The sequence below is a fragment of the Sciurus carolinensis genome, chromosome 2 (genome assembly GCF_902686445.1).
Source record: "Sciurus carolinensis chromosome 2, mSciCar1.2, whole genome shotgun sequence".
NCBI lineage: Eukaryota > Metazoa > Chordata > Mammalia > Rodentia > Sciuridae > Sciurus > Sciurus carolinensis.
In genome coordinates, this window is record NC_062214.1 from 86,216,122 (window position 1) to 86,360,300 (window position 144,179).

Consider the following 144,179-nt stretch of genomic DNA (forward strand, 5'->3'; position numbering starts at 1 on the left):
CCAGAAGAACTCAGAAAACCCACCCTTAGGACAAAATGCCCAGACTCTGGAGGTGAGGGGTAGACACCTTGGCCCTCCTACCTCTGCATCCCTTCTGCACCCTGCCCTGCCGTCTCTGCGGTGGGCAGTCAGAGGCAGGAGCACAGGACTGGGAGTCCAGATACCTGGGCTCTGGCCTCCATTCAACTCTGTGACCTTGGACGAGTCTCTAGCCCCTTCTGGGCCTGTTTCCTCATACAGTGAGTGGGCTGCAGTGGATTCGCCCTGAGGCCCTGCTTATGGATCCTGAATCATGGCGTTGGGCACCTTGCTTTATTAGGTTTGCTGTGACTGTACAGTGCATGTGCTAGGCAGCATGTTGGTGCTCTCAGTTCTTAAAGGAAAAGTGACTGAGGCCATAGGAACGAGCTGCTCCACACAGATAACTGGGCACAGGGAGAGTGGAATTCAGCTCTGTGCTGAATTCGGTGTGGCCCTCTATAAAACAGATGCATAACCCTGTGCTGTCTTCCCAAGGCTGTTGGGGGAACTCAGTGAGACATTACATAGGAAGCCCTTTGAAGCAAGGGGTGTGTGCTTTCTGACACCATCTTTGATGCCCTGGACAAAGACCTGAGGTGTCTTCTGGGAGGCAAAGCCTTTCCCTGACCATGTTGCCCTTCCTGCAGAAGATGGGACCTGCACAGGCGCAGAATACACCCCACCAGTAGCCAAGGTAAACAGAGGCCCAGCACCTCACCCGGAGACCTGCCTGCTGCTGGCTCTTGGTGTACACCTTGGGGAGACTCAAGAGGGGAGACAAAGAGACTCCCAACCCCAGTGGAGGTGGCCAGTGGCTTACTGATCATCCATCACCATGAGCGGGCTGAGCACTCCATTGATGGGTCCCACAGATGTCACCTCTGCTCTTAGCGTAGAGTCTCGCTGAGTGATGAACAAGTCATGGGGTGGGGACAGGGTGCTGGATGACTCAGGAAGTTCAGAGCAGAAGGGGACACGAGGGAGCAGGGGACTGAGAACACATGGAGAGGAATTTGAAGAATATTGGGCTTAGCTTACCCCCGTCGCAGTGAGGAAACAGAGGCCCAGAGTGGAGGTGTTAGTGGCAGGGTTGCAACTTGACTTGAGGACCTCAGAACTGTGCTGACTTTGAGCCTCCTGTGCTGTCCAGGGAAGTCTGAGCCCTAAGAAGTGTGGGGAAAAGGGCCAGTGGGTAGGGAAACTTCTAGCAGGAAGAAGGGACTGAACTGAGGTGAGCACTGTGAACCTTGAACAGCAGGGGACGTTGCTGGAGTGACAGGCAGGATCTGGAAGGAGGGAGCAACACAGAGCTGGAAAGCCAGGCGGAGAGCTGTATTCCTGGGAGTGTATGGAACCCACCGGTTTAGGGAGACACCAGCACTAGACATCCTGGAGAGATTCACAGGCCCCAAAATACCTAATGAGACAGTAGGTGACCAGTCAGGCAGGCAGTAAGGTGACAGAAGAAGAGCACCAGGACTCAGACAACCTGTCTGTAAATGGCCTTGGCCAAGTTATTTCTCTTCTCTGACCCTCAGTTTCTTGATCTACAGCAGGGGGGATAATCACCTGCTCGCTTTGGGGTTGTTGTGATGAACACAGAACATATTTGGAAGTGCTGGGTAAACTGCAGAGCGCAGAGCAAATTCAATACGTGGAATGGTGTTGTTTCCCACCGGCCTCAGTGAATGTTCGTGGAACTGACCCATGCTGGACCAGGCACCTGTGTCTCACTGTGGCAATGGGCCACGTACAGGTGTGGGGAGGTGGATCTGCAATGGCCAGAGAGGCCCAGGGAGGGTGGGAAGGAAGTAGAGCTCCAGTCATGAAAGTCAGTCTCCCCAACATCCTCACAACATAACTCAAAACAAAAAAAAAAAAAAAAAAAAAAAGCCGTTTGCAGGGAGAATGCCCCCCTCCCACCCAGGTAGCCTGCAGTCTCCCATCTCCTCTTTGCCTGTGCGTTCCAGATGCACCACCTCAGAAGTTCTGTCTCTTTGTACATGTTCTTCAACACCCCCCAATATGCACCTGCCCTTCCGTGGGTTCAGCAGCTCTGGGGTGGGGCCCCAATGGCCTATCCTCCTGTGTTTGTTCAAAAGGGACTTGCCAAAGAGACCACCATCCTCACTTAGTGCCAAGACTTGGGTTCCTCATGGTGTTCTCAGCCTCTGACACCCATCCAAAAGTCCACTTCCTCTTCTCTCCTCCTGCCATCAGATCAGGGTCCCACCTTCCAGATAAGAACACTGAGGCCAGGAGAGGTGCTGGGACTTGCTGGGTCTTGCCCCACAATATCAGACCTGGAACAACCCATCCAATGAGCTGTCCTGCTAACGATGGCATTTCCCCATGACCTCATTGGACTGGAAATGTCGGCCTCTTTTTTTTTTTTTTTTTTTTTTAGTTATACATGACAGAATGAATTTTGGCAGAATACACATACATAGAGTCTAACTTACTCTATTAGGTTCCCACTCTTATGGTTGTACATGATGTGGAGTTACCCTGGTCTTGCATCCAAACACAAGGCTAGGAAAGTTGTGACTGATTAATCCTACTGTCCTTGCTATTCCCCTCCCCCTCCCTTCTCTTTGTTTCCCTCTGTCTAATTCAATGGATTTCTATTATTCCCCTCCCCAACCTCCCTTGTTTTGGGTTAGCATCCACAAACCAGAGAATATTCGGCCTTTGGTTTTTGGGATTGACTTATTTCACTTAGTGTGATAGTCTCCAGTTCCATCTATCTACTCGTAAATGCCATAATTTCATCTTCTTTATTCCTGAGTAATATTCCTTATGTATGTATACCACATTTTCTTTATCCATTCATCTGTTGAAGCTTCATCTTATAGTGGAAGAAATGGTCATTAAGGAAGAGGCCATAGGCTGGGGATATAGCTCAGTTGGTAGAGTGCTTGCCTTGCAAGTACAAGGCCCTGGGTTCAATTCCCCAGCACCGCCAAAACAAAAAAAGTCAAGGAAGAGGCCATGGTTTATGGGAACCTCTCAGAGAGTTTCCCTCCTGCCATGAGTCTAGCCAAAGGCTGGTATTCGTTTTCTAGGGTCACTGTCAAGAGTTACCACAAATGTGGTGGCTTCCAACAGCTGGCATGTACTCTCTCACAGTCCTGGAGGCCAGAAGTCCCAAATCAAAGTATCACTGGGAACCACTCCCTGTGAGGCTAATAGGGAGAGTGCTTCATCTCCTCTGGGCATCTCTGGGCTGTGGCGGCCTCTCTCTAATCCCTACCCCTGTCTTCGCTCAACCTCCTCCATGTGTTTCCAGGTCCTCTCCTCTTCGTATAAGGATACCTGTCTCTGGATTCAGGAAATTCTTTCTCAAGATCCTCAACTGCATTAGATCTGCAAAGACCACTTCTTCCCAATCAGGTGGCAGTCACAGGTCATGGAGTTTAGGACATGGACACACCCCTTTGGGGGACACCATTCAACCCCTGCGGTCTCCTCCATCCTCCGTGGCACCTCGTGGTCCAGTGGGGCCAGACTCTCCTTTCATTCACCTCGTTTCTCACCTCCTGTCTCGACTGCCTGGGCAGAGCCTCTGACCACATCTTCTCCCATCTGGTTTTGTTATGTAGGAGAAAAAGGACAAAAGTCACTTGGGGCCTTGCTGGGGACTAAGTTGGGGACTTGCCTCTTTTGGCTTCCTTTGCTCCTCCTCGTAGTCTGACCACAGCTGGGCCCTTCCACTAACATCGTTCCATCACCGAGTCCCTGTGCAGAATGAGCTCTGAGCGAGCGACCATTCTCTCCACTCATCCCTGTACCCTGCCCCTCTATGATGCAGCTCCTGACAGCCCCTCACCAGGGTGCTCACTTCCATTCAGAGAGCACAGACTCAAAGGCAAACCCCGGTGCTGGGGACACCAGTCTAGCTTCCCTCTCCAGACACAGATCCTGTCCTGGCAGAACTGAGGGAGGTGGAGCGTGGAAGTCTGGCTCTTTAAGGAGCGTGTGTGGAAGGGAGGAGACTGAAGGGAGGGGTGAGCCCTTGGCCAGGGATCAGGCCCTTACGTCCCAGGGTGAGAACCAAGGGCCCATCAACTCAGGAAGCCCCAGGCCTCCACTGTGCCATGGGGGCTCCTCAGGGCCAGTATCCATCAAGAACTAGAGCATCTAGAAGAGTCTTCAGGGCCATCTGACTGAAGGAGTAAAGATGCTCCAGAGAAGCCGCGCTTCATGAGAGGGACCCGCTGCCTTGTGATGTTCAGGGCTGCCTCCATCTTGGGGCTCAGCTTCCTAGGTCAGGCAGTGTCCATACAGCAACCAATGGCCCATAGTTCCTCTAGGGAAGCCTCCTGCCTGCAAGGGAGACACAGGGTCCTGGGCTGAAAGTTACATTAGCACAGAAGCACCCTGTTTTATTTAGGTTGATGGTTCATTTTGTGTGGCTTATGGGTAAATGTTTAGAGATTATGGAGGAGGTTTAACCTACCCCCCCCCCGCAACCTCTGCACAGTAACCTCTATTTTTTCTTAATAGCCTCAGAAGGTCCCTGTCCCTGTATCCAAAAATACCCTGAATTAGCTTTTTTTTTTCATTGCTCGAACAAACTACTGGAGGCTGGATACTTTATAAAGAAAAGAGGTTCACTTAGCTCAGTTTTGGAGGCTGAAAGTCCAATGTCGGGCAGCTCCATGGATTCAGCCCCTGGTGAGTGCTTCATGGTGGATGGCATCACAATGGCAGGAACACATTCTAGAAATCTCTTGGTAAGGCAAGAAATCAGAAAGCAATTCAAGGATCAGGCACAGTCTTTTATAACAGCCCTCTTTGGAACTAACCAGGGTACCAAGAAAACTATATTAATCCCTTCAGAGGGACCTAATTATCTTGTACCAGGCTCCACTTCCTAAAGACCCCACCACTTCCCAACACTTCCACAGTGAGGACCAAGCTTCTGACGCATGGACCACTGGAGGACATGCTCAATCCAATCATAGGATTCCCTAACAAGAAAAAGGATATCCAATCCGGTGGTTCTCAGTCCCAGCTAGATGTGAGCATCAAACACCAGAGCAACCCAAATCCCTGGAGCTCCCCAAATTCCTTAAAGCTCTGCTGGAGGGTGGAATTCAGATGTGCATCCAGGGTGGAGGACCCCCCCAAGGTAGTCCACCTCAGCCTGCTTGATTCTTGGGCCACCTGGACAGCCAGGAGCCCTGGCACCACCTGGGAGTCTTTACCCCCCGTGCTCTGAGTTGAGCCAGCACACAGCACGCACAAACACAAATGAACAACGCAGAGCGCATGGCACCTCTCTGCGGGCTCCAGAGCACAGTGATGGTGGGTGGATTTTTCCCAGCAGCAATTGCAATTGCACTTACTGTCAGAATTACATCGGAATGACTGCTCCTCTGGGTGTCTTCTCAGTCCCCGAGCTGTGGTCACTGTAGATACCGAGGTTTGAGTCATTCCCCGGAGCAGCCCAGGGAGGACTGAGGCTGCGGCTCCCTCTGGGCTGCTTCTCCTACCTGCTTGCAGCAGAAGCCACGGCCTCTCCTTTAGGACGAGAGACCTCTCAGGACTGCCTCAGGCAAAACTTCAAGTGGCCCAAGTGAATCCAGAGACTCCTCTCTTGACCAGCTCCCTCTCAGCCCTCAGGTGCCAGCTGTGTGCAAGCCTCAGGCAAACCCCGGTGCTCAGCTCTCTCTCGAGAACCGGGAAAGGATTCACCACCTCTCACCCGGCTGTCCTGCACTTGAGAACATAGCCTAAGGAAATAATCCTCCAAAAAGAAAAGGCCAGAAGTGTATCCAATAGCAGGAAACTTGAAGCAACTTCAACATCCCCCTCTCCAGCACTGGTAAGCAACAGCACGCCCATTTTAAAAGCCAATTATGAAGACTGCTGGAACACGGCAAAGCGCTGATGGTATGCTGTTGACTGCAAGATTGCACTGGATCGGAGCCCAGCTGCGAAAAAGTTGTATCTGTGCATGTACGTGAGCTAGAAGGGAATTGGGGGGGAAAGGAAAAGAAAAGAAAAAGAAAATCAAGATGCCCACTGAGTAGATTTCGGAGACTGTAGTTATGTTTTTTTAACTTCTGGTATTCTTGTAATATTGTTTCTACAATACATATTCCATATGATAATAACAATAATAATAATAATAACAACAGGTGTTATTAGTTGCACCTCTCAGGTGGGCACAGGTGCTCACAGGGCTGCCTCTCTGTGGTTTTTGCATTTGATAGAAGCCAAAGCTTCAGGCCCAAAGGATGGGACAATTTTTCAGGCAGGGGTTCGTCCTGAAACCACCACCAGTAGATGACCCCTCTGCACACAGTCCTCACACACCACCGGCCCTCTTATACAGTCACATGCTTCTTCTGGGGCCTAGAGGACACTGAGGATGTTGGTGAAGAGCTTGCAGGTAACCCAGGCCCTGAGCCTCACATTCTCCAGGCACAGGTTTTTTTTCCATAGTAAGAATGTCTGCGGGGTCAGATGGGGACACTCCCAGAGGTAGCCAGTGCGCTGAGTACAAGGCTGAGCTCAGCTCGGAGCTTAGGTGGTCTCAGCAAGGGCAGGGGCCTTCTCCCTGCTGTTCCTGCATCTTCTCCCTGTGTTTTTGGAGCCTCCTCAGGGGCAGGCTGAATGGGCATGGATGCTTCTAGAAATAGGACTGGACAGGTTCTGAACTCACAGAGGAGGCAGCTGGCACTAAGCCTGAAACTCTCTTTCAGTCTGGGTGTGGATCTTTTGAAGTTGTGTTCTCAGGAAAGGCCCCAGGGGGCCTTGCTGCATTCTGTCCCCATATGCTCTGGCGCTATCAGGAGCTAGCAATGTTCCACTGCGCTGCCTTCCTGGCACAGGGTCTGCCTAGGCATAGGGCAGCTCGGGGTAGCCCAAAAACTTATGACAAGCTCAGTCTGCTCAGCCATGGAAATCAGGTTGTACACATTTGGGGAGAGGGAGGCTTCACTGTAACAAAAAAAACATGAAGTGGTACCAGTCAGAGTTCCCAGGCCCTTACTATACATGCCAAGAGCTTTACAGGATCAATATCTCATTGAGTGCTCACCCAGGCCCACATCTACCATCAACCCATTTCACAGGTTGGAAAGCTGAGGCCATGACTTGTATAAGGTCACACTGCTGGTACTCAAATTAGGGTTGGTCTAAAGTGTGTGCTGCCAATTTTGGGACTGCATTGCGTCTCTCTACAGTCAAAGGGCATATATAGATTTTCAACAATCAAATTAATATACACTTTTTCTTGGGATATGTCTACTATGAGGTTTATGGCAACATATATCCTGTAGCTAATGTTCCTATTCCTCCTACCCAATCACTCTAGAGGTTTCCACAGGTAACCTTAACATAAAAACGATGATCATTTAAGTAGTGCAAGGAGCCGGCATTTTGCCCAGTTTTCTTTTGGCAAATGCTGAGTGCTTCTAGTGCATTTCATGTATTAGAATACATTCAACGAGAAGGGACCTTAAAATCATATTAGCTGTTCCAGGAACACTAAGATCCTAAAAGGGCAAGTGACTTACCTGTGGTCACTCCATGAATTAAAGGCTGAGTTTGCCTCGGTTGCTGCCTGCCCTGCCGGGGTTTCTTCCTTCTCAAAAATTTTTGTGCAACTATTTTGGAGATGGTTTCTGACACTTATATTAGAAAATTCCTATGAGTCCTGCCTGTCTCATGTTTCCCTTTTAAAGAGCCATGTTCAGGGTTGGGGATGGAGGCAAGAGGTGGAGCACTTGCCCAGACTGGGCAAAGCCCTGGGTTCAATGCCAGTGCTACCAGAAGTAAAAGAGAGAGAAAGAGAGAGAGAGAGAGAGAGAGAGAGGGAGAGAGAGAGAGAGAGAGAGAGGGAGATCCAAGTGTAACGTCTTTCTTCTAAGGTGCTGATCTGATCAAGCTGTGTGGATTATCCTAGCCTCCAAATAAAGCAGCTGCTGCTGGGACTCTGCTAACAGCAGTGGCCATGACTTTCCTCAGTGCTCAGTAACTTTCTCGACCACAGCCGCATTTGAGAAGACTTCTGAAATCCCTGCTAAATATTTTAGCATGGGAAGGGAGTTGCTAAAGACAGGGAAAAGATAATCAAGAGCTGTGTAAATATTTAATTTAGCCCCAAGCTGGTATACTTAATTACAGAACATTAATGTCTTTATCATACCATTCTGGAGTCTAATGAACGACAAACGGCCCTATCTCAGGTTCACATCAAAACCTGGGGATCAGAAGACCCCACCCAGAACCTCTGCCATTCTCATGCCGTCTTACCCCCGCCTTCCCCCTGCACACCCCTTCACCTCCCTGGCCCGCCCTGGACACCAAAGGTCAAATGCACAGTGCTACAGATTGCATATCCCTGCTTGTGAATGGGAAACAGGCTCAAAGGGTCAGAGCCCAGGTTTCCTCATCTGCATCCTAAGCATTTTCTGCCCCCACCCACACCCCCAGGTCTGCAGGAAGGTCCCAAATAATGCCTGTCTTCTGTGAGCTTAGTTCCCTGCAGTGGAGTAAAGGAAACCAGTAGATCATACAGAGAAAGGACACTGAAATCCTAAAGCCAAATTCACAGCCAGGCCTCTCAGGGCTAGGGGTCAGCAGGTTTCAGAGAAGGGGCTGATGGGGAGGGACCCCAGCACCCTCACTGCTCCAGCCAGCACCCCACTTAGCCTCCACCAGAGGTATCTCTGCCCTCCTCACCAGCCAGGGCCAGGAACCTCATGCTTATTCCCACACACCTTGGTGAGGCCAGGAGGCTCAGTGGTTAAATAGCTTGTTCAAGCTCAAGCACTTAGAAAATGGCTGAGTTTGGACTTGAGCCCAACATCCATGTTCTCTTGGTGAACTAAGACACCAAGTTCCCTAGCTGGCAGCCCAGCGTTCCCCTCACCACTGACCTTGACTTTGAGATTGCTAGGCTGGCTGCCCCAATGCCCAGTAAGAGCCTGGTTCTGGCTGGCAGAGCCTCAGTTTTGAGTCTTGTCTGCCCACTGCATGCTGCACGGATGCAGTGAAATCCAAGGAGAGAGTGCTGGGGAGGCTTGGAGGTCTCATGACCTCCATACCAGGTCACATGCTCACAGGTGGCCCAGAGATCCCAGGGTGAAAAGCAAGGCTTCATCTGGCCCCTTATCTCCTTCTTCATTTCCTCCCTCACCCATTCTTTCTGCAGATCCTTTATGAGCATCTGCTCTGTGACAGGCACTGTGTTAAGAGCTGGGAACACAGATGTCCCAGATTTATGATGGTTCAGCTTATAATTTTTTGACACGTAATGGTGCAAAAGTGATGTCCACTCCACAGAAACTGTGCTTCACAAGTTGACTTTTGATTTTTCCCAGGCTAGTGATCTATAGGGCATAACTTCTTAAAATGTTGGACAGAAGGAAGGAGCTCCAGTTCCCAGTAAGCCACACCACCACGCCACCACAACAGCTCCTCCAGTGTGCTGTGTGGCTAAGTGTGTTAAAAGTGTATTACACTTACAGGTGAAGGGCACCAAATGCACCTTTGACTTACATTTTCAACTTGTGTGGGTTTACCAGGACATAGCCCTATCATAAATTCTGTGGGTAGGATTAGAATTACCCTCCCCCATGGATGTCCATGTCCTATTCCTCAGATCCGGTGAATAAACATATTACCTTACACAGTAAAAAAGATGTTGCAGGCTCAGGAGGCTGAAGCAAGAGGATTGCAAGTTCAAAGCTAGTGTCAGCAAAAGCGAGGCCCTGAGCAACTCAGAGAGACCCTGTCTGTAAATAAAATACAACATAGGGCTGGGGATGTGGTTCAGTGGTTGAGTGTCCCTGAGTTCAATCCCTGGTACCCACCCTCCCCCCTGCCAAAAAAAAAGATGTTGCAGATGAGAGTAAGTTTAAGGATCTTGAGAGGGGCAAATCAGGCCAGACCCCATGTAATCATAATCCTGATTCCTAAGAGGACAGGAGGGTTAGAGTCAGAGCAAGAGATATGAAGACAGAAGCGGAGAAGAGAGGGATGCAGCCAACGGCCAAGGGAGGTAAGCAGCCTCTGGTCTGGGAAAGGCCAGCAAATGCCCTCTTCCCTGGGGCCTCCAAAAGGAACACAGTGCTGCTGACACCAGACGTAGCCCAATCAAACAGATTTCAAACACCCAGCCTCCGGAACTATAAGACGATATGTTGTTGTAAGCCACTAACTTTGTGGTATTTTGTGATAGCTTCATCAGGAAATGAACACAAATATCAAATTAAATGAGATATGGTCCTTAACCTTGAGAAGCCCTTTTCCGGACTATGGTAAAGTCCCCTGGAAGGCTCGTTAAACAGAGATGCTGGGCCCCAACACAGAGTTTTTGATTGAATAAGTTTGAGTTGGGGCTGAGAAGTTGCACTTCTAACAAGCTCCTAAGAGGTGCTGAGCCTCTGGTTGGGGACCACTGGTGTGGAGAAGTGGGTCTCAAACATTAATGTGCATTCAGCTCTCACAGGGATTTTGTTAAAATGCGGGCTCTGAAGTTAACCTGTCTATATATGGTGGACTCCTCTATTAGGAAGTCAGTCCCTGAAAGCAGGTTCTTTGTGGTTGTAGTTCCCACTGGGTTTCCAGACCCTGGAGGGGTGACTAGCCACAGAAATCCAATAAACGCCTGTGGCATGAATGGGTGCATGAGCAAGCCTGGGAGCTTGTGAGAAGGTTCAAGCCAGACAGTGATGTGGGTGTTGTGGGTGCCCTTGCTGATGTCACGGAAATTAGTGACAGCTCACAGGGAGAGTGAGGATCAGGAAGGAAAGGGGTGAAGGGAGTCCCAAGGACCTCCACCATAGGAGAAGTTCACCCGGAGTGTCAGCAAAGGAAGAGACGGAGAGGTAGGGGACACCCAGGGACAGAGGGTGTTCCAGAAGGAAGGGCAGTCAGCTGACTGACCGAGAGCTGAGAGCTGTGGGAGGGCAACGTAAGCACGTAAGCACGTAACACCCTTGCTGGGAGCTCTGGAGTGGCGACTCCCCCGTGAAGGACTGAATGATAAGGGGACTCAGATACACAGCCACTTTCCACCTCTTGACTTAATTAAATACTTTATAAAAGTAGTATGTGTATGTTTGAAAGTATTTAGGAAAAGTCTCAGCAATGTAAAGAAGAAAACTGAAATTTTTATAATTGCCATACCTAAAATGAACTCTGTGTGCGTGTGCGTGTGCGTGTGCGCGCGCGCGCGCGCGCGTGTGTGTGTGTGTGGTCCTGGGGATGAGACTCAGCATCACATGCTGCAAAAGCACCGCACCACTGAGTTACCCCCGGCCTGAAATGAGCCCCGTTTATATTTTAATGTAATTCAGTGTTTATTTAATACATGTGTATAACATATACATGCAATTTCCCTTCACATTTGAGGTAATACTCTTCATCTTTAAATCCTCTTTCTTTTACTTAATACATTGTATTTACCCAATTTTATAGGAGTATTTTTCATGTTATTGTGAAGTACCAAATGTAATATTTGAAGAATGGGTGATATATTTTTGCAGAAATGCATCATGATTTATTTAACTAACTCCTGATTTCTGAGCACCCAGGTCGTTTCCTTGTGGTTGTCATTTACATTACCCTCACCACTAACGAAGTTCACCTTTTCATGGACTGATTAGTCATTTGCATTTCCTCTTTAATGAAGTATCTGTTCAAATCTTTTGCACATTTAAAAAAGTAGGTTGTTTTCCTATTGTCGAGTCCTTGATATGTAAGTCCTTTGTCAAATATATGTTTTGCAAATATTCTCTCCCAGTCTGTGGATTATGTCTCATTTTTAGCTTCTTCTGTAGGGCAAGTGTTTTTAATATTGATGAAGTCTAATTCAACAACTTTGCTTTTACACATTATGCCTTTGGTATCTAAACACTCTGTCTAATCCAAGGTCACAAATAGTTTCTTCTATATCTTCTAGAAGATTCACAGGTTTACATGTAGGACTATGACCCTTCTGAGTTCATTTTTATATAAGATGTCGGTTATGTGAGGTCCTTGGTTTTGTTTTGTTTTGAAAAGAGATCCCCTAGGGGCTGGGGCTGGGGATATAACTCAGTTGGTAGAGTGCTTGCCTCTCATGAACAAGGCCCTGGGTTCTAATGAACAAGGCCCTGGGTTCTATCCTGAGCACCAAAAAAAAAGGAGAGAGGAGAGGAGAGGGGAGAGAGAGAGAGAGAGAGAGAGAGAGAGACCTGATGCACTTGTACAAAGGACCCGAGTGTGCACCCTGTGGTGGATGCTTATGCAATCGCAATCGCAACACGAGCTACACAGGATGGACACCCTTGTCTTCAAAAGGCTACAAGGTTCAGCAAGATCCCTAGGCTTGGGTCTGAAGGTCTCCACTATGTTTCCAGTCGGTCCTGATGCTCTGGAACACAGTGCATCGCCCCTCACCTTCGGTTTCCTCATCTGCGACATGGTTATGACAATCCTGACTTGGCTGGCTCATGGCAAGAGCTATCGGGTGTGACTTGGTACAGGTTCTTGGGGACGCACGCGCACTCTAACACCTTGAGTTTACCTACGGCGAGGAAATGGGTCTGGACAGGAGTCCTAGGCGGGAGTGCTGGGTTCACTTGAAAGGGACTGGAACTCTTGGTGTATTTTCAGGGAGCCACACCTCTAGAAACCCTAGAAAACAGCCTAAAAAAAAAAAAAAAAAAAGACTTGGGGTTGCCCCAGGCGGTGGTTTATCTGCGGTGAAAACGGCTTCCCCTGGCTGGTGAAACTTTGCCCTCCGAACCAGCACCCTGTTCGGCGTCCCCACTTCCCTGCAGGTGGCGCCCGCGTGCCGGCCAGACAGCAACGTGACACGGTCCTCTGCCCCAGGGGCAGCCAGGAGCCAGCTCTGGTCCCCACCCTAAGTCTTCAGCTTCCTGGTGCAAGACCCAGGCCTCAAGTCCTGAAGGAATCAGAAGTAGCTGATGTGACAGGTCTGTAAACCCTGATTGGGGGCAGCCCATCTGCCCAAAAGACGGTCGGGAGCCCTGCCCTGTGTGCTCTGCTCTGGAGGGACTCAGGGTGTTAGTCAGAAAAGCCTGGTTCAAATCCAGGTGCTGCCGCCTGCACACTAGAGGGCACCCCAAGGAGCCCTTAGTTTCTTTGTTTTCCCATCCTGAAAAGAAACCCCGAATAATCCCTCCTGCTTCGTTGGGCTATTAGGACAGGTTATAGGCGTGTAACAAATATTAGCAGTTACCATTTTCAGCAAACATGACGAATCCAGACCCAGGAAAGGTTTCAGAGAGGAGACTTGATACCATTTCTTACGTGCCAACTAAATGGGCACTGAATGTTAGACTCACAGGTGGTTATATTTTTATAAAGTATTTAATAAGATTTAATTACAATTCCAAAAAGTTAAACTGGGATTCCAGATTTAAATAATTTTGATTTTAAGTTTTGATATTCATTACTTAAAAAAGGTATTTTGTCTTTTCCATTTAAAAGAAATTTTTTTTTTTTGGGTGCTGGGGATCGAACCCAGGGCCTTGTGCTTACAAGGCAAGCACTCTACCGACTGAGCTATCTCCCCAGCCCCCATTTAAAAGAATTTTTTAAACATTTTTGGGAAAATGAAACTATTGTTTGCTTACATTTTCAGAAAAGTTAATTTTTATAAAAATTAATTTACATTTCTATGATGAAAATGTATTCAAATGTTATACTCTGAGTATAATGAACTTTATTTTTTAATTCTTCGGATGGTTGAGAATGAATGCAAATAGAGATCATGACAAAAAGAATAATCATGAAAGTGGAACTCTGTAAAAAAAAGGCTAAGAAGAAAAATAGAAAATCTTGAAAGAGTTGGTCTGCTTAAAATTTTAAAAACTGTCAAGAACAAAGCTGAACAGATTTCACCTGGACCCTCAAATTACAAACATACAATTCTTAAAATGGAAAGAAGGATTGAATAAACAGTCATCCATGGATGATTTGATAGGATGTTCTTAAAAGGATGAAATTTTGTGCCCTATATTCAAACATATTTTAATTGGGGTGAGGGAGGAAGTAATGGTGTAATATATATAGAAAACAAACTAATATGGTCTAAGTTTAGTAAAAATAACTTTAAATTTTGATGTTAATATAGCCAAACATGTAAGATTTATTGGATTTGTGAACACAAAGCAAATAATATCTGGCAGGTAGAATTTAAAATGAGATTATTAATTTGGTGGATAAAAAGTGAGAGAAGAAATTATACATAAGAATTCTGAAAAGTTTTTATATTATTCAGATTGGTTAGATTGTATCAGGAACAAAAATCACATTGAATGACTCACATATATTGTGGGAGTTCTGAACAACAGAAAAAGAAAATAAAGTCAAAATTTAGGAGTATTTCATTGGTTTTACACCTTCTCTAAAAAGTAAAAGTTCTGAATTAAATGACAAGCTGAATATATAGCTTTCAGTTACAGGTGCTGATTTTTTTTTTAATTGTCAAGGTGAGCCGATGATGATGCTACTAATGTGGTTGTAAAGGAAAAAAGCACATGAGCCAGAATTTTGGCCCCAATCATAGATGCACTCTCTGGACTACATCCGTTTGTATTAGCAGATGTGGCTTTGACTGCATGGTACAATGGCCTGCTTTGGAAATTCAACCATTTACGTATGATGTTTTCTGGATCTGTCCCAAGATAGAGCATCTTGGTGAAAAACCCATAGAGTCTGACCTCAAACCACTCACGCAGGTGAGGGGACTGGCAGGACAGTACTCTGAGAGTCATCAGCTGTGGTTATGGACGGAGCCTGAGATGAGGAGATGAGTTTGGAGAGTCCTCATATAAAGAGCAAGTCTCAGTCTTTGACAGACGATGAAGATGTTTTCATCATTTTGTGCTATCATGTTTATTTTTATTTGCTATAAACTGTTCTTCCCATTAAGAATGTTAGCAAAATATTATTTTAAAAAACAGATTGAAATTGGTTGTGTCATTGTCTAAAGAATGGAAAATACTTTTAAATGCTTAGAGAAAAATTTTTAATAAATCAAGAGTGTGCCTATAAAATATACAAGAAAAGCATATAAAATGTGTAAGAAATTAGATGTAAGGAAATTAGAAAAAAGAAATAAAATACTTATATGACTGCTAAAGAAGATTCACATTTAAATAGTCCCAGGTTTAGAGACTGTTTTATGGCCATTATAGATCAAGGCCAGTTGAAGAGAGATTTGATTAAATGAACAGAATACTGGAATTTTTGGTTTTCTTTATAATGTCCCAGTACTGAAAAATGTGGAAGAAATGGACCATGCTACTGCACACCTGTAATCCCAGCTACTTGGGAGGCTGAGGCAGAAGGATGGCAAGTTTGAGTCCAGCCTCAGCAACTTAGCAAGATTCCATCTCAAAATAAATAATAAAAAGGACTGGGGGTGTACCTCAGGGGTAGAATGTCCCTGGGTTCAATTCCCAATATCACACACATACATATAAGAACAAAAGAAAAGAAAATTGTGGAAGAACTTAAGATGCTAAATGAATTCTTAATGCTAATTAAGGATATAAATCAACTCAATGCTTCCTTCATTGAGAAAGTCTTGCATAAAAAAATAGCTCCTGAATTGAACAGTGTGTGTAGGGGCCCAATCTTTCACAATCCTGCTCTCTTATCACAGGCTAGTGATTCTCTGAATAAGAAGCACTCGGCAGTGCCTCAAGAGATACCAAAAATTGTAAGTGATAGAAAGGTATATGGAAAATTTAAATATTATGTAATTTTTTTGTGATAATGACTAATTATTGTATATAATCTCCTTACACTATTTGAACACAATACATAAAATTTATGGCTTATTTCTGAATCTAAGTACTCCATCAAGGAATATATTGATAATGGCAATATCAGTGGCAATTTTCTCAGAAAATTGAATTTGATAAAAAAGAAACTGTCTAAGAACAATGACTCAAGAAAGATCATCTTACTTTGCACTACTGCCAGTAAATTAGATTGGGAAAAAAAAATAGTATAACAACATAAGTAGTAATTTTGCTGAAATAAAGTGAAACCACATTTTATGAAGTGTTTTTATCTTATTAATCATTCAAACTTGTGTTTTTATCTTGCTATTCATTCAAATATCCCTAGCCCATCAACACAATACTCAAACATATGAAGGTATGATTAAATTCAGTCATCACTGATATTTTACTTTCAATCATATAAAATAAAAGCCCAAAAGTAGATAAATAAATATCAGTTTTCACCTTGCATGATGGCATACACCTGTAAGCCTCAGCTACTCAGGAGGCTGAGGCAGGAGAATCACTTAAGCCAAGTGGTTCCAAGGACAGCCAGAGAATATAGTGAGACTCTATCTCAAAAAATAAAACAAGATCTGGGAGTAGCTCGGTGGAAGAGCACTTGTACAGCATGCATGAGGTCCTGGAGCTGAACCCACAACTAAACAAAACAAATCCAGTTCTCTGCCACATGAAAACAGCTGTTTTTCAATATTATCACTAAGAAGGTATATTTGTCAAGGTAGGATGAGAAAACATTTTTCTTTTCAGTGCTCATGAGCAAGATGAATAGCTTATTTAATTTTGAATTTAATTTTTACATGGGCAGATAAAATTGCATGTATTTACTGTATACAGCATGATGTTTTAAAGTATATGCACATTGTGGGATGACTAAATTTGGCTAATTAGCATATGCTTTACCTTGCATAGTTATTTTTGTGGTGTGAACACTATATCTACTCTCTTGGTATTTTTCTAGAATATAAAATATTAACTATAGTCACTATTCCCCCCCTCCACCCCCGCTACCTCAGTATTGGAGATTGAACCCAGGGCCTGGTGTGTGTTAGGTAAGCACTCTACCACTGAGCTGCATCCCTGTCCTTTTATATTTTATTTTTTATTTAAAACAATTTTTTTTCATAGTTGTAGGTGGACAACATGCCTTTATTTTATTTATTTGTTTTTATGGGGCACTAAGGATGGAACCCAGTGCCTCACACATGCTAGGCAAGCACTCTGCCACTGAGCTACAGCCCCAGCCCTATATATTTTATTTTGAGACAGGGTGTCACTAAGTTTCCCAAGCACACCTCAAACTTGGGATCCTCCTGCCTCAGCCTCCAGAGCAGCTGAGATTACAGGTATAGGCCACCATGTCTGGTAACAATATATCTCTTGAAGTGTTGCTCCTGCCTAACTGAAAGTTTGTGTCCTTCAACCAACATCTTCTAACCACCCCCTAGCCCCTGATAACCACCATTCTATTCTACTATCTAGGAGAGCAACTTTCTAAGAGCAACTTTTTTAGAATTCACCTATGAGGGAGGTCATGTGGAATTCATGTGCCTGACTTATTTCATGGAACAATAATGTCCTTCAGGTTCATCCATGTCACAAATGACAGAATCTCATTATTTTTGGCTGAATAATAGTTCACTGTGTACATGTACCATTCATGGAAAAGTAGATGTGTCTTTAACATATATTTTCTTTGGGTATGTACCCAGTAGTGGGACTGCTGGAGCTACATATTTGGACATATGGTAGGCCAGCCTCTATTTGTACTCCCCCGCACCCACTGCCCGGGATTGAACCCAGGACCTCATGCATACTAGGCAAGTGCCCTACCCCTGAGCTACATCCCCAGCCCTTTTCATTTGGAGACAGTGTCTTGCTAAGTTGCCCAGGCTCACCTTGAACTTTCAATCCTCCTGCCTTAGGGTCCCCAGTAGCTGGGATTACAGGTGTGTGCCACCATACCTGGCACCTCCCCTGCTCTCTGAGGAATACTGGCTTGCTCTAGTTTGAGGCAGTTGCAGGCAGCTGTACGTGGTCACATTTCATGCCACAGGAGTCCTCCTTACCCACGGCTGCCCCAAGGGTGGTCAAGGGACCCATGACATAAGACTTCATACACAAAGATGAGCTGGAACAGAAAATGACATTCTGATGCTGCCATTTGACTGCCCTCTACCTCCCTAGGACATTCTGACCTCCTGTGTGCACTCAACAACTTAACCATGCTGCAAAACTCCCTTCTGCTCTGCTTACCTCCCACATCACCCTCTCTGAGCCTTGGAGATGTAGCCACAATTTCCTCATGGTTTAAGCTCAGAAATAGCTACGAAGCCTTTCATCTGACATGTGGGAAAACCAACAACTAAGTTAGATAGGTTGTTATCTACTAGAACTCAGAAAAGAATCCAATATCCTTGAAGAAATAGAACAAAATTTGACCCCAGAAAATGGACTTGGTAGAAATAAAGTCCACAAGAGAAAACTCACCATGGTGGAAACTATCATGGGTGAATTTTGATATTGACAAAAATTTGATCTATGAACCAAAATCCTGATATAAAATTTAAGCAAAAAAGAATTGGTCCCAGTGAAAATGGTTTTGGTCAATTGGAAATGAAAAAGAAAAATTGAAAATAACTTAACTAAGCTTTATAGGAAATTGATCAAGGAATTAAATTGACTTAATAAAGTCCATTCCGGAAAACCCTTTTCCAAAGACTATTCATCAAAGTCAGAGTCCTTCTGAGTTACATGTTTGTATTTAAAAGGGCTCCAGTGGGTTCTCAGGGAGGTTTCCATTGAAAACCAGGCTAGGGGCTCTTGGGTGGGAGCAGGATCTAAGAGCAGAGGGGACTGGAAGGGTGATGGGCAGCACTGCTCTGGCCCCCCATTCACCATAGAAACGGAATGACGATCCAGGCTGGATTCATCACCATCATCATCTTTAATTATTTTTTTGAGACAGGGTCTTACTATGTTGCTCAGTTGGCCTTCAACTTCTGGGCTTAAGTGATCCTCCTGCCTCCGTCTCCCAGGGAGCTAGGACCACAGGTATGTGCCACCACACCTGGTTACCATTATTTTATACCCATTATTATTGCATTCTTTTCTATTCTGATTTTAAAAGAAATTAAAACATTTTCAAGTGCTATAAAAAAGTAGTGTGGGCTTTAAGAACTATGGTTAATGGCTAAGTTGGCTCTGGTAGAAGCCCAGGTCAAGGGTAGGCAGAAAAGATAGTGCTGTATCTGTATCTTCTCAAGAAAGGTACCAGAGTGGCAGCCCCAGCCCAGGCCGCCTGGCATGGCCAGTCCAGTCTACTCTTCCCAAGGTCTGAGTGTCCATGCATGTTTCTCTTCACTGTGGATCTTCCACTTCAAGCAGCCCTGGCTACATTCTGTTTTCTCAATCTCAAGAGCCCACTTTAAACCATCAACCTTCAGGAGCCTGCGAAGCCCATCCTAGAGCTAAGCCACCTCCAGTCTCTCCATTGTCTGCGTGGAGGAGAGCCAGTGTGCATGGCTGGCCTCCCTGCCTCAGCTCTGGGCTCTTTGGTGTTGAGATAGGGTCATTTTATTTAGCCCCAATATTAAAACCATCCCCATGCCGGTGTGGAGGTGTACTGCATGCCACGCCCATGTCATAGGCCTTGGGAGCCCAGCACAGCATTAACCAAGACACAGCCCCCCTCAGGGGGCTCAGGCAGGGCAGTTCAGGATGGTTCCTCAACTCCAGCACTATGGAAGTTTGAGCTGGATAATTCTTTGGGCTGGGGGGCTTTCCTGTGCACCATAGAAAGTATAGTGGGCCTCTACCCACTCCCTCCAAATGGTGACCATCAAATAGGTCACTAAACATTGCTAAATGCCCCCCGGGGTGAAATATCCCCCAGTTGAGAGTCACTGGCTTAGGGATGGGTGTTGACAATCAAATTGACAGGACTCAGGGTGTGTCACCAAAACATTGTAGGGCGGAACACCCAGGGTTAGCAATGAAGGACAGAGATGCATGTCTAACTGCGCATGTGGAGGTATTAAGGGTGCTTCACAGAAAGAAGTACTGTTGAACTTGAGCCTGGAGCTGAGCAGTCCCCTGGAAGAACTGCCATTAACATGGAGGGAAAGACTTGAGAGAAACTCTTATCAAGTAAGACCAAGGAGAAATAGACCCAGGCTCCTGCAGAAATGAATGGAATCAGCCAGGTGTGGTGGCACACTCATATAATCCCAGCGACTCGGAAGACGAGGCAGGAGGACCGCAAGTTCAAAGGCAGCCTCAGCACATTAGTGAGGCCAGAAAGCAACTTAGTAAGACCCTGTCTGAAAATAAAAACAAAACAAAAAGGACTAGGGATGTTGTTTAATGGTTACACACCCCTAGGTTCAAAACCTACTACCACCACCACAAACAATAACAAAATGGAATTAGATAAATAATTGGAAACTAAAGGGCAGGTACAAATTCTAAACAATACATAGGTTATCCATGAGTTTAATCTGGTCTAAATAAATATTTTGTGATTTTTTTTTTTTTGGTTAGGAGGCTCTTTCCAAATTTTGGATGAAATTCTAAGTATCTAGAAGTCCAACAATTGTGGGCAAAGACATTGAAGCCCTGAAAAGGATCTAAAATTCTCTGCCATTCTTCTGATTAGAGTCCCCGGCTTTCACTGAGTTCTGCAAAGGCTCTGCCCTCCCTTCAATAAGAGGCCTACCTGGGTGGGACAGTGGTCTCTGTAGGGCTGTGGAGGACTCTTCTTTGGTCAGCAGAGACCCAGGGCTGAGTTCTAATGTTGTTTTCCCTTCTTTCTGTTTTAATTCCATGAGTAATTTTAATAAATTCACACCTACGAGACCCACTTCAGCACAGGCAGATGCTGTGGCTGTCAGCGAAGGGCTGGGCACACCGAGGCGGCCATGCAAAGTGCCTAACTTTGTGAACCAGACAGGAAGCCTTCTGTTAATGACTTTTCCACACATTATGAGGTGGTTTTGGTGGACAAGAAGTCAGAGCGGGAGAGAAGAATAGCAGCTTGGAGGAGGGAGCCAGTCAGAGAGGCCACCAGGCAGGTCCTCCCTTCCTCCCTCCCTAGCCCCAGGGCCCACTGCCCGCCCCCCCAGTCGATCACTCTGGAGGGGGCCTGGGTACCATGATGAACACAGCCTACTTTGCATCTTAGTTGGGAACAGTGGTTCAGCACAAGGGCTGAGTCTGGTTCAGGAGGTAGCTTGCTGGTGGGGAGGAGGAAGGTAAGTGAAGGATAACTTTGGGAGGGGTCTGTGACTTGGGGATGGAGGAACGGGGGGAGGGAGGGTCAGGACTGCTATCCTCTGACCCAAGCCCTTTCCTTGTCCTTGAGACCCAAGGACAACCAGGACATTTTTTTCTGAGTGATTCCAGCATTGGCATTGACAGAAACAGAGCTGAGTGTGATTTTCCTGGCTTCTTTTGTTCTTCTGATAACGCTTCCTCCCTACTGCTTCTGCCCACAGTGGCTGTGCCCACCAGCACAGATAGCTCTGGCTTTCTTGAAGGTGGCACATACATGGGTCTGAGGCTCACGCTAACCCACACCGCCCTGGTTGAATACTCATCGGAGAGGGCTGTGCTGAGATGGCCGGGGAACAGATTTATTTTGAGGGAGCTGGGAGAATGAGTGGCTCCGGGGCAGTCCTGGTCTGATGGGGTGCAGCCTCTACCCTGGGTGATGTCCTAGTCTGATGGGAGAGAAAGACTTCCCTTCAGAGAATCCCCTGAAGGAAGTAAAATGACCCAGCGGACCGCAGGAACCAACAGAAAGGCAGCCGCATAGAACTAATAAAGAGCAAATAAGTGCCCTGCCCACCGTTGAGCCCCAGGGAAAGGGGACATGGTGCATTCCCCTTTCTTCTCCACACACGCCTTCAAGCCTTACCCCTGGCCAGTCCCTGCACTTTACTGCTTCCCAGCAGGAAACACAATACTGGACACACCAACCAGTTCTCTGTCTGGCTCACATGAGATTATAGGAAGCACCTGCCTATAATCCCAGCTACTGGGAGACTGAGGCAGGAGGATCACAAGTTCAAGACCAGCCTTAGCAACTTGGCAAGACCCTGTCTCAAAATAAAAATAAATAAACAAGGACTGGAATGTAGCTCTGTGGTAGAGTGCCCTTGGATTCAATCCTCAGTCTTGCCAAAAGGGAGCAAAAAAAAAAAAAAAATAGAACAGATTAAATAGAGTCCCTGGGGGGAGTAGGCCTGGCCCTACTGTGCTTTAAAATTCCACAGGTGATCCCAATGCGCAGTGCCCTAGGAGGTACTTCTCCAACTTGAATGTGGGCACCAGTTACCTAGCAATCCTGGTGAACATAGATTCTGATTCAATAGGTTTGGAATGGAACCCAAGATTCATCCCTTCCAACAAGCTCTGGGTGAAGCAGATGCTGCAGAATGGAAAGTGTTGGAGGAGCAAGCTAGTCCTGGCTTACCTCTGCCTCCTTTGGAGCCTTCGTTCATTCATTCCTGCAGTCAACCACCCAGTATTTATTTACTGCGTCCACACCCTGGGGCAGGCTTGCGCTGGATGCTGGGGATAGAACCACACCGGGAACCAAGTCTCTCACTTGAGGAGGTTCCACGCAGTGGCAGCAGAGGCCGTGCACAGGGAACCCACATGTGAACAAGTCCATAAAGAGAGGCACGTGACAAGCGCCACCAGAGAGACCACCTTACTGTGGGTGGTCCAAGAAGTCCTCACCAAGGAGCTGACAGTGGAGCTGAGGACTGAACGAGGAGAAGCAGCCAGTCCAAAGAAAAACCAGGAAACAGGGTTCCAGGCAGAAGGAATGGCCATGAGAGTTCCTGAGACGGAGCTTACCAGTTCCGGAAGGTGGGAGCAGAGCCCAGGGAGTGATGAGGGAGACGGGGAGAGTGAGACCGGGCAGCAGGGGCGGCTCACTGAGCACCGCGCAGGTCAGACGAGGACTCTGGATTCTGTTTTCAGTCAGTGGGAAGCCATTGGAGTTTTGAGTACTTGACATTTGCACATGGTGACTCCTCTGGGTACAGGGACACAGGCTTTCAGGGAGCAGGAGTGGAAATCCCGGTGGGGAATGAAGTAGCCTCTGCAGGGTCGCACGCACACACACCCTCTAATACCCCGGAACAGGCACTGCTCTGTGGCCCAGGAGGGGCCGAGGCCCTTGGAAGGGAAGTCCTGTGGGAAGTTCCGCCTTCCCACCTCCGCCAGTGGCCCTTCCCGGTACCCACGCCCGGCGCTCCCCTTCATTCCTTGTCTCTCACCCCGCCAGGCCAGTGTCTCAGCTCCACGAGGTTGGTCCCTTGGCTCCACCTTGTCTCCCTCCTTGCCACCCACCTCCATCCTGGCCGCCCTCCGCCTCCCCTGGGCACAGCCACAGCCTCCTTGCTCAGTTTCCCATGTCCACGCAGCCAGGGAGCCCCCGAGGCAAGGGGAGGTGCTGTAACTGGCTCCACGTCCCACAGCTGGTGAGCAGCGGGACAGAAAACTCCCTGAAGTGCGTCTGTCCTCATGGCTGTGGAAGAAAACTCATGAAATCACCCAGGAGACTATTCTGCTGTTTTTCCTTGGGAACAAAATAAAAAATCTTTCTTTATGACTTTATGAAGTCATTGGCACCTTAACATTGAGTATTTTCCCCTTTAAAATGTGTTTTCTTAAATTAAAAACTCAGCTTTAAACAAGGCAACCAGGCGACATGTGGACAGAAGCTGAGGTGATTTCCTGGGGTCACTTCCTTGTTATTTGCTGGTGAGAGCTCAGATGTCTTGAGATGGAGAACTGATAACCAAGAAGAACAGAAGGGAGAGAAGTGTCCCTCTTCCCCACCCCTTCCATACAAGCCCCGGGCTGCGCGACAAGCTCAGAGATAAGATGAGGCCCTGCTCCAGTGCTCCCAGGTCACCCAGCCTCAGGGGGCTCCTCAACAAACTCCCAGAGATGTGAAGGCACCATGATGAAGAGGATTAGACAGCCAGTTCAGAGCCCTAAACTTCAGTTCAGCTGCCTTGGCAAGCTATCCAGTACAGCCTCCACACACCCAAGCTCCTCCTCTTCCGCTAAAAGGTGACTGTCACTGAGTGTCTGAAGACCTCTCTGAGCCTCAAAGAGAATGAAAAGATTCTAAAAAGTATAATTTAGGAAGAGTCTTTAGAATCTCATCTCAAACTCTAACTTGGAAATTATAAGGTTTTAAACATTTTTATTGTTTGTTTTTTGAGATGACTTTTGTTATGTTGCCCAGGTTGGCCTCAAACTCTCAGTCCTCCTGCCTCAGCCTCCTGAGTAGCTGAGATAAGGGTGCATGCTGCTGATCCTGGCTTAAACACATTTTGTGTTTAAAAAATGTGTACCTCCCTCATCTGTTACTTCATGAACTTATGGCGGGCAGGGACTCAGTCTTATCATTGCATTCCTTGTAGTTAGTACAGTGCCTGGTATCCATTCACCGAGAACCTGTGCCTTTACTTGTATGTGTATCCTTACTTATTAAAAACCACTCACATCTTCCTGCATATAGCTTTTTTGAAAGTCCATTAGGAAGTCAACAGACAGTGGGAGAGGGGCTACAGAGGGGCTTAGGGTTGGGTCATCCAAAACCTAATGTAAATGGAAGTTGAAGAAATGGGGACATACACCAATGAGACTTTAATTCTGCAAAATTTTTCTGCCTCTACCTCTGGACTCTTCTAATCGTTAGTGACGCAAACCCCAATTTCAGTAGATCTCATAGAGTTCACAGATGAAATGGGCAAATTGCCTCATCTGGCAAACATGGGAGAGTACTGGGGTTGAGATCTGCGTCTCTGCTTGAGCCTCCTGTACACAATACCAAAAGGCAGACAGGAGATGGAGGAACGTGGTTATTGCCTGGGAATGATGGTTCAGAAATGTGGAAACTGAATCAACATATCTGGGCTCAAGACTTTCTTTACTTGCCAAAAGACTGATGATCTCTGGCAAATTAACTTCAAGTTTGTTTTTTTATCTGCAAAGTGCACACATTATTTCCTGCAAATTGTCAAAAGGAGCAGAAAGACTACATGCAGAGTCCTTTTTGCCTAACCCACCACGGACACTCAAACACTTCAGCTGCTAGTGTTACCTTCGCTTTGTTTGATTTTGGAAAGGCCAAGGCTACTCAAAGCTGCCAGAGAGAAGGGCACTCCAGGCCGTCAGTTGTGGACTCAGTTCCTCATACTGACTATTGACTCTGGTAGTAGGGAGGATCTTCTCATCTTTGCTGTTGGTAGGAAGGCATTGATAATTAGTTAAGACAGGCTAAAAACAAAACAACAACAAAAAAGCAAAACGAAACAAAAATCCAGAACTATAGTTTGTTGATTGCAGACACTAAGTACTCTGAATATTTATTCGAGCTCAGAAGAAGTCGTCCAGGCAATTCCTTCTGGTGGATGTCCCCTGATGGACATGATGCCTGTTGCCTGCAGAATTAAGATAAGACACACTCCTCCAGATTGCTCTGCCATGCGACTGATGGGATTTGGGAATTTGTTTGAGGTCTCCTACTGTATTCAACTGAATTCCAGAGATTTAATTCACCAGGTGTTAAAAAGGAAATAACAGGATGCCAGGCACTAAATTTAAAGTGTGTATTCCCGCCAGGTGTTTGCTTATAGACAAGACCTCACCTCATTCCACTCCAGGGACTGACTCCCTTCTCTGGTCCCCAAAGAGGTGAACGCTAGGTTTCCTGAACTGAAATGGAGCAGCCATTCTTATCTCAGTGATTTCTCGAGGTGCTAACGATAAAATGAAGTCCCAGGCAGGCCCAGCTCCTCCTAAGATGAAGTTGAGGTGCAGTGAGCTTCCGGTCACCAACACGTCCTATCTAAATTGTATGCTGAGCACCAGTTAGTGGGCTGTTCTTTCTCATCCTTCGCAGGTTGTTTTTTCTTCCTCTTCTGCTGTTGGCTCTGCTCCTGCCTGCATGGCTTGCTTTGCAGTCCTGTCATTTTGCAAAATCTTTCTACTCCTGGAAAAAGATTAGGGAAATTACACTGTGGCTGCTATTTAACATTCAGGAAATGCAGGATACATATGCAAGTTATCAATCATTCTTACCAGATGGTAAATGTATCTCTTTTTACCAGAAATTGAGCAGCAAACAAATTCATCACCAATACAACATTTAAATTTGCATCCATTTTCAATTTGACATCCTTAATGAGTTGGTATGATGAAAATCAATATTTTATCCATATATTGTTGACTGTTTTAACAGTTATAATGATACAGGCTTAGGACTAAAAAATTCTCATTAAACAAAACCTCACAACTTGCAATTTTCATACACCATATCTATACTTTTTTCTCCCCAGCACCTGAGACTTCTGTATTCATAATGGGCTAATAAAAATGGCATGAGAGGAAGAAAACTAAAAATTGAACAACTTATATTGGTGTATTTTTTAGCATCACTATTTACATTTAGTGGTTACCTTTTGTAGTTTAGAAAAGAAAATCAAGATTGAAGAGTGCTGTATTCATTGGACTGTACTATGAGGCCTATGGGGTAAAAGAAATTCTTGATTCTCTAATGGCAGAGCCAGGGTGGCCCAGTCTCCTGTGCTCCAAATGTAGATTTCTTAATTAAATGTCCCCTGAATAGCTCTGGATTTTGGCTTTCGCCAGTTCTCATTCATTTAATAGGAACCCTGGTTAGTCTTGTGTGTGTACTTAGGGTGAAGGGTGGTTGTTATGGGCTGAATTGTCCCCCACTCCAACGAGTTCAGATGTTGAAGTTCTAACTGACAGGAGTGTGACTGTATTTGAAGACAGGGCCTTGAAAGAGGTGATTAAGGTAAAATGAGGTCATACAAATAGTCCCTAATCCAATATGACTTGAGTCATAAGAGATTAGGATGCAGACAACACCAAGGGACAACATGTAGAACATACCAAAAGGACAGTCACCTGCAAGCCAAGGAGGAGCAGCCTCAGAAGAAACCAACCCTGCAAACATCCTGACTTTAGACTTCCAGTCTCCAAAATTGCGAGAAAATTAGTTTAAACTACCCTAGTCTGTGTGTATTTTATTATAGCAGACCTAGCAAATGAATTCAGTGGAGCAGATTGGAGGAAAATGCAGAATTTATATCATACTATTCTCAATAATACACTATTATTAATTAGGACTCAATTGTTGTAAGTCACAGAAACCTAATTCAGTTGACTTAGCACACACAGGGAATTCATCCAGAGGATACTGTGATACTTCATGGCACCTGAATGGAATTCAATCGGCCTCTGAAATGCACTGCAACCAGGGCCTGAAGCACTGAAGAGATTCTGGTTTTCATCTTTCCTTTTCATGATGTATCTGCTTCAGGTTTTTTTTTTGTTGTTGTTGTTGTTTTTGATCCATCCCAATTTTGGATTCCTGGGGAAGAAACTGTTGCAGCAGTGATCAGAGCCCTGTGGGTAAGGAGGCAGGAAAGGAGCGCTTGTCAGTCTACAGATTCAGTCCCCTGTAGCCTGGAGGGCCTTGCCCCCTCATCAGGGGCAATGGGGAAACAAAAATGAGATGTTCTGTGCTAAAATGGCATGACCAATGGCATTAACACTTCTGTTACAAACTGCAAAATCAAACAAGAGTAGCCAAGACCCATTCAGTCCAAGACTGTTTGCAACCTTATGATTATTTCCCAACTGAGGATGGTAGAGAAGGAACAGCTGGAGAGAATGCTGATTAGCAGTTTGTCAAAATCCGAACATTCATCAGCAGAAAAAAGCTGATGGGTGATCAATAGGAATTCCATGACAAAAATAGTACAGATGTTTAAGATAAAAAAAGGTGCACTGAAACATACCATGAAGTCATAGACTGGTTTCATATGTATTTGGGAACCTAAATCACTATTCTCTGAGGGGAGAGAAAACATTAAATAATGCTCATCATTCTGAAGAGGAAAGTATAGAAAATATAGGAAGTACAAAACTCTCAGAATGAATCTACATCAGTTACCAGCCTGAGTGAACAACTGACTGACCACACAGCGTAGCATTTTATTTTTGACAGTTTTATGTGCTTTGGTACCCCTGTAGACTAATGCTCCTTAAAGCCAGGGTGCTAAATGTTTTGTTCCCCTCTTTGTAGGACACTTAGTATTGCTTATCTAGACCACACTTGTTGTCTTGTCATCAGGATGGTGTGGTCCTGAGGAGGTCCCCTAAAGGGAGGTAGACTCCAACTCAGGTCCTAAGTGTACTCCATGTTGCTGCAGAAAGGAATTTGAGGATGGGTCAAAGTGAGGCACAGATTGATTGTATTGATAGGAAGTAGCGTATACTCTGAGACAGGGTAGCGTGCAGGGAGGCGCCCACTAGTCACATCTTAGCTAAGCATGTTTAAACACGTACGACCAGTAGTATAGGGACGTCCTCTAAGAAGGTGTTCTTAGTTTTTGTGTTGGTAAGAGGACATATTGGCCATTACTGGGATGGAAGGGTTATCTTCATCCTTCTGTTTTTGATGCGTTCCACTTGCTGAACATAGTACCTGTAGATAAGTCTAATAATTGATTTAATAGTTCTGTTTGTGATCAAGGTATGTGAAAGTGACTTTTAAACCTGACTTTTTAATCCATTAAAGTGGACTTTAAATCCTGGGCCCTCTTGTATTCCTGCATGTCTTCTATCTATCCTTCTTTTCTCTCCTATCTCAGCCTCACTAGATGCCACAGGTTGAAAAGGAAATGATGGTCAGCAATCAGCTTGCAGGGCTCAAAGTTTTAAGATAATCAGAGAAGAAAGAGAAATGTCCGGGTGTATTCCTTTTAAGATACAAACTTTATTTTACAATTTTATAAAGCAGCTTTACATTAAGCACAAACAATCCATTTACTTTGTAGAGAAACAAAATACCTTTCCATCTGCAAAAAATCAAGTTTTGCTGTATATAAAACTAACATGTGCACATTGTGCTTAAACTGCAAAGTCTGTACAGCTTTACAAAGGACTACCCTTCAGAAGGGCATCCAGTAAACACTTTATTGCATATTTAACACATGGTATATAACCCACATGTACAGTGGAGGAGAAACAAGAAAAACAGTTACAAGGATGAAAACAGCAGCTTTCAGTGAAAGTTTGCATAACACAAAGGAAAGGGACCGCCACCTCTGGGGAGTTGTGCTTGTGTGTCATTTTGCATTTGCTCATGTACACTGCATGGTTCTTGGGTGAAGTGTTTATGTACAATAACTCCTAACGGGTCAAACTTGACCTTCGTCCAGAAACTTTTGGCTTGTTTTACAACTGAAGTGGCAATAGACTTAACATCAATGCTAACCCAAGGTAAGTGGAAAACAAACCTATAATCTTAAAGAGAAATCTAAAGGAACAAATCAAAACTTTAGAAGACCCTCCCTGTTCTCTCTAAACTAAGAAAGCATTTTACATGATTTAAAACCCCAAACACAGTAGTTGTTTGTAGAAAAAATGCAGTGGAGGATCCCAGTCCCTCCATGTGTGCCCCAGCTCTCCAGCATCACAATCACCTGAATGCTTGTTAAACATGCAGATTATCATGCTTCACAGGCAGATTTAAAATATCTGGGATCTACATTTCCATAAGCTCCCAGGTGATCCTGAGGCATCCTGAAGTTCTGACAAGCATCTGTACTGACAATGCTGCTATGGGTTCAACTCATCCTCTTAAAACATTCTGGGATCACAGGACAAATCAAGTTGCTGTTGCAATGTGGAAGGCAGGCAGTGTAAAATCAGTGAAATAGCAATGTCATTTATAGATCAAAAAAATCTTTCCTTCTTTAGTGTGAAAGAACGGCCATATTGTTAAGGCACTGATATTTGTCACAGAAGCAGTACCATATTGTTTTCACTGATTCCCCTAATCTGAAGACCAGTGTGCAAACACGGAGCAGAAGTCTGGACCGTTCTAAATAATAACAAATATGATGAAGAATAAGGTTCTCAGATGGGATAAAGTTTATTTCGAGTACTGGCATTGAAAACAAAAGAGGGAGTCTTCATTTTTATTGCCAAGACAATAAAACACATTTTATATCTTTAAACATTGCTGAGTCATCCAATGCATAAGAACTACAAAGATTAAAAGCTAGGGTAAAGCCTAATAACCCACAACTGTTGTTGTGGGCAAAATTAAGAGTTGTGGCCATAAAAATTGGGAGTTTAAGCTTATTTTTCTACGGCCAGTTTGAATTTGCCTTCAGTGTAGAGCTCAACCTTCTTGACTCCTGCTCCCTTACGTGCTATTATGGTTTAGATACATATCACATACACATGTTCCCAGCTTCTAAGTAGTGGTTGGTAGGCTGAATTAATTAAGATACAGTGTGTAGGCAGGTAATCCATCTGGCTCTTAAATGTCTATCTGATAGAGGTCACAAATAAACTGCATTGTGTTTATCAGTCCCTTGGAAGTGTGGGGTCTCCTGTTTCCAAACTGCAGGTTATAGTATTGATTTGGTGCATTATCATACCCTAAAACAAAAACCAGAGCAAAATCAACCTCCTTTGTTTTAACCTAATAGCTGAAGCCCTATAGCAGACATTGCCCGTGGTCCGAGGGCTATGAAACCTATTTATGTGAGGTTTGGTATGACAAATAACCTAAATAAAGCTCTGATTATACATGGGCAGCAAACACAGTAGCATTTCTTTTATTTAACAGCTGGAACAATTTAAAATTAAATTTCAAAGGAAAAACAATGACAGAATCAATGGTTTTGAAAACGATAATCAAAAATAATCTAGGCAGAAAAAAAACTTTACTATGATTCATGTATGTAATATATTTAACCTAGTACTTTTCCTTAAAGTGTGGGGGCGGGGAATCCTAAAAGGAAGTGATGGTAGGCTTAAAGTTACAAGTGCCCTTCCAAATTTAGGTTTGTAATAAATATTCCACATAATGTCTCCCCAGATGCTCCCCTCCCCATGAACAAAACTCCCAAAGTGTAGTCTGAAATGAAATATGATTCCAAATAGTGACAAGAAAGAAACCATCACGTTGGGGGCTGAGGGAGGGACAGACTGATTATCAAACTTTTACTGATTGTAGATCAAGTTTCACAAAACAGATAACATTTTTGTAATTTCTTGTGCAGTCAACAAGTTCCATTTTAGTTGTGCTTAAATTATATAACTGTGAAGCCTGAACACTGGTTGTGTTTTTAATTTACATATTTCAAGAAAACCATAATTCAAAATATTCTCCATATATAACAAATTGAATAAATGCAACAAATGTTCATTCACCCCCAAGAAATGAATCTATAGAAAAGAAACAGCTTTTTAAAAAGTTGAACACAGTCCACTATCCAGGCTACAAGTACATTTTTTACTGTATTACAGCACATAATTTTTTGAAAAGTCTGCTTTCAATATAAATATAAATAATCACATTTTAAAAGAACTCCATACCAAGTTCCCAGGTAAGTGCTAAGCTGGTCAGTAACAGCTACTTACCATGATTTTCCCACGCTGGGGCAGGACTGGACCACCTGTGGGGCTGCACGAGGAGTCAAGCAAGGCTACGATAAACACCTCGTTTGCCGACTAAACTCTGCTCTAAATGCCTCCTACATTTCTAAACACCCAACCCATGGAATGCAATTATTTCAGAAGATAGGTTTTAAGGATCACTTATCACTTTGCTTTAATCCACAAAAACCTAGTGCACGACCTTTTAAAATGTGCCTGTGCTCTGCTGAGACAGAGCCTGTAGTTTCTGGGTTCAGAAGAGGCTGAAATGTGATTTTGGTTGAGCTCTAGTTGTGCTTTGCTCTGCTGCCTTTAAGGTAGCTTTTCCACCTCTTCACAAATTCTTTGAAGATTGGGGACTCATCAATGGTACTGAGGAGCTGCAGCTGATTGATGTGGGTGGTATGATAGTCCCAGCGAGCCAGGTTGGGAGCGATGCCAAGCATGAAGTGACGGAGGTCATAAATGGTTCCTGAGCCAGTATCATACAAGGGTAGCATGGCTTTAAGGGATTCCATGCCACGCTCATACAAGGACCTTGCTTCTTTCCCAAGTTTTTCCCCTGCAGTTTCTTTTAAGTCATACAGCCCAATTAAAGAATACATAAAGCCATTTAAAACAAAAGAGCTAGGTGTGGTTGGGTATTCTTCATACCAGTCATGTTTATTCATGAACACAGCTTTAACTCCATGCTGCTCTGACAGAAACTTGTAGGGGGCTGTTGCCCTTAAAGCTGAGTTGAGGAATACATGGTCTTTTGTCAACAGATAGGCCCTGACTAATGTAGAAATGGCTTGCCCTTGGGCCATGGCAGAGTACCACCCTGGCTCTAAAGACTTAAACCCTTCCCCTAGCTTACGAGTCACCATAATTGGCCAGCCACCTTTCTCATCCTGATTCCGGACCAGCCAATCGCTAGCAGCAAAGAACGCAGCCATGTGGGCTGTGGTGGAGATGGTAATGTTGTCAAGGAATCCCTTCCCTTTTGCAACCAACCTAACCACCTTTTTGGGCATGATTTTGGTTGGCTTGACAGCTTTTGTGTTGGAAAGACCCACTCCTTTCCTGAGGTCAGTGACCAGGTCCCTGGTAACTGTGCTCCATGAAGTTCTGGGTCCAATGCCATAGTATATATCTCTTTCTTTAAAAGCAATCAGTTGGGTGTTTGAGACATAATGTACAGTGAAGAGCTGATTCTTTTCGGTAGTCTCTAAAACCACGGACACACTCCCATTTGTCAAGAACTTGAGGTCAAATGAAATAATAAAATCTTTTGTGTTTCCCAGTTGCAAGGACACACCTTCACTGGTCTCTGTAGAGGGAAAAATACCAACAAAGACTGTTAGTATAAAAGCACTTTTGTATTTGAAATGTAATTGCAATTTATCTTTGATAACCACTGACAATACAAAATTAAGACCTGGGCATTTTGTGTATCATAGCATTATTTATGTGTGTGTGTGTGTGTGTGTGTTTTAACTAAATTAACCATAAACAAAAGACAGAATTGGTGAGTTCATGATAGCTTCTGAGCACTGGGCCAAAGCTCAGACCTTTGGCCATGTCTGGTTTAAAGGATTTAGAGCAAGTTACAAGGGTATTTTCAAATTGTCTTTTCTAGATCTAATGCCAGCTATCAGTAATCAATGACTATTCTAGTATACCCATTCTGCAAAAAGGAAAAAATAACCAAAAGCTAGCCCAGCACATATTTCAAAAGAAAGGTTAGAAGTTCTAGAAAGACTAGCCATATACAAGTTTTCAATTTCTAATCTAATTAATATCTAATATGTGCTTACTATGTTTTAAGTACTTTATATATATTAACTCATTTAATTCTCTTAATTATAAGAGGTGCTAGTACTGCTCCAACTTTATGGCTGAAGAACTGAGACACACAAAAGTTATGTAACATGCCCAAGGTACAAAGTGTTGTTATATAATATGGCTTCACAATACATGTCCTTAATGATGAAAAGGGTAAGTTTGCTTTTGATATTCTCTAGAGTTCAGAATAGAATTACTGAAAGTTAAGCAATGGACTCATATAGAAAAAGTAAGAATGTGTGTGTGAGAGGGCAGCATGAATTTCTCCTCTACCACTAGCTTTGAGAAAACAAAATATACCTCTTTCAGCCTTGATTTCTTCATTGTTAAATAGTTATTACTTTACTTTGCAAAGTAATTGTGAGAATTTTTTAAAAAGACAATGGTTTATAATGCAGTAATAGGGATAGTGATTACTATCACTAATTATCACATAATAAAATAGTAAAAGCTGTTTCATCTGACAAATTATTAAATAGAACATTCACTTGCATCATCGATATAGTACAATGATGAATTCTCAAAAAGACGACTTTCTGAATACTGCTCTATTCGTATATATTCTACCGTTATATCTCCAAAGAAACTGAGCATATCAAAAACAAAACAGGAGCAGTAAGAACAATAACAAAACTACAGGTGGTACAAATTTTTAAAGGAAAACAATAAAATGATCTTTATACAGCTTAAATTTCCACATGTATTTTCTCATTTGATTCTTAAAATTATCTTCTGAAGCTATTAAAGCTGGAATTATTTCCATTTGAGATAAAGATATGCAGGTTTTGTAGATTTTTGTAAGGGTAAATAAGGGTTTGCTCAAGGCCAAAAGCTAATTAGAGGTAGAGTAGTGACTAGAATCCAGATTTTTTGGACCCAAGTTCAAAGACTGTAAGAAAGACAAATGCTGTGAATGGCATCCTCAGGAGAGTATCAATGGAAGGGTTATTTCTCTTAGACACAATCATAAAATCATATCTCTGCTTTGGGAAGTCATTGAGGAAATCTTTAGCATGTCACTGGAAGTAAAAATTAGAAATGTGAACTTATGAGTGTATATGGTGTGAACAACTTGGAGAATGCCAGCATGTTGAGTTCGTTATTTAATTTGTAGCACCAGATTCTATCAGTATGGAAACATGTGGCCCCAGGTTCTTAATTACTCCATTTTAATGGAACAATCATGGAAGCAGTAGTAAGAATGAGGAGGACACTGTCCAAAGGGAGGAAGGAAGAGAGGGAGGGAGTGGGTAGGTGCTGGGGAGTGATACTGGTCAAATTTTATTATGGGATTGTGTGCACATACAAATAGGTAACAACAAATCCCACCACTATGTACGACTACTATGCACCAATAAAAAATGTGGAGCCAGGCATGGTGGCACAGGCCTGTAATCCCAGGTGCTTGGGAGGCTGAGACAGGAGGATTGTGAGTTCAAAGTTAGTCTCAGCAACCACAAGGTGCTAAGGAACTCAGTGAGACGCTGTCTCTAAATAAAATACATAATAGGGCTGGGGATGTGACTCAGTGGTCAAGTGCCCCTGAGTTCAATCCCCTGTACTCCACCACCAAAAAAAAAAAAAAAAGGCGGGGGGAAAAAGGCAAACAAAATGAGAATGTCATGATAGACCTATGTCTCAAATAAAGCTTTGAATGACATTTTAAAATTTGATTTTACAAGTAACCTTTAAAAGAGCAAAAACCTATCTTATCTGGCAAAATACCAACACATACTTTCTCTCCTAACTAGCATTTTCCTGCTTCCAGAGTGAAATGGAGTCTGAAGTTCAGCACAATTTTGCTGAAACACTGTTGGATTCTGAATTGACTTATGAATCACTCAATACTAAATTATATTCTGCAAGAGCAGACTATCTTGAGTGCTCCTTATTTTTTCATTCTTAGGGTAATGTCTCATTCATCAGACAATATTATTAACTCTGACATCTATGCTGGCCAAACTGGATAACAATGACCCATCTTTAGAAGTACAAATGAGAGGAAACTGAAGAATTCATTTCCTCTCAGAATTCTGTTCTAATTCTCAATTTATTTATAAAAATGTAATGAAATGACATGGTTAAATAAATCACCTTATAATGTCTCAATATACCAGATCAGTCTGAGGAATTCAAGAATGAATGATGTCATGGGATATGACCTTTGAAAAAATTCATTAGTATTTTTCCTAAAATGTTAACACCAGCAGAGGGGGTTACTGAGTCATATAGAGAACAATCTTCTATTTCAATTAAGCAACCTACAACTGTATTCTTCACAATTCTATGAAACAGGTCTTTTAATTTTCATTTTATAGACCTACACAGGAGGTTAAATAACCTGCCAACATCACTCAGGAGGATTTGAATGGTAGCAAGTCGTATGGTAAGGTTCTGAAGGCTCCTGGAAATATGCTATCTGAAGACTCCTACTTCAAATCTGCTAATAGGAAGTTCTAATTTTTCTATTGTATGAAATCTTTGACCCCTACACTTTCTGAACAGCCATTCCTAGGAGTTACTGTAGCTTTATTTTTGGCACATAGGGTACATGCACATACTTTAGGAAACAAAGGATGATAAACATTTTAAAATGATCTTGTCAATGATTTTGGGGGTTTGACACTAAAAGCACAGGCAACAGAAGCAAAAATGTGGGACTATATGAAACTACATTTTTCCATGGCAAAAGGATCAATCAACAAAATGAAAAGGTGGCCTGCAGAATGGGAGAAAGTATTTGTAAAACATCTATCTGATAAGGAGTTAATATTCTAAAATATGTAAGAAACTCATATAACTCCATAGAAAAATAATCAGTTAAAAAACAGGTAAGGGATCTGAATGAACATCTTTCCAAAGAAGATATATGCATAGCCAAAAGGTACAAGAAAAGGTGTTTAACATCCCTAATCATCAGGGAAATGTAGATCAAAACTATGATGAAATATCATCTCACAATTGTTGGAAAGGCTATCATCAAAAAGACAAATGCTAACAAAGTACTGGTGAGGATATGGAAAAAAGGGAACTCTTGTGCACTGTGAATGGGAATGTAAATTGGCAGTCATTGAGGTTCCTCAAAAAATTAAAAATAGAACTACCATATGAGCCAGCAATTCCACTTCTGGGTATATACCCAAAAGAAATTGAATCAGTATCTCAGAGATAACTGAACTCCCATAACTGCAGGGTTATTCATAATAGCCAAGATATGGAAATAACCTAAGTGTGCAGAAATAATGGATGGATAAGGTGATATGTATGGTGGAATATAATCCAGTCATAAAAACAAGGAAATTCTGCCATTTGCAACAACATAGATGAACTTTGAGGGAATAATGATAGTGAAGTAAGTCAGAGAAAGACAGATACTATACGGATCTAAGAAAGCTGAACTCAGATTGTACAATGGTGGTTGGGAAGTGGAGGAAATGGAGAGATGTTGGTCAAAGGATATAAGCTTTCAGTTATAAGATGATAAGTTCTGGGCATCTAATGTACAGTATGGTGACTACAGATAATAATACTGTACCATATACTTAAAATGTGCTAGTAGAGATCTTAGATACTCTCACTACCACATGTGCACAAAAAAGGTAACCATGTGAGGTGATAGGTGTGTTACTAACTTGACTGTGGCAATAAATTCACAAGATAAAACATATATCAAAGCATCACATTATATGTCTTAAATATAATAAATTTTTATTTGCCAATTATGCCTCAATAAGGTTGGAAAAATCAATGTCTTCATATAGAATGCAAATTGTTATCGTTAATCAACAGGTTTACTATGTGGAATGAGAATAGGTCCTACTTAGAACCTTAAAGAACACTGAGAGAGATGAGGATCAAGGCAGAAGAGAAGAAGCTTGCAAGGAGCCTAAAAAAGAAAGGTTACAGAGATAGGAGGGGAAGGCGAGGTCCTGGAAATGAAACAAAGAATGTTTTGGAAAAGGAAACAATAAATTTAATAGGATAGAACAGGCATAAAGTTTAACTTTATTCAATTTTAAAATCAGAAAAAGAAAATATTATTCAACAAATGATAAAAATAGGTTACGGATTCATATAATGGTTGTTTAGATGCTTTTGTTCCATTTCAGGGAAAAAAATTCAAGGTAAAGAAAGTAAAAATAAAAGGCCAACACAATTCAGCTCCTGGTCTTCCAAAGCCTCGCCTCACTTAGGCATATGCTTTAAGGTACAATTCTAAATTTCTTCTCAACAGTGATTCTCTGAATTTACCTTTCATGAACTCTGTGTCTTCTAAATATCCTCATCTCTCAAACCTGACTCCCTTACCGTGCTCTGCTGAGTAGTAAATCTCATGTAACTAAATTCATTCCCTCTCACAGACTTGTAACTACAGAACACCCAGGATATCAAAACCTGCATCCCACTCCCAGCTATCACACTTAACCAACAGGAAGTGCTAACTCTGAGTAGGTATGTCCCACTGGCACAGCAGCTGTCACAGAGATCCTTCCTATATATGCTTACAACCACCTTAGGAAGTAGTTTACCTTGAGCTACTGGCCACAGATTGAAAGGCTAAGATCAAGATCCCTCATGTAGAATGTGAGAACCTATCTTCTATATTTCCCAGAGCACCTAAAAGTGTACACTGAAATCTGCTGCTCTAAATAGGATAGAGTTCAGAATATTGTTTTAAGAAAAACTCCCAGATATCTGAGGAAATCAAGATGAGGGTTGCTATTTTCTACCCTAATCTAGACCAATTAAGGAATATAAAACTGAGCTCCTTGGGTGCACCCAAAGCTAAATGTTGTTTTGCTCAGTGTAACACTTCCCCACTGCAATAACCCAAGCAAAACATTATTAAAACATTTTCTTGTAACTTCTCATCCAGCGAAGCCTATTGTTTAATAAGCAAAAGTGTTCCAAGTACTGGAATATCACAGAGTACCATGGGAGAAAAGAAGGTCTAGCCATGGAATAAAAACTAAAGGTCATCCATTATTTGCACTGCATTAAGCACTCATAAATCCATTACTTAAGGCCATCTAGAATGAGTTGATTTATATTGTGGCTTTCAAGGTCTATGAATTACACAGTCATCAATAAAGGACAAGAAAAGAATATAGAAGAGGTCTTAAAACTTTTCCTCTCTTTTTATTTACTGACTGCAAGGTTGGTGGGAGCGGGGAGCTCTGATCTTAACAACATTTCCCCACAGAGAATTAAGCCAGAGGTGCTGAGATTATTTCATTGTCTTTTTAAGTAATGGAGTCATTAATTCTCATGGATATTGATTAGCGCAGAAAAATACATTACATCCTAATTAATGAGACTGTCTTAGTAAAAGGGGAAATGTTGCATAAAGTTAATTTGATTTTATAAGTGATTTTATTAATGAAAATGGTTTTATATGAAGTTTGAGATAATTTAGTACATTAACAAAATTCAATAAGGGAGCATGTCTACTTGGTAATGCTACATTTTCTTGAAAAAATAAAAAGCTAATGATAAAAACATGCAAAGGAAAGGATGGGTCTTTCCATAAAACAATTTCTACCTTGGTGCAGAATAAACTATAAAATAATATACATTACAAATAAACTATATAAACTGTACTGAAATATTAAAATAAACCAAGGAGTTCTGAGGGTATAGTTCAGTGGTTCAGTGCTTACCTATCTTGTGCAAAGCCCCAGTTCAATCCCTAACAATGCAAAAATCAAACACCAAAACTTCATTCCTATGGGATATGGAACCCTGGAGGTACACACTGTAGTGATACCGCTTTTCTGTGTGTGTGTGTGTGTCTGTGTGTGTGTGTGTGTGTGTGTGTGTGATGCTGGGGACTGAACCCACGACCTGGGGCATACTAGGCAAAAGCTCTACCACTGAACTACATACTTAGTCCCATAATCTCTACAGCTAAGCTTTTCACATAATAAATATTCCTTTATATAACCTGGATTTTTTTTTTCTCCTGTTACTGGGGATTGAACCAGCAGTCCTCTATCACTGAGTTATATCCACAGACCTACTTAGTTTAACTTTGAGACAGAGTCTTGCTAAATTATGATCTTCCTGCCTCCAGTCACCCAAGTTGCTGGAATCACAGGTGTGTACCACCATACCCAGCAATAACCTTGATTTTTTTTTAAGCTATTCCTTTATTAGAGATTTCACTTGGATGACACCATTTGTTTATTTACTTATATAACACATTTATTTACTTATATAATATTAAGGGTCTGCTAATATGATTTTAAGATCCACAGTAAAATTTTAAAGGGAGTACCAGGGGCTATGAATCAATATAAAATTCATAAAATTAGCAGACACATATAGTATATAACTTACCTGGAGCAATAAACTGTTTAACATTGGTGAATCTAGATTTGTCGGCCACGCTGGCCATAAAGCAGCCCTTTGGCACAGTCCAGTCATTAGGTTTGCTGTTTCTGTCCCTGTCTTCTGCTGTTTCATACACGTCTATGTGAGGGGGTTTCTCAGTTAGATTCTTGCTATAATGACTTAACCCATACTGTGCAATCTGGATTGGGTAGAAATAGCCTTGAGGTCCCCACTGAGTAGATAATGGCACCCCTGTAAAAACAGAAACAAAATGAATAATCACATCCAGACATGTACTGCTTATGGGACTTTGGTTAGTTTTCATAAGAGTGTTCTTATAAAAGAGTAAGTGTAGCCCCTCCCATGCTCTGGCTTCCTCTAGCACCATTTGGTCTCTTGCTGTCACAGGTGCTCCATGATGCCATCCATGATGTAACATGGCCAAGGGGGTCCTAGCCAAAACCAATATCATGCTGTTTTGAGTTCACTCCCAAACTCTTTTCTTTATAAAGTGCCCATCCTCAGGTATTTTGTCATAGCAACAAAAGATGGATAGTACAGGGACTGTATAAGCCAAAAGACCAAGGATATATAGATTTTTAATATTTGTATCCTCTTTTCAAAGGATAGCCCTCCCCCAAAATTGAAACAGAACTATCACTTAATAAAAGGTAGGTTTATATAAGCTCATTAAAGGTGTGTGATGACTATACTAATGTATAACTGGTGTAAAAACTGAGAATTCTCAATGGAACAGAATAGTAGGCTAGCAACATCTTCCAGAGTATTCATAAGAATTTAGCATAAAGATAAAGACTGCATTCATGAATCAGGAAAAGAGATCATTTGAAACATGTTTGGGGAAAGAAATCTAAAATTAGTATCAAACTTGCACCATTTGCCGAAATAAAAATCAATTTAGCTGGACTAAAAAAAGTTAAATGTGAGGCTGAGGTATAGAGCGCTTTAGATAATTCATTAAAAAATTTCTTGTAAAATTTTAAGTAACACTTATTTGATATTAGCGTTTATTTTAGTAGTATATGTAGACTCCAATTTCCAATTTGACAGATGACCACTAACTTCAGAGACACTGGCTTTATACTTTTGACCTGAGGGAGTCTGAAAACATCTACAGAGTTATCTTGTAAGCACAAACTTGTTTTCAAAGCAAAAATATACATTAAGTTAAAAGTTGTTTCAACATTTTAATAAATTAATATTAAAGTTTAATATTAAAATTAAAATTATGATACTAAAATCACTTTATAACCAAAAGAGGAAAGTGAAATAAAACCTGAACCAATCTCAAAATACATAGTTTCCCCTGTTCAAATGATATACTTTAATGTCAAATTTAATTTCCTTCTTGTCAATTCCTAGGTTTGAAAGCAAATTCCAAAATGTACTAATAATCCCTCAGGAACAACTGCTTCAGGTTTCTAAAGATAATGAAAGGTAGCATGCATAGACTGTAGGAGTCTGGTATAAGTTCAGTGTCTACGTACTGTCTTATCCTGAGGACTTAAAATGTCCTTCCAGAGATGAAACCTGTCTAATCAGGTAACATGACAACACTGGAAAACTGAGAAGTCGAGGGGATGCCCTCTTTCCCTTTCTCATCTCCTCTCATAGGATAATAATGGTGTATTTTAAAGCAAAATTTCTGGAAATGCCATGCTTTGACCTCACTGGTGAGAATCTTAGACTCTGAGGAAGGTTAATGGAACTGTCCTATCTATTCAGGTATGATGATAATGCAGCCCTTAAATCATATTGTCTAGAATCCTACCCGAGGTTCAAACTTAACCTGTTACTTTTTGCTAAGACAGAATGATGAAAGGTCTTTTGACACTAAGTTATGTATATGCTGCATAATTAACATCTAGTTTCTTAGTTCTCAATATATCAGGCTAGAAAAATTCAAGTGGAGCAGATAGATACCAACCTTCAACCCCACTTATGCACTTGACTCTGTCTCGGACTTCCACATTGTAGCCTTCAAAGGACATAAATACACCATCAGGGTGATAAGGGGCTCTCTGTGCATAGACTTTGGAATAGCTATGAGAGAATTCAAACCGATCATAGCCATCATACTGAACCACCTTTCCATAAACATCAAAGTATTTTTCTACCCAAGTGAAAGGCAGAAAGACTTCATTCCCCTCTCGTCTCCCTTTAATTGTGTGTTCATCGTTTATGAGACAGTCAATTTCTTCATATTTGAGCCCTAACACCTTGCTTCCCCCATTGCTACTGAAGCCCCCAACGACAGGGGGTGCTTTCTGTTGTTCCTGAGGGAATGCCTCCTCAGACTGCTGTTTGGCCATGTGGTTCACATAATGGTTACTCTCAGATGCTGCTGCTCTTTTCTCTAATCCATCCACTCTGAAGCCACTACTCAGGTGCCGTGGAAACTGGATCGCTTTGTCACTGGAACATTTATTCCACAAAAGTACTGTGACCAAAGTGAAGAGTGCACAGATGATAATCAAAGTCTTATAGTTGACCCGAGCTGCCAAGCAACGCATATTCAGACCATACCTATGGAGGCAAGAAGAAAAATGTATGCAAAGATGTTATTAATATTTCACAAGATAACATTTTCTTCTTTTTTAAAATGTTCAACAACATTAGGATTATTAAATGCAGGTAATCTGATGAGATTTAAAATTACTGACTCAAACTTTTCAGCATGGACAAAGAAGAGTTAAGAGGTACTCCATCTTTGGTAAAATGCTAAGTTGGCATAAACCTCTAAAGCAGAGGTACCCAAATTTTCTTAGTTTGTGTTCTCTTGGTATCTTGGTAATTTTTCAAAATGCCTCTAAGCCAAAAGAAACATCTTATAGTTTCATTTTATAAGCAGTCAAGACCAAACAATTTCAGTACTTACGTCGTAATATTTTGGTAGCTGTCTGAAAAACAACAGCCCTTTAAAAGGAAAAACACTGACACCCATGTTGCCAAATCCAACAGTGAATTTTTAGTGCTCATCCTACTTGACCTCTCAGTAGCATAAAAGTCAATAACTTTTTCTTCTTGAAACATTTTCTTCCACTGGTTTCTAAGGCTCCATTCTTTCTTGGTTCTCCTTATATCCCACAAGGTTGCTCTTCCTTAGTCTTGCTGGAGCCTTCCTTCTTACCTCCCTGATCCTTTAAATGTTGGAGTCTTAGGGTCCCAGTCTGAGGACTTCCTTTTTTTGGGGGGGGTTGGAGCGGGTAATGGGGATTGAACTCAAAGGCACTTACCACTAAGCCACATTCCCCAGCCCTATTTTGTATTTTATTTAGAGACAGGGTCTCACTGAGTTGCTTAGCACCTCACAGTTGCTGAGGCTGGCTTTGAACTTGAGATCCTCCTGCCTCGGCCTCCTGAGCGCTAGGATTACAGGCATGTGCCACCATGCCCAGCCCTCAGACTTCTCTTTTAACTCCTAAGTGATCTCACCCAATCTCATGCTTTTAAATATAATTTCTATTCTGACTATCCCCAAGTTCTATCTTTAGGTCAGACCTTTCTTTGGAACTGCAGTATATATATCCAACTCATTGCTATCTTTACTGAGGTCAAATAGAATGCTGAAATGTGGCTCATGAAACTTATCTCCTAGTAATAAGAGAAAGCAAATCAAAACTACCCTAAGATTCCATCTCACCCCAATTAGAATGGCGATTATCAAGAATACAAGCAACAATAGGTGTTGGAGAGGATGTGGGGAGAAAGGTACACTCATACATTGCTGGTGGGGCTGCAAATTAGTGCAGCCACTCTGGAAAGCAGTGTGGAGATTCCTCAGAAAACTTGGAATGGAAACACCATTTGAGCCAGCTATCCCACTCCTTGGTCTATACCCAAAGGACTTAAAATCAGCATACTACAGAGATACAGCCACATCAATGTTCATAGCTGCTCAATTCACAATAGCCAGACTGTGGAACCAACCTAGATGTCCTTCAACTGATGAATGGATAAAGAAACTGTGGTATATATATACAATGGAATATTACTCAGCTATAAAGAATAATAAAATTATGGCATTTGCAGGCAAATGGATGAAATTGGAGAATATCATGCTAAATGAGATAAGCCAATCTCAAAAATCCAAAGGACAAATGATCTCACTGATAAGTGGATGATGACACATAATGGGGGGTGGGAGGGGGGCAAGAATGGAGGAAGGAGGGACTGTATAGAGGGAAAAGAGGGGTGGGAGGGGTGGGGGGGAGGAAAAAATAACAGAATGAATCAAACATCATTACCCTATGTAAATGTATGATTACGCAAATGGTATGCTGTTACTCCATGTACAATCAGAAACAACATGTATCCCATTTGTTTACAATAAAAATAGATTAAAAAAAATTATCTCCTAATCTTTTCCCTCAACCTGTTCCTCTTTTCCTACTGCTTAAACTAAAAACTTTGACTCTACTTTTGTTCACTTCATATCCATTGAGACAGGAAATTCTGTTGGCTCTACCTTCAAATGATATTCAAAATCTGACTTCTTTTCACCAATCCCACTGTTACCACATCAGAGCCACTGCCATTTTTCACCTGGAACACTTCAGTGATATCCAAACTGGTCTCTGCTTCTACCCCTGCCACTATTCCACCCCCAAGTCCATTCTCAACATAGCAGACAGAACGATGCTTTTAAATTTAAGCAAGATGATGTCACTGCAGTCCTGATGGGAGAAGAATTTGATGCTGTTGGCCCTGCCAGCCATATGCTGTACCAGTCAGTCAAGATCACAATGCAGACATCACTGGGAAACATGAGAAATTGTTTTAGTTATATGTGCAATGTAAGGAACATCTCAGCCTGCCGAGAGTGGAGTCAGGAGGCTGAGTGATATTTGTCACGGTCGTTCTGTAATTTGTTGTATGGTGTGAAGCCACAACTACTTATTTTATTGTTTATAAACACTTCTTTACATTTTTCCTATAATAAACCTTTTCAGTAGCAATGAGATTTTTTAAAAATGAAAGTGTTTAATGAAAAATTTAATGCTGACTTTATTTCTTAAGAAAGCTAACAGTGAATATGTACTTCACTCATTTCTTTTAATTCCAAGAGAAGGTGAACTTTGAGTCACTGAAAGTCTGAAAACTTTACTCTTACTCTTAGTATTTTGGCAGGATAAAAATCCCTTGGTTGCATATTATTTTCTTTCAAAATGCTGGAGGCAATAATTAATGTTTTAAAGCTTTAAGGTTTATTGATGACAGGTTTCATTTTAGTCTTTTAACTGTCATTACATACATGACTTCCTCTGAATTGGTTTATCCTAGGAATTCTGCAGATTTTGAGAGGATAAGCCTTGGTATGATGTTTGATTCTCTACTTCTGCACTTGCCACACCCTTTCAATTTGAAAACTTGTACCCTTCTATTCTTGTTTATTGCATGTGGTATCTTCTTGAATCTCTGAGTATGAGTTCTTTTTTAAAAATGAAGTTATGTTTTCTCCACTGGCAAATTTTCTGGTTATTTAGTCTCTTTTTTTATGCCCTTAGCTTTCCTCACATGCCTGGTGATCTTTGATTACTCATTCATATTTAAGACAGAATGACTCATTAGTCAACACAGGTTTCATCTCTCATTGTTGAAGATGGTCTGTTTCGGTGGTGGTTGTTTTGTTTTTGTTTTTTGGTTTTCTGCCACATTGTTCTTCTGAGAGGGATAAAAGGAGAGAGCTCTGTGTGGGCCGGGCACAAGCTGAAAGCAGTGTTCCTCTGGGGGAAGTGGGTGGGAAGACAGCAGACCTAAATGCCAGACCAAAGATGGTTTTTTCTCTTTTGTTCTGGGGGACATAATGTGTACTTTAGAAGCCTTAGTCTTTCCCAATTTCTGTAAAGAAAGTCTGCCTGGTGTTTAATCTGGGATTCATGGCAGCAATCAGTAGTCCAAATGCAGGGATGGAAGAGGTATGGGGAGGCAAAGAGAAGGTATGGTTGGGCCTTCTGGTACCCAAACAAAGGTACGGAAATCTGTCCAACTATCATCCTTTGGTAGTCTTCCTATTTACTACTCTTGGTTTCTTTATTTCTCACTTCTATAGATTTTATTTCAGTCAGATATCAGGAGGGAAAGGAAACAAAAATTAGGGTTTGGTTTGTATTGAAAATCATAAACAGATTTCAAAAGTTGAAAACTCAATCTAGGTTGAGTATACAAAATGCTTGGGCCCAGAAGTATTTAGGATTTCTTCAGGCTTTGGGATATATGCATAAACATAAAGAGATTATCTTGGAGGTGAGACCCAAATATAATCACAAAATTCATTTATGTTTAATATTTACCTTACATACAAAACCTGAAGGTAATTTTATACAATTTTAATAATTTTATACATGAAATAGTCTTGTGCTATGAAATTTCCACTTGAGGCATCATGTCAGTGTTCAAATTTTCACGTTTTGGAGCATTTAGGATTTCTTTTTTTCCCCCCAGTGCTGGGGACTGAATTCAGGGCCTTGTGCTTGCTAGGCCAGCACTCTACTACTCAGCTACATACCTTGTCTCAGGATTTCAAATTTTTGGATTAGGGATATTCAAATATATATGCAATGGATTTTATCATTTTTATTATTACATGAAAAACTGTGTTAAATGACAAAAAAACCAAAGTGCAGTAAAGGAAACCTTCAAAGGTCATATAAACTGAGTATACTATATTAGAAGGTAACCTGATAATGCTAAATGATATTTACTTTAAAAAAAAAATCCCTCACCAAAATCACTAATGTGTTAATATTTGAATCATGTATCAGCTATGCCTACTAACATTTTGACCAATTAAAATAGAAATACAAAGTTTTTTTGTTCTATCTTTGAGAGTAACTCTGCTTATAAAGCAAGGCCACCTTTATAAAGAAAAATCAAGATTTAAAAACTTTCAGCAACCCTTACACTGATGTTTGTATCTGACACCATTCCTTGCTAAAAGTAATTGGGGCCTCTTATGAGAAATGGGTGATTCTAGGTGAGGGGCTGGGATACCATGCCAAGCCAGGAAACAAGGAAACTTTCAAATACTAATGGAATCATAATCCAGGGATCAAGAAAGCAGCAGGAATAGAATGAAGTTGGAAAAATGTTAATAACTGCTAAATCTGACTGACAGGTATTCTGAGGTTCACTGTATTATTTCATATACTTCCTGCTTTTAGTGTGTATGTGTGTGCATGTGTATAACTGGGAATCTACCCAGGAGCTTTCTACCACTGAGCTCCACTCCCAGCCCTTTTGTTTTTAGAGACAGGGTCTGGTTAAGCTGCAGAGGCTGGCCTCAAACTTGTTATATCCTCCTGCCTCACAACTCCTGAATCACTGGGATAAGAGGCACGTGCTGTAGTACACAACTTAGGCTTTATGTCTAAGCATTTCCATAATTTAAAAATATAGAGGCATAACAAAGACACAGATCTCAGCCTGGGAGGTTCCCATTCCTATTTGTTAAAACTGTGAGAATGATGCCTCAAATTGACTGAAATATACTTAATAAAAATTCATAAGTCTACAAAAATATTTGATAAGACCACATAAAAACTTAGGTAACCTTAGCTGGAGAATACTGATAATTAAGTAAAAGAATTTATTTATTTGTCCTGCCCCTGCAGGAGCAACTGTATTTCAGAACAAAACAATAGCTCCAGTCAATAAAGTATTCTCTTTTATAGAAAGACAATAATATAGAAGGAAAAAAACCCCAGAAGATTAACTTATGCAATCTTTCATGAAATTACTGATTCAAGCAAGTGTTATATTCAGGTATATGCTTGCTATGACTTAAAGATTTAGAGTGTGCAAATAACACCAAACAGATCTTCTAGTTGAATGGAGAAAAAGATGAAACTCTACAATGAAGGGATCAGCACATTACCCCAATTTAGTGGTCAGTTTTGGTTTGATTAATGGTGACTTATCTAGACATGTGGCTCCTGATTTAACTTGGTTCTCTCAGATCTTAAGATGTAATTTCTAGTTAACAGGAAATAAAAGAAATAGAGGAATTAAATGAAGAAGTAAAACCAAAAACATCTAGAAGGCTTTGCCTCCTTGAGTAAATTAAAGATGTGCAAAAGGAGATTGGGTTAGATTTTTTTTTTTTTTTTTTAAGACACTTAAGGATATAACCACCAGATGTGAAACTTGGTCCTAGTCTGGGAACTCTGATGATAGACTTGATAAGAAGGAAAGACACTGAGATAAACAAACCGTTTACCAAATAACACATTTACTATGACCTCACTTTAGTAAACAATGCATAGATAAGTCTTTATTTTCTAAATCCATATGTCACATTTATTGAGTTTTTAATCGCAAAAATGCAAAGTTACCAAGGGCAAATTCAATTTTGCTAAATATTGGAAGAAATGTAAAAATTAAGTTTAAAATGTCTAGAAATTATTTCATTTTCAAAACAGGCACTTTTATGGAGGGAGGAAAATGATAGAGAGATGAATGGAGCATGGAGAATCCCCAACAGTTGACATGCAGTATTCACTACCAATTAAATAAAGGTAAATTCAACAACTTTATTATAATGTTGCCAAATTATAAAAAACTGATCACAGATATTTTCAGATTTCAAAAAGTAGATTACATGAACATTCTGCTAGGGACAAATAATAGCAACTTTTAAAAGTTAGTAACCAGAATTTTCTGATGAGTGGTGATAAAATTCCTACTTATTTTAAAGCTTTGCCATATCTATGAGCTAATTTTTTAAATAAAACAAAAATCCCATAAAATAAAAAAACTTGAAACCTCACCTACTACAAACCTATAGATTTGTTTCTTTAAAAACAAGTAAAAATTGTTTTTAATAACTTAAGAGATCTAAAACAGAAAATAACATTTGGTAAGCATCATAAAGTAACTGAACAATTTCTTTGTGGACATAGCAGAACTTAGGGAGAGTAAAATATAACTTTTAGTTTTCTTCTTGGGAGAGCAAATATATATGATTTGCAGTTCAAAGAACTTTTCTGTGATACCTTTTCAGATTCATTTTTCTAACTGAACATTTCAAGTAACTATTAAAAGTAATTCAGTAAACATCAGGAACTGTGGATATCACCATGAGTTTTCAAAACATGAATGTTGTGTTTCAGTAAAGGATAATCTTTTAATAAGTTTTTAAAAGAATTTATTTAAAGAAAAATTTTATTGGCTTCCCCGAATAACAGAGATCAAGGCTTGCTTGATTACTGTTTTATCTTATTTGCATATCTAAAAATTGGTATCTTTTAAAATTCCTTGATACTGAGAAAAGAGAAGGGAACAATAATTGTTCAGAAAATGAAATAGATTGGTTCAATCGGCATCTTTTAGCATTTACTATGTAGGATGTAAGGCACTCTCCATGTCCCTAAGTAAATACAATAATGCTATAAAAAACTGTAAAAAAGTCATGTAGAATATGCTAGGAAACACAGAAGGAAGTCCTGAACTCTCCCTTTTTAAGATGTTCAGGAAAGTTTTGAGGTAGATTGCATAGAAGACAGATAGCCACTGCATACTACCAATCAGGATTTTTTTAAAATCTTTTTTTAGTTGTAGATAGACATAATACTTTATTTTATTCATTTATTTTATGTGATACTGAAGATCAAACCCACTGCCTCCCACATTCTAGGCAAGTGCTCTATCATTGAGCCACAACCCCAGCACCAACAAGGATATTTGTTCCTGCCATTCCCTCTGCCTGGCACTTTATTTCCTTAGCTATCCATTTGGCTTACTCTCTTACTTCATTCAGGTCACTGCTTAAATGTCCACTTATCAGAAGTGCCTTCCCTGACTTCTCTATCTAAAATGGCAGATCTCACCCCATCCTTCTCTAGGTTCTTACTGAGTTTGGTAAATTACATACTTAGTTATCACCCATCTCTAATCCACTGGAATTTAAGTTCCACAAGGTCTGGGATTTTGCTTCTCCTGGTCACTGCTGCATCTCCAGTGCCTAGAAACGTACCAGGCTCACTAGAGGCCTTCCCTGAAGATTTGCTGAATGATGGAACATTGCTAAATACGAAATTTATTGTTTTTTAAAGCAGTGATCTGAACTAGATGACTCTACTAGGCAACTTTGCTTTTTTCTCCATATTTAGGTATTTAGAAATCATAATCCGAATTAAAAAAAAAAAAAAAAACCGAACACAACTGAGATGTTATGTCTTGGTCAACTCTTTAAAACAGATTTACAATTTACTGTTGTTTACTGTTTGTTAGACCAAAATTTACATTATATAGTCAACTGGTTAAATATTCAGCAACAGCTCTAACTTAAAGAGATTCACTAAAGAGAACAGGGACAAAGCCAAGATGAGAACTTAAAAATGTGATTTAAAAAAAGCTTTTGTGTTTTCCCTCTTGTATAGATGATGAATTTGAAGTTTGTGATGTTACTGACTGAGGTCACATTATTATTTGATGGTTCACATAAATAGTATTGAGAAGGGATCTGAACTCAGGTTTGTTTGTCTGACTCTTAAAACCTGTGCTCTATAGTATCAGAGGGTATTTGGGGCAGATAACACAAATACTGTATTTCAAAAACTGAATGCTTCTCCTCAGGAAAATAATTTATAACAGGTTGCCAGACAGTGAATTGAACTCATACAGTAAGAGGTATTGTTTTAGGCAAAGTTGAATGCTGACTTTGAGTCAATAGTTCGCAGTGGTAAAACACAATTTAATTGTAAGAACAACCTAAGGTTAGTCAGTCTTACCTTCCCTGTAATTAACTTGTTTGCTTTTCTCCCTGCCTGGATGCCTGATGATGATGATGATGATGACTATTTATCAAGGGAAAGAATGAAGTTTCACCAGAAGAGGCTTAGTTGTCAGTCTCTTTTCATAAGATGTTCCTGTTGTCTGACAACAAGCCTGTTTGAATTTCAGGTTCAGGTCATCCTTCATCTTAGAAAGTTTTTTCCTACAGTGTTTAATAACCGTTCCTGTTCAATTAGTTCTGACTCTTCCCGAATATCAATTCTATACATTGGATCTCTTTGTTCTTTATGTCTACCATATTTTTCTTCATTTTCATTTTCATTTCCTCTCTCCTCTTCCTCTGCATTTTAGGGAAGTTTTTCAAACTGGTATTCCATAACATGAATTTGCTTCTGGTGCACATTTTAATTTAGATACTGCATACTGAATTTTCTATTCTATTCTTTATTATCTGAATTCTGTATTTTTTAGTTTCCTTATTGTTCCTTATTTTTTAAATCTAATACCCTTTTAACATGCCTTTCAATTAGCTCGCTTTCCCCTTTTGCCCCAGCCTATTGTCTTGTGAACAATATTCACTTTCCACATCTCATTCCACAGACTCCACATTTTTTCATTAATTTTTATTTTTATTTTTGGTGGTACTGGGGATTGAACCCAGGGTCTTGAGTATATTAGGCAAGTACCCTACCACAAAGTTACAGCCTCAGTTCTTTTTGTTTTACATTGAGACAGAGTCTCATCAAGTTGCCCAGGCTGGCCTTGAACTTATAGATTCTCCAGTCTCAGCTTCTTAAGTAGCTGGAATTACAGATGTGTGCCATCATTCCCAGCAGACTCCATAAGTTTTTAAATCTGCAAGCATAAAATTTGTTCTCTATAATTCTTAATAGTGAAGTAAATGTTTATATCAAAAGTACATGCTTTTGGCCTCTACTGAATGCTACATTCCTCTTTCTTCACGGTTGCAGAATCTTAGATTCCATTCCTCCAGTATTTCCTGTAAGTCAAAAGATAGATCTGGAGGTTTGATAAGAGTAGGATTTTTCAGCAAGACTGTTTCATGATAAAAGCGTGAACTTTTAGGGCTGTGTTGCGGCTCAGTGGGAGAGCACTAGCCCTGCATGTGTGAAGCAGAGTTCAACCCTCAGCACCACATAGAAGTAAATAAAATAAAGGTATTGTGTCCATCTACAACTAAAAGATTAAAAAGAAGTGTGAACTTTCATCAGGAAGTATATAATGTCCAACTGTATCTTTTTGTGATGTTATGATTAATCCCTGTATTCAAGTGTCGTTAGCCTAATCCAGTCACTTTAAAGCTCTCCATTCACATAATAGTTCTATCAGTCCTTAATATATTAGTTAGAATACTTGGGAAAGAAAATCTGACCCTTACCAACTACATGGTTACCCTGAGATCACATAGTTGTATAGGAAAGACAATTAATGATTGAATCTTTCACTTACCAATTTGCAAAATAATGAGTTGGCTCCTTAATAACTTTCAAAAATAATGAGCTTTTAAAAACAGTAACATATATTTATAGATTTTTAACATATTTGTTGTATTTCAACCTACTGCTGTTATTGCTTTTTGTTGCTCAAATTATCCTATCTTTAGCCAATGTGAATCTCTTCAAGTTGGCCTCTAAGTCCTTTGGTATTACAACTGGTTTCTGAAAGCATTCCTGCTATCTTGTATAACAAAATATACTAGGTTAATTATGTATACTTCCTGCCAAAGATGAAACAGCCATTCTTCAGAGTTTTAGTTTCTTTTAATGTGAACATCTAGATAATGTCTAAGTGGGATTTCTTGACATTTCTGTATTTCAGGTACATGAATACTTACCTTCCCATGTTCCTACTGCTAGCACACCATTTTTAAATATATTTGTAGTTGTTTCAATGGTACTTAAAGGTAGGATGAGAGTCAGATGCCTGCCCACCCACAATGCTATCTGAATCTGTGAGGGCTAGATTTTGCTTCTCTCTCTCTCTCTCTCTCTCTCTCCTCTCTCTCTCTCTCTCTATATATATATATATATATATATATATATGAACTACTTAATATATATAGGTATATATGAAATAAGTTATATAGATTCCAGCCATCGTTATTTTTCAATCATATAAAAGCAACTCAGGAGTAGGCAGATTCTGGAACTTTAGATGTAGCTATATGCTTGTCAAGGACACGGACACTTTTATATATATATATATAATATATATATATATATATATATATATATATATATATATATCAGTCTATAACCCAAGAAGTCTACTGAAGTCTCAGCTTTGCCTCTGTCTTTACTGTAGCCCAGAAAGGCACAAAGGCAAAAGAACACATGTCTCACTGGAATTGATTCACCTTAATGAGACACCTGAAGCTTCATATAATACTCCAGATATTTCTTTAGCTAAATCTCAGTTACATGGCCACCCCTAGTTTAAAGGGAGAATGGGAAATATCTTTTGTTCCAGAGAGCAATGCACCAAATGAAAAATCAGGGTTCTATTATTAAGAAGGAGAAAATGGATACTGGAAGGAAACTACCCCAGCATCAGAAAGTCCTTTTCAGTGTACAAATTACCACTCTCTCTCCACACAGCATCTTTACTCATATCTCAATTACACAAATTCCCAAAATATGGTTTAAAATTATCATGAATCTATTAATATTCTTCTCCAGTTAAGCTCCTTAAAGGTGAAGGGCATATTTTATTAATATAGTTCTCCCTCTATCAATGCCTACCACAATCTTATCCATTGTAGAGACCCCATAAGTAGTAAGTTGAAATGGGCCTTATTTCACGTATTTAGCCATAGTGTCTAGTTACATATACTATCAAATTTATTGTGTTGCATAATCTGCAAGGCAACCTAATCTTCCCATAATTCAGAGCTTGGACTAGAAACATCATCAGCCCTGCACAGCAAGGTACATCCTCATCTATTCTCAAACCTTCAAAAGACATATTTAGGTTAAAAAAAAAACTGATCTGAATGAAAGAGAACAGTTATTCCTTTTGGGGGAGGGGGATGACAGAAAAAGGAAACATTTAATGAGTGGTTCTGCCATATGCCAAGTGCTATATATACTTTAAATCACAGAAATCAAACCTTAAGGAGTTCTTGTTATTACCAGTAGATAGTTGAGGAGAACAGTAGTTTTCAACTCTGCTTAAGAAAAATTATTTGGGAGCACATAGGATTTAAACCTACTTCTGTCTGGCTTCAAGGTGTAAGTTCTTTACATCAGACCACATCATAGTATTCCAAATCATTATACATTTACCCGTCAACTAAATAAGAGCAGAATAATCTGCCTTTGGTTTGTTCAGAAACAAAACTAGCATTATACATTAGCCTCTGAAACTAAACTATGCTTATGAAAAGAACTTCTAAATGTTTTCAACTTAATTTTCTCCAGCAACAATAATATAAAGAACTAGGACAAAAAAAATTTTTTTAAAGAGTAAAGAGTTGCTTTATATCCAGAAAAGCTTAACAATTACAGTGTAGCTAAAATGTTCTTTGAAGTTTTGTATAGTACTTAATGAAAAAAGCTCTCAGCTTGCTTCTAAGCAATGTGTCAAACTAAGCATATGCTATGTAAATAAATCCGTTCAGAAAGAAGTCCCAGGCTTCTGCAGCTGTGTAAGATTTCTTCACTCATTAAGAAAGCCAAGAAAAAGACTCTAATGATGTATTTACTTTGCAGGGCTTATGCACAGGAGGACTTTACAGTACAAATTGATATAGCTATCCTAAGAAATTCTGTAGAATAGCTGTTGGCAGTCAGTTTTATGGAACGTCTTTTATCAAGACGGTGCCATCCTGCAAAACAAGAATGACAAGGTTCATCAAGAAGCTTGTTTACAGTAATTTTAAAAAACATAAGACACAAAGAGTTTTAATCATGTAGAAGAATCTACATGTGGAAGAAACCAGTGCCTAAACGGTATCACTTTCCTCATCAGTAAATAAGGATTAGTACTATGTACCTCTTAGGTGCCTCAGAGGTGTTCTGAGGACTGTATAAGACAATGCATATATCTAAAGAATGTGGCAATGTGGGTTCCATTTTTCTTTCAGAGAAGTTATTAATTTGTTCAAAGTCTCAATCTGTCCAAAGTCTAATAAGAGATACAGCTGGAAACTAAAATCAGATTGCAGGCCTAGAACTCAATTTTTACACTCTTAATCTAGTGTCTGCCATTCATTACACTGTCCTTCATTTTCTATCATTTATATTTCTACTACTAGAACATGGTAAGTTGTGCATGTGTGTGTGCGTTCCCCAATGTGATACATACTCTCCAAATTTTGAAAACAGTCAACAAATTCTTCATCCTCAATTTTTTATTAAAATCTTTTTATTTTTACAGACTACATTTGATTCATTGTACACAAATGGTGTACAACTTTTCATTTCTATGGTTGTACACAATGTAGATTCACACCGTTCATGTAATCATACATATACATAGGGTAATACTGTTTCATTCTACTATCTTTCTGCTCCGCACCCCCCTTCCACCCCATTTTCCTCTACACCACCCAAAGTTCCTTCATTCTTCTCTTCCACCCGCCACCCCCCTTGTTATATATTGTCATGCACTTATCAGAGAAAACATTTGGCCTTTGGTTTTTTGGGCTTGGTCTATTTCACTTAGCATGATATTTTCCAACTTCATTCATTTATCAGCAAATGCCATAATTTTATTCTTCTTTATTGTTGAGTAATATTCCATTGTGTATATATACCACAGTTTCTTTATCCATTCGTCAACTGAAGGGCATCTAGGTTGGGTCCACAATCTAGCTATTGTGAATTGAGCTGCTATGAACATCGATGTGGCTGCATCACAGTAGTATGCTGATTTTAAGTCCTTTGGGTATAAACCGAAGAGTGAGATTGCTGGGTCAAATAGTGGGTCCAGTCCAAGTTTTCTGAGCAATCTCCATACTGCTTTCCAGAGTAGCTGCACCAATTTGCAACTCCACCAGCACTCTCTACTACACAGCAATAGTAACAAAAATGGCATGGTATTGGCACCAAAATAGACAGGTAGACCAATGGTACAGGATAGGAGACACGAAGACATACCCACATAAGTACAATTATCTCATACTAGACAAAGGTGCCAAAAACTTACAATGGAGAAAAGATTGCCTCTTCAACAAATGGTGCTGGTAACACTGGAAATCCATATGCACTAAAATGAAATTAAACCTCTATCTCTCACCCTGTACAAAACGCAATTCAAAATGGATCAAGGACCTATTGGAGATTCAGACCTATTTTTCTTCTATTTGGTATGATGGGTCTCGGGCCTAATTCTCCATCACATTGGCTGAGGACCAGACTTCCTTAATAAGACCCCCATAGCACAAGAAATAAAAGCAAGAATCAATAACTGGGACAAAACTAAATAGCTTGCTCTCAGAAAAGGAAACTATCAGCAATGTGAAGAGAGAGCCTACAGAGTGGGAGAATATCTTTGCCACTCATACTTCAGATAGAGCACTAATTTCCAGAATATATAAAGAACTCAAAAGACTCTACACCAAGAATACAAATAACCCAATCAACAAATGGGCTAAGGAAATGAATAGACACTTCACAGAAGAAGCTCTACAAGCAATCAACAAACATATGAAAAAATGTTCACCATCTTTAGTAATAAGAGAAATGCAAATCAAAACTACCCTAAGATTCCATCTCACCCCAATTAGAATGGCGATTATCAAGAATACAAGCAACAATAGGTGTTGGAGAGGATGTGGCGAAAGAGGTACACTCATACATTGCTGGTGGGGCTGCAAATTAGTGCAGCCACTCTGGAAAACAGTGTGGAGATTCCTTAGAAAACTTGGAATGGACCCACCATTTGGCCCAGCTATCCCACTCCTTGGCCTATACCCAAAGGACTTAAAATCAGCATACTACAGAGATACAGCCACATCAATGTTCATAGCTGCTCAATTCATAATAGCCAGATTGTGGAAGCACCTAGATGTCCTTCAATTGATGAATGGATAAAGGAACTGTGGTGTGTGTATATATATATATATATATATATATATATATATACACACACACACACACAATGGAATATTACTCAGCTATAAAGAATAATAAAATTATGGCATTTGCAGGCAAATGGATGAAATTGGAGAATATCATGCTAAGTAAGATAAGCCAATCTCAAAAAACCAAAGGACAAATGATCTCGCTGATAAGCGGATGATGACACATAATGGGGGGCGGGAGGGGGGCAAGAATGGAGGGAGGAGGGACTGTATAGAGGGAAAAGAGGGGTAGGAGGGGTGGAGGTGAAGGAAAAAATAACAGAATGAACCCAACACCATTACCCTATGTAAATGTATGATTACACAAATGATATGCCGTTACTCCATGTACAATCAGAAACAACATGTATCCCATTTGTTTATGATAAAAATAAATTTAAAAAAAAAAGAATCAATAAATGGAATAGATCCAAACTAAAAAGTTTTTTCTCAGCAAAGGAAACAATCAATAATGTGAATAAATTAGTCTAGAATAACTGATAAATTAGTCTAGAATAAATGCATTTCCATATTTTTGAGTTATAAATGCTATGACAATATCAAACTAAATAGGTTGAATCTGAGCTTTAGAATCTGAGATCTAAATTCTAATTGTGGTAAACTGGACAATCTTGGATAAATTAGATAATCTTTCCCAAACTCAATTTCCTGATCTGTAAATCTGAGGTAATACTGTTTACTTCATAAAGTAGTTGCAAGATGAAATAGACACTTACTTTACTGCCTGCCACATAACAAACATTCGTGGTAGGCAAAGAAAAAACATTTATGAAGTTATGCCACTTTTTTTAAGTCAATAAAAAGGGAACAATCTTCATCTATATTCATTCATTTAATAAAATATTTACTAAATATATAAGATATGTCAACATCTTCCCAAATAACTCATGAAAAAAAAAAGTACAAGTTCACCTGACAAGAATACCTTTCTCTAAGCTTCTATAGTTTTTTTTTTAAATATTTTTTAGTTTTCAATGGATTTTTCATTTTGTTTATTTATATGTGGTGCTGAGGATTAAACTCAGGGCCTCACATATGCCAGGCAAGTTCTCTACCACTGAGCCACAACTTCAGCCCCTGTAATTTTTATTATCTCATAAAAGTTGAAAAGAATAGCAATCAAGAAACAAACAAGATCTGCCTTTCCACAGAATAATATGTTGGCCAGAAACTAAATTTTAACTGCAATAAATATGAATTAAATAAGATTTAAGCTCAGATTTCCCAGATGTACAATTTTCTAAACAAATAGGAAGGTTACTAAATTGAATTAACTTCAGCCCTGTAGGAACTTCATTTACCTCCTAATAAAGACCTTACTACACGCTGAGCAAAGGGTATACTTTCTGTTGGTTTTAAATTTTAAGATGCATGCAAATTACAATACAGAAATTCCATTTACCTAAGCTAATAAGATAGCTGAAGTAGAAATGAAATATTATCCAAGGGTATTTCTTAATGTATAGAAATATATTTCCTATAAATAACTACACACTGTCTAAAGGATAAAACCAAGTTTCACTGACATTTATATAAACAATCTAAGATCTTAGCAGTATGATCATATGATTATTTACAAAGGTAAAACTTGAATTATGAATATTTGGCAAAAAGAAAACTGTATCTTTGACTCCAATCCCCCAAACTGAAATCCTTTATCCCTTATACATATGTGTATCATATATATATATATATATATGAATGTGTTTTCTTACTGCAACAAGGCCTACCATACAGTTTACTCACTGCATTCATGTTTTTCAAAAGTGCTCCTTCAAGACAGAATTTAAATTACTACTTGAGTTGGTGATGTAGCTCAGTGGTAGACTGCTTAACCAGCATGCATGAGGCCCTGGATTTGACACCCAGCACCACAGAAATAAAATAAAATAAAATAACAAATCATAACATTCCATAAACTTTACGTTTCAAAATGTGGCAAGCAGTAATTAAGAAACAAGAAATTAAGATGATTTACAAATCTTTCCTCTCTCTTAAGTCAACCACAAAGCAGCTATAGCCTCCCGACAATCCAATAGAATCTGGTTTGTCAACTGAGATTCTTATCGTACCCTACAAATATTTTTAATAAGTGTCAAGACTGTTCTTATTTCTTAGTGCCCAAACTCTGTCTCAAGGAAGGAGAATGAATTTAAAAAGAAGTTTAACAGCATATACTGACTTCGAAGATGTGACACCAGTATTTTCCATTTTTTTTATTGTTGAAGGGGAAGAGTGCTCAAATATGTTATTGATGTCTATTTCTTGACTTAATATTTAATTCTTTTTTTTTCTTTTTTTAGTTTCTTGGTATAAATTTACACAGCCTGAATGCAGGGATGAACCAAGAAGACTTTGTTTATAAACTAAAAACAAACAAAATCTATGAAATTTTGCTTTCTCATATTTCCACCTTAGTTACAAGATGGGACAAAGGAGGCCAAGCTTCAAGACTTTAGGAGACCATATAGATTCATGTAAATGTTATTCATATACCTCAAACTAACTCCTGGCAGTTATAGAACACCTAAAAGTTAAATATGCTAACTTTAATATACTTTTCTGTAAGGAATTCCTTAAGATAGCTCAAGGAATTCTAAGCTAGTACACCTGTCATCCTTTCCAGGGAAAAAGGAAACAATCCTAAAACACCCATATATGGATATTCTATAATCTTTAATAATTGAGGTCAAATAAGTAATTTATTACACTGTTAGAAACATTTCTCAGTTGTGTACTTTCTGCCAATTTCCTGTCTGCCATTCTTCCCAAAGAGCACAACTTCCACACAAACAGAAAACATTCATCTAGTCTACGATTTTAGACTAGCTGATAACCTGTAATTCTCAAGGATGAATTTCTTATATACCCTTGGTGTTTCATTTATATCAAAAAATAAACTCTTGGAGGGGAGAAACAATGCGAATGTATTCCCCCCCCCCCCTCTCGAAATGCCTTGGGCAAAGGGCAATGCTGGGTTTGCCTTCTTTCTGTATAGTGTTTTAATTATTCCTGCCATACATTTGAAAAAAGTCTATGAATATTAATTGCCTCCTTACATTCTACCTTGCTATCCTGAACACTACACTATTTTTTCCCTGTAAAAAGATGTAGTAGGTAGTTTAGGAAATACGAAGAATCTTAATCTCTGAAACAATTAACACTATAAAGCAATGCATCAATTTTTTAAAAATATACCTGAAATCCTTAAGACAATGGGCAGAATAAAAGTACAACTTAACAGTTTCTATTTTCCTGACAAATAAAAATGGGCACATGAATGTGCCTCCCCACCTCCTCCTGCCCCCACCCCTCTCATGGAGTCATACCAGTTTATTGCACAAACTGACAAATCAAGATCCTTTGTTCATATTCAGGTGTGGTGGTGCACTCCTGTAAACCCAGCTACCCAAAGGTTGAGATAGGAGGATTGCAAGTTCAAGGCCAGCCTCAGCAACTTAAAGAGACCCTGTCTCAAAATAAAATACCAAAATGGCTGGGAATGCAGTTCAGTGGTAGAGTGCTGCTGAATTCAAGGCCCGATAATGAAAAAAAAAAAGATAATTTTTCCTAGAAAACCATTTTGTAATATAACACAATTTTATTTATCTCATCTTAGGAACTACTGTCCAGAAATATTATTGATTATTAAGAACATAATATTAGCACTGGATCAGTCAACAGCTGTAAGAAAAGCCTTAAATGACTATTCTACCGTACTCTACAAACCAGACCGAAACAATTAGCTTGACCCATCAACATACTAGAGAAAGAAAGTGTCTCTAAAGAGAATTACCTTTTTTTCTTGTAAATAAAAGGGAACTATAATCACTCAGAGAATAGCCTACTTTATACAAAAGTTTTTTTAAAAAGGTCCAACATATATATCCCAAATGGAAAAAGTTCAAAAACATTGAAGAGTCTTTTTTAAGAGTTAGAGAAAAAATGACAACAAAACAATAAAATGGGGGTGTTTGCTGAGATGCTGCAAGTGCTCAATTAATATATTACATTAATCTACCTGATTTGTGATTTTTTTCTTTGGCAGAGGGGTGTGTGACCAGGGACTGGTTACCCAGTGGCGCACTACCACTGAGCTACATTTTGAGACAGTGCCTTGCTAAGTTGCCCAAGCTGGCCTCAAATATGTGATCTGCTTGCCTCAAGCCTTCTGAGTTATGGGATCACAGGCATGTGCCTCTGCGCTCAAACTGATACATGATTTTAAAGAAATGTCTGGACAATAATTAATATGTAGAAAACCCCCCAAAAATCCCTGGCTATATAGAGCACTTGGTAAAATTTAGAGTACCAGGAGGAAAAAAAAAAAAAAAGATTTTTGTTAGAACTGCGAAGGAGATTTAATAAATAGTGATGGGGATTAATCCCAGGGCCCTCTATCACTGAGCTACATTCCAAGCCTTTTCTTTTCTTTCTTTCTTTCTTTTTTTTTTAATAAAAAAATTTGAGACAGAGCATTGCTAAGTTGCCCAGGCTGGCTTTGAACTTTAGATCCACCTGCCTTAGTCTCCCAAACAGCTGGGATTACAGGTGAGTGTCACCATGCTGGTGAGTCTTTCTTTTAAAAATCTAATCAATTTCTTTTAACTGGAATGTTGAGATCATTCACATTTAATATGATTATTGACAGACTTGGATATGAATCTACTATACTGCTATTTGATTACTATTTGTCTCATTCCTTTTCCTTTTCTGTCATTATTGGCAAGTAATTTTTAGTTTATTTAATCTCCGTTACTAGTTTATTAGCTATACTTTTTAAACTTCTATTTATGTTATACATCACATAATGTATTGCTATTTTTGTTTTTTTAAAAATTTTTTAGTTATAGATGGACACAATATTTATTTTTATGTGGTGCTGAGGATAGAGTCCAGTGCCTCACACATGCTAGGCAAGCACTGTACCACTGAGCCACAACCCCAACCCATTATTTTTGTTTTTTAAAAATATGCTTTAAAAAGATTCTTCAATGAAGGAAAAGGGTTTTTATATCTAGTCACATATTTACTGTTCCTAGTGCTCTTTACTCCTTTTTTGCAAATATAAATAAATTTTCATTTGATATCATTTCATTTTTTAATAACTTTTAACTTTTAACAATTTTTTTTTTGTAGCACAATTTCTGTTGGCTACAAAATTCTCTTAGTTGCTGTTTATCCAAAAGTCTTTATATTTTGGAAAGATCTTTTTTTGCCAGGCAAGAGTTCTAGGTTGACTCTAAGTTCACTGTTTTTTGGCATGCATAGTTTCTGACAAGAAGTCTGAAATAACTTTTATATATTTGTTCATCTGTTATATAAGGTGTTTTTTTTTTTCCCTATGGCTGCTTTTAAGGTTTTTTTCTTTGCCACTGGTTTTGACAATGTGATTTTCTAAAACTTGTATTAAACTGCTTGATAGTGTCCCATAACTCAGTGATATTGTGTTCTTTTTTTCTGTCAAGTATTTTTCTCTTGGTGTTTCATTTTGGACAGATGCTATTGCTATATCTTCAGATTTTAGCTTATATTTTTCTCCTACAGTTTCTAAACCGCTGTTAATTTCAATTTAGATACTGCATTTTTCATCTCTATAAGTTCTATCTGGGTTCTCTCTTTTTTATAATTTCCTCTTCTCTCTTTTTGCATGTTCATGTTTTCCTCTACTCTCTTGAACATATGGTGCATATTTATAATGTCCTTTAATGTCCTTGTCTGCTAATTCCATCGTGGTTCACTTTCTTCTCTCTTCTTATTGGTTGACTTTGGTCCTGCCTAAGGATTATATTTTCCTGCTTTTTTGTATACATAATTTTTATTGGATGTAAGATACTAAGAACTTTACAGTTGAGTATTGAATTTTTCAGATTTGTTATGAATATATTTATCTTGCATGCTTAATCTTTACTAATGGATGTATCACATATTCCTTAAAAATGAAAATATTATTTATAGCAAATACGAATGGATTAATGGATTTCTAAAATTTATTATTTTTACCCTCTAAAATTTTAAGGGTAACAGTATTTGTTAACTATAAGCACAATGTAGTACAGGAGATCTTTAGAGGTTTTTCATCATCAATATATAACTGAAACTTAATACCCACTGAACAAGAACTCCCCTTTTCTCCCTCCCATCAGTCCTTCCAGTCACCATTCTACTTCTGTGTGTTTGGTCATTTTAAATAGCCTTGAACACTGTGTCCTACATCGTGGAAGGGCAAAAAGGTCTAGCTGCATCCCTCCAGCCCTTTTCTACGGTCACTGATCCCATTCAAGAGGGCTCTTCCCTCAAGACTTAATCATCTCCTAACACACATACACACACACACACACACACACACACACACGTGAATTTAGTATAGAATGTGACTGCATTTAAGAGGTGATTAAGTCTTCAGGATAGAGCCCTCTTGATTCAGGGTAATTATTGAGTCTAAGGAACTGTGGGAAGCCATCCTCGTTTAGCAGAATCAGACTAGGCTGAGCCATGGGACGCAGAGGCCTGGCTTCTAGGAACTGCTGGGAAGCATGTGGTGCTGCATGGAATGGTTGCCTGTCTCCTTATGGAATTTTCCCTTTAAGAGAATGGCCCCCCTAACTCTACCCTATCCTGTCCATCACAGAAGAAGCTCCTCCCGGTCCTGGCCCCCTTTACGTGTATATTATAAATAAGAGAGTTAGGAGAGTTGTTGTTGTAAGAGGCCAGAGCTCTTATGGCCAGACCCATCATGCCCTCTCTCATTTAAAAAGAGTATTGGCTCTTGTGTGTTCACTGAGTAGATAAGTTTTTTGGGTAAGAGAAAACCGCCAACATCATCCTCCAGGTATTAACCCTTTTCTCCTCCATGCGGGATGGGACAGAGAGGACCCTCACAAGGAACAACAACAAAAAAGAGACTGATGAAAAGTGAACAGAGGCTGGGCACAGTGAAACATGCCTATAATCCCAGTGACTGGGAGGCTGAGGCAGAAAGATGGAAAGTTTGAGGCCAGCCTCAACAACTTACCAAGACCCATAAAAATGGACTGAGGGTGTAGCTTAGTGGTAAAGAGTCCCTGGTTTCAATTCCCAGTACTGCAAGAAATAAAACAAAACAAAACAAAACAAAACAAAAAAAAACCCCAGAGCCTAAGGGACCTATAGGACATCAGCAAGTAGACCAATATGTGAATGTGGAAGTTTCAGGAGACAAAAGAGAAAGAGGCAGAGAGATTATTTGAAGATATCATGGCCAAAATCCTCCAAAGTTTGATGAAAGATATGAATAGAAACATCCAAGAAGCTCAACAAACTCCAAGTAGGATGAATTTAGAGACCTATCCCCAGACTCATTGTGATCAAACTGTTGAAAGACAGAAGAGAGAACAAGTCTTGAAAACAGCGAGAAGAGACTCCTCACATAAAAGAGACTATTATCTGATTTCTTATCAGAAACAAAGCTACAGGCAGTGGCTGATATATTAAAAAGCGCTAGAGGAAGGAAAAAAAAACTGTCAACAAAGAATTACATATCCAGCAAAACTGTCCTTTAAAAGGGAAGGAGACTTTAAGTCATTCCCAGATAAACAAAAGCTGAGTAAGTTTGTCTCTACTACATTTGCACTGTAAGAAATTCTTAAGGAATCTTGCCAAAGTGAAATGAAAGGACACTAGACAATAACGTAAAGCCGTATGAAGAAATAAAGATCTCAATAAAGGTAAATCCATGGAAAAGTATAAAAGTTATTATTATTTTAATAATGGTTTGTAATTCCATTTTTTGTTTTCTATACAATTTAAGACATTAATGCATTTAACTAAGTTTAAATTGGAGGACACATGATGTGTAAAGAGTAATCTGTGACATCAACAACTGACAAGGGTGGAGAAAGAACTAAAGAAGAGCATAGTTTCTGTTACTAAAGTTAAACTAACAAATTTAAACTAGAGTGTTATAACCTAGGATATTAAAAGTACTCACCATGGTAACCACAACAAAAATAGATATGGAATACACACAAAAGAAAATTAAAAAGGAATTTAAAGTTTCACTACAAAAAAACAACTATGAATTCAGTAAAGGGACAGGATACACAATCATCAAACAAAAATCAGTTGTATTTCTATATACTACCAATGAACAACCTGGAAAGGAAATGACCAAAAAAATTCTATTTTCTATAGCACCAAAAAGAAATAAAATAGTCAGGAATTAACTAAACCAAGGAGGTGAAATAATTGTAAAAGGAAAAGTACAAAACACTGATGAACAAATTTTAAAAGACAAAAATGGAAATGTATCCAGTATTTATGGATTGGAAGACATAATATTGTAAAATGTCAATACTACACAAAACAATCTACAGATTCAGTGCAGTCCCTACCAAAATCCCCATGGTGTTTTATATTCCCCAGAAATACAAAAACCCACATAAAAATCTACCTGGAATCTCAAGGGACCTCAAAGAGTCAAAACAATCTTGATGAAGAGATAAAAGCTGGAGAACTCCCACTTCCTGATTTCAAAACGTACAGTAATTACAAAAGTATTATACTATCATAAAGGTAGAGAGAGCCAACAAAATAGAGAACCCAGAAATAAGCTCTTGAATATATGGTGAAATGATATTTGATAATGGTGTTAATGACCATTCAATAAGGAAAGAATAGTCTTTTCAATAAATGGTGCAAAGGAAAACCAAATACCCACATGCAAAATAATAAAGTTGGACCATACTAAATACCATACACAAAAATTAACACAAAGACCTAAATGTAAGGGCCAAAACTATAAAAGTCAGAAAAAAACAGAGTCTTCAAAACCCTGGATTTGGCAAAGATTTCTTGGACATTACACCAAAAGCACTGGTAATAAAAGAAAAAATGGACTTGATGAAAATGTTAAAATGTTGTGCATTGAAAGATAATATCGACAAGAGTAAAAAAAATAGTCTACAGAATAGAAGAATATATTTCCAAATTATATATTTGACAAAGGATTTATATCCAGAATGTAAAGAGAACTCTAAAACTCAACAATAACCACAAAACAGTTTGATTCATAAATGTGCAAAGGACTTGAAAGACATTTCTCCAAAAAAGATAAACAAATTGTTCAAAAAACAAATGAAAAGATGCACGTTATCATAAATCATTACGGAAATGAAAATCGAAACTACAGTGACATACCACTTCACACCTACTAAAACAGGATCTCAAAGAGATATCCTTACATCCATGTTCACAGCAGCATTATTTGCAACAGCAAAAACATGGAAGCAACCATGTACCCATCAACAGCTGAATGGGTATCCATCAACAGCAGAGTGGATAAGCAAAATGTGGTAAATACATACAACAGACTATTATTCAGTCTTTAAAAGGAAGAATATTCTGGCATATGCTACAACATGGATGAATCTTAAGGAAATTATAAGTGAAATAAAAAGTCACAAAAAGACGAATAGTCTATGACTTATAATTCCACTTATATGAAGTACTTAGAATAGTCAAAATCATGGAGAGAGACAGAAAAATGGTGGTTGCCAGAAGTGGGAAGTTACTAGGCAGTTATTTTTAGTGGGTACAGAGTTGCACAGATGCATACCATCATGAATGCATTTACTACCCAATGGACTGCTAAAGATAATAAAATTTGTTATGTGTATTTTTTATCCCAATACAAAATTAGAAGAACAACAATAAAAGAATAATTAAGTTGAAAATAATCTTAGAAACCCTACTCCAACTACTTTGCTTATGGACAAAAAAATTAATATCTAGAGTTTAATGACTTGTGGTTGACTAACACTTGAACACAACTCTTCTGAATACTAAGGCTGTGCTTTCTTTATTGATCTACCTGCAACAGCAAAAGAAATACATAAATATATTTAAGTAAAGCTTTTATATTACCACACATAGTACTGCAATATACTTTATCCTAGAATGTTACAAAAGAAATACTGAATTGTTGGACTTTTTCCCTACTAAATGTCAACTAACATTTACTGCTTTTAAAACAAAGTCTATAGTTTGCTTATACATATATAAACTGAGAAAGTTTTTCATACAATTTCATTCTACTTGAAATATTTTCTATATTTATTGATTTGAGAATGTTATTAACATGCTGAAATAAACATTAAATAACTAATGCCTGGTCTATAGCTAAATTTACATTAAGTGTACAAAAAGGCTGTTAATATAATAAAAATATTAAGAAAAACTCTGACAATTGACAACTCCACATAAAATCATTAATCTTGACAGTATAAAATTACTATAGGGTAAAATATCATTAAGATAAAGACAGTTTAATCACTGTACAAATGGAGTTTATTGATCCACTATAAAATGAGTTTATTGACAAAACAGTTTAAAGCATTTGCAGTTATACAAGTTTGTTTTGCAAATATTATACTAAGAATAATTTCTAAGAGTTTAATTAGACTATCAAGAAGTTACTGAACACGCACTAAATTTTTGAGATATTTTGACTGCTAACGGCAATGCAAATGTGTATTCTGATTCATAAATTATTTTTGTTTTTGAGAAAACTATTAATGATCATTGTCATTACAAAATCCCTTCTGAGATATCAAATGGAGATTTAGCCATATAATTAGCACTTCAAGTATTATGCCAGTGGTTTCCTCAAATAACATATACAACAGGTTTTCAAAAGATGAAACCCTTAAAGATGAGAAAACCATTACATAAAGATGAGTTAATCTCAGTCTTACCTAATTACATGTTTCCTCCAAAGAAGCTAAAAGCTTAGAGAATTTTTTATTACTTTTCTTAAGAGAAGTAATAGAGTGTAATGGGAGAAGAATGTAGTCTTATAGATCAGAAGATAAAAGTTTAAATCCTGACTATCACTCTTAGCTGTGTTACCTTTCTATTCTACAACAGGACATTAGTGGAAAAACTGGTAAAATTCTCAGAGTCTATAGTTTAGTAAGTCAATACTGATTCTTAGTTTTGATTACTGTTTCATGGTTATGTAAGACATTAACATTAAGAAAAGCTGAGTGAATAGGACACAAAAACTCTCTTGTACTATCTTTACAACTTATTTGTACATCTAGATTTAAAAATAAAAAGTTGTTTTAAGAAAAAAGATAAGTCACAGACTTTATCCTTCTCTTTCAAATGAATATATACCTTTCTTAATAGTAAATTGAGTGAATAAAATTATTTTTCCTAAAACAATTTTATTGGATAGAAAATGATAATATGAATACCACATTTAGAAAAAAAATATTTAAACATTAAGAAAACCCCATCTAGTCAATTCAAACAAGATGTTTTATACCATCTCTTGTGAGGATAAACCTTGGAGGTTTATTTTCAAACTGGTCACATGTACTTTAAAACACAAGCAGCATATTGAATTGAAAGAAAAATTCTGCCCTGTCTTTAACACAAATTTTATTTTTTATTTTATTTATTTATTTATTTATTTATTTATTTATTGGTGCTGGGAATCGAACCCAGGGCCTTGTGCTTACAAGGCGAGCACTCTACCGACTGAGCTATCTCCCCAGCCCCACAAATTTTATTTTAATGTTACTGTCAAACTGGAAATGAGCCAGTATTTGATTTTTAAAATGAAAAATTTTATGCTTACCTAGAAAAATCTGACTAATCTAGGGTTATAAGGAAGGAAAAAAAAATCAAAGTGTGAGTTTTTTATAGGTTTATGTCCCTTTTACTTTAAATACAACTGGAGCATAAATCAGAGAAGTTTAAAAAATATGTCTTAAGCTATGGTTTTGATATAGGCAAAATTTTAGAAGTACTTTATAATATCATAATTTAAAAGAAACTTTTATGTATTTATTTATAATAAATTTATTATTTTACTTATAAGTCTCAGCCTACAAATCAGATAAGATACTTTACAAACAATTCAGGTTAGACCGCAGATAAACACAAAATGCCTCATTAACATATTAAAGCTATCAAGATTCCCATCTCTTCTACAACTTAATTTATCATCTTTCATAATTCAAATTATAAGCACTCTATTTCTAAATCCATAGTGATTTAAATAAGAAATACATGAAGGTATAAAAAGATGCAAAGTGTTTTTATCTTTCAAATTGCCAGATTTCACCTTATAAAAAGTTAACTTTTTAATTTTAAATTTGCCTCACAAGAATACAAGCAAATTTAAATTTGCTAGAAAAGATAAAATATAATTAATTTGTGTGAAGACATTTTTAGAACAGGAACAAGCCTGACCTTTATCATATAAACTTTTATTTTTGAAAATATAAGCAAAATGAAGAGTTCTAGTTAGAAATAAGCCTGTGACATGTAACTGCTTATAGCATTGTCTTAATTTTAAAATCAATTATTCTAGAAAACTAACCTCCCCTAAGAAATATTATAGACCTTTCACTTTAAGATGCTAGCTTGGTATAGATATATACATTCTTACATGCATATTCAAATTTTGAATTAGTTTTTATATGGCAACCCTTACTGAAAACTAAAATCGGCTATCATTTCACAGTACAGTACATTTCACAGTACATAATTACACAGTACAGTAAGACACCCTGGATTCAGTCTTCTAGGACAAGAGTAAACTTTTCTCAAGGGTCAGATTTGAGGCATGTGAACTATATAGACACTATTGCAACTAATGAACTCTTCCACTATAGTGCTAAGGTAGCCATAGATGGTATGTAATAAATGGATGTGGCTATGTTCCAATAAATCATTATTTACAAAATAGGTGGCCAGGGCTAATTTCTACTCTAGGTAGAAATGATTTCATTTCCAATACATAATACTTTCAGTGAAAATAAAATCATGTTTCACTTTCATCTGATAGTTGTTACAAGCTATTTAAATGGTAAAGGGACCATGAAAATTTTTCAGAGGTCAGAATCTCCAGTTAGACTGAGAAATTAAAATGTGTTAATAAAATGCACATCAAATTAAAGTAAGGGTATGATAATATTTTATTAAATAATCTTACCTTAATCAAATGAAAGAATCTAAACTCTAGTACATTTCTGGCTTCAATTCAAAATGTAGTTGAATCAAAACTTGTTTCTTGTTAAATTCCTAGAGAAACAAAATTAGAAACCGTTAAGTCAGGTTCCAGTTGCAGATAAAATGGGATAATCACACTCCAATATGCCTCTTCAAGTGCACATAGCTACAAAACCCAGATAGAATGTCTGGAGCAGCTACTAGAGAACTCTAAAAAGTAAACAGTAGCAGGTAGATTGTATAAGAACATCAGAATTTAAAGTACCACTGGCTCAATGACAGGTTACCATTTTGACCCCATCTGGTATCATCCAGCCTGAACTTGATTAGCCCAAATGGAAAGTTTCAGGAGAGGCCCTCTAGTTGTGACTGGAAGAGAGCAAAAACAGTTTTCTAACATTCACCAGCAAGTGTGGGAAATCTTTTTTCTTCCCCTTTTCTCTCTATTCTCTCAGCCCAGCCATGTGTGGCAGCTGTGGCAACAGTAGCAATGGAGGCCACTAAAACTATGAGGGCGAATTAGAGTCAGAACATAACTGAGTTAACTGTCTAAAACAAAATACATCAACATTCTGCACTGGATTTAGACAAGATCCAAAATCTCATATTATGTAGTTAAATGTCCAGGATATAATCCAAAATTACTAGGAATACAAAAAAACAAAAAAACAAAAAAAAAACAAAAAAAAAAAACAGGAAAATTTCAACTTGCATAGGAAAAATGCCAACACTAAGAGGAACAGATGTTGGAATTACTTGATGAAGATATTAAAGTAATTATCACAAATTTTCAAGAAGTAAGAGCAAACCTTCTTGGAACAAGTATGAAGATAGGAGGCTCAGGAAAGAAACAGAAAATATAAAGAAGAATCTAATGGAAATCTTGCAAATTGAAAAATATCAATAAACAAAATAGAAAGCTTATTAAGTGAAACTCAATAACAGAATGGAGATGATGAAAAAAAATCAGGGAATTTACTACTGATAGAAGTTATCCAATCTCAACAACAGAGAGAAGAGATTGGGGGGAAAAAATGAAGGTTTTTTGAACTTGTTAAACTCAAATGTTGGCAAGGGAAAAGAAGGTTCAGTGTAAGTAAAAATATTTTAAGAAAATATGTTAAAAATTCGATATAAAATAAATATACTATGTATAACATGTATGTAATACTGTCTACCCTCTATATCCATATATTCTGCACTGGTAGATTCAACCAAGTGGATAAAATGTAGGTAAAGTAGTATTTAGTGGATAATTCATAGCATTAAAAATATTTACATTAGAAAAACAATGGCAAAATTAATAATCTACCCTTTTACTTTAGGGGAAAAAAAAAAAGAGGAGCAAATTAAACACCAGCAAACAGAAGGAATGAAATAATGAAGAGATGAAATTTGAAAGAGTGAAATAATACAGAAAAGTCAATAAAACAAAATCTGGCTCTTTAAAAAGATCAATATCAATCTTCCTAGCAAGATTGACACAGACAAAATGAGGGATCTCACTGCAGACTCCACAAATATTCAAAAGATAAAAGAGTGTACTATGAACAGTTCTATGCCCACAAATTTTAACAACTGAGATTAAATGAGCCAATTCCCTGAAATCACAAAGTACCAATATTCATTCAGGATATAAGCTGCATAATTTCATAACTATTGAATAAATGGAATCTGTAGGTAAAACCCAAAAAAAAAGGAAACAACCAGGGCCATGAGGTTTCATTAACTGACCAAGTATTTTAAAAAGAAGGACCACCAGACTGTTGAGATTGGTAAGGAAGAAAGAAAGAAAGAAAGACAACTATTTGCAAATGATATTATACAGAAATTTTCAAGGAATACAAATATACACACAACCTCACAGAACTAATAAATGAGTTTATTAGGGCCAAAGAATATAGGTCAACATCAACTACCTTTCTACATATTAGCAATTAGAATCCCCAAATTTTAAAATTATACCATTCAAAATAGCTCTGTAAAGTTTAAGTACTTACATATATAAATCTAATAAGACACACATATGATCTATATGCTAAAAACTACAACATCTTGATGAAATAAGTCAAAGCAAATCAAATAATGTGGAAGAACATACTGTGTTCATTAGACAGTCTTTTCAACAAATGGTGTTGGAACAACTGAGTGTCTGTATGCAAAGAAAAAAGGAAATCTTGACCTAAAGTGATCATAACCTAAATGTAAAATATGAAAACACACACACACCCAAAGAGATGGCAAAGTCTTTGTAACCTGGAACTAGGCATAAAACAATCCAAACAATAAAAAGTAATATATTGACTTTACTAAAATCACAAAGTTTTGCTTTGGAAAGATATCTTTACGATAATATAAACTACAGACAGGGAGAGAATATTTGTAAATCACATGTAGAATAAAGAATCTGCCAGAATATATTAACTCCCCAAAACTCCAAAGAAAAAAATTTAAGTATGAGCAAAAGTTCATGGATTAGACTATCTAAAATTAAAAAACAAAACAAAACAAAACAAAAACCTGGCAATACCAAAGGCTACCAAGGAGGTAGAGCAATACAAACTCATTTAATACTAGTGAGAATGAAAAATGGCACAACCTCTTTCAAAAACAGTTTGGCACTTTCTTATAAATTAAATTACAGGGCTGAGTTGTAGCTCAGTGGTAGCATATTTGCCTAGCACACGTGAGGCACTGGGTTCAGTCCTCAGCACCACATAAAAAAATAAATATATAAAATAAAGGTATTATGTCCATCTACAACTAACAAATATTGTTTAAAAAGTTAACTTACACTTACCTTATTATTCAGAAAATGAATTTCTAGCAATTTACTCGAGAGAATATATTTACCCCAAAATCTGTACATGAATACTTCATGAAGCTTTATTCATAATCATCAAAAACTAGAAGCAGTCCAAATGTTCTTCAATGTGTGAATAAATAATCTGTGGTATACTGATACAACAGAATGTCATACAGGAATAAAACGAAATGAACTATTTGATTCATGTAACAACATGATATCTCGTAAATGCATTTTGCTAAGTGAAGGAAAACCAAGATATGATTACATTCATATGACATTCTACAAGAAAAGAAGAGATTAGTGGTTTTCAGGGGTAGGAGGATAGAGGAGCAAGTGACTACAAAGGAGATGTACTGGGGAATGTTTAGTGTGATGAAATTTGTATGGTCTGTGGTGGTGGATACACGACCCTAGGCATTTGTCAAAACCCACGGAACTGTGCAACACAAAGACAGAACTTTAATAAATGCAGATTTAAAAAAAAATCAAACTTACAAAAAAAAAGTCAACTAAGATGTTAGTGGAGTTTCAAACAGATTGCAGTCTGTGACAAATGAATTTTGATTGTATTATGAATTAATGACAAAACCTCACTGAAGAGGTTGGGGCATATTATTTCTCATCGTGGTACTGGTTAAAGATTCTGAACTTGCTTTACTGGAATGGAACAATAAGTAAATGGATGATGGAAGCTGGGGAGGAAAGTTACAGATAAGCAAAGTGGAAAAGCCTAGAATGAATGTTGTGGTACTGGGTTCCAAATCACAGACATCAATGTGAACTTAACATAAACAGCTTAATACTTAGTACCTATAGTGAAAAGAGAAATAATTATACATGTGTACTGATATATGGGTTACCATGCACACCTCTATCTAGCTGGCTCTCCTGAGAAGATCTAGAAACAATGACATTCCAATAGCAATAAGGATACCCAGGAGAAACTGGTTTCTTAACACAATCCTCCAATACAAGGAATCTGGGTATCTTTGGAGAAATGGTTGATTCTAGTTGTTTTAGTGTCAGAATTCAAGAAAGTATGCAAAAAGATAAGGATGGGGACATTTCAATGTGATACAGAGACCAACACTGGAACAATTTTAACAAAATGTTAAGCAACATAGTACAGATACTCCTTGACTTATGATGGGATTTACATACTTACACACTCATTTTATATTGAAAACACCCTAGGTTAAAATGCATTTAATACAACTAACCTACTGAACATCTTGGTTTAGCCTACCTTAAGTATGCTCAGAACACTCACATGGTCTTCAATGGGCAACATCTTCTAACACAAAGCCTATTTCTTTTTCAAGGACAGAGACAGTAATTTATTTTATTTATTTATTTTTATGTGGTGCTGATGATCGAACCCAGTGCCTTCCTTACACGTGCTAGGCAAGCACTCCACCCACTGAGCCCCAAACCCAGTCTTTCTAACACAAAGCCTATTTTATAATCAAGTGTTGAGTGTCTCATGGGTATATTGTTGCATACTTATACTGAAAGTGGGAAAGCAGAACAGTTGTTTGGGTATATATTTGCACCATAGTAAAGTTGAAAAAAACTGTAAGTCCATCATAAATGGAAGACTTTGTATTAGAATAAAATAACCCAATGTAATAAGTACACATATGACACAAGTGACTAAATAAATAGAGGAACAAAAGTTTCCTTACAGAATTCCTAATAAGGCATGTACATACACTCTTATCCACAATATAAAACTTAATCTCCTACTTCTCAAGTGTGGGCTGAAATTAGAAACTAAGGACAGAATATGGAAAGACAAATTTGTAGTGGAGAAACCAGGCAAATACTACCTTGCCAAATGAAGTTTTATCACATACTCCCTGAAAAGATGTGAGGAGAAGTGCACTTTATTTCTGTGCTACTATTCTTTAAAATCCATAACTGGTGTTAATCATAAGAAAAACATCTGACAAAGGCCAAACTATGGGACATTTTAGCAAATAGTTGACTAGTACTCAAAACTATCAAGGTCATAAAAACAAGGAAAAGACGGAAAAAAAAAAAAAAAATGGTTGGCTACTAAGGAGATAAAACAAACACAGCATGGAATCCTGGTCTGCATCCCAGAACAAAAGGAGGCTAATGGGAAGTCTGGTGACATCTGAGTTTGGAATTTGGACTTTGGTAAATGTTAAGATACCAATGTTGGTTTCTTGCTTTTTTGATAAATGCCCTTGGTTTTGTAAAAATGTCAACTTTATGGGAAGATGTATGAGAAATATAATGCAACTCTCTGTATTATCTTTACAACTACTCTATAAACTTAAAATTGCTCCAAAATAAAAAGTTTGTAATTATTGAAAAATGGGCAAAGTTTTGAACAGGACCCTTCACTAAAAAGGATATACTGTGCATAGAACAAAAAAGAATCGAATCTGATGTTTAGCTATTAGGAAAAGAATCTGATGTTTAGCTATTAGGAAAATGTGAATAAAAACATTAGCAGATAGCAATACGAATCAATTAGAAAGGTTTAAAATAAAAAGAATGACCCTACTAAGGACTGACAAGTATGTAGAACAACAAGAACACTCATTACTAATGGTAATACAAATGTTATGGTTATCTACTTATTTATTTAGCAGTACTGGGAACTGAACCCAGGGCATAGCACATACTACTCAAACACTCTACCACTGAGTGACTTCCCGGCCCTGTTTAAATTTGAGAAAGGGTCGCACTGAGTTGTCCAGTCTGGCCTTAACGTGCAGCCTTCTGCCTCAGCTTCCTGAAAAGCTGTCACACCTGGCTGGCATAGTCATTTTAGAAAAACAGTTAGCAGTCTCTTACAAGTTAAATATGCACTTACCAAATGACCCAGCAATCCCACCCCTGTATATTTTCACCTAACAGAAAAGAAAATCATATTCAGACAAAAGCCTGTACATAAATGTTTATAGCAACTCTATTTCAGAATAGTTTAAAACTGGACACAACCCAAATATTCTTCAATTAATGAACAAATAACCTACGGTACAAGTGGATACTACTCATCAATAAAAAAGGAATGAAATATGAATATACAGAATAACTTAATCCTAAATAACATTATGCTGAGTAAATGCCTATGTAACAGTTTCAAATGGCTCATACTACATAATTCCATTTAAGGACCATTTCTGAAAAGGCAAAAGTAAAAAGAGTGGCTGCCAAAAATTGGGAGCCAAAGGGAGGGTATGAACACACAGGGAGAGTGCAAGAGTTTTTTGAGCTAATGGAACTGTTCTGTGTATGGACTGTGATGACAGTTACATAAATCTATATACCTGTTGAAATGTATTAACTGTACATAGGTAAAGTCAGTTTTACTGCATGTTCATTTTTTTTCCTGATAATTAAAGGTCTTTCTTATCAAGGCTTTTCTAGGATATTTAGTTTGGATTTTACAGTCTATAAAAATTCTTTTATTATTCGCCTACTTTTAAGACAAGAGCAAGTGCCAAAATTTCTTATCTCAGTCCTGACACATAAAAATCATTGGGAATCAATAGCATAATGTCAGTTCTTCTAGGCAGTGTCCACCTGCAAGGATTCATCAGCCACCAACCCATAATGCCACATAATGAAGAATAACTTCTGGAATATGCTTAGTAATATCATTAAAAGAACTTTTTCACTCAAATTTTTTTAAAAGACTAATGATTTACAGTAGGTACAGAATAGTAGGGGGGGTGTGATTAATTATCTTCAATGTATAGAGAGCATCCTGAAAATTTATCTCCACTTTATTAGAAAAAAGACAGTTACTTTGTGTAAGTAGGATGAGGGGAAGCAAGTATGTAAACCAGAAAACAATACTTTAGACATAATTCTATTTTTCTGTAAGAGTTATTTCTCTTACCTCAACTAATATAGTAATACTATAAGTTTTTCAATGTAGTATTATGCTATACATACACGTGATCACAAAACTTTAAAATCTATGTATTAGTTTTATTAATTTAAACAAAGCTATGTACAAGATAAAAACTCTCCTGAATACGTTTTAAAAAACCAACCTGAAAGTATGCTAATTTAAAATGGAAGACCAAAAGCCTCTGTAAGGAACAGTTTTTGCCTGAAGGCCTTTTGTTCTCTTAATATTAAATCAATTAGAAGTGAAATGGTCTGCTTCAAGAATTTAGGTTTATTTTCCCCAGAAACAGATCTGGGGAAAAAATTACTTAGACCTGGTATCATATCATTTCTAACTGACGCCATTTATGGTGTTATCTATAATGATTCACTATGGTCAGTTTAGTTTCAATCCATTAAAAAGAGTACCTCCTGCAAATCTGTATGCTTATTGCTTCATATAATTTTCTCAGTAGATGTTCAATTTACCAAAGGCTGCTTTAATAATCCAACTCTGACTTCCAAAGATGCGATGTACCTGACCATAGTTTTTAGTAAAATAGTAAATTCCATCTGTCTCTCTGTGACACTAAATATATTTATTTAAATAACTCCTATATATATATATATATATATATATATATATAAAATTTATTATTAATTTTTTGGGTGCTGGGATTGAACCCAGGGCCTTGTGCTTACAAAGCAAGCACTCTACGACTGATCTATCTCCCCAGCCCCCCTGTATTTTACTGTTCATAAACCAGAGGGGATTTTTTTTCCCCCTTCTCAAAAGAATCAAGAAAACCTCAGGCACTTTTTTTTTTTTTTCTTGCCCCCCTTCTTTCTTTTCTTTTTTTGGCTTAGGCACCATGAAACAGGGTTCTGTTTTTGTTTCTGCCTTTAGTACTACAGTAACATCTGACCACTTAAGAAGCATTCAATAAACAATTCAACAAATGTTTATTGAGATAATATAATAAGCTAGGCATTGTTTTATATACTGAGGATATAACAAAAATAAAACAAGACAAAATTCTCTGCTACTGTGGCTTACTATGGGTAAATAAATAAGCTTAGTCCAGAGACAAAAAAAAAACAAAAGGGAAGAGAACAACAAACTAGCAGCTTTTGAAGGATAATGTAGCGCAATTAATGAAGGCTGATCCAAAAGCCTAAGAATGGGCAATGAGCTAAGATTACTGGGTAATGTTTTTCAGTTCCGTATATGACTTTTTTTTAGTCAGAACTGGGGAGAGAAAACAAAACAGAAACAACCAAAAGTCATGAACTTTCTGTCACCTCAGTCATTATTACTGCACCATTCATGATAAACTTTCAATTCTCTTCAAATGTTCCATTTAGTGAGAATTTTTACCTATTAACTAAATCCAACAGAATGCTATACTTTTCCAGATACCGAGATTAAAAAAAAAAAACCCCAAACCCCAAACAACTCAGAAATCAACAATGCCTAGTAACATTTTAGATTACAGTACATAAACTACCTACCTCTATAAAACATTAGTAGCTGTCAAGTTAATATCATCCTAACAGTAACACAAGGAGACATCTCTACTTAAGCAAATCAAATTAACTTTCATCCATTATTCTAAAGTTTCTTTCAGAAATAAAGTTTCCAGCTATTGTTTAAAGCTAAAAAGAGAATGACTAAGAATTTATTTATAATTAATGTTAAATTACCAAAGAATCAAGAAGGGATTTGAGATGGAAGCTTGGTATTTGTTATAATTATGAAGACATTCTAAAAGCCCCGTATGACATTATACTATGTGGTCCTAACTTATGTTCGGAGTACATTCAGTCACTATTATAATAGTTCTGATAAAAATTCTGTGCTGGCAAGCTTGAAATGACTGCCTTTGTGAGTTATTTGTAATTCTCATATAAACTATGCATACTCCAATCCACCATTACTAAAGTGATAAGGAAAACTATATATATTACAAAATTGTAACCTTGACTACCACTGAGAAAACTAAGGACTGTCTTTAGAAATCTTTGAACAAATGTTAAGCATCCTAAAGTTTAGCCAGGTACAGTGGCACATGCCTGTAATCCCAGCAGCTCGGGAGGCTGAGGCAGGAGGATCACCAAGTTCAAAGCCAGCTCAGCAAGAGTAAGGCACTAAGCAACTCAGTGAGACCCAAAATAAATAAAATATAAAATAGGGTTTGGAGATGTGGCTCAGTGGCCAAGCACCTCTGAGTTCAATCCCGGGTACCCCAACCAAACAAAAAGAATCCTAAAGTTTTTCTTTTCTGTGAAAAGTAGATCATTCAACACACAGTGGGAGTGTATATGAGGGGGGAAGAACTTCTAAGAACAGTAAGCAAAATAGTAAACTACTTCCATTATTTTAAAAGTCTATCTAGAGAAAAGCTAAATAAGAAGTTTATTTTAATCTGTTTCTGAGGTGGCAATTCTTCACTATTGATGAATACTGGTTAAAAAGCAATTGCTGATTTTCTTTTTAATTAGGTAATTGTTTTTTAGCTGTTGACTCTAGGGGCAAAAGCAAAAGTTTGCCAACCTAAAGATTATAGTATTTGTAGAGTTACCTTTAGCCCTTTAGAGTCTTTACTAAGAGAAGCACAAGATGAAGTTCAGGAACAATGTCTTGCCTTGTTTACCATGATAGCACTGGTGTCTACTACAATGCAGCAAGAACTCAAAACTGTATGTTGAATAAATGAAGGCTTTCAATAGCTATGTAATACTGACACTTGACTCCAGTAACCAGTCCCCTCCCACACCTTTGGGGCGATTAACAACCGTCCATAATGTCTCTGCCTTGTTACCTGGAGCCTAGGTTACCTCAACATGGCAAAAAGGGACTTTCATTAGTAATTAAGGTCAAGGACCTTCAGGTGGGGAACTGTACCCTAATTATCCAGATGAGTCCAATTTCAACACATGGGGAAGAAGACAGAAAGTCAGACAGAGAGGGGAAAAGGAAAATGGAAATACTGGAAGCTTGGCACAAGCCAAGGAATGAGGTTGGACTCTAGTGTTGGGAGGCCTTCATCTGACAGTCAGTAAAGCAATGGGATCTCAGTGCTAGAACAAGGAATTGAATTCTACCAAAAAGTGTAATAAACAAGGAAATGATCCTGCCCAATAGCTACCAAAAGGAATAGCCCTGCTGAAATGTTTATTCAGCCCAGTGAAACCTACTGTCCTACTGACTTACAGAACTATTAGGATTAAAAAAAAAAAAAAAAAATCTGTTGTTTATGCTACTGTTTGTAGTGAGTTTTGATGATAGCAAAAGAAAACTAATTACCTCTACCACCTCTACTCTAGCAATCCAAATGCGTAGTTTCTTGTCCTAACCCTGACACTGCTTAAATAGGATGTAAAATTCTGAGATGCTTCAATCTGATAATAATCACCCAATTCTTAACTCTTCTACTTCACACTCCCACAATTTGTCATTATGTAGAAAAGATCTTGTTTAAAGGATCAAAATGTCACTTACCAATCATGAATTAGTATTTTCTAGTCACTATGTCTTATCAGCACTATGCCAAAGAGTACACAACAGCACCACAGATTTATGATCAAATTGCAAATTTCATATTTCTTGCAGCACACAGTACAAGGACATAAACAGATAAATGTTATTAAAAAGTCCTGTATCAAATTCTGGTTAACTTACTTTCAAAGGAAATAGACTTTTGTTTTTAAATTTGGAACCATTCTTTTGCCTCTTTATATTTATATACTTGTTCTAAAATATTAAAAACAACCCCATAACAATCTGTTTAACAGTAATTAGAATTTTATCTAGTTAAACAACAGCAGATCATGCCACAACCACAGATGGCAGAAGACATTTTCCCTGCCTGATCAGTGTCAAAGAATTGTTCTCCTATTTTATGATTAAGAAGAAATTTGTTGCAAGCTATCTTATTTACAAACACAAAACCAGCACACACATAAAAAAAAAAAAAACTTTTATTAAGAAAGCCTCTGTGTCACAAAAATCATGGGTTGTTTTCTCAATGTGACGATTTTTCTTTCTTCCCTGATAAAATCTAGCCAAACATGTGATTACAGAATCGGAATGGGCACAAGTTGTCCTACTGATTTCAGTTCCTTAAGCACAGTAATTTCCTGTGGGGGCAAGTTCCAACCATGTTGCACACTGGAGCCATCTCAGGATCACTTAAAAATCCCCAGTGTCCAAAGTCAATTAAATCTGAATGTTTCAGAATGAAACAGCATATGCATTTTTAAAGATCCCTAAGCAATTTCAGTATGGTTTATTACTGGCAATTTGGCATGGTACAGGGCACTGAATAAATCAGGAGGCTTGGTATCTGGCACTAACTCTGCCACCAGCACGTTTGGATACCTCTCTGGGTAGCTATTTGTTATGTGGAAAAGCTAAGGTTGGACAAGTTACTTCTAAAATCTAATAAGTTATGAGTCTAAGATTCTTTAGTTCTTAAGACTAAATGCTTCAACTATGCAAAGAAAAAAAAATAAACAAGAACCAAAAACCAACAAAACCTTGAAATCCATGATGTAATGGTTATTCCTGCCTATTATTACTTTTACAAGGAAAAACACTTTATATAGGTATCAAATTCAACTATACCTCAATTGCATAGATTTTTATATACCTTTATGTCTATCTTTATCCAAATCAAAATTGTATATATGTTGGGAATGACTGGAAGCTTGACTTATGTAAAAATATAACTATTTCTTGAATTCCTATAAACTATACTGCATATATTCTAATTTTAACAGCACTCCTGGTTTTGTTTAGCTCCTAAAATATAAAACAATTTTAAATTTTTACAATTTATAAGAAGAAATCATTAACAAAACTAGCAACATGAGTTCAAAGAATCCCTGAGTAGCAAATTACTGTTTGACAGCTTCAAACTGAATTCTTACCCTTACCCAGTCCTCTTACAAATGTGCTACAGTTATGAGGGTGCTTGAAAAATGAGTAATTTCATTCAATAAGATAAGCATCTTGGGGCTGGGGTTGTAGCTCAGTGGTACAATGCTTGCCTGGCACATGTGAAGTACTGGGTTCCATCCTCAGCACCCATAAAACTAACTAAATAAAATAAAGGTATTATTCATCTATACATAAAAATATTTTTAAAAAGATAAGCATCTTATTGTACAGTACCAGGGTTTGAGGACTGGATGGCAGGCTTCAAAGATGCCCCCTAATGATCTCTGCCACACACTTATGTAATCCCATCTTTCTTGAGTGTGGGCTAGACCTAGTAACTTGCTTATGAAGAATAAAATATGACACAAGTGATGGGATGCCACTTCTGTGATTAGGTTATAAAGACTGTGATGTCTTCCTGCCAGCACTTCCCTGTGCTGGTATTCTTCTTTTCCTCTTGCTTGTTCTGATGAAAGTAGCTACGCTGCTATGAGGTGGTCTATGGGTCCATGTGGCAAGGACCAGAGGGAGGCCTCTGACCAATAGCCTGAGAGGAAGCAAACCTGTCAACATGTTGAATGGGCTAAAAAGTGGATCTTTCCCCTGTGACCTTTTGAATGATACTGTAGGCCTAGTGAACATATTAATGGGAGACTTGTAAGAGACCCTTTCAAGCTGCCCCGGGATTCCTGATTCACTGTGAGACAATGTTTGTGTGTGTGTTTTTGAGCTATTATATTTTGGAGTAATCTGTTATACAGCAACAGCTAACTAATTAACAGGCATGGAGTAATGAATAAAACATTGTACTCAAGGAAATAATAGTTGAGTAACAAGTTGGATTAAGGTATCAACAATCTAGTAATAGAGACATGTACATAAAGGTAATAACATGCTTTAGATGCCTGGATAGTAGTATCCATTTGAAAGGCATGTGGACAGCAGCATTGAAGCACGGAGGGAAAGATGATTATTCATCTTTCAACTTCAAAAATGTGCAAGCATTTTCAGGTAGTCTAAGAAGGCTACAGTAATGTACATAATGTGACTTTAGTCATATTGGATAGCAACAAACTCTGGACCTCCACTAGATTACAGATCAGCATTTTGTTATGAAATAATGTCACTATGAATGAACAGTCCATGTTCCAAGATAGGACCTGAGTAGGGTTAACTCTTCTACTGGCACTACACCCCAATTCCTTCTTACTTATTCAAGGAAATGCTCCAGTAATTATTTCTTTCTACTGTGTTGTCAAATATTCCCTTGGTATCATTCCCATCCCTTTAAATATGGAACTAAAATATTTTAAACACAGTAAGACCCTCTCCTTTAACTCTACACACCACAAGTGCATAGTGCCCTCTTAATAATAAAATCAAAGATATTATGTGCACTTATTCACCAGCTCCACATCTCCCAGGATGGTCTTCTCCAGACTGAAGGTTTTAGATATCATCTACAAACTGATGAATTAAAAAATTATTTATAAATAAGTAAACAGCCTAGTTCTCTCTCCATAATTGCCCTCTAATGTGGCCAACTACCTACCAAACATTTTTTGCTTGGACATTTAATATTCATTTATGTTCAAAATTAAACCCTTGATTCAGTTCATTACTATTCTACGACCCACAAACCTCCTCCTCTCTCCCAGTAAATGGCAACTCTAAGCTTCCTGTTGCTCAGGCCAAAAACCCTGGGTTAGCCTTGTTTTCTGCCCCTCTCCACACCTATTAACCATCAGTAAAACCCAGTGGCTTTACTTTAAAAATAGTCCAGTCACTTTAAAAACAGCATTCACCATTTCCATTGCTACCAGCTCACATGGATTATTCTCCAAGAGACTCCTAAATAATCCTTCTGCCTTGAATTCTCAGTTCTCTCACCAATGGTGATCCTTTAAAAAAGGATCATGTGGTCACTTTGCTCCAAATTCTCCAATGGTATCTTCTCTTAGATTAAAAGGCAAAGTCCCTACAAAGTTCATTACTTCTCTGACCTCCTCTAGTCTCATACTACTCAGTCACACTGGCTTCCTCCTTATTCGTCAGCATGGACGTCCCTGGTATATTAGTTCCTAAGAGCTGCAACACTTGCTACACCTTAGAATATAAATGCTCTGGCATATCCATTTAGATCTTCAGGTCAAATTCCACTTTCTCAGGTCTGTTCTCCTCAATCCCCATGTCCCCATGCCTTCAAAACCTCCCCATCCTTCACTTCTCTCTTTAATTTTTCTCTATAGTACTTACTGCTATTTGACATACTATGTATTTTACCTTTTATTTCCTGTCTCCCTCCACTAGAATGTAAGCTCCACAGTGGCAGGAATTTTGTCTGCTTGGTTTACTGTTGTATACTGGCAATAGTAGGCACTGTATCAATGTTTGTTTAGTGAATGACTGAACCAACCAAAGGGATTCTCCTGCTGATCTATTCTAATGTGTAATATTTTGTTGCCTTTGAAATTATTCAATCATACTTCAATCATTGCAATTTATGTTCTGATCAATTTAACTTCCTAATTATACTCATACTAGGGTTTATATTAAGTTAGTTTGCATTCTCCTGAATATATACTAATTAAGAGAAGGAAGATTATCCAGAAACATGTTAGGCAAGTAGCAACCAACTGTTTTTAAAAATAATTTTTCATAAGAAAATTTAAGGTAGGAAGTTCACATGCAACATGTCATAGGATCTACCCATTAAATATTGTTAAAGTCTAGGAATGGAAGAGAAGTACAATTTCAAATGTTATTAACACAAAAAATAAGGTGATTACATAATTTTTTCACATCCTCTACCTATGATAATGTTTTTCATTTCCAACCTAGACATATTTCATTTTTCTTCTAAATCATCAGTGATTAAAACAAAATATCTAGATGAGAGACTAGATTTATACAAAGATAAAAACAATACTAGATCGAACAGAGTCAAACTATTTCTATAAATGTTGTTGTACATTTGTATAGTACTTTACACATTTTCCAAAGTGCTTTCACATCTTTATTATGATCTTCACAATGACGTGCAACAGGCAGGCATAATATCACATCTTCCCACACCTCCCACATATTTTAAAGATGGAAAAAAAATGAATCTTAAAGAAATTAGTGGTCTGTTTAAGGTCACAAAGCTACACATAGTTCAACCGGAACCATAATTGAAAAATTTTAAATCCAATCCATTGTTTTCTATCACAACATATTACCTCACCCAGTGACTAAAAAAAGGTACCCGGCACATGTGTCTACAAACACTTCACTTTATCTGCATCTTCCTTTAGACTGGGAATTTTCACATTCCAATTTATTATAAAATGCTTTGCAGATAGTAAATGTGCTAATATTCTTATTTTAAAAAGAAGACAAGCCCAAGAATAAATATAAAAATCTAAGTATCCAAAGCAGTATAAACATGAATTATAATGGCTACTTTTTCCACACACAAGATCAATATTTCAGGCCTTTGAACTAGCAACAGATAGTAACTATCACTGCAAGTGCCAGAAAATATATTTAACAGATCATTTCAGGTAAAATCACTTTTTAGGTAGAGGTCATATCAAGATCCCCATCTGAATAATCCTGGTAATCTTGACTGAAATAGTAAAAAAAATTCTTTTTATCCTTCTTCCCTAGGATTTTGCTCAGGTTTTGGTAAACAACAAGCTCCTTAACTCATTCATGTGGACACCTTCCTGGTCCACCTTTAATATTCTTTTTTTTTCTTTTTTTCAGTGCAGGGTATTGAACCCAGGACCTTGTGCTTGCAAGGCAAGCACTCTACCAACTGAGCTATATCCCCAGACCCCACCTTTAATATTCCAGGAGGAGAGATTTACCATTTCAACTATATGAACACCCTAAAGCAACCCAAAAGTAGATCAAGAGCCCCAAAACCTCAAAAAGTACCTTTTATGTTGAGATTGAACTTTGCTCTCACCCACCATCAGCGTCCAAATCCTTCTCCCTTACCAGGTTAAATTCTCCTTAGGGCTCAGTGGCAGAGCTCAGTGGTAGAGTGCTTGCTATGACGTGGAAGGCCCTGGGTTTAGATACCCAGCACAGCAAAAAATTTAAACAAAAAAATTTTAATTAAAAAAACAGTTCCTCTTAATAGAAATCTGGATTCATTTCACCTATTCAGGCCAACTTAGACCTCTGAAATTGTAAATATGGCTGTAAGCCTACTGGGCAAATAGCTGGAATTAATAGAACCTGGTCTGGGTGGGGATAGCCATTCATTTCTAGGGCCAGGACAGCCTAATCTAATAATAGATACGGCTTCATTACATAGAGCTTTGGCTTGTGGAACAGTATTTGCTTCCTCTGATACTCTTTTCTTTCTTCCATTTCTCAATCAATCCTGAGGTACTGACATATTACATCATTTCCAGCTCCTTTAGGAAAATATATGTATGGAGATAAGTTAAATAATTTAAATATGAAGGTGAAAAAGACTCACAATTACTCTAAAGGAAATATGTGATCTAGTTAATAATGGTTTGGGACCAATACCATAGGTACTAAAAGTGATCTTTGTCTGACACATCCACTGCAAAGCCTGGACTAGAGTGAGGCAAGCATGGCACCCAGGGCATTTTAAAGAGGCACTGCCTCTCCAAGTAGTACAAGTATAGGATTGGCAGCTGAGAGTAAGCACCTTGTTAAATTTTGAACCTTGGTGACCTATTTGCCAGCAGGGGCCCAAATCCACAAGTGAGAGATACATAGACACTCATCACAGGCATAGCAAATTTTGTGGCTATAGAAAGCACCTGAGAAGAATTTGAAATCTGAGATCCTAATCCCATTCATCATGCATGGTTATCTTCCAAATATAGTAAGAACACAAAGGCGGGGGGGGGGGGAGTTGACATTTTCACACATATTATATATGATAAAAGTTATTTAGAAAAGGGAAAAGTTTATGGGGTAAATGGAAAAGTTGGAAATGTTTGTAGAGAGATTTCAAAGGACAAAGAGTGTCTGGAAATACTCTTCTGCCTGAACAACTAGCAATTGGAAGAAATACAGGAAACAATTATTTTCTGAAGCTGAACAAAGGCAGGACAAGGTGATCATGATGATGATTCCAGACTACCTTCCTTAAAAGGGCAATAAACGAGAGAAGCCTTCAGCTTTCCTCCTGGAGGTAATTTCTAGACAATGGCGTAGGGAAAGGTAACCTCAAAAGAACCTAGCAAGACTGTAATAGAAAAGATATATATCAAGAGTTTGAGGAAGCAAAAATGGCGAGATCTTATGTGGGGATAGGGTGAGGGGTTGAAAACTTGAGTAGAAAAATCTGCACAAAGAAAGGAATCAAAAAAATGCATAAGGTTTCTATCAGATCTTTGGCTGAATACAATTCAAATATATGGATGGTGAAAACCCCAGAGGCTGGGCACAATCAAAATCAACCTCTAGGGAAAGAAAATTATCAGGAAGTTATAAGAAAAATATTGTCAAAGCTCACAAAGGACCAGGAATTGTTAAAATTCCTACTACTCTTAAGTGGAGTGATCTCCCTGAATAGCAGGGTAGCTAACAGTGACTTCAGAAAGACTATGACTTAAAAGTGAGATTATATTAGTTGAGAGTAAAGACTACTCTAGATTCGCCCTGAAACTGCTTAAAAATAAGTCTTGCAAGAACGATGTACCTGCAATTACTCAGTGCCTTACCAGAAAAAAATTCCAAAATTCTTTAAAGTAATACAGTAAAATACAGCAAAAGCATAAAATTTGCAAGGATGAACATCAAATCAAAACTATCACACCTATGAAGAAGCAATAAAATATGATTCCTGAACTAGAAAAAGTCAGTATTAATAAAGTCAGACATGAAACATACAATTAAATTAGGAGATAATTTAGGACATTAAAACAGCTAGCATAATGTTCACTCAGCAATAATAGAACACCTAAACATAATGAGGAGATAAAATATGAAAATATGAAAAAAGAACTTCTTCAGATGATAAACATAACATGTAAAATAGAAATATCACTGAATGGGATTTATAGCAGATTAGCCACTGTAAAGAAAATGTCAGTAAACCTGAAGACACAGAAATACAACTATTCAAAAACAGAGACAAAGAAAGGAGGAAGAAAGCATCTCTCCCCAAGTCTCAGTGACATGTAGGACAGTATCTGTCATGGACACTAGAAAGCAAAAGGGATGGGTCAATAATGGAAAAAAATAATGGCTTATATAATTTCAATTTGTTGAAAACTGTAAGACCACAGTTCAAGAAGTTCATGTAATACTGAGTAGGATAAACACATTCACACATATAGTAAGGTACATCATAAACTGCTGAGAATAGTGATAATGAAAAAATTTTAAACATCCAGAGGTAAAAGGGCACATTACCTATAGTGGAAAAAGAAAATCATCATAGATTTCTCCTGGGAACCTATGCAAGTCAGAAGACAACAAAATAAAGTCTTTAAAGTGAAAAAAGGAGAAAGCAAGGCAATCTAGTATGCCTGCCATTCTTAAAAAGGTCTGACTACCAGGTTAGTTTTGGGTGGTGCCTGGGAGTTTGCATTTTAGAAAGGTTTCTAACATTCCCTAACTGATAATGGCGGTCTTACTATGCCTAAAGTATTTATGCAAAGATTGTAGTTATTCTGAACATTTGCTTTCCTTTTGGGAAACTGGTATCTTGAAACATGCTAGGCAGAGGAGGTCTACCCAGACCAGCATCCAAAAACAAACCTCAGGGACTGAGTCTCCAAGAGTTTCCCATTGCTGGAGTAATTAAAAGTATCTGGTATTCCCCTGGGAGAAGACTCTTGAAAACTTGTGCCTTGTTTCCTTCAGACTTTGCACATAAACCGTTCCCCTTTGCTAATCTGGCACTGTATTTTTTCACTGTAATAAAACCTAATTATGAATTTAGCTACATACTGAGATCTAGGAGTCCTCTTAGACAACCACCAAACCTGGAGGTGGTACTAAAGACTTCTGACACACTAAAACTGAATACCCAGTAAAAATATATTTCTAAAGTGCTGATGAAATACCTTTTCAGAAAAATAAAAGCTGAGAAATATCAGTAAATAAAAATGTTGAGAAGTTTCTTTCTTTATTTTTGTGGAAGAAAAACAATACCAGACAAAAACATGGAATACAAATACTGATATGAATAAATATGTATATAAGTATAAAAGATAGGTTTTTAAATTTTTAAAACATTTAAAAGAAAACTAATGGGTTAAAGTAAATATAACAAGAAAACATGAGTTACAACAATATTGGAACAATATAAATAAAGGTATGACAACATTTAGACAAAGGATGGAATGAGGGAAATGAAATATACTGTGATTCATCTTACACTTCATATGTGAAGTGGCATAATATTACTTGTAGGAACACTGTGATAAGTTAAAAATGCAGAACGTTACTCAAGAGCAACTAGTAGAAAAAGAATGAAGACATAGTTTATAAGACAACAGTAGAGGAAAAATGGAACATAAAAGGTACTCAATCCAAAAGAATATAGGAAAAGAGTAAAAATCAAAGAACGGATGGGCCAAACATAATTCCAATCACACCAGTAATCATGAATTAAGTGTAATTAGTACAAACGACTGATTAAAATAGAGATAATGTCAGACTATGTGTGTGTGTGTGTAGCAAGACCCAATTATATACTGTCTACAAGAAACTCACTTTAAAATGGGGATGGTGGCAAATCCTAATCCCAGCCACTCAGGAGGCTGAGGCAGAAGGATCACAAGTTCAAGGTCAGCCTGAGCAACTTAGTAAATAAAAACTAAAATAAAAAGGGTTGGGGTGTAACTTATGGGTAGAATGTTTGCCTAGCATGCACAAGGCCCTGGTTTCAATCCCAATAACATGAAAACAAACAAAAATATCTCAAAATTTTTATATTTTAAAATATAAAAACAAAAGTTAAAGAATGATAAAGACATGCTAACAACATTAATGGAACAAGAGCTAGAGTAGTCATGTTAATATCTGATAAAGTATATAAGTTAAAGCAAATATTACCAAGGATTGTCATTCATAATGATAAAGGAATCAATTTAAGAGTATACAACATTCTAAACTAGTAACAGAAATTTGAAATATGTAAAGCAAAACTGATAGAATTACAAGGAGAAATAGACAAATCCATAACAATTGTCAGGAGATTTCAACAATTCTTTCTGAATAATTGATAGAATAAGTAGACAAAAAATCAGTAAGGATATAATATCAGACTTGAATAATACTAGCAATCAACTTTATCAAGTTAACATTTATAGACTACTCACCCAATGACAGCAGAATGTACATCTTTTCAAGTACACATGGAACCATTATCCAAGATATATCATTTAACTATATATAAACCCATTTTCAATAAATATTAAGGGTTTCAAATTATACAAAGTATATTCACAATGGAAGTATATTAGAAATTAAAAATCAGAAAGACATTTTAAAATCCCCCAAACATCTGCAAATAAAACAACACGCATCTAAATCTCAGGAAAAAAAGAAAGGCCTCAAATTGGCTACCCAAACTTTCATCTTAAGAAATTAGAAAGAGAAGGTAAACCTAAGTAGAAAGTAAAGTGTACCCTACTCTTCCATAAGGGAAGAAACAGAGGAAAAGAAAAGATAGAAGGAAGAGTAGGAAAAAAAAAAAAAAAACAGGAAAAAAGATAGAAAAAAGGTCAATGAAACAAAAGCTGGCTTTTCAAACAGGTAAAATGCAAAGTAAGTCATTCTGGAACAATTTGATAGGTCCTTACAAAACTAAATATACCCTTACCATATGATCCAGCAATCATGTTCCTTGGTATTGACCCAAATGAGTTGAAAATTTATGTCCTTTGGTAGGGAATGAATATACTGTGGTACATACAGACAGTGGAATATAATTCAGTGTTAAAGAGAAATGAGTAAAAAAAAAAAAAGAGAAATGAGTTATGCCCTGAAAAGACAGAAAAGAACCTTAAATGTATATTAAGTGAAAGAAGAAAAGGTTATATTCTAAATGATTCCAACAGTGTGACAACTATGAAGACAGTGACAAGGGGTTGCCAGGGGTTGGGGAGAGGGGAGTTTTAGGGCTATAAAACTATTCTGTATGGTATTATAACATTAGATACATATCATCATAGACTTGTCAAACATAGAATGTACAACTCAAGTCATCCCTAATGTAAGCTATGGACTTTGGCAGATAATGACGTGTCAATATAGGTTTTATTGATTATAACAAAATATACCACTCTGATGCTGAATGTTGTTAATGAAGAAGATTGTAGGGAGGGGTAGGGGATATGCAGGAACTGTATTTTTCAGCCAATTTTGTTTTGAACCTAAAACTACTCTAATAAAGTCTATTTTAAAAAAAAATTAAGTCAATGAAAGCAAAAGCTGGTTCTTTGAGATGGATGAAGGTGATAAATAACTATCCACATTAATCAGGTAAAGGAGGGGTAGGGAAAGAGGGATAGGGAGGAAGGAGAAAAAAGGAAGGAGGAGGGGAAGGAAACACAAGTTACCAATATTACAAAAGAAGATAAAATTACAGACATTAAAAAGATGATAAGGGCACATTATACATAATTTTAAGTCAATAGATTTAACAACTTGGATGAACAGACAAATTTCTTGAAAGGCAAATTGCTAAGAGATCACTCAATAAGAAAGAGATAATCTGAATAACCCTATATTTACATAAGAAATAGAAATTATAGGTAAAAACCTTCCCACAAAACAAAAATGTCTAGGTCAACTGACTTTACTGGTAATTCTACCAAACATTTAAAAAGAATAATAACTACTCTATAAAAAATTTACCCAGAACACTGAAGACTTTGAAATTCATTCTAAACTTAGGCCATCATGACCCTGACTATAACCAAAGATATTATAAGAAATTGTGAATCAAATCTCCCATAAATGTAGTGAAAAAATTCTTAACATTTCTGTAAATCAGATCTAATACTCTGGACAGACTTGACCAATATGTCAAAAGTACCAGTCATCATGATTAAGTGTGGTTATATGAGAAAAGCAACACTGGTTTAATATTTGAGAATTAAGCAATGCAAAAAAATTATACTCCATGAGGTTCTATTTTTAATATAGTACATGTTTCATTTTCTTATTCTTTAAATTGTTCAGTCATACTTTTTTTCATCTGCTAAATAAGAATAACATCTTCCTCAAAGAGGAATTATGTAATTAAATGAAAGAAGGGATGAAAAAAGCCCAGAGGATAGAAAGAGCAGGAGGAAGAGAGGAAAAGTTAAGATTATATCATGAGGGCAACTTGGTTTATTAATTTTTAAATTTCAATGTTTTCTTTTTTGCCCAATGGGGTCACTACTTCTCTTACCAAGATGAAGGAAGAATTAAATGATATAAATGTTAGAACCTGTACATAGATCCAAAATCAATCAACATGTTAGTCTCCTTCTCCTTCAACATCTATACAGAGTATATAGACCAAGTACATCTCCTATATAAATAAATGGGAATACAGTAAGATTGATCTTTTCATTTAGGAAAGGGTATTGGCCAAAATCCAACATAACAGCCAACTAATGCAAAAATAAATAAATAAAAGGCAAATGATATCAATTCAAGAAGCAGGCATACCTCTTTTCACTAACAATAGTTAAGATACCAAAATGAAATTTGGTGTTCTACAATTAACATATTCAAATTCAACATGAACATTAACATAACATTTGAATGCATACATTAGTTTGTAAAAGTCAAATTCCTTAGGGTCATCTTAATTTCATCCAACTCCAAATACAAAAGTTTGCTATTTGGAGTCTCAGCAATTAAGTAATATTATCTTATTTGGTCTTAACAATCAAACTCTACCCACATTTTGATGTGAAACTTCAGGGTTCTTTAATGTTCCAAGAAAGGAAAAGAACAGAGTGCACACATATGAAAAAACTGTCAATAACTGAAATAAATACATCTATCACACCCTCTGTAAATCATATAAAGCACTCCAGTTTACAAGCTACTTAATGGCCGATTTCTTTGAAAACAGCTTTAACAAAAACAAACAAACAAAAAACTGGGCAAAAAATCTGAAGTTAAAAAAAAAATTCTGGGGAATACTTAAAAAAGGTACTAAGCAGGATCTACTAACTAGAATCAAGCATTCAAATAGCTGTCCTATGATAAAATTTCTTTATTTTATTCATTAAGCATCTAATTTCAAAAAAGTTGCTTATATTCTTTCACTACCTTAGATTCTCAAAAATCTAAGATAAATTATTTTTTAGAATCAATATGTATCAAGTTATTCAGGTTTATTTCCTTTAACTGCCTTTCATTTAATTAGTGCTATAATTAAGGCAATTTAAAATTCTGTGCTACTCTGTATTTTCAATTTTTTAATATCAGCTTATTTAACTTCAATAAAAACTTGTTGAGAAGGGAGGTAGCTCTTTTCAACTTAACAGAGAAAAAAACACAGGTCTAAGAAATGAAGTGATTTGCCTATGATCCCACATAACTGGAAAGCAGTGGAGCTAGAATTAATTAGAACCTTAATCATAACCCACCTCACTTTCTACTTTACCACAATGCTGCAGGCAACTTTTGAAAGAAAGGAGACAGAATTCAAGTCACTAAAGCCTCTATGTAATGGTAGCTAAGTGAATTATCTGGAGGTAAAAGAGGTTAAAGAATTATTGATTCCATGGAGGTACTAATTCAAATTTGCCCACTATTTCCAATCTTTTCACTACTTTAACAGTTTTTATTTTCTTTTTCAGAAAGGAGTGCTTAAGAGCTGTTGCAATGCTTTACATGATAGAAAGCTCTGAACATATGAATAAGCATATTTTGACTAAGAAAATGTAACAGAAAATAATGGATTAAAAAACTTCGTAGCACTAGAAAACAACCAAGACAGACAACGCATAAAAGACACTGTGACTGTCTTCTCCAATATCCATTCCATAACCATGAGTGGCAACAACCTGAAGAAACCAACTTTAGCTCAAGGTGCCCTACCCTCACTGCCAGAAATTCAGAAAGGAGAAGAAATCATGTACTGAAATATGAGTTTTGTTGGTGGTTTCTGGTTAAGTTTATCATTTCTATTAGGAGGAAGTCAGAGTTTTTCATCCTCATAGACCATATGGTTCCTTCCTGGCAACCATCACACTACAGAGAGAATCCTGCCTTGGAATAAAGCCAGCACTATGCAAACAAAGTGGAACAATGAAGAATCTGAATCTTTGGTGTCTTTGGTAGTGACTAACTAATCCAGAAGCTTACCTTCTTTCAACTTCCCATTATGTTAAGCTAATAAATGTCTTTATTGTATAAAGGTTTGAATTGGGCTTTCTGATATTTAAAGCTGAAAAGGCCTAACTGAAACAGAATTTAATGAGCTAATTCATCTAGCTGATGGACTACAAAAGATGCCTATGAGTCAAAATGCCCTCTTGGATTTAAAAAAAAAAAATTAACTGTTATTCTATTAGTAAATAGTATATCATAGGTAGAACAAATTATAGAACTTTGGAAAAGAAATGGAGCAACTCTATGCTGGCTTCTTATCACTGAAATTTTTATCTGATTTGGATATTCCTAAAAGATTTCGAGGAAGAGCAGGTCATAAGTGAGGAAAGATGTTGTTATTATGCACTGCATGCCCAGAGCTACAACTGAACTGAGGAAGTGGTTATTGGGAAAATGTAACAAAAATCATTATTAATGGCTCAGGCTCCATCCTGGGAAATATTAAACCATCTATTAATCTCATCTACTAATCTCAGTCTTGGGCTGACATTCATTTTTGGGAAAAACTTCTGGATGCTGAAACAGACTATTTAAAAATTCCAAGTGATACTAAAAGGAAAATAGTGCAAAGACATCAAACAAAAGGAATAAGCCTTCAACTGCAAACTGCACTGCAGGTTTTCCTATTCTCCAACACCAACTACTACCTTCTTTGCCTGTGTAAGGTATTAGCTCTAACTACAACTTGGTTCTCCCTTACCATCACATCCCCTGGAGTTTTTTCATGTGTTATGTGTTTTCTCTCCCAACTTCTCATACTATGGGCCCTGAAAGTGGAGTCAGTGTCCTCCCTGCCCATTCCAAACCATTCTTCTTCCCTCTTCCCTAAAAATATCCAACATGGAATCTATTGCCATCAGACTGTAATCACTCACTTCCTCTCCTTACTGCAGTTATCAAACTCTCCACTTTATTTCTTGAAGGTTTTAGCTACTTGCTCATTACACCATCTCCAATATTAACACAGTGATAAAGCTTGGAAATTTCAGCATTCACACAGACAATGCTTCCCAAATCCTTGCTTACTGGTTCCATGACATCCTCTGTTCCAATGATCCTACCCCTCACCTTATATTAGACACTCATTCCCATGGTCAAAATTTTGATCTTCTTAAATTTTATACTAACTGCAACCCCTCCAAAATACCACTTTCAAGAATCACACTCTATCAGCTCACTCCCTCTAATACCCTAACTCCAAAAATCCTCCAACCCAAGAGCTCTACAGTCTACTAATCTTATCACCTTTTCCCTTTCTTTCACCTTTCCATGTCCCCTTCAATCCTCTTCGTACTCTAGTTAAATCTACATTTAATTAATTTCATTACTTATATTCCTTGCACAAACCCTTAACTACTTGTTTTCCTTCGTACTTTGTCAATCTTGCTTGGGTAAATTGGTACCAACCCAATTTTCTGCCTATTCCATGTTGGTGAATGTGGCTGGAAGGATACAGATCTCCTTCCCCCAACCCTAGCATAGCACGCGCACACGCGCGCACACACACACAGGCTGATAGTTGGTTTCTCTTTAAATTAAGACTAGGAACCTCGAATGAGTTCTTAATGATGCATTTGACAGAGATTCATTACTCCCTCCTTCTTGAAACACTTTCTTCATTTGGTTTCCAAGACATCATATTCTCCTAGTTTTCCTCTTGCCTAAACAGTTTCTCAAAGTTTCCTTTGCTGGTTTCTCATTTCCCAAACTTCAAACATTGTAGTGCTCCAAATCTCAGTTCTGAACCTCACCTCTCTACACTTATCCCCTTGGTGAAGTGATCTGATTCTTTAAATACCATCCATACATAATTCCCAAACTTTAATCTCTAGTCCATTCCCTTCCTTTGAACTATAGTCAGATGTGTAGAAGTTTTTTCCATCTGATGCTTGATATTTATCTCCAATTTACTTTGTCCAAAATCTTTTCCCTCACAGTTTTACCCATCTCAGCAAATGCGTAATTCTATGGGTGCTCAGGCCAAAAACTGTATGCTCCTTAACCATCCACTTTCCCTCATTCCCTGCCTCCTTTCCTACCCTCTGTCAACAAATCCCATTGACCTTTACAATACCAATTATTTACTACCTCTACTACTTGGTCCAAGTTATTACCTCTCACCTGAATTACTGTTTCTGCCCTTATCTCCTTCCATTTGTTCTCAACACAGTTGCCAGAATGATTCTCTTTGAAAGTCCAATCACTCACCCAATGTCTTTCTATACCTAAAAGACTAAAAACTGAGGTCCTTAAACAACCTATATAATAAGATCCTGCTTGACCTAAACACTACTACTATTCCTTCTGACTTCGTCCTCCATTATTCTGTCCTTTACCCTAATCCAGTGATGGGTAGGTAGCTCAGACATGCTCCAGTCCCAGGTCTTGGCATCTGTTATCCCTGGGGTCTACAAAGTTTTGTATTTTGAATACTTCAGTCACTGATTGCCTTCATGTTTTTTGTTTTGATACTGGGGGCTGAACCCGGGGCACTTTACCATTGAGCCACATTCCCAGCCCTTTTTTTTTTTTTTTTTTTTTTTTGAGACAAGGTCTTACTAAATTGCGGAGGCTGGCCTTGAACTTGTGATACTCCTGTCTAGGCCTCCCAAGCACTAGGATTGCAGGTGTGTGTGACCGTGCCCAGCTCCTTTGTGTTATTTAAAAGTCCCCTTATCAGTGAATTTTCCTGACTGTCCCCTGAAGTATAACTCTTCCCATACTCCACTTACCCTTTTTTATTTTTCCTCATTATTACTTATAATCAAACATGCTATATATTTACCTTTTTATTGCCCCACTAAAATGTAAATTTTATGAGGACAGGAATTTTGGTCTGTTTTGTTCACTGATGTAGTTCCAGGGCTTAGAGCAGCAACTGGCATTAAAAGTCATACAAATATTTATATAAATGAACAAAATCATAGCCATCCTCCAAGATAATGTGAAATTATCCACAGTATCAAGATTATATTGAAAGGGACCACTAAAAACTCTCAATTTTCTTACTTTACACATCTGGTTAATTAAGTGGTGACTAATGAAGGATCAGAACTAGAGTCAGTTCACCTAATAACTATACTAATGTTCTTCCATGAAGATATTTCTAATCCTGCTCTTTTAATCTTTTATTACTTGGAACTCTCAAAGCAATAAATATAGTCTACCATTATGGCATTTGCCAAGTGCTATAATTTGGATGTTTCCTCCAAAGTTTATATGTTAGAAAGTTAATCCTCAATGCCACAGTGATGAAGTGGGACCTTTAAGTTGTGATTAAGTTATGAGGGCTCTGCCTTCATGCATGGATCAATGCCTTTATTACTGGAGTGGGTTCCTAATAAAAAGAATGAATTTTCCCTCCCCTCACCCTGATGTGCAGCAAGAAGGTCCTTGCCAGATGTAGGCTTTTCAACTTTGGACTTCCCAGCCTCCAGAACTAAAAGAAGGAAATTTCTATTCATTATAAATGATTTAATCTCAGACATTGTTATAGCAATATTAACAGAAGAGTAGAAATGGGATAACACACCATGTTCTACTCTTCATACAGGACTGTTTATATATCTCTATTACTTCTCCTTAAACATTATATGCTTTATAAGGCTAAGGGTTAGGTTGCTAGGGGTTAGGCTGATGGATGCAACTACAAGGAAGAGCACAGAGATTTTTTGTGGTAATTACACAAATCTCCACATGTGATAAAATTACAAAGAATTACAAACACATAGTAAGTACATACAAAACTGGCAGAATCTGAAAAGGGTCTGTGGATTGTACTAATGTCAATTTCATAGTTTTGATATTGTTATAGAGTTCTGTAAAATATTACCACTGGAAGGAACTAGATGAAGGGTGGGACAGTTCTGTATTAATTTTGCAACTTCCTGAGGATCTACACTTACTTACAAATTTTAAAAAATCTATTTCACTTTTTTAACAAAAACAAAAAAACTTGAAGCAGTATAAAAGTGTATATAACCAGAGTCTGAAATCTCAGACTTCCAATCCCCTACTCCCTTTTTTCAGTTCCTCTCCAGAAGTAACTACTGTCCATTTTCTTATGTATCTTTCCAGACAAATCCATGCATACTAAAGCATAAATGTGTTTATTACTTTGTGCATTTATGTAATTATACCCACAAGTATATACTTTTTTTTACAGAAATGTTAATACAATGACCAAAGATAATTTATAATGACTGACTCAAAAGGTTTGAACATTTATCATTTTAATAAGTAAGGTCAACTTGTCCTCCAAAGAAACTACACACATTTATATTCCTGTCTATGGTACAGAAGAGCAATTCTACACATCATTGTCATTACTGAACTTTTTAATCTTTGTCAATCTGGTAAGTAAAAATGCTATCTTGTTTAAATTTGCCTTTTGATAATAATAATTAACTTTCATTGAACCACTTACTGTGTTCTTTGTATTTTTCCAAGAACTCTGCATATATTAACTCATGTAATTGTCACAACAATCTTTGAGGTAGGTATTATTACAATTTTATTGATATTTTAAAAATCTTGTTGATTGCGAGAAAATCTATGAAGTCAAGCAGTATGAATTTTTAAATAACATGTTTTGTATTTAGCTTTCCAGGAATCTTATGTTTAAGGCTATTTTAAAATTTATTTTGGTATAAACCACATGTCTATGTCCTGTGCCCATTTTTCTGTGGGTTTTTTATCTTACTCCTGTGACTTATAAGATCTCTTTGTGTATTAGGAAAATTGGCCCTTAATAGTAAATATGTTACATCCCAAACTTAAAGCACATTTACTTTGTGATCCAGCCCTTCTAAGAATTTACCTAAAAGAAATGAAAACCCTTGGGGCTGGGGTTGTGGCTCAGTGGTAGAGCACTTGCCTGGCACATGTGAGGCACTGGGTTCAATCCTCAGCACCACATAAAAATTAATAAATAAATAAAATAAAGGTATTGTGTCCATCTACAACTAAAAAATATTTTAAAAAAGGAATGAAAAAGTTCATACCAAGACTTATATGCCAATGTTCAGAGCAACTTTATTATTTGTAAATAAAATTGCAAATAACCCAAATGTTCACCAACTAATGAATGATAAAAAAAAGTTTTGTATGTCCTTATAATAGAATATTAATCACCAATTAAAACAAATTATCAATACACACAAGAAAAATCTTAAAATAATTATGCTGAATCAAAGAAAATAGACCCTTTCCCAGCAAAAATCACATACTGTATAATTCCATTCATAAAAAACTTTGGATAATGCAAAACAATTTATAGTGACAGAAAGTAGTTCAATGGTTACTCTGAGGCAGTGGGCTGTGGGTATGTGAAGGGGCATGAAGGAAAGATCATAAAAGGGCATGAAGAAACTTCTGGAGATGATGGATTTGTTTACCCAACTTGAATGTAGTAATGTTTTCATGGAGTCCATCAAAACTTATTCAACTATATACCTTAAATACATGCAGTTTATTGTATATTAATTATACTTCAATGAAGTTGTTAAAAAAAAGGGGACTCACTCCATATATTTTGTTGTTTCAGCAAATATCAATAGTTTATTCTTAGTTATATTTATCATAAACAATACAAGCAGATGTGAATTCTTCCTGATTGATTTAGCTTTGAAACAAACATTTACCATTTCTTTTTCAATGTTTTAATTCAATATGACAAGGAGTATTCTGATCTAAGCTGAGACTCAGAACCAACCAACTGAAACAACATTCCATTTGTAGCAGATGTTGTACAATCAAGAAAAACAGACAAATGAATTTAATGCAGAGACTGAAAAACTACAATGGTCATCCATTATTCAATTTTTAAATTCTTGGGTACATCAAAACGTCCACACCTCCCCCAGTCATTCATTTACTTATTCTCTAAATACATCTGGAATCTGTTATATACCAGGTACAATTAAGTGCTAGAATTAAAACTAGTAAGCAACAGAATTCTGTAAAGATAAATAATTTAAGTCTACCCCCAATGCCACTGATTGACTTTATGATAAATTAGCTATAAATGTGTATTTTAAAGTTATATGAAAATATTATTTTTTATTTGTATTTTATGTTGCAATGCCAATAGGAGTTTGAAAAAAAGTTACCCTGAAAACTACTTAATTTAAGTAGTTAATTCCCTTTAAGTTGTAATACTATATGTGATAATGCAAATGAAATCACTTCCCATGCCAGAGTGACTTTAAATTATCCAGTTTTCTTTAGTACAATTTTTCAAGAGAGATAGTATTAGTAAATAAAGGACATTCGGTTTCTAAATTTTAGCAAATGAACATAGTACTACATGACTTAGTATAATGTAAGACTCCCCAGCCAGTATATTTGCTTTCCTAGTTTGTCATATTTTCTATTCAAAGGTTCTATGGTTAAGTTCGGTAAATTCACACATTTCCTGAGTATTTTGGAAATTGGATTTATAAAAATTCAAGTAAAATAATAACTGGGAAAAAGCAATTTACATCGTAAAAAGTCCCCTCCCTCACACCCTTACCACGCCACCCCCCCAAGAAGAATCAAGGAAAACCTATATGATTGGCTTCACTGAGAAGGCAAAAAGATCTCTGATATGGGCCCATGGTTCCCCAAATGAAAGTCAATCAAAACACAAGATGAGAATGCCAGCTTGATAACACATCTAAATCCGGAACCCCACAGGGCAAAATTTTGTACAAAGAATAGAGAAAATAAAGCTGATGACTGTAAACTAATTTCATCTATGGTTCAATTAGATATTTTCATAGACATTTATTTCTCAAATATTTTTCTTTCACTAGAGTTTTTTGGGTTTGTATTAATATGACAAAGTAAAAAATATACTACAGGCAAAGTATATTTACTGGAATTTATCTCCTGGTTTTGCTTTATTTCTTATAAGATGCTCATTTGGAAATAGCAGTTTTATGTATCTGCCACTTCTGCTGGTTAATGACACCAAAACTGGCATACTCATAGAAACCAACTAAAGGGAAGTTCCAAACTTTGGGAAGAGTGGTATGAAGAATGTCAGGATAAGTAAAAATCATTTCTATTTTCTTATTTTTCAATGTTTAAGCTGACATAATGCTATCATTTATAACTTTAATTACTGAATAAAGACAAAAATAAAGATGCACTGAAGATAAAAAGTAGCAATTAAATGTATGGAAGTTCTGCACAGGCATTTTTTTTTTCATCTTTTAAGTGTTTATTATATAATATAAAACCACAAAAATAAGACTGCTCATTTCCAGGTACATTTAATCAGTCTAATTGTTTTGATTACAGCCCAAACCTACATTGAACACAGCCCTCTGGGTTCCGACATCTGTAATACTGCACAGAAAAGGCCCATCTCTCAGGTCTGTGGGGAAAGGTCACACACCTCCTTTTTGACAAAAAGTCTTCCTCAAAACCAATGAACCAAACATGTCGCTATGTATACCTTTTTCAAAATCTTGGTTGTCTGTGCGTGTGGACTACATTTCTCTTTCAAACTTGTCCCCAAAAGAAGTCCAAAATTTTTTATTGGCTTTGTCTGCAACAGCATTCGCTAATTTTCCAGAACCATTTAGATTCATTCTTGGGAGCACTGAGAACAATTGTACATAATGCAGGACATGCACACCTTGGGTACACAACAGTTACAGCAGTTAACCAATTACGGTCAGGATGGGATAAATATGCTCTTTTCAATATTTTCAGAAAACAGTATAAAGTTCCAATTTGTAACAGCAAGGTTTTGAAATTAATCACAGAGAGTAGAATAACAATCACTGCACAAAGTAGAGTCTCTCTCTTTTTTTTTTTACATGTCACTTAAGAAGGCTGCCCCTGAGGTATTCATAATTCATTGTTTACTGCAAAGATGATTAATAAATTTAAGCTTTAAAAATGATCTGTAAGTTGATACTTTGGCTCTTTGGAGCTTATTTAGTTAAGAAATTTTCCTTGACTGACTTCAGAGTGGTTGGGGGCACTCCAAAGGGCTATGGCGATAAAAAGTTCAATTCATAAAGACACTCAGGGGTATAAGAGATTCTGGCCATTTCTCACCCTTTCTGCACAGGCTTTTCTTATGCTACTGTTTTGACATTAACCGATATTCAACTACTGAGTCTCTTCCTTTCCCCTCCTCCACTGTTATATTCCCAGTCCATACAATATAATTTCATTAAATAGTTATCAAGCCCCATTGAAGAAGTTTTCAAGAGACTTATAATGTTGATTTAAAAAACAAAAAACCTTACATATTATTATAATTATTAAGTAATTCACAATAGTATATGATATAGTGCCACTAAGATACTAACCTGTTTGCAAATGAAGAAAAATACTAGTGTTGAATAAAGGAACTCAAGGTGACTTTAAGACGTGGGTCTAGGGGAAAAGTCCTAAAGATTACACTTTAGATAGTTTTAAGAAGGAGAGAACTCTTAGGATAAAAAATATGAAGGTGTTCTCTCTGTTTCCTGATGGTCATGTCTTGAGTTGTTTCCTCCCCATTTTGATGTTCTGCCTCACCTGGGCCCGAGAAATGGAGTTGGCCCTCTATGGATTGAGACCTCTGAAAACTCCAGATAACTTTTCCTCCTCTATGTTGTTCTGCTTGTTCTGGTCTAGTCTTTTTGGTCAAAGCAATGGAAAAGCTGACCAAAAGAGAAGTTTATACCCAGAAGTGGGGTCACTGTTAGGATTAACCTGACCGTGCAATTCAAAAGCCTGTGGAGCTGGTCTGTTGGGAGAGGAATTTCGGAAGTTTAGAGATGCAAGCTAGAAAAGATTTAGATTGTTATAAGCAGAACTTAGTGGGCCATTCTTCTGAGAGCTCAAAAGACCAGACTGCTAAAGGGACTGTGGACAGTGAAGACCAGGCTCAAGAGATTTTGGAAGAAAAGGAAGACTCTACTGGAAATTAGACTAGAGGCCATTCACATTGCATTATAGCTAACAAGTTGTCTATATTTTGCCAGTGTCCTGAAACTTTTTGTGAGGCTGAATTTAAAGGTGATGGACTAATTAATCCAGCAGAGGAAATTTCAAGATAGCATAGCATTCAGGTGATGGCAGGATATTGCAGGATATTGCTGGCGTTTTTCAGTCAAGTTTACTGTGATAATGAGGAACAGAAAGCAAAGCAGAAAGTTCTGAAAAACTTGGAGTTTGACCAGAAAAGTGCAAGTAAAACTAAGGCTAACAAGGTTGTGAAAGACTTTAGATTCACTAAAGATGCTAAATACTTGACCCAGAGAAAATGGATGGCTTGAGGGCATCTCAGGCATTGGCAAGACCACACCCAGCTCAGGCTCAAGGATATAAAAATAAAAATTCCCTTAAGAAACCAATGTATGTTTGAGGGGACAGGGATTGTTTCACCATGCTTAGCTGTCCAGACAGATGCTGTTGCATGCAGCCAGGTTTGGCTGCTGCTTGAGATGGCAGCAGACTTTGGCATCAACCACCTGATGACAGTTCTGCAGGATTACAGGATACCGGAGTTAGAGAGTCAGGGAGGCTTCCACCAAGATTTCCAAGGAATCCTGGGAGGCTAAGCAAAGTGGCAAGATCAGAATACCTGTGAGCAGCCCCTGAGAGGACGATGTGTGAAGATGTGAGAAGAAAGCCAAAAATGCATGGAGACCCTGAGATTAAGAAAAGCCATACCATGAAAGTTCTGCTGATGAAAGCTGCAGGAATAAAGCAGAAAAATGCCAAGACAGAGGCCATGTAGGTTGCACTCAGCAGAGCTACAGGACTTGTTTGTCCAGCTGGATTTCAGTCTTACCTTGTTTCCATCCCCTCTTTCTACGCCCCTATTATTTCTCTCTTGTGGAAGGAAATGTTTACTCTGTGCCTTTATATACTAGATATATGTAACTTGCTTTTGATTTTTACAGGGGCTCATACTGAGAGTTTGCCCTGAGTCACAGGTAAGATTTTGGACTTGGACTTTTGGGCAAGACAGATAGGGTGTGGCTAGGAGAGGTGGGTCATTGGGGGCATGTCTTTGCGGGTGTATATTTTGTCCCTGGTGAGCAGAGTTGTTTCTTGGTGGGAATGTCCTGAGCTGCTTTCCTTTGTCATGCCCCTCTGCCTTGATGTTCTGCCTAACCTCAGGCCCAGAGGTATGGAGTTGGCCGTCTATGGGCTGAGACCTCTGAAACCATGAGCACCAAATAAATTTTTTTTCCTCTTAAAAAAAAAAAATGAAGGTCACAAAGTCCCCCCTACTCTAAAAGGGGGGGGGGGCATTCCTGGATTCTTGGTTTGTTCAAGAGGTAGTAAATAAAAGTTTATTGTTTCAATATGAATTTAAACAACTGAATCATTTGGAAGTTAACCTTTGTTTCAGATTTTGGCATTACATTATTTTGTACAAATGCAGGAGACAAAGTTTAAGTATTTGAATGTAACAGTACTTATGCCATCACATGTAAAAGCAACTGCAAAATAATCTGTGGCACTTCTAAAAGAAAACTAAAATCTCATTTCCTTTGGACCTGCAAATAAACTTTTAAAATTCTCATGTAAGTTATTTCATATTCTAATTTCAGAGGTTGATAATCAAGGAAGAATAGTTTTTCTTACAAACATTTGATACTATGTGAAGTTGTAAGGTAGTTTAGAATTAATGCCCAAAAGAAATTTTTACAAAATGGAATTATAACTAATGAAGTAATTTAAAAAAAAACCTCGAATTTAAAGTCCTTAGAGGACGACAGTTTGATTAAACCCCTACTGAGTACATGCTTTGATCTCCAGTCCCATTTTCATTTCAACTGTCAGAAAGAACTATTTCTATTTGCTTATGAACCAATATATCCCCTTCCTTTAACCTTCTTTCTTTCTTTTTTCTTCTTTTTTTTTTTTTTTTTTGGTACCAGGGATTGAACTAGGGGCACTCGACTACTGAGACATATCTCCAGTCCTATTTTGTACACACTACTTCATTCTTATTATTCTTCTTTGAATACACTATTCACTTATATCTTCTTTAAATGTGGCCAAGAAAATCAAAAACAAAGATGAAGACTAGAAAAGGATAATTAACTGTGTTTTAAACAACATGCTTCAAAATAATGTAGCTTAAGGAGGTGTTAGCTTTTGGACCACTGACAAATCAACTTCAGACAAAAAAGGAGCCATAACCAAGCAGGAACACATTAAACACACATTAAAGAATGAACACATTAAAGAATGAACATTAAAACAAAAAAACACCTACTGCTCTTAGCCTTCCAGGTTTCTACATTGCACCTATACAAACTTCTTTAAAATCTTCAATTATAGGGATCTATCTATCCCTATCAAATCTGTACAATCAAATACAAAATGTCTGTAACAAGTACTTTCTTAAATATAGTCTGGTCTTTTTTTTTTTTAAACAGGCCCAAGTCAATGCCATTTATTATACACACTGAATAACCTCTGAGACCCAAGGGCTACCACAGTGAGTTTTGTGCTTGGTTGTATTTTTTGGGGTTTTGGTGGTTTTCTTTTTTTTTTTTTTCCATTTTCTTTTTTGCATCAAACAGGTTCTTCCAAGAGCCTGCTCACAAGGAAGACAAAAACAAAGAAATCTTCAGTAAAATGAAACAAACTGGAGAAGGTAGAACAGTCCACATCTGAAGAACAATGTTAAAGAACTCACCAGACACAAACCACACCAAACACTCATCCATTTAATTTCCTGTTACATGCGCTAAGGAAACCAAGAACATCAGGCCCCAGGGCAGCAATGCTCTGAGATTCTAGCTCAGTCTCCCCTCTTTGTGACAGATTCATGCACACAATCCACACAAACCACTGACCCAGGCAGAAGTACACACGCATGCACAGGAGGAGGCTAGAGAACTATAGAGCAGGATGGGAGGTAGGGCTGGTCAAGAATATGCCATCAGCTGGAAAATGGGGACCCAGAGAACCCTTCTGTTGCAGGTTGAACAAGTCAAAATTAAAACAAAGGCAGAAGAACACAGAATAAAAGTAGGATGCTCAGACAAGAGGTTAGATAGATGAAGACAGAAAGATGCAGAGTGAGTTTTGGGAAAGCAGTCTCAGAAGGGAAGGCCTTTCTTTATTGGGAACTCAGATGGGCAAAGATCTTGTGACTCCAGTGATATACTAAAGCTAAAGGAATATGCCACAGCATTACCTCTGCATCTTGTGCCCTCTCCCATGGTAGAGGGAATCAACAAACACCCATCCCTTAGTCCTGCCCATTAACGCTCTTAAGGACTTTCCCTAGTACCCAAAAAGAAATGACCCCCCTAACACACACAGTTAGGTCCAGCATAGGCAAAAGTTAGGCCAAGCACAGAAAACCTCAGTAACTCTTCTTGGTGGAAACAAAGCCTGAGAAGCCAATCACAGCTGCCATCTCATCATCTTCTTCAAATGTCAAGTCTTCCTCCGCCCTCCTCTTCTCCTTCTGTTTCTCTTTCTTATATGCTTTAGCCTTTCCCTCCTTTTCTCTGAGCTCCTTCATCCTTTCCTCAAATCATAATCTTTCTGCTTCTCTTCCATCTTCTTCTTGTTGACTTCAAAACGTTTCTTCACTTGATCCAGGGTGGAACGTTCCACACACATAGACATACCCAGGTTTCGCTGATGTTTCTTTCCATTAATGTGATCCAGGAAGTTGATAGAGTCTTTCACCACACAGTCACAGACATTGCAGTAATATCCTCCCATCTCAGACTGTGGGGTGGTCTTGGTAATGACAATTGTCTTCCCAAGCTTAGATTCCAAGTCCACTTTGTAGTCCCTGTGCCGCAGGAGTCCCTGCTTGACTGGCTGCACTGGTTTTCCATCCTTCTTTTCTCTCTCTTCCATGAGCCTCTTCTCGGCGAGCTTCTCGTATTCATCTTTGTCCCACTTTCGGCGAAAGTCCAAGTTTTTTGTCCCTCTGCCTGACGCCATCTTCACAGCGAAGTCATATAGCCTGTTCTTATTATTAAAAATAAGAAGCTGGGCATAGTGGCACATACCTGTAATCCCAGCAATAGAGGCAATAGGATCGCCAAGTTCAAGTGCAGTCTTGGCAATTTAGCAAGAACCTCCTCAAAGTAAAAAGGACCAGGGATATAGCCTCAGTGATAGAGTACCCCTAGTACCAAAAACAATAAATAAATAAATAAATAAACAAACAGACAAATAAGGGTAGGTGAGGATCCTGATTCTGTAGGTTCACTAGTACTCCCTTATAAGTTCAAGAGGAATTGATAAAAATCTTAAATAGTATATGGGGGAAAACAGAATTTTGAGGCACATTCCTAAGAATGTACTGCAATTTAATATTAAAATCAGCCCATTAATCATCAGGCTTTGAATATGACCTTTTAATCAATTATAAATACACCTATCTATGTAATTACTCAGACCACATTTCTTTATCTGGTCCACAAATATATCTGAAGAAGCTGACAAATGCTATATTTATAACCCTGAGGGCCCCTTTCTTCATCTGTAAAATGAGTACTAAATGAGACAACCTATGTAAAGCATTTAAATCAGTGTTCAACACATTAAAAATCCAATAAATGTAGTTATAATTCTAGATATACTGTGGCCAGAGTATTTCCTGATATAACTACCAGTTTACTTACCCTAGAAGTGAGGCTACATGTCAAGACCTGTTCTTTGAGAACTCATGCTGACTCCTACTCCTAGTGATCAGTACCTAAAGTACCATCAACACAAGAATACAATAAGTTGCTGAATTCAAATTGTTCAAGAAATGACACCAAGCTACCAGTCTGTTGTTATTATTACCTGCAACTTTCACTTATTTTCCAATACTGTACTTACTTTAGGAGTTAACACAATTTATATGTAAAGTGGAGTTTTTAAAAAAACAAGGTTTATTCAATTCCCTTTTCAAAAATTAAGATGAATTTCTTACTTTTGATAAAGACACCAAGATTATATAAGATGTTAACTTTAGGGGAAGTTAAATGAAGGGTATATGGTACATGAGAATTCTCTGTACTATTTTGCAATTCTCCTACAAATACGTGACTATTTTAAAACTGAATATTTTAAAACAATCAAGATAATATCTTCCCATTATGATGAATTCTTTCTTAAAACTCAGCAAATATTACCAACCACTATTAGGTATAAATTCTTTGAGGAGACTTTGTAATTTATCTTGAACAGAAGACATGAATTCCAGTAAACAAAATCCCTTATAATACCCCTATTTATAATCTTTGGTCACACAATGAGTTAGTGTTCAGTAAACAACAGTCATCTAAAAATTTTATTTTGGGGCCTTAAGAAATCGATCCCAAAAGCAAATATATTTTCCCTAAACCATAAAAACTCTGTAGAATCCAATTAAATTTCTGCTTGTATTGCTCAAACCACTTATTTAGCAGTCATGTTCAAGTCAAGCTCTAAAAGATCTTTGATGTATGATACAAATTACTATTATACCATTAGCATAAAACGCTTTAAAATATATACTTAAAAATGTTATATCAAGACTGATTAGTTTTTAAATTAGGCAAATAAGAGTTTAGGAAAATGATGAATTTATTTGCAGTAACTTAAATTTTCACTGTTAAACAACAAAGTCATGAGAATTCTGCTAAAACTGTTAACCGAAACACTGAAATACTAAAAATGCCTAAGAATATAGTATCTTTCTCTAAAATGCTCTCCTAAATACCTTCAAATAGATTTTGTACTTGAGTTTCTTAAGTATCAACTGTCTAATTTCAGAAACTTGGCTTTCCTTTTATGAAAAGTACTACAGAATCAGTACTATAAACAGTAGTGCTATGTCAAAGAATTGATTCAGTAATTAAAAGAGCTGAAATCACCTGTCTTATAGAAAATTACTGTCAAATACCACCAGACCCTGCTTTTCTTCCTTCTGGACCAGTAGCCAGACACTAACAATATTTAGACCCTTTCTTATTTTTAGTATATGAATTTAGCACGTGATACCACATCTAAATCAGATAGTATTTTAATGAATGCTCTACATAATCCATCTAATGTTTTGGCAAATATATATGTACACACACATATATAAATACACATTTACACATTTATACACATACATATACATGCATATACAGTTGGCCTTCTGTATCTACCAGTTCTACATCTGTGGATTCAACCAATAGAGGGTTGAAAATATTTGGAGAGAAAATTGAGTCTGCACTGAACATTTTTTTTCTAATCATTATTCCCTAAACAATAGAGTGTAACAACTATTTACATAGCTTTTACAATGTAGTAGGAATTACAAGTAATCTAGTGATGATTTAAAGTATACATGAGAATGTGTGTGCATTACATGCAAATACTATACAACATTTTATACCAGTGAGGAGCTAGCCTCTTCCCTAACCTGTAAATCAGAAGCAGGAAAGGCCTAAAGAAGGTCCCTCCTCTATGGAAAAGAAACCCTGTTGATGGCACTCAGGGTAGACCTGCTCCAAATACCTCATATACATATATATGTATATGTCTGTGTGTGTATGTGTGTGTGTGTGTGTGTGTGTGTGTGTGTGTATAAAAGAATGAGGTTAACTCTTAGTTATATAAGAATATAAATAAATTCTTTTTTTTTTTTTTTGTGCTGTTGGGGATTGAACCCCACTGAGCTATATCCCCAACCCAAAAAAATGAAATCTTATGCCCACCAAACACATGTACAAAATTGTTTATAGTAGTTTTATTTCTAACAGTTATAAACTGGAAACAACCTAAGTATCTATATGTCTATCAACAGTAGAATAGACGAATATATGCTCACATAATAGAAAAACATTAGGAACGAAAAAGAATAAGCTATTGTTCATTCAAAAAACATGGATGAATCTTATAGACATCACATTTAACAAGGGAAAGCAGACATAAAAAGAAAGGCTAGATCCCATTTATATGAAACTCAAGAATAAGCACGACTCCTCTAGAGTGATGGAGATCAGAAAAGTGGTCACCTTTGGAAAGTACTAACTAAAAGAGAACATAAAGGAGTTTTCTAAGTTCCTAGAAGTATCAACATCTTGATCTGATTGGGGGGGTATATGTTTGCATGTATAAAAATTCATTATTCTGTTCATAAGAATTCATTCATTGCTAATAACTTTATTTAAGTTAACTTCATTTAAATACACATATACATCAAGCCTCTTCAGGGAAGTGACAAGATTTTATGCAGTTTTACATTCTTATATTTGGCCATGGTGAAATTTAAATAAGAACTGGTAAGGTTGATGCTAATAACTAATCAGGCATAAGATCAGTAAACTGTGGATAGGCTTAAAAAAAAAAAAAGAAAGAAAGAAAAGAAAACAAGATTAGGGATTCACATGAGTAAAGGTAATGAGGTATCTCTGTGTGTCATGATCCAAAGTCAGGATTTTTTCTGAGCCATGTCCATAAGACTCTAAGATTCTTGATGTCACTTTTTTTAAAAAGCAACTCTAAGCTTCCCCTCCCAAGGGAGCAATCAGCCATCTCCTATTTCTTTCAAATAATAATTTTACAATGTCAGTGTTCACAACCAGCTTAACAAAGAAAATCATACAGACCAACTAGCTATGTGATCTTGCGCAAGCCACTCAACCATTCTTACATGTCAGTTTCCTTATATGCTTGCTAAAGAAGGAGATGGATTAAATAGTATCTAAAGTCCAATCAATGTCAAATTCTCCACTTAAGCTTTTTTTGGAAGAACTGAATGGATAATCCTTACAAACTACTTCTTCAATTTATAAAATGAGCAAAATATCAGTTAATTTAACACTGTATAACAGCCTTATTCAGAAAGCAGTGTAGTGTTTATGAAAAAGTATAGAATGTGAAGTTACTCAGACTTAGATATAGTCATTGTCTGCTTCTTAGTAGATAATCATCATGGGAAAGTTATTAAGTCAGGATTTGTTTTGAAAATTAAAGGCAATGAATATATGTAAAGCAATTATTAGGCCAATATAAAAACTCATACACTGGCATCACCATTTTCCAAGTAAAAAGCAGTCAAGGTAAAATACCTACCAAATCAAAATTTGAAATTCCTACATTAGTTATTTTCTCTCAGCAATTTTAGAGATAGGAATTAATGGTTGCCTCAAAATTCTACAAGACTTTACTGCAAGCTTAACTCTTATTGTGTTGGCAGTCTCACTTCTTAAATACAAGGCAAGAAAATAAGATAATTTAGAAGCACCAAAGTTCTAGGAAAATAGGACAACACTGAGATTTGAGTTTAATTCATTTGGGACATAATAGAGACATTAATCTTGGTTTTGAGAGTTTAAACAGGTAATGAGAGTCAATTACATGTAAAAAAGCAATACAAATTCAAAAAACAGTAAATATAAACCTGCCTTTGAATCCAGGAAAAGAGATATAACTACAGCACACTAATGAACTTAATGGAATGAATAACAAAATACACTGGGTAAATAACTGGGTGAGGTAGGAAGATGGAGAATCGGAGGGTAGAGTCCTAAAAAGCATAACATTAAGTTTTATCTTGAAAAATAAGTAGAATTTACTATAAGACAAGAGAAAGAAAAAGCATGCTAGACAGTGGAGAGAACAAAGGTGAAGGCTCTGAGTCAGGAAGCATTAATATTCATTTAGTAACCTGCTTTATTTGTAAAACTGGAACTTGAGATTTGTGGTAGGGGAAACACAAATAAGCCAGATGATGAAAGGCCTTGTAATGACAGAGTTAAGACTAAGTACTGTAGGTACAAAGGAAGTATGGGTTTTAAGAAAAAGTAATGAACAGATTTGCATTTTAGAAAAATTACCTTGGTAGTAGTGTATGAATGGATTAAAGGGAGTCAAGTCTGGAAGCAATTTCTAGATCTCATTCTCCACCCAGAGTTAATTAAGGACATAACATTACTATATAGGTATTCCATGACAGAGCCAGGGATCATAAATTTAAAAACAATCCTTTAATAGACAAAACTAAATGATCCAAAACAAATCATTTACCTTCGTGAATGTACGCTGTGGTTAACATTTACCATGTATCTTTAAAAGAAGAGGCTTCTAAAATTAGGTAAAATATATAAAAACTATACAGAACTAGTTGTATCCAAGAACTAGCCCTCTACACAGCCATATATGTATATATATAGTAGGTATATGTATATGTGGAAACCAGGGCCCTGAAGGGTAAGGAATTATCCAAGGTCATGCTATCAGTAGTACAGTGAAGACTGGAGTCATGTCTGACAATTTCCCTTCTAGAAATTGCTTTAGTATATCACATTTACGATTTTAGAATTTTGAATAATTCAAAAGACACTCTGGTACTGTCACTTTCATCAGTGTAATAATGATACTATAAAGCTTTTCAGAGCTCATATGTCTCACAATAAAACATCTATTTAATGTGTATGTTTGACAAAAAAAATCTTTTCTGAAGCTTGTCCCACAATAAGAACACCGTGCCTCCCCCCTCAAAAAAAAAAAAAAAACTGCCCTCTTCTTCTCTAGAGTGTCTACAAACTTCTTTTCTCAAACTCAGGAAACAATTTAAAGAAGGGCTAAAATTAATTTATATTTATATAATTAAATATTCAACACCTTTAACATTTTACTTAGGTCTACATCTTATTTTGTTGTGTTCACCATCTCACCTTGCCCCTATAATTTCTATACAAAAAGAAATATCTTTTTTCTTCATTAGTAAAACAGGTGGAAGTGGAAATGTTGAGCCTTATAAATACTGTATATTTCACAAATTTGCATAGTGTTCAAAATGTTAATTTTTGAATTTCTCTAATTTGCACTTAATGTGTGCTTGTTGAAATAGTCAAGAAAAAAGTATAAAATTTTTAAATAGGTCTACCATGCCTCTGCAACTCCCTCCTAGAGAATCCTTTAAATATGTTTGACAGACTTTCTTATGCTTACATACAGAAGTATCTTTAAAGAGTCAATATATATTAACACCCAAACTCTACTGATAAATAATTCAGATAGAGTACTACCTTGCTTGGTTTTTGGTTATTTTAACAGACATCAATTATATTTCTACTCATACTTTTAAAAATAGCTGAATCCCAAGTTCCCTGTATACTTCTTTCTTAGCATCATCACCAGTTGTTTATCTCGCTCCCTTTTGATATAGGTGACTGCTAAAATCACTGTACCTTAATGTTGTGACACCAAGCAGAAAATCAAAAATTTGATCAGTCTATGCTTACTTAGAAGTCATGAAAGTCACATTTGTAAAATCTGCTTAATTTATCATTTGTCTTTCTCTCAAAAATGGGGGAAATGGATCTATTTAGAGTTCTGGGGGCTACAGTGTTTTATACCTGCTCAAACTAATGGGTCTTGATGGTGGTAACCGCCAAGCAGATATTTGGGTTTGAACAACAAAAATCTACAAGAAGCCCCTCAAAGGGTTAAATATTCCTACCTAGCATTCCCTTGTTTTAAAAAATGATTGCAAAATTCTAAAAAAAAATGCAAAATTTAAAAATTCAGTATGTTATCCTTACTCTGATCCTAAGATGAAATAAAATGTCATTTAAAAAAAAAAACTGTCAATGAGAAAAGACTGCAGCAGACTTTGCTTTGGCATAGTCAAATTTGCCCTTCACCCCAGATTACAAATTTACAGAACTACTATGGGTAGAGGCCCCATTGCCTGTCAAAATAGACTTCCTGAGGAGAAGAAATGCCAGGTAAATGCCAGACTTTCTGATTTATACTTTTGTTTTAAATCATATACACATACATACAGGTCATTTTATTTAAATCCCACCTAAATTGGGCTAGTCACCAAAAACTCTAAGATCCAAAACAATAAAACTGATGAGCAAGATTCTGTAAAAGAGCTCTATTCGCCATCCTTAACAGGTTGCAAAGATGCTTTTGCAAAGATCTAGCTTTAGAACTTCAATTCCAATATGTTTTTGGAAGCTGGATTCATCCCTCTCCACAAATGCTTTTCAAAAAACACAAGTCAGAACACACTTTTCCAGCACTACTTAATTCTGCCTAAAACTCAGGCAAGACTTTAGGACAGACCTAAAAATGTCGGATCAGCAAAGTAGACCACCTAGGAAGGGAAGCCAAGACCACACAGCCTTCCTCGCCCTTGGCAATTTCCAGTTACTCAGGAGCTGTATCTTCGCGGAACCTGCGGACACGCGCCTCCTGAAAAAACCTACAGACCACATGCCCACTAAAGGTAGTGCCACTCTCTAGTTCCCACGGCTCCAGAGAGGCCCAGCGCGCCCCCACAGGGATCCGGGGCACAGAAAAAAGAACTGCAGAACAAATTCACTATTTCAACAACTAGGCAACAACACGGATCAATCCTCCCATTAAACATTGAGTAAATCTCATCTAGAGAGACCAGACCGAAACCGTTTCAGGATGCTAAACAGCCACAGGCAGTCTATTGGGCCAGCTTAAGAAGGAAGCCACGAAAGCTCCCTCCAGTCCCTGGAGACTCAGCGCCTGCTGAGCCGCGCCCACGCTGCTAGACCGCCCAGGGACCCGCTAACTCGCCCGGTCGCCTACCCCCACACCCCCCCCCAAAAAAAAGACTGGGGACAAAGCCCAGTTACCGCCCCACTCTAGGCAAAGCAGAAACCCCAGTATATTCTCTGGTATCCGCGGGACACCCTCCGGCCCCAGCAACGCACCAAGGCGGCCCCCGCCCCTGCGGAAACAAATACACCGCCCTCTCGCCCCGAGACATCGATAAACACACCCCTCTCCCCGGAACCCTGACACTCCGCTTCTTTATCTCAGGAAAGCGAAGACGCCCACACCGCTCAAAGGACTCCCCAACACCTCAGTGATGTGCCCCCGGACACCTGGACCTTGCTAAACTGCTTCCGCTGCCCCAAACAGCCAGACCCCAATAAACAGTCCCCTTGTCCTGGAACCCGCTACACACCTCAAGGAATCTGAAGACCTGACAAATCTCCCTCGACCCGGAACACCAAGGGACCCTCTTTGCCGCCACCCACCCCCCACCCAAAGCCAGAAGAGCCCCAGGACCCCCAACAAAACCTCCCTCTCACCTCGAGAGCCCCCCTCACTAGCTACGCCGCCCTTCGGCGCCCGCCCGCCGGATCCCACCGCAGCGCCTCCTCGCCCACCGCACTACAGAGCCCCACTCAGCCTCGCGCCCACCAGGCAGCGCAGCGCAGCCCCAGGAGCCGCCCCCGTCAGGAGCCCGCCATCCCCAGCGGCTCCGTGTCGCCGCTCCCCGACCGCTCCTCAGCGCAGACGCGCGCTGGGCTTCCTCACCTGAGCAGCGTCGGGGGGCAAGCGGACCGGGAGCCCTGAGGAGGAGAAGGAGGCTGCAGGTAAGCGGCGGCCCAGGCCTGCGGTGCCGCAGCTCCAAGCTCTCCGCGAGGGAAGCGCTTGAGTGAAGAGAGACCTCCAGCTCCGCGCGCAGCCGGGAGACCAAGCCACCGCCGTGCCCGCCGCTCTTCCCGCGAGATCGCAGCCACGGCGAGGGGCGGGGCCGCGGCGAGGGGCGGCAGCCGGGGCTCCTTGAGCGACAGCGCCGGCAGCCTGTTGGCGGCAGCGCAGGAGGCGGGACTCGAAGCCTACTGTGACCAATTGTAGAAGAGGAAAGGTGATCCGCCCCGCCCTTCATCAATAACCACGGGCGAAGGTAGTAGTGACCTGAAGTAGTCAGTGGCGACGGACTTTGGTGGCGAGGTATAGATGACGTGCCTTGGCTAGCGTTTTGGTCCTGCCCGGCCGCCGTAGATAGACTGAGGAACAAGTCGGCCGGTCTTACACTGGTACGAACGGGGCGCACCTTTGATAACAGCCAGACCTGAAGTAGCGCGGGGATTTCTTATTTTCCAGGTTGAAGGTGCATCTGCCTTGGGTTGCCGCGTGGTAACGTCCGTTTAATGCAAATTAAAATTCCCCTCTTTCCCTCATTTCGGCCTCTCCTCCCTCTCTCCTTCAAACAGGGTGACAATTGTTAAGATGCCCATGGTTTTCATGCCCCAACCCGGGACATCTGGTTTGACAAAGGACTCTTGTGGTTCATGCATTTGTTTCTACTTAAAGCCTTCCCATACAGTAAAAAGTAAATCTCACTTGAGTCACCACATACAAATTCCAAAATTAGATGAAAAGTAACTTCGTAGACCCAAGTGCCCAGTAGTGTTTGGCACACGCAGAGCACTGAATAAACATAAAAGAATGAATGAAGACTGTGATATTTAAATGTATGAAATCTGAACCAAGCCCAGAAATTTTGGGCTTTCCTATCCTTTCCTCTGCAATGACCGCCAATCCCTTTACACTTAAGTCCAGACTCCATTATTATGCCTATCCTGTAGCCTCATTCATCTTCCCCTCCTTTCCGTCTTGCCACAAGCAAATAGTGCTCTTTTTCATCAAGGTTAACCCCTGCACCTGTGCACTGGATCACAGCCATGGTTTAATCAGCTTTTCAGATTATCAATTTCTTTCTCTAACTCCTTTCTCCCACAAATATACTCAGACTCTCCCAACCTTTGAACAGAACAAACCGCCTTACCTCTTCCACCCACTCAACCTGCCCTAGCTCCTTTCTTCTGAGAATCACTCATCTTGAGAAACATCAAAGTATATTTACTGTCTCCACCTTTTCATCTCCTATTTTCTCTGCTAAAATGTTGTTTTTGCCCACAATCTGCTGTTCTCAATGGTTCTCTTTCCTAATGGAGGTCTATTTGGGGTCATCTTTAACGTCTCTGCAACTAAGTGACAATGCTGACTGCCTCCTTTTAGTATCTGCCTAACTACTTTCTGAATCTATAGCTACTCTTTTTTTTTCCCCCAGTCCACTTGCTGGTTTGAAAACTGTTGCCTATTGATGTATCTTTATCTTATAACTTCACCATATGCATAATAAGAAAAATGTCCACACATGGTTGCACACTTAGTGCCAATAATTGGCTCAGACAAAAACTTAAAAGGCTGTTATCAAGAATACAAGCAATAATAGTTGTTGGTGAGGATGTGGGGGAAAAGGTACACTCATATGTTGCTGGTGGAGTTGCAAATTGGTGCAGCCACTCTGGAAAGCAGTATGGAAATTCCTCAGGAAACTTGGAGTGGACCCACCATTTTACCCAGTTATCCCACTCCTCTGTTTATACCCGAAGGACTTAAAATCAGCATACTACAGTAACGCAGCCACATTAATGTTTATAGCAGCTCAATTCACAGTAGCTAGATTGTGGAACCAACCTAGAGGGCCCTTCAATAGATGAATGGATAAGAAACTGGTATATCACAATGGAATATTATTAAGCCATAAAGAAGAATAAAATTATGGCATTGGCCGGTAAATCGCTGGAGTTGGAGAATATCATGCTATGTGAAATAAGTCAACCCCAAAAAACCAAAGGTGAATGTTTTCTCTGATAAGTGGATGCTGATACATAACGGGAGCAGGGAGTGGGTAAGGGAAGGAAGGAGGGAGCATTGGATGTGGAGAGGGAAAAGAGCGGAGGGAAGGGGGCGGGGGAAGGAAAGATAGTGAAATGAGACAACTATCATTACCCTATGTACATGTATGATTACATAAATGGTGTGAATCTCCAGCGAGTACAACCATAGAAATGAAAAGTTGTGTTCCATTTGTGTACAATGAATCAAAATGCATTCTGTAAAAATAATTTTTAAAAACTGTTAGTCCAGAGGAGGAGACGATGGCTGTGAGTCTTGAGTTGAGTGGTAAGACAGTAGGTGACCATACAAATGCAGGGCAGAAATGGAGGCTTTGGAGGGGAAATGATGTGAACCTGCACCCAGAGAAAAACTTGAGGGCTGAGCCTGGCTGTGAGTTGGCCAGTTTGGTAGATTGATTGCTGCAGAAAAGTAGTGGGAGATAAGATCAGAAAGGAACCAAAAAATGAAAGGCCTTAAATACCAAGTCATGCTGATTTGGCCTGATTTTGTATTAAATGGGGAGCCAGGACCATCCTAGCATTTGTAGGATCCATGAAAAGCTACATCTGGAGGCCCACATATCAAATGTCTAAATATGTAAAAGTTATAAAACAAGCTAACAAACTGTGAACTTTAAAAAATTGTATCCTTTTACAAATACACTTTGATAATAACTTGAAAGACCATGTTTGGATTTAGAGTTCTGGGATAGGACTTCTCATAGTACCCTGCTGAAAAAAAAAAAAAAAAAAAAGGCAGGTTAAAGAGAGCAGCCTTCTCCCATTACCTCCTATAGTCAGTGCAACCCCACATTACAAGTTAACCCCCAGTGTGGGTACTCCAGCCCACATGTCCAAGCTCCATTTCCACTTCTCCACCTCTGGAATAGTCATTTCATGGGCATGCCACAAGCCCAGGGGTACATATCTCAGGATCTAGGGAGAAGTCCACAGAGGCCCTGCAAGTGGACTCTGGGACTTTGGGCAGGGAATTCTGGCTGCTGAGCACCTGATGAGGTCCAAAGTGGTAAAGTCAACTCCAGTCAGCTCCAGGTGGGCACATTCCTTGGCAGTTTGTAGGAGTACAACTGGAGAACTCAGTAGAGCCCTTTTAAGGCAGGACCCCCTCCTGTCTGCCTCTAAATATGGTACTAGCAGATCCAATGAATTTTTTAATAGTGACAAGTAGATTCTATCTGTATCTTGAAACAAAATCTACATGTATTCTATGCTTCCCACCCCCTTGGCTCTTGTCTTAACAGCAGGGATGTACTAGAAAGAATACTCTGTATCCTTTTGGGCATCTTTTCTCCAATGCTCAGTCTCATAAATTATATCATCCTATAAGATTCCCTTATTACTTAGTATATCAGAAATCTGTGTGACTGTAAATGTGAGAAAAATAAGAAAGCTCTGAAGTGTTCTCAGCCTGGACTAAAGCTTGTCACACTTTAATTTGCCTTCTAATAAAATGCTTTGGAAGTAGAAGCTCTTGAGGACCCAGGAAGGGTATGCAAGCAGTGTGAGTACTGAAAAGGCAGCAAGCCACCGCTCACGGGGGCACCCTCTCACCATCCTGTCTTTATGGCACGATGCGTCATTCCGTGGCCTGACAGTCACGCTCTGTTCCTGCAACCTCTCCATCTGTTACCAAGTGCTCCCTTCCTGGTGTTTGCACTGAAAGTCACCAAGGGACCAGAGCCACCTTGGTCTCTTTAGAGCTCCAAGCCTGAAATTCTGCTCGTGGATCCTGCATACTTCTCAGTGGTGCTGCAGATGATTTCAGTGTTAGGCATTGGCACTTGCTTGATCCAGCACTGGGTCTGTCTGCTCATAGCCTCACCGTCACCATCTGTGATTGGTCTTTGCCAGCCAGCAGCAGAACAGAACCCATCTGCTTCTTACTCAGTTCTGACCACTGCTGCCTTGTTCTGACCTATTTGTCTAAGTCCCTATTCTGAAGCTTTACCGAGCTCTCCCTGGCCACTGCATATTCACAAGCAATATTGTTTGAAAAAGTAGAAGAAGAAATCTGACTGTCCAATTCAACTTCTCTTCCATCATTTTAGAGTGTGTTGGGATACCTATTTGGTTAGATTGGAAGGCTGAACTTCTGTGTGAATTATCCTAAGATTGAGGGAGCAGTATTCATCTGTCCATTTGCTGACCCCTGACTAAACCCTTGACTTTGGTTTGTGTTTTGCAAATAACTAGCACAAAGAGGGGGGAAATCAATAGAACTGTTTAAAATATGTCCTAAGATTATTTGATACACCTTCTCAAGAAACGATGCTTAATTAATTCCCTTCCCTACTGTGCATGGGCTAGACCCAGTGACTCACTGTTTCTGAATAGATACAGCAGAAATTAGTGTGTGACTTTTGAGATGGGTTATAAGAGGCACTGAAGCTTCTTCCTTGATTTCTTTCTTTGATCCACACACTCTGGAGTAACGAAAGCATAAGGACATTCAAGCAGGGTTTACATGGCCAGAAACACAAGCCTCCAGACATTACCTGTGTGAGTGAGCTATCTGGAAAACCTAGTTTAGCCCAAGTTAAGCCTCAGATGACTATAGCCTGGGGCCAACACCTTGACATAACCTCATAAGAGACCCTGAGCCAGAACTACCCAGCCTAGCCTCTCTCAGATTCCACAAAGAAACTGTGAGTGTAAATGTCTATTGTAAAGACACTTTATTTGAGATCACTTGTTATGCAACAATCAATGGCTAATACCAGAGTGTTGAGAACAGTCAATCTACTCCTACTCCTGGAATAAATACCTGACAAACTCACAGCCTACTAATCATCAGGCACTAACATTACCCAAAGAGCAAAGGACAATGGATCGGTACCATAACTTACTGCATACAAAATGCAAGTGGCACTATGCTCAAAGAAAGTGGAGGAAGTCATTTCTTGGTGGAAACAAACACATTTTCAGTGCTTTACAGATTCAGACCCTTCAGAGCATTACAGCAATTGGAGATAACAACAACTGTGGAGCCATTTGGAGGCGGTTAATAGTAGGTCTTGAGCAGTAAGGAAAACCTTTTCCTCCCCAAAGCTTAAAGTGCTTTAACAATGTACACTTTCATCCAATCTTGGTGGAAAAGTATATGTTTCTATGAAAACAGAGGGGGAAAACATCCTCTTACCTATCCATATTAGCTAAGAATAAAAACTTGAAAACTCCATCTCTCAGAACCCTGTCAAAATAATTGACATCCCTGACAACATAAAGTGTCCATATGAGAATAAAGTATGTTTGACAGCAAGAAGATTGAATTCTATAATATAATACTATATTTCTTACTGCTGTGAATTAAGATTCAGTAAGAGGACAAATTCTCTTATTAAATTAAAAATGAGGAAATTCACATAAAAAGGAAACCAATAGCCAAGTCAGGTATATTGCATGTCTAACTTCATTTTATGTATATAAGAGCTACATACATTAGCCATACATACATGAAAGCATCAAATAACTTTGTAAGTTGACCAAGAAATGACTTACAGCTAAGAAAATAAGATGAATTTGCATCTTCACAATTCAAATGATTATAACATGAATGTATTGTAAACCTTTCATTTTCCTTAGCAGCGAGGGGAAAAATTAAGTCTGAACCAAATGATCCCAAAGAAAATCTTAAGTTCTCCACACTTCTCTCAACCCCTTCTGTCAAATATAATCAACCACTTATTGGATAGCTGCAAAGTATAAAGCATTGTGAAGAATGCAAGCTATCAACCATAGTTCCTACAAGAAACGAAGGAGGAAGAGAACAGATGGAAGAGGACCTTCCCGAGAGAGAAAAAACTTCCATCCCTGGAACCCATGTGGGTCAACCCCACAGAACTGCATGAATGGACTTGATTGCATGGTCTCCAGAGGAAACCTGAGACACTATTACCCTTCTGACGATTTTCCTTGGGTTTGAAAAAAGCCACTTGAACTAGATGAGAATCAGAAATATATAATATCTTGCACATAGTAAAGTTCTTTTACTTAAAACAATGTGAAATGGACCTTGTTACTTGTACCTAAAAGAATCCTAAAACTAGTGGCCAGGTACTGTTACACAGAGAAAGAGGGATATGAGTATACTTTTAGAATGGGTGGAAGCTTATTAAACAGAAGGTCACTTCTGAATGGAGTAAACAATGTAAACAAAAACTCAAAGTCCACAAGAAAAAAAAGTGTGATGGAACAAGCAACTCACCACAGAGAGTAAGTTAATAAGAATTACAGGTCAGGGTCTGATTACAGAAGGCCCAACAGAGTCTGGTAGACTTTATTCTGTAGCCAACTCCAGTCTGTCCAGAGGCTTTTAAGCAGAACAGTAGCCTGATCAAACCATTGTTTGTGAGATTAATCCTGAATGATCTCACGAGCTGAACTGAAGGTGGGGACATCCCAGGCATGAGACAATAAGGGAAGAACCTAAATCCCAAGATTAGTAACCTCACAGTATGTGACCACTCCGCAAGGCAGAGCTAATCAGTGTTTTATTACCAAATAGGGAACTCCTAGTGACATTTTGACTTGGAAACAGTACTTCAGATTGGTCCCTTACACGTTCCACAGTTATTTACTATGTGCCTAGCACATTTGATACACAACAATAGATAAGACAACTATGAGACTTAAGTCAATGTGGTTTATACTTCCGTGAAATAATGATGAAGCACAATCACCGTAAGTGCTATGAAAGTATTGGGTGCTAAAATAGACATGTAGACCAGTGGTACAAAATAGAATATATAGACACAAACCCACATAAATATGACTATCTCATACTAGACAAAGGCACCAAAAACATATTGAAGAAAAGATAGCCTCTTCAGCAAATGGTGCTGGGAAACCTGGAAATCCATATGTAGCAAAATGAAATTAAACTTCTATCTCTCACCTTGCACAAAACTCAACTCAAAGTGGGTCAAAGACTTAGGCACTAGAACAGAAACCCTGTGTCTAATAGAAGAAAAAGTAGGCCCAAATCTTCATCATGTCAGCTTAGGACCTGACTTCCTTAACACAATTCCTAAAGTGCAAGAAGTAAAATCAAGAATCAATAAGTGGGATGGATTCAAACCAAAAACTTCTTCTCAGCAAAGGAAGCAATCAATAATGTGAAGAGAGAGCCTGCAGAATGGGAGAAAATCTTACCACATGCACCTCAAATAGAGTCCTAATCTCCAAGATATATAAAGAACTCAAAAACGGAACACCAAAAAAACATAAAATAAAATAACTCAATCAATAAAATGGGCTAAGGAACTAAGAGACATTTCACAGAAGAAATACAATTGATCAACAACATATGGAAAAAAAGTTCATTATCTCTTGCAATTAGAGAAATGCAATCAAAACTACTCTAAGATTTCATCTCCCTCTAGTCAGAATGGCAATTATCAAGAATACAAGCCATAATAATGTTGGTGAGGATGTGGGGGAAAAGTACACTTGTACATTGCTGGTGGACTGAACATTAGTGCAACCATTATAGAGAGCAGTATAAAGATTCCTCAGAAAACTAGGAATGGACCACCATTTGACCCAGTTATCCCACTCTTGTTTATCCTCAAAGAACTTAAAATCAGCATACTTCAGTAACACAGCCACATAATGTCTAAAGCAGCTCAATTCACAATACCTAACTATGGAAGCAAGCTAGATGCCCTCAATAGATGAATAGATTTTTAAAATGTGGTATTTTATATCCAATGGAATAGTACTCAACCTTAAAGAAGAATGAAATTATGGTATTTGCAGGTAAATGAAATGGAGGAATATCATGCTAAGTGAAATACCAAACCCAAAAAAACCAAAGGCCAAATGTTTTCTCTGATAAGTAGATGCTGATCCATAATAGGGAGGAATGGAGGAACTTGGATTGGGCAGAGGGGAGTGAGGGAGGGAAGAGAGTAGTATGGGGGTGGGAAGGATGGTGGAAATGAGATGGACATTATTATCCTGTGTACAAGTATGATTATGACTGGTGTGACTCTACACCATGTCCAGCGAGAGGAATGAGAAGTTGTGCTCCATTAGTGTACAATGTGTCAAAATGCATCCTACTATCATGTATAACTAACTAGAACAATTTTTTTTAAAAAAAGAAAAGTATTGGGTGCTATGAGATTATGTATCAAGGGGTCTATCCCAGTCCTCTCAGATCCCTGAAAGTCAGGAAGGACGTTCCAGAAAACCATCTACAAAGACTCCTGAGGCAGGAATAGGAGTTAGCATGCTGAAGGGGTTGGTGAGTGGTATGCTCCTGCAGCAGCATGCTAAGATTAGATGGTATTTTGATCAAAGATCTGATAAAATTCCAGTGTGGCTTTCCTCCAGTGATGTAGAAAGAGTCTGAAGAGTTAGGTAGGAGATAGGATTATGCAGGCTTTTCTGCTCTTATCCTAAGAGCAATGTTAGCATATTTTCTGAGGTTGATCAATTCCATCCTCTGTTTTGATCACCAAAAGGAGCAAAGGAAGGGACCAACCTCATGCATATTTCAAGTGGGTGGTCAACAGATGGTATGACTCTAAGGTTTTGGAGAAGGGCTTCTGCTTTGAAAAATATCACCCTGCTTGCAAATTGATGTCTAAAAAATTCTTGAACAGGGAATCATTTGATACAATGAAGATCAAATGTCAAAAGCTAATTCTTCTAGGATGAGGAGTGCAGCAATTTTTATTTGCACTAAAGCACAAACAACAGGTAACTGAACTTGCCTTAGAACAGATTTTGAGGTCACAAGGAGTTGGAGGACAGGAGGAAATCTGGTAGCTAAAGTTGGAAGAAAAGTCACAGAGAGGGGTAAGAAGCATGAAAAAGAAATACTAGTGGCACCAGTCAGAATACCCAGTACATGCCACATGCTTGACATATATTTGTAGGAAGAAATGAAAGGAGAGAAAGGAAGGAAGGAAGGAGGGGAGGGAGGGAAAAGAAAGCTCATGCTTTGATCAAGACTTGTCTTCTATTTCAAGAAAGCTCTTTTCTCCCCAAACCCAAACATACCATACATAGTCAGTCCTCTGTATCCTTGGGTTCCCCACCCATGGGTTTAACCATCCTCGTGTTGAAAATATATAGGGAAAAAATTGTGTCTGAATAACTGCTTATTTTTATTATCATTCCCTAAATAATGTAGTATAGCAACTGCTGACATATCATTTACATTGTTTTAAATATTATAAGTAATGTAGAGATGCCTTCAGGTATATGGGAGGTTGTTCATATGTTATGTACAAATGCTAAATCATTTTATATAAGGGACTTGAGCATCTGTGGATTTTGGTGTCTGTAGGGGCTCCTGGAAGCAATCTCCCATAATAAGGGATGGCCATATTAGGAAAATTAGAGCCAAGGAAAGCAGGAAACCACACAAATATATTTTCCAGAAGGCTTCAGGGTGCATATTTCATGATTTGTGATCCTGGGACTACAAGATCAGACTATGACTTTACCTGAAAATGAGGATGACACCCAATTTTTCCCAAGAAGACTGGGAAACTGGGGAATAGGTAGATAGTGTGGGAATCCTGGGAAGCTGGTGGGCAGGTAACAGTGGACAGACTCTGCATTCCCATGCCTGTGAAGGTTGAGACCCAGCCCTGGACTGTAGAGACTCTCCATTTTGGAACAAATTGTTTATTTTCAACCTCCAGAGGTTTTGGTTAAACAGCCATAATGAATTAGTATTTTTGCCAGAGTATCATCTATACCCGTAGGTATTTTCACATGTGTTAGGGTAGAGAAGTCTAAGAAAAACTGCTTTTGTGCAGTGAAGAAGTTTCCATTTTTCTTTCAATGATATACAAAAGACAAACCTTCTGTTTTCCTTGTGCACTTTTCAACTAAATATGCATCTTTGCCATGTTCTTATAAGCCTCTGCTATCAGAATAAAAATACTCCTGAAATAACTGAATAAATTTGCTATGTTAATGGTGACTTGACCTTTCCCTGATTTCAAATTAACCAATGGGATAACAGTAAGTTGCCTTCATTAAAACATTATCTTCATTAAAGATGATTAGATGGGTAAGAGAAGGGCTTCCTGAAAATCAGCTTGTGCTCTGTGGTCACAACAATCCAGCATTTTGAAGGTAGCATGATTGAAGGGCCTTAAATCGAATTTGGTGATTAGATATGTCTTCAAAATGTGAACCATGTTAACAATGATTCCTTCCCCCTAGTGTGTTCTCAAGATTGTTTCCATGGTGATCTTCATTGTTTTGTCTAAAATTTTCCTAGTGCCATTTTTTCTCCTCCGTCTAGATATTTGCAAAGCACCTATCAACTTGGGTATCTCTTCTCTGAACAAGTCCCCAGAAGGGGAAAAAGAATATTTCCTGGGAGAAATAAAAGGCTGTCACTTGTCAAAAGAGGCCTAATTTCCAGTGTTATGTTCAGTTTGAGGTTCTCCCTAGAGGGCCTTTCCATGGGATCTACCTTCTGCTCAGGTAGTGAGAAGATAGAGGCCCACTTCACATCTTCTGCCACTTCTTACAGGTCTTCTTGGGAGTCCAAATCTTTTTAGACTGGAGAAAATGAAGGGGTGGGCTAGATTGGGAGGAGATGACCCTTAGGAAACAGATGCCTCCCCTAAGTAGCAGAGTCAATGCTACTTGTGTCCTAGAGCATTTTATTTCCTCTTGACACTCAGGAATTTTCATTTTTAAGTAGGGAAGTTTTCATTTTTAGTTCTAGACAGTGATGAGGGCAGAAGCAATGAATGCCACTTCTTGACCAGCTCCTAAACTCTCCTGAGTCACCCTTTGCTACCTTACCTACTCATTACCTTACCTTACCTTCATCAACTGACTGACTGGACACAAAGGAAGGCAGTTAAGGATTCCATGTTCCTAGAAGTTGGAGAAGGTTACTGGATAAAAAGAGTAGGCCCCTGAACCACCATAGAGTACACTACTGAACACTCAAACTGAGGTAAATTAGAAAGAAACCTGTTCTTATGTTAAGCTACTGACCTACCCTGGCACTAATCAGTGAGATATGGCAATGTTTCTAGGCAGATCCAGCAACAGATGACAACAGGAAGTCCATGCAGGGAAAACAAAGTACAGTGACCAGAGATGAGATGGATAGGTAAGGAATCAGAGCCCAGAAGTCAAGGTCCTGAATGCAAGGATTGGAATTCTCACTGGGATTCCAACCCAGGAAGCACAGTTTGCACAGTGAAGGCAGATGAGTCCCTCTGTTCCAAAGAAAACATTTAGAACATTTAGAAAAGATGAGGTAGAGGTTTAAGCAAAGGGTATGACATAATCCTGGCAACTTGGACCATGACACAGGCAGAGGTTTGGACACAGGGGAATAAACAAGAACCTTTTCCCTTCAGGTCAGGGGAACAAAAGTGGTAGCCACAGCATGGTGATGCAATGTCAATCCTCTGGGGAAATAATACTCAAGAAGAAGGTGGATAGATTTGGACATGTAAGTGGGCAAAAGGTGGCCTTAACAACCACAGTCAAAGGACAGCAAGCCATGGAGCAAAGCCAATCAGCAAGTGGAGGTCAGGAAACCAGAGCTCAAGAGGTGAACCAGGTGACTTGGGAGGTTGAGGCAGGAGGATCATGAGTTCAAAGCCAGCCTCAGCAAAAGTGAGGCACTAAGCAACTGAAACCCTGTCTCTAAATAAATACAAAATAGGACAGGGGATGTGGCTCAGTAGTTGAGTACCCCTGAGTTCAATCCCTGGTAGCCTCCCCTCCGCCCCAAAAAAAGAGGTGAGAAAAGGATCAGGAGGCTATCTGTGTGGTCAGGTGGTGAGAGGTGGTGGGAATAAGAGGCTAGAAAAAATTAGCAAGAATGGAGTTTAATGATCAGCCAGCTGCCTTCTGCCTTCTAGTAGCAGGTGAGGTAGACTTGGAGGACAGCCACAAGTGGGAGATGAAAACAAGCTCTGATGAGTCGAGAGGTCAGGCAGTACCCAACCCCAATCAACAAGGAAAGGAAGGTCCTCCCTCCCTTGAGGCATCATGAAGGCACTGTGTTCGTGTGTTGGCAAGGCCTGTGTTCTGTGAACACCACTACAACCTGCACTTTCTCACACAGATAATCAACACTCCTCTCATTCAGCCAGTAGAAGCAGGGTCATCGCTGTAGCTGGAGACACTGGACAAGGCCTGTCATTTAGGCACCCATGAAGGTGGTTTTTATAGGCAATGAGCTAGGAAGTCATTAACATTTACATTCTGCCTGTGCCTGGGAGTTTGGCTTGCTGTATGCAAAGGATAGGAGTTCTGCAAGTTGATCATTATGGGATGTACTGTACTTCATTGGGAGAAGTGTTAGCAGCTCTTGAGATAATTAAACTCTTATCCAGAGACCAAGGGAGCAGGGACTCAGAAGCAAGGATAAATGGGATTATGAAGAAGGGAACGTTCACAGAAAGAGAGTAGCTAGGAATGCTGCTGACACTCCTTGACAATCTGACCTCAACTTACTTTCCCAGTCTCCTTCCCTGCTTGTCTGCTCACCCATCACACCTAACCTCCAACACTGCCAGCCACCTACCTTTCTCAAGACACCTTTGTCCTTTCATGTCCCTGTGTCTTCCTGTGTGTTTTCCTTAGCTTAGGACTTTTTTCTACCCCACTATCTCTGCCTGGACAGCTCTTGCCTCTCCCTCCAGGTACAGGTTCAGTGTTATTTCCTCTGTGAAGCCATCTGATCTCCCAGGCAGTACCCACTGCTGCTCCCTCTGTGTTCCATCAGCACTTTGTTCAGGCTCCCTTTCAGCACTGACTGTGTTGTATACCTTTTTCTTTAGAATGTGAGGCCTTCAGTGAGAGAGAGCACTCTTGCCTCACCTCTGGATTCTATGTTGAACATAGGACCAGGCATTTCCATGTCCCAATAGATAGCTGCTGGATCAATGAAAATTTTCCACTTCACAACTTCCCCAGAGTCCAACTGTTTTTTTCAGACTCCACCCTGTGTCTTGACTCTCTCTTGATCACTTAGCTCTCATTTTTCTTGTTAATAAGTTGGAAATACATACTTAGGTGTTGTGAGGATACAGATAAAAATAAACTTCACATAGAACCATCAAAGCAACCTTAAAGAGTGACTTACATGGCTTTGATTTGGAAAAGTTTTAAAATGTCAATTCATAAAACAAAAACAAACAGAAACTTTGAACTTTACTAAGTACTGCTTATGTTCCTGATACTGGGCTGGAGGCTAGAAGGAAATGTGAATAACCCTTGCTTTTACCCTAACATTGATGAAAGTTATATACATTTTCTGTTCTAATTTTCTGAGAAGAGATAAAATCAAAATGTTCTATTCACTAGAAGATATTGTTCTCTGATACTGGTGTTAGGATTCATATTCAAATCAATCTATTTACTAAATTAATGAGTTAACTCAAAAAGTAAAATGAAGAGCCCAAAGCAGCATGGTGAAGAAGGAGCTCAAATCTGAGGGAATCAGCTCTAGTCCCTGTTCTGCTCTTACTAGATGTATATAATCCTTCTGTTTCCTCATCTTTCAAATGAAGAGGGCTTGGCAGGTCATATTTTTCCAAAGCTATCTCCCATTCCACATGCTCTTCTTGCACTGTGACACTGATTCTTCTCCCACTGTGTCCTCTTCCTTGATGCTGGGTGATTTGGGATTGACTCAATCATGAGGGCATGGTAGGAGCAATAGTATGTGACTTCTGAGGTTCAATTATAAAAATGCAGTGCAATTCTGATGCACTCATGGGACAAGAGCTTTTGAAATTCAGTTGACATTGTGTGAGAAAGCCTGAACTAGCCAAGGTGATGAGACCATAGGATGAGGAGGCCATGTGTAGGTATGCCAATCATAGCTCACCTGAGGTGCCCTAACAGACATGTGAGTGAAGACACGTCCTGATAATTCTAGCACCTGGCTATTGAGTTGTCCCATTCTTGGAGTCTTTCCAGTTAAGGTCCCACACATCATGGAGCAGAGAAAAGCTTTTATTATTGCGCTCAGCTGAATTCTTGTTTCAAAGAATCCATGAACATAACACAGTGGTTGTCTTATGCCATCAAGTTTGGGGTGGTTTGTTACACAGTGAGGGGAGCAGAAGGTCACAACAGTCCTGACCACCTCACAAAGTTGTGAAGATCAAACGAGATTCATAAATAAGACCCATGATATACCCATTTTTTAGTAGTCTACAAATACAATTCAATGAGTTCACATGGAGCAATGGTGTTTAGTATTTATCAGCCTCCCCAACCCCTTCCCATCAGGAAGCACACCTTGCAGGGTTTGAGGCATCTCTGTGGAACTCGATACCCCAAGAAGTCCAGTTTTAAAACTGTGATTCTCATATAACCCCTTTATTCTATGGATGATGAGAAAAAAGGCCCAGAGTGACTTGTCTAAAGTCATACAACTGTCTAGGTGTTTGCTCCAATTTGTCATGCTGCCTCCAAATAGTGAAAACTGTTTGAGGTAGGACCATCCTTGTATGAGAGCCAGAAAGTTGCAGTAGGAACAAGCAAAATCATTGTGCAATATTTCTCTTCAAGTCTCAAACAGACACTTTGAGCTGTTGCCCAAGCACGCCCAAGACAAGCCTATTTCATTTCATTTCATTTCCTCGTTCCCTCCCTTCCCTCGTTCCTCTCCCACTCAGTCCTAGCAGCATGAACCATTTCACTGGGAATACAGTGGGCACTCAACCTGGAGCTCAGCAGGCTGTCAGCTCCATGATGAATGGAGAGCTGAGCTAATGCAGTGGTCCGCCTGGTTTGGATGAAGCGCTGCTTGATCACTGGTCATTGACATTCATGGAAGGTTTCTCATTGTCACCTGGTGATGGGGTGCTGCACTGTGGTTAAGTGCGTGGGGGCTTCTCTCAGTTATTAACCTTTCTGTTGCCCCTCTAGCAGTGAGGGCGAAGACAGGGGATGTTCTGATCAAGTTCTATTTAATGCACTGCCTCTTACTCTGTTAAAATCCCAACTATTTCAAAGGAAGGAATAAAAATAAATACCAGCAGGAAGGATAAAGGTGAAAAGTACTTAACCAAGTACAGTGATGACTTTCCACCAGACGAGGTACATTCCTATACTTGGGAAGGCCCTGCAGATATTGATGAAGGACCCTGACATTCTGAAAACCATAGATACATACATCTTCAAATTTGAAAGAAGCATTGGTGCCTGTCCCCTAAAATAGAGTGCTGTTCATTTAGGATTTATGACCCTGGGGAAGACAATTTATCTAAATGGCTGCACAGAACATTAATGGGAGACTTTAGTGTTGGCAATGCAGAGGAAGCCATGAGGCGGGAAGCTTTACATGGGAACCCAGGAAAACCAGCTTTGCATGATCTTCTAAAGACTCCATGGAGCAACCACAGAGCAATCATTTAGTTGGACTATTTGTGTCTGCAGCCTGGGGGAATAAATAATGAATTATCTCTAAAGACAAATAAGGTATGGTATCACAGTGTTTTAGAGATTTAAAATTTTTAAAAATTTAAAATAAGAATTTCGTTACTATAAAAGTGGGTACTCACTGAATAAAACTTGGTAAATATTGAAGCCTAAAATAAAACTAAATGACCCATATTCCTACTATGTGAGCTAACCACACTAAATACATTATCCTTTTATTTTTTCCCTGTGTATATATACACACACACTCACAATTTCATGTAATGTGTATAATTTAAAGTTAAGAACTTCTGTGCAGTTTTGCATTATGTTTCTTTGCTTGATATTATGTGCTATCATCACACATTCTTCAAATGTATGTTCTGTAAAAGCTATATAACATTTAGTCATGCAGATGTACCATAATGTATTCAACGATTTCCCTACTATTAAGACTTTTAGTTGGTTCCAGGTTTCACTCTGTCTCTGAAATTTTCTTGGGTTAATCCTAGAAGCAAGATTCCTGGATGAAAGGATATATCCTGCTTTGTAAGGCACTTGACACAAATTGCTTTCAGAGTTTTCCAGTCATTTTCTCTTCTCTTCTCTTTGGCAGTAGGCCACAGGTGAGCCATGGAGCGTCCATTGACTTTTATCCCTTCCTTTCCCTGAGAATGATTATTGGTGTGTTGTTTCCCTTCACCACTCCTAACCCTGCAAATCCACAGCTTGGGTGTTTGCCCTTGGCTTTGACTTGCACTTTACCTGGGACCTCGCTCACTGGCTGTTCCCCTCACCAGAATTGCCTTTGCCATCCACCCTCCCTTTTCCTCTTCCCTCCCGCACAAATCCCACCTACAGCAGGACCCAGTTTAACTCTCTCCTCCCTCACAGAGCCTTTGCAGACCACTCTCTCTCCACAGGCTTCTCTCCAAACTGCTCCATAATTTATGTTCTTCCCACCACTCCTCCGACAATTAATCACCACTTACCAGCTGTATGACCTTCAGTAATCCCAGAAACTTGTCGTGAGAATTAATGAGATCAAGCCTATAAAATAAATACCTATCACAGTGTGGGGCACACATTGCAGTTAGTAATAAATGGAAGCTGTTATTACTAGGATGACCAGTTTGCCTTGTGACATTTCTTCTATTGAATGTTACACATGTCCTCTTCTACTGCCATTTAACTGTGTGTGACCTGGTTCCCAAATCCCAAAGGGCAGCTGCTCCACAGCTGCACCTAGAACAGTGTCATCTTAGAAAAGCTCACAGGGGATACTGCTGCTCGTGACCAGGCAGTAGGGGCCCATTCACAAGTCTCTCCTTTGCCTTCTCCACCAGTTTTGCATCTTCACTGACCCTGGAGCCCAATGCTTTGAACTTTTCTATCTCTTGCTCACCTATCTAAGCTGCTACAATACATAGCAACATCTAGCAGATGCAGTGGTTGAGTGCTCAGAAATTATCCCAGTTTTGTATTTAATTTGATTGAAAGGTAAAATATTCTGTATGTGCATCAGAGTTTCTGGGTTGGAAGGAAGCTTCAAGAACACCTTGTCCCTAGAACACATTTTCCAGATGTGGCAAGAGAACTTCATATAGTCCTAGGTTGGTTTCCAGGAGGTCTAGGCTCTCACTCTTCTATTTATGAAGTTTTGTGTCCTGGATAAGTCACTACCCTTTCTGGTTTTTAGTTTCCTCATCTACAAAATGAGAGGTTTGAACTAGATAAGATCTAAGGTGCCTTTCAACTAAATGTTATATTTCTATGAAACTGAAGCCTGGGAGAAAAATGACATATTCCAGAGCTTTGTCATCACTCTAGTCTACCCTGCCAATCAGCAGCACTCATCTAGTGCTTCCATATGTTAGACACAGAGAATGATCACGAACAGGTACAGTCTGGGAACCAGTTCTTACAGAACTTTCATAGTCTAGCTGAGAACAGAGATACAAGCAGAGAATAACAAACCAAGGTATAAGTTGAACCTGAAAGGTTGTTCCCCAATATCCATTCTCCCCTTTCTCTAGCACAATTAATAGAATTTATACTGAATAAAATAAAATTAAAAATTTCAGCCTTGGTTGCAGCTGAACATGGCCATGTGATCCAATCCTGACAGTGAGATGTGATCAGAATTGTTCTGGGCAATTCCTGGTCTCCCTTCCTCCATCTCTCCTTTTCTCACTGGCTGGAGTGTGGGCATGGTAATGAGCTGAGTCAGGTCATGGAACCAAAGATACTAACTACCCTGTGGATGAGTATCAAGATTGTGGGAGCCTGGGTTCCTGATGTCCTGGAACCACAACTGAACTGATTATTCCTGCACTGTTAGAGAAGACAGACATGTATTTATAGGTGTCAAATGAGGCAAAACTAAGATTTTGGGTCTCTCACAGCTTCTAACTCACATGTGCCAGCTGAGAGCCAGCAGTGATAATGGAATACAGACAAAGGGCCATTCCTGCAAGCTGTGGTGGTCATACTCCTTATATGGGGTATAAGCTGGGTTAACAGAATTATGGGTGGAAGAAGAGAAAAGTCAATCTAAGTGAAGTACATGGAATTGAGCAAGGTCACTGACATGGGCATATAGGTGGTAATTTGGAAAGGGACTAACGAGAAAACTGGCCCAAGATGATGATTTCCAAATTAACTGATCATCACAATCATTTGGGCTTAAAAATGCCAATTCCTGGGTCCCAGCACTGTTTTTTAGAATTATAGTGAACTAAAAATGAGATCCAAGAATCTGTAGTTTAAAGCTTCCAGGTGTTCTGATGGAGGATTGATAAAAAGAAGCTAGAGCAGAACCAGATCATGAAGGGCTGTAAGTACCAGGTCAAGAATCCATTGCTCCCCAAGACTGTGCCTGGCACCATCTAAACTTCCTGGATTGTGCTCATAAATACAATTGTCAGGGAGGAGGAATTCTAAGAGACAGTACACATGGTATCCTAGAAATTTCAGACCCAGGCTTTTATTCTAGTTCTGCCCTTTGCCAACTGTGTCACTGGGAGGATAAGCCTCAATTTCTTTATCAGGGAATAGGCAAAATAAAGGTTGCTGTGGAGATGCGTGGGAAAATGTATGAACAAATATCTAGCTCAGAATAACATCCAATAATGTCACTGAAATGTCAACTGCCCCCAGGCACGGTGCTCTTGCTTGGATTGCTGTACACAGGTGGGATGATTCTGGAGAGCAGTGGGAGAGGTGGCAGGATTGACAGTCCAGGGACCAGGACTGTAGTCCTCCCTCCGGCACCCACTTACCTTAGACCCAGGACCTTGGCATTCTGCTAGAAGTAGACCATGCCATCACGAGTCATTGGCCCTGGATAAATAATTCAACCCTGTTATTATTTAGCACCCTGTGGTCACTGCTGGAGACCTGCCAAAGTCAGGCCAGGCCTCTGTGGCACTGAAGGGCTCTCGTGGACTCCCCAGCAAGCTCAGCCTTCAGCCTTGATTTCCATTAGTCCAGGATAGAGGAGAAAGGGCACATTCTGGAAGCTCCCAGGGTTCTGCATTGTGACTTAGAGAAAATAAAAGAGCTTAATTACTTTGGGCTAAAGTACATGGGCACTTGACATTTTGAAAAATGGTTTTATGACATTCTTTGATAGGTCTGGACCAAAGGCAGCAGTTTATACTTTAGGGAGGTGACAGAAAAGGAGAAGCAGAGAATGCAAGCAAGGAACCTCAGTCTTTTATAATACTCCCTTATATTTACAACATGCTTTATATTTCTCAAAGCAGTTTCACATTCATTACTAAATTATTTGATTTTTATAATAATTCAACAAGGGAGGTCAGTGGGTAAAGAAACTCTGTCACTTACCAGCTTGGAAAATCCTTGGCAAATTAACTTCTCTGACTTCAGTTTTTGCATCTTTGCAATAGGGATATGTCTATTGAGTGGGAGGGAAATGCGATATTGGTGACAATTATAAGAAGCCTCTAGCAGCTACTAGTACAGAACACATGTTCACTAACTGTGAGTTTCCATCTCCTCCCACTACACAGATGAGAAAGTAGAGGAGAAAGAGAGAAATAATGTGAGTCCAGAAAGTGAGAAGACCCAGCATCTATGTGTGCCTAATCCGGGAACTTCCACTATGACCTTCTGGTAGTAGGGTCTGAAATGGATTTGTGGGCTCCTAATAGAATAAGCAGGGCAGGGAGTAAGTGGAAGGAGAAGGACTCACATGGAAGGCAAGAGCCAGGCAGCAGGGGAGCGGACGAGGAAGCCACAGTGTCTGTCTCCAGACAGTATGTCCTCCCTGCCAGGCTTGCAGTGGGACAAGCTGGCACATGGCACAGAACAAGAGCCTCCAAAGCTAGAGGAAGTTCCATATATGAGTCTGACACAAGACAGAGAGGACCTGCCACAACCATGCCTGGCAAAATCAAGGCTGGGAGGATCTTGACAGACTGAAGGAATAGGTATGATGAAACCTAAAAGGGTTACACTTGGGGTCATGCATGGAGTTCAGAAACCCAACAGCACAAAATACTGAATGAGAAAAACTGACTGAAATGACTGCCAATCAGGAGGCAGTCTGATGTAGCAGAAGGAGCACCGAGAGTCAGGAGCCCCAAACCACCTCTACTCTGCATAAGCTATGAGCCTCTGCATAGTGCCTTGCCCTCTCTGGACCTCAGTTTCCTATCCTGTGAAATTAGTGAATTGGACGACTAGATAATCCTGTGGTTTCTCTTGTCTTCAACATAGAATTCTCTTATTTTATCCATTCAAGAAGACTTGGTGGTTTTTATTATCTATCAGTTCAATAAGAGGAAGAGTATGTAAAGCGTAGTTAATGCAAACTTTAGGCACACAAATGGGGATATAATGGTCACTTACAACCAGACAATGACCTAGCTGACCTTGATTGCCTGGCAACCCTTTGGGTAGTCATCCATTGTGGAGACAGGGTTCATTTCAGAGTCTAGAGGAAAACTAGTCTGACCAGAGAAAGTTCTTCAGTATTGTGAGAGGTCATATTTTGCATTTTAAAACTTTAAGAATTTGGAAATATTTATCATCAAGAAGAAAGTCCTGGGGCTGGGATTGTAGCTCAGTGGTAGAGCACTTACCTAGGATATGTGAGGCACTGGGTTTGATCCTCAGAAGCACATAAAAATAAATAAATAAAATAAAGATATTGTGTCCATCTGCAACTAAAAATTTATATATTAAAAAGTGAAAAAAGAACACAATCCTGAAAAGGAACTTAAAAGCTATACTTTTAATATCTGAAAGGCTGCACCTCAAAAGATGAATAAGGATTATCCTGAGCTCTAACTTGTGCAATCTGGACAAAGTGGTTCAACTTGAGCTCAACGTGTGAATTGGCCTCTGTGGAGCCAAGATAGGAGGCTCATGAAGCAGAGAGAGCTAGCTTATTGTTGGAGGTGTGGGCCCCTGCTGAGGGACCAGCTTTGGGGAGGCTGTGGACAGGGCTTCCATGCTGGGTGTCAGAGTGCCAAAAATACTCCAAGGTCTCCTCTAATTCCAAGAGCTGAGGATAGGGAGGAGCAGGGAAGACTGAAGGAGCATGAGCCTCTGAACAAATGAGAGGAGCAGGGTGAAGGGAGGCAGTGAGGAGAGAGGACCTGACTGCTCCGTAAATGCCATTTTAATAATGTGGCCACCATGGGCAGTGTGCTAGGCCAATTAACAAAGGGCAAGAGGCAAAACAACACGGAGGTGTGGGTCTGAGAGTTGACCTTCACAGCCTGAACTGGGGCAACTGATCAGGATGGGAGCCACGGGTCAGCAAAGCTCAGTGATTGCCGGTTCCTGTCTGCTTTGTGCTTCCTATTGTTGGACCCTAGTGAGCAGAGATCTTGCTTAGATCTTTCTGTCTCCCTATTAGTTAACTCCTGGCACCACATCAGACACACTGCTGGTCTGATGCTCAATAAACATCTTGTCAAATGACTACATGAATGGACGAAGGAACAGCTGGAGATCAATAAATAGTTATTGACTCAATTAATTAATGAATTAATTAATGGAAAATTGATCCAGGCTTTCATTCTGATCTAGGAAGAGTGAAACCATGAGAAAGGAAGCTCACAAAGGAGAAAAGATGAGATGAGGGTGATGAAAACAAAGGAAGCAAGAGATTTATTGAAAGAAGGGAATGAAGCCAGGCATGGTGGTGCACACCTGTAATTCCAGAGGCTCAGGCGGCTGAGGTAGGAAGGGGAGGGACTTAAGGTTTACTTCTATACCATCACAGGTATCCATGTGAATTAGAGGGGTGAAGTGGGGGGTTATGAGGTTCAAAGCCAGCCTCAGCAACTTACTGAGGCTATAAGCTAGTGAGACCCTGTCTCAAAACAAAAAATAAAAAGGGCTGGGGATGTGGTCCAGTGGTTAGGTACCCCTGGGCTCAATCCCTGGAATCAAAAAAAAAAAAAAAAGGCGAAAGAGAGGGATGGGAAGGAAACTGAAATGCAAATGCTGATCAGTAAGAGACCAGCAGCTCTGGCTCCAGAGATGGCATCCCATCCACACACTCTCTCTTTCTTTCTTCCTCCCTTCTTCCTTCCTTCCTTCCACTAATTCACTCCTCTATTCGTTCCTTTGGCCAGCCTTTTTTCAGGGACTACCACCACATCAGTTGCACTAGAGACTGTAGAGAACATGATGAGGCACAACCTCATTGGATCTGTACCTTTAACATGTAGAAGAAAAGCTAAAGCATGTTTTTCTTATTTTCTACTCACCACAACACTAAACTCAATGTTTCTGTGATCCCAGATATATGGGCATTCTTTAATTCCATTCTGGCCATATCTACCTGAAGTGAGTATCAGATCTCACTGGTTAGGGCTCAGTCCCCCAAGCCTCCTCCCTCCCTCCACACCTTAGTTGTCTGTCAAAGGACAGATTATGGTCTGTGCTTCTAAACAATGGGATATACTTTGGGGTTTCCATGACCTCTTCCTTGGGTTGGATGAATTTGCTAGAGTGACTCACAGAGCTCAGGGAGACATTTTACTTACACCTACCCATTTATTATGAAGGATAGAAATGAATAGTTGGATGCATAGGGCAGGCATGAGGAAGAGGCCCAGAGCTTCCATGCCCTCTCTGAGCACACTACCCTTCAGGAACCTTCATGTGTTTAGCTATCAGGAGGCTCCAGGTATCCTTGTGAATTGGAGGGGTGAAGAGGGGGGTTATGGAAGCTCCATTATATAATGTGATTGATTAAACTATTACTCATTGGCAATAAGCTCAACCTCTATTCTAGTCCTTCCCCTCTTCCCAATGCTCTAACCACCTTTTAATCAGCCCCCATCCGGAAGCTACTAGGAGGTGCCAGCTATTAGTCATGTCATTAGCATTGAAAAGACACTCTTACCAGATTCCGAGAATTTTAGGAGTTACAGGTCAGGATGTGGGGAGGAAGACCAAATATGTATTTCATAATATGATAATACCAGAGGTAACTTATAAAAGAATACTCCTCAGAAAACAGTAGAAGATGCATGAGGTTCTCCAGATCATACACTGACTCAGTAGTTTCCGAGGTCACCAGAGACTGGATTAGGAGGAGCTCAAGGAATAATATTTCAAAACATTTCCCTGACTGCCTTCCATCCCCTCTAAGGCATCCCAAATCTCCCCAGTAGTTCTGGGGTTTCCAGTGGGCAATTCCCTGATACCAGCTGGCTTACCAGCTCTGCCTTGATGTGTTGGTCTTCAGTCCGGGGCACAGACGACAACAGCACAACCTGCCTGAGCCAGATGTGTTGGGGTGCCACCAAGGGCCCTGCTGCTGCTGCCCATGCCAAAGCTGCCAATGTCCAGTACCTGCCTGTGTCCCTTCTCTACCATACACCTGGCAAGTGTATCAAGGCTGGAGGTATATCCCCCTCCCACAGTGGCAATATTTGCTGACCCCAAAGCAGCAGCTGTCTTAGGGCTTTGCAATCTTTGACCATCACTTGAAATTGCTCTTTTATAATTTTTTATTAAAATATTATATTTTCCTACAAAAATGGACCCAGGCTCAGTCAAGTGGACTGAGTGGCCCAGGCTCCAGTATAGTCACCTTGGGTGGCAGAATCTGCATCCCCACTCCTACAACATGGGTCACTATCCTTGAATTTAGCCTGTATGGCTCCCTTCTCTTGTCTCTTAGGATAGACTCTTTCAGGAGGCTCCCTATTTTCCATAGACAAACTACTGTCCTAGTGGTCCACCAAACATTGACTCTATTGTGATCTTAACTCACTAAGGTTCTGAGAGTCCCCACTATCTAAGGATGAGTTGATTGAGTTGTATTAGGACTGGTCTAAGGTCCTGATTGGTTGTATAACTTGTAACAATGTGTTGAAGGTTTGGGGGAATCATTTAAGCTTAGCAGAACAGAGTCTGGGGCGCTGATGGTTTCTAATACCTGCCTATGCCTTGGGAGGGAGAAGCGTAGTATATGTGGCACATCTATGCCCTCCCTGGTCTAGGTTACCATTTGCCTTCAGAGACTAATAAGTGGGCAGGAAGGGGAGGGACTTAAGGTTTACTTCTATGAATATTTAACAGTGACAATCTCATTTTGTCTTACAACAACTCTGAGAAAGAGGTGTTACTAATAACCCCTTTCCCAGATAAAAATCCAAACTCAGAGAAGGTAAGGAATTTGCTTACTGCGAGATAGCTACTACATGGCAGGGCTGGGATCCACACCTAGCTTACCATGCTTTTCCACCACCCACGTGGTCTCTTAGTGTTTTCTACAAATGGTTGGAACAGAAGACCAGTGAGGGCAGTGGCTATACTCGCTGTAGGCAGCTTCACCCAGCACCACCCAGAAGCAGACCCCTTTTTGTGGTGCTGCTGCCCCAGCACCTGCTCATAAGCGGTTGGACTTCTCATCAGCAGAGAAAGGGCTAGTTGCTCCCAAAGGCATCTTTATATGTGACAGATGATCAGACTGACTCTGTCTACTTCAAAATGTACATATTCATCAGCATTATCCAAGTCCCACAGGAACACTCAGCCAGGAGATTCACCTAAATACTTTTCCTAAATGCAGACTTTATCTTTGTCCTCCTTGCTGATACCAACCAGAGAGGGCTGGTCACCTTTGACTGCTGGTTGCCCTTGATCATCAAGATATCTCTATGCAGCACCTATGACTTTTCTGCGGCATTTACCAGTCTAACAGGTCACACACACAGCTTCAGTTCCACACGTTTGTATCTCCAACTCCCTGCTCCCTTCCACCCTGTTTATGGAGTGTCAGGGTTTTCACTGGAGGTGAATGGGTGTGCTCCACATCCTATTTCATAGGTGAATGACCGGTAACTCCCCTTTCTCTACTCCACAGCCTGCTGGGTATAAGTGAATTTCAGCACTCAGATCAGTTAGATACTTTCTTCAATCCACAAAGGATCATCATGGATCATCACTGATACACTGAGCACTCAGTCCTGTGGGGAAGATGAGAACAAATGGAATTCACAGACCATGTCCTCAAAGAGAGGAGAAGACCACTAAGGCATAACAACACCATGTGGCAGGTAATTAAATGCTAGATTTCAAGGCAAAAAAAAAAAAATTATTTTTAACTGGAAAAGTCAGAAGTAAATGTAGACTTTCACTTTCAGGGAAGGTCTTGTGAAAGATGGGAGGGGTCAGAGGGATGAACTCTGGACTTCGAGGAAGCTGGGATAGAAATTGGAAGAGACATCTGGGTGTGGGTCTGGGCCCTGCTCTTCACAAACTGTCTGACCTCATTGTTGTACCTTCTCTCTCAACCTCAGCCTCCTAATCTACCAAAGATGACAATCACGTCACCTCATATGACTGTGATTCCGAAAGTGATTTTTGTACCTCATTTGGCAGTCACATGTGAACACATTCAATGGTAGAAACAGGCCTGAAATGATGGGAATCTATTTATGGTTTTACTTATCCCACAAAGTAGGAATAGTTATATATTTCACTACAGAAAAATTAGTGTGTTTGATTATGACGTGTTGTCCTAGATCCCACCAGGTGTGATAAACCATTCATGTGATGCACATAAATTGAAATCCAAACAGCTCTGAGTTCTGAAATACACCTGGCCACAAGAGGCCTATATTATTACACAGTTTCAGCTTAAAGGAGAGAAACAGGCATTTCTAGACCCCTACAACTGGGAGAAGAGCTATGTAGAGCAGAACTTGGCAGACGTTCCTGTAAAGGGTCAGATAGTAAATATTTTAGACTTTGTGAGCCACAGATGGCTTCTGTTGTAACTATTCAACTCTGTCACACAAAAAGACCTAAGATGGATGTGCATTCCAACAAAACTTTATTTATAAAAAAGAAAAAAGTCAGCTGACTGGGCTGCGATGGGCCAACTCTGATGTAGAGGAAAGATTTGAGACCAGGAGAGACCTCCAGAGGTCCTTCCTACTCCATCCCACCTCTATTTCACAATCTGGTCTCGGAGAGGGACAGGAAAAGGCAAAACTGGGTCCAGAGTCCAGGCCCTGATTTCCTCCACACCCACCTCCTGGCGAGTATCTCCTCGTTCTGGACATGGCCTCCACCTGGCAAGCAGGCCTTCTGACCAGCAGGAGCAGGGCTTAGGGCCAATGAGCCTCTTTTGTCCCTGATTCTGTGCCAGAGAGCATACGAAGCCGAAGAGGATCTGAACTTCTTCATCCAACACAATGAAAATGCCAACTCAAAAATCAAAGCAACGAGAAGTAGAAAACCAAGTCTCAGTGCTCTTCTACTGTAAAGGCCATTTGGCTGACTGGCTAGGCTGTGGGGGGTGCTGCCAGCAGAGCAAGACTGTAGCCAGAGAGAGAGGGTGACAGGTGACAGCCACCCGGGGGCCCAAGGACAGGGGCAGCTCTGTTCCCCATCTGTCATAGTCCACCCATCTCCCCAACCAGATCAGGGAAGGGTCAGGCCCTTTGGCCAGGCACCATGGGGTCCATCTCCCTACCTCAAGTTCATGCCAAAAACAGGAAGTGATGACAGACGCTCAATGAAAGCCCTGGCGTGGGTTGGGAAGCACAGTTTTGAATGGAAGCCACAAGCCTGTGCCTGCTAGGACATGGGGCAGCTGGGAGCAGGAACTAAGCAACCAGCCTGGGCCCAGGAAGTCAATGAAAAGTCAAGACCCTGGGGACAGTGACAGAATCCAAGAGCCTTAGCAGGAAGGAGCTTTAGCAATCCCTTAACCCCTGGCTCCTACTTGGCAGATGAGAAGACTTAGATCTGTCACATACTTCTGAGCAGCAAAGTAGGAACTGCCAGCCATATGCCCTGATTCTCAGCCCAGGTCTCTTTCTGTCAACAAATACATATCTTAGTTAAAAGACTTTCATCCACAGGGAACATGTCAATGTGTAAAAATGGCTACAATCACAGTACCTACCTTGTGGGGTTGTTTTGAAGGTTAAATGAATAACTACACAGTATAAGCTTTCCCAGAAGTGGGATCCATCAGTTAGACCATCCTGCTGCTCCTCTTTGTTGGTTCAGTCTGACTAATTGATTTTTTTGTGGATGAAAAGAATGCTCTGAATGGTCATTGATCGGCTCACCATAAAGACTTCTGCCTTTGTATCAGCCAAGAGAGAATAGATGATATGCTGCTGACTATATATATACACATAACCTTGCTGGAGACGAGCTCAGAAACAAAACAGCTAATTCTGATACTCTCTCCTCCAGGCAGGGAGAGAGTGGGCAGACAGCACAGAAAGCCTTTCAAGCACCCACCCTCTGCAGCAGCCCTGCCATCCTGAATGCCAGGAAGCATCATCAATTGCCTGGTGGATGCTTCTAGCTCAAAGCAACAAGTCCCAGTTGGAAGTGTCATCTTCTTTATACCCTGGCTCCATGGCCTAACTGCTCTGATGGAGATGGAGTGTTGGAGTGGCTCAGGATTCAGGATCTGTGAGCCAGGCCTCTGGGTTCTCATTCCAGTTCTATCAATTATTTGCTAGGTGACCTTGGGCCAGTTGAATTGAATGTAGCTTTCTACAATTGGGTCAGCTCTTCTAATAAGGTTACTCACTGTAGATACCGCCATATTGTTTCTCTTTCCTTCCTTTTGTGTATAAAATCAGTGATTAGCTACCAACAGTGGCTCTTTTTAAATTGCACAATGACATTTTTTTCCCTTGCAAAGGCCTTGAGGGTAGTAGTCACACACCTCCCCAGGACACTGTAGGAAGTGCTCAATAAAGATGGACCTTTTAGTCAATTGATTGACTAGTTTATCAATAACACTTCCAGGACTCTGGGGCCAGCTCCCAGTGCAATGAGCCTGGTGCCAGGGATGTAGCATCCAAGGGAAGTAAATCTCAATTTCTCTAAGCCCTCCACCCAGTTTCTTTGATCTTACTTCAATTGCCCCTGGTCTTGGGGCATGTTTGGCTTCACACTGGTTCCTACAGGGAAGCTTCTGGGATCCTGCTCTGTCAGGGCCAGAAAACCCTCTCCTGAGAGATGGTGCTACCTTGACTTCTGCCTGGCAGGGGGACCATGGCCCAGTTCTTCTATCGATGCTGCTCAGCAGAGGCCTTTTGAGCACAGAGTCAAAGAAAAAAGGAAGAGATTTTTGCTTAATAATAGACCTTTGCTGAATAGGGACAATATTTCTCCCTCCTTCCCTTCCTTCCTCCTTTCCTTCCTCCCTTCATTTTCTTCTTAGCTACTTTTCCGTTATTCCAGTTTCTCTTTCCTCCCCTGGTCCCTCTCTCTCAACACAGTAAAAGTTATTCTATATCCGATAGTAGCAAGCAAGAGTTTTCAGCCTAGTTCCATCTGACTCGATTTTCGTCAGAAGATGCAATATAAAATGGATGGATGAATGGATGGGGTCCCAACAAACCAAGCATGTGACATTTGTTTGCCATCCTTCTGAGGGACTCTTTTACATCGGGTTTCCTAATGTCATTAAGATAAGGACAAATTAAATGCCAACCAAACCTTCTTAACAATGCTGTTGTCTTTAAATTCAAGGTTTCTTCAATCATTTGTGGGTTTGGTTTGTCAGATTACATTGTCCTTCCTTGGTAATTTATCTGTAATCTAGGTACACCATCACTGGGAGGCAAGTCAGTTGTGGCCTGCTATCCAAATGTCTGGGGTTTCCATGGTCAATGTAAAGAAACACAAGGCCATTTCACTCTGTTCAACTCCCTCATTTAGCAGATGGGGAAACAAAGGGTCTGTGGGATTAGGTGATTGTGCCTGGGTCATGCAATGGATTAGCATCAGAGACCAGGCTAGTGGAGACAGATAACATGTATTTTCAAGATCCAAGATCAGGGTTATTTGGGATCAAGTCTGTTGAGGGCAGCCTTTAGCTGGAGAGGAAGAAGAAATTCCAAAGATCGGAATCTGTAAGGAGCCCCAGATTTAGATCTCCTAATCTCCAATTTCAAGTTTGCTAACATCGATAGTAAAGGACAGAGTAGGGGTTTCTCCTTCCTTAGACATGTTTTTAAATGCAAAAGGGAAGAGAAGCTTATTTGTAGAAACTGGAAGAAAAAGAAACTGACATCATTGGGCAGCCGAATTACCTGCTGCAGTCAGAAAGGGCCTGCATCTGGGTTGTTGAAATGAAACCAGGTGCTGGCTGGTCCCTGGCTAGAATATTTGTCTATACCACCTCCAGCTAAAAGCCTGGGCCATAGGCCTCCCTGACTCCTCAGAAACCACCCCAACCAGTAGAAGTCACCTATGTATTCCCTTCGTTCTGTTCGTCTTAGTAGCCCTGTTTGCTGGTCCTCTGAATAATATCTCGGTGCAGGCCAAGTCATTTAAGAAGTCCCAGAGAAAACATCTCTAAAACTGCCCTGCATTCTGAAAATTTCCCAATTGGAGATCACTCCTTTGCCTAAAGCAAACTTTAGCACATATCAGAATTATCTGGAGGCCTGTTAAACTGGCATTGCTGCCACACCCTCCCTGTCTGAGATGGAGCCTGAGAATTTGTATTTCTTACAAGTTCACAGATAACGCTGCTGCTGCAAGGCCTCGCAATGAGAAACCCCTGCTGAAACTATTGACC

General features: G+C 38.9%; 1 protein-coding gene and 1 pseudogene across 2 annotated transcripts; both read right to left on the reverse strand.

The window, feature by feature from the left end:
* Positions 1–28,630: 28,630 nt before the first annotated feature.
* On the reverse strand, positions 28,631–114,750 carry Glce (glucuronic acid epimerase). Of its 2 annotated transcripts, XM_047541181.1 has the most exons (5): positions 114,564–114,750; positions 69,329–69,417; positions 41,431–42,029; positions 39,489–39,734; positions 28,631–32,634 (listed from the first exon to the last, which is right to left on the reverse strand). In XM_047541181.1, exons 3-5 carry the CDS (start codon positions 42,014–42,016, stop codon positions 31,610–31,612), a joined length of 1,857 nt encoding a protein of 618 aa, XP_047397137.1. In that variant the 5' UTR covers positions 42,017–42,029; positions 69,329–69,417; positions 114,564–114,750; the 3' UTR covers positions 28,631–31,609. The 2 variants fall into 2 exon arrangements, with proteins under 2 accessions (XP_047397137.1, XP_047397138.1); XM_047541182.1 differs by lacking the exon at positions 41,431–42,029.
* LOC124977564 (zinc finger matrin-type protein 2-like) lies at positions 105,628–106,228 on the reverse strand (annotated as a pseudogene).
* Positions 114,751–144,179: the final 29,429 nt, after the last annotated feature.

Excerpts from the sequence above, each read along its gene's own strand:
- Glce (XM_047541181.1), bottom strand. The coding sequence starts at position 42,016 with ATGCGTTGCTTGGCAGCTCGGGTCAACTATAAGACTTTGATTATCATC. Across the intron at positions 39,735-41,430 it reads GTGCATAAGTGGGGTTGAAG|GGGTGCCATTATCTACTCAG; the intron begins GTTGGTATCTAT and ends CTGTTTTTACAG. Across the intron at positions 32,635-39,488 it reads TAAACAGTTTATTGCTCCAG|AGACCAGTGAAGGTGTGTCC; the intron begins GTAAGTTATATA and ends TTCCCTCTACAG.